This window comes from Anomaloglossus baeobatrachus, chromosome 4 (assembly GCF_048569485.1).
Source record: "Anomaloglossus baeobatrachus isolate aAnoBae1 chromosome 4, aAnoBae1.hap1, whole genome shotgun sequence".
NCBI classification, from domain to species: Eukaryota; Metazoa; Chordata; class Amphibia; order Anura; family Aromobatidae; genus Anomaloglossus; species Anomaloglossus baeobatrachus.
The window spans coordinates 701,971,155-702,115,333 of NC_134356.1; the positions used below are offsets into that span (position 1 = coordinate 701,971,155).

A 144,179-nucleotide genomic window follows, 5' to 3' on the forward strand; every position below is an offset into this window, starting at 1 on the left:
TAGTCTGTCTATTGTAACTTGTATATGTATTCTGTATGTAACCCCCTTCTCATGTACAGCACCATGGAATTATTGGTGCTCTATAAATAAATAATAATATATATATATACATACACACACACGAATAGTGGTGAGTGTGGAGGCTTGAGGGGTACAGTCGGAGCTGGGGTGGGGTGTAATATCCATGGATACGGCATAAATGGTTGAAATCGGAAGACCTCTAAAAAACGAGATCAGACGTGGTGACATTAATGTGGATTTGAGGGGCAGATTCTCCAGCACAAATTTGTAATTTATTGTACATTTGAAGAGATCAATTTTCTTAGGATATAAAAAAATGTCCTCTGTCCTTGTTTCTTTCCTGGGAAACTGGGAAAAAATCAGTAGGGGGGGAGGGGGGGCACCAAAGGGCAGTTTTGCACAGGGCGCCATTCAGGCTAAGGCCGGCCCTGATCACACACACCCCCTCCCCTGGTTAGGCAACAACAGTCAAACAAAATCCTTGTTGCCCACACCAGGTGGGGCGGAGCCAGGCGGTTGGCCCCACCCACCGAGGAGTTCACAGGCCTGGAGGCGGGAAAAGTAGTCCGTTTAGTTTTGGGAGTTTAGTTGAGCAGAGTTGAAGTTTGGCGTTGAAAGTGACAGGAGAAACTGTGTGTGTCTGGGTCGGAGCCCAGGCACGTACAGCAAGGTCTGCAGACACCACCTGGCCCCGGGATCACCAACCCCTACCCACGGAGGGGGAACCAACACCTAGCTGCTCCCTACCATCGCTCCCGGGAATCCCGTCACGAGCAGCGGTGGTGCCCACTATTACCACGACCCGTGGGTGGCGTCACGAACTATCTCCTAAAAACCACCCAACACCCCTTTTCACTCGGGCGAGGAGCGCTGCTCGAGTCCCCGGGTCCGGCCCACCGCTCGAGCCACCGAGCAGCAGCAGCCCCGGACCCGAGAGTAGCGAGCGCGGCCCCTCCGCCTGCGACAACTTGGCGTCTACGAACAGGATTAGAACCAATCTACCTACCGGTAGAAGTGCGCCTTGCAGTCCCCGCCGGCGGCGTCTGGCCGAAAAATTTGAGGTTCCGCCATCTTGGGCGCGAAGATTTCCCGCTCGAGCCGTCTTCCCCGAGCAGGGAAGGCGCAAAAGTGAAACCCCGCCCCTTGAAGAAGGAAGTGCTGGAAAGAACCAAGGAGGGACGGGAAAAAGATGTCTGCGCCTGACGGAGCAGTCGGAGGAGCGGCAGTCGCAGCCGCGCCCAAAGACGAAAATGGGGTGGCCCTTGCTCCGGCCGCAAGAGCGGGGGAGGCCGCGGGCCCAGCGGTCGCCCAGGTAATGCCGATCTCCCTGCCCTATGTGCCCGGTGCTACCTGGCTACCGCAGTACGATGGGAAGCCTGATGCTTTGCAGGCGTTCCGTAAAATGATTAGCCCGGTCCTCAATTTGTATGCCCTGACTGATAGGCAACGGGCAGCGGTAGTGCTAGGGCAGCTAACCGGCGCGGCTGAGCAGGAGACGGAGACCTGGACCGACGCGGACCGGGCCTCAGTGATTACCATTTTCGAGAAGCTACAAATCGCTTTTAAGACCCGCACGAAAACGAAGCTGCAGATGCAGTTTTATCAGTGCCGACAGCGGCCTGCGGACAATGTAAGAGACTATGCCTTGCGTCTGCAAACCGCCCTCCGTACGCTGAAGCGGGTGGATACTATTAACGATGCGGACAGCAATAAGATGCTAGTAGAACAATTCTTGCAAGGGCTGGGGTCCACGGAAGACCGCAAGCAGCTACAGCTGTGTGCCCTAGAACACCCCAATCTGGACTTTGCAGTATTGAAAGAGCGAGCCATCAAGGTCCTGCAGGCTCCAGCGCCCGACACTCCTGAGGCGGCCGCGTGGCCGGCTGAGACCGCTCCTATCACGGTGGCACCTCCTCTCCTGGCCCTACCGGCCCCTGCAGCGCCCGTTGGGATGATGGATGAGCTAGCTGCCCAGGTCCGCCGCATGGATGGAGACCTAGCCAAGATCCTCGCCGCACTCCAGCTTCCGACGAGAGTCAAGCCCCCCAGGAGGGATCCAGCTCGCCGACAGCCCGGAGGACGTCCCCTGGATGCAGCAGAGAAGGACCAATGACTCGCGGTATGGGCCTCCTATTTGTTACAGGTGCAGCAATCCCGGCCACTACTCTAGGCGATGCCCGTTAAACGAGCAACCCCTGGGGCTAAGGGCCAATCCTCAGGAGTAGACCCCAATGGCCCCCCCCCGATTGGCGAGACCGGTACGTTGGAGCCCGCCCCATCATCCCCCTGGCGGTGGACGGCGTCCCGGCCATGGCCCTTGTCACAAACCACCGGGGGGTCACTCAGAAATCCCCCGCGCTGGCTACCAGTACGTCACAATCGGGGGGTAACAAGTGGGGTCACCCCTCCTTTATACCTCCCGACCGACAGACAGAGCACGTGACGCGCTCTCGAGCGCCCCTCTTATAGTCAGGCCAATTATGGAATTGCCCGACAATAAGCAAGGAGGCCGCTATACTACTTATGCCGATTATTGAAGGGTCCCCGGTGAGAGTAGGGTATATATTCCCCCGACCTCCGCGGGCGGAATATATAATATCTTCCCGAATCTCACTGGCCTCCCCACAATAATCCTTGGCACAACTCGCTGCCACCAACCGCTTCACGGTAACTATTAGCCGAACACACAGACGTGGGATCCAAGATCGAGATAACAGAACAGCCCAAGATTAATTATATAATTTAATCAGCCTAAAGCACACTAGAAACTACAATATATACAATAGGGAATCTACAGAATATACATATGTCAGAGTACAGTTACAATCAAAGCATGGGTTACAAACAGGCATACACAGTTCCAGCAGTTACCTTGTTGCGTCTGGCCACAGGGGGGCGCTGTAGACCAGGTTTCCAGGAACTCCCTCACAGGTCTTTCCCAACCAGGCCCCCGAGCAGAAGAACACTGGAAAATGGCCGAAGTAGGGTTATCAACCTGGGCAGATCCAGGTCCCCTCCTACCTTAGTGACCTCACAGGGAAGCACTGCCACTCCCCCTGCATGGATCAGAATTATCCAGCAAAGGGGATATTGGCCATAACTTTGCCTGGGAGCGTCGTAGGCGGACGCCAATGCTCTCATTGTGACAGTTATGAATTTAGCTACAGAACGAGGGGACTCATGACCTGTCTGCCAGTTCCCCATTGGCTGATATCACGCCTGGGGCATTTCCCAATGTCCTGCTCCCATAAAAAGGGGGTGCCGGCATCGTCCACATGCGGAGACACCATTTTTATGGTTGCCATATTTATCGGAAATATGGCTTGCGAGATATGAACCATTTTTTACTGGAGTCGTTCTGTCTGCTAGTTCCATAGCCTTGCTAATGAGATACAACTCTTGTTACAGGGTGACGGCAGGGAGTCATCCTGTGTCCTTTGTCCTAAAGCCACCTAATTTCCATATCACAGGACATGGCCATGGAGTTTGTTGCTAAACCAGTTGTGTGAAGGAAAGGGGGGGTGACACCAGGAGAGGGCTTCCTGACATACTTGAATATCATGATTTATCGTCATATCTCCGGATTTACCTCACACCTCCCCCCTTTTGAGGGCGCTAGGGGGCAGCACACTCCGGTGTTCCCCCGTGCGCCCGTCCGCGACCTCTCCTTGTCGGGACAGCCCGTCTGCGTTACCGTGGTCACGGCCCCTTTTGTGGCGAATGGTGAAGTTGTATTGCTGGAGCGCAAGGCTCCATCGCAACAATCGCCCATTCGTCCCAGAGACGGTGTGCAACCAGCTGAGGGGATTGTGGTCCGTCTCCACGATGAAGTGGCGCCCGTATAGATAGGGTTGCAGACGCTGCAGGGCCCACACTATGGCCAGGCACTCCTTCTCCATCGTGGAATAGGCAACTTCCCTTGGTAACAGCTTCCTGCTCAGGTACAAGACTGGGTGCTCTTGGCTCGCAGAGTCCACCTGGCTGAGCACCGCACCGAGGCCGAAGTCACTGGCGTCGGTCTGTACTACAAACGGCCGCGTGAAGTCGGCTGCCTGTAGCACGGGCGGGCTGGACAGGGCGTCCTTTAGGGCCCGGAAGGCTGTCTCGCAGTCCATTGTCCAATCGACTGCAGAGGGCAGCTTCTTCTTGGTGAGGTCCGTCAAGGGCTTTGCCAGGCTACTATAGCATGGAACAAACCTCCTATAGTACCCAGCGGTCCCCAAGAAGGACATCACCTGCTTCTTGGTCCTGGGGGTGGGCCAGGATGCGATGGCCTCCACTTTCTCAGGCTCGGGCTTCAGTGTTCTCCCACCTACCCGGTGACCGAGGTACTGGACCTCGCTCATGGCCAGCTGACACTTTCCCGGCTTGATGGTCAAACCTGCCCGGTGGATCCGCCTGAGCACCTGTGCTAGATGCTCTAGGTGGTCCTCCCAGGTGGGACTGAAGACGGCAATGTCATCCAGGTACGCGGCCGCGTACCCTTCAAGTCCCTTGAGCAGGGTGTTGACCATCCGCTGGAAAGTGGCAGGGGCATTCCTCATCCCGAATGGCATCACCGTGGACTCGAACAGTCCAAATGGGGTAATAAAGGCAGAGCGTTCCCTGGCCTTGCGAGTCAGGGGGATCTGCCAATATCCCCGGCTCAGATCCATGATGGTCAGGTACTGAGCCCCGGCCAACTGATCGAGCAGGTCATCGATGCGTGGCATTGGGTACGCATCGGCGACCGTGACCGCATTGAGCCCCCTGTAGTCCACGCAGAACCGAGTGGTTCGGTCCTTCTTAGGGACGAGGACTACAGGCGAGGCCCAAGCGCTGTTGGATGCCTGGATCACCCCCAGCTTCAGCATCTCGTCAATCTCCTGGCGCATGTGTTGCTGCACCTCCAGGGAGACCCGATATGCTGAACGCCGGATCGGGGGATGATCCCCAGTGTCCACGTGATGGACAGCCAAGTCAGTCCTTCCGGGCTGGTTGGTAAACAACCCCCGGAAGGGGAGGAGGGTGGCCCACAGCTGGGACCGTTGGTCTTCCAAGAGCTGGTGGCCAACCTCCACATCCTCAATGGATCCGCCTGCCCTAACCTGGGCTAGCATATCCAAGAGGGTTTCCGCTTCTCCCTCCTCGGGCAGGTTGCACACGGGGAGCGCACATGCCTCCCGCTCATGATGTGCCTTCATCATGTTCACATGGAAGGGCTTCCGCCTTCCACGGGCAGGGTCCAGGGTGACCAGGTACGTCACAGGGTTGAGCTGCTGGTACACGAGGTATGGGCCTTCCCAGGCTGCCTGAAGCTTGTCCTGTGGTACGGGGACCAGTACCCACACCTTTTGACCCACTTGGTAGGTCCTCTCACAAGCGTTCTGGTCGTACCAACGCTTCTGATCGGCCTGGGCTTGAGCCATATTGTCGTGTACCAGTTGCGTCAAGGCCTGCATTTTGTCCCGGAAGCGCATGACATACTCGATAACCGACACTCCAGGGGTGGCCAAATCCCCTTCCCAAGCCTCTTTCACCAGAGCCAGGGGGCCCCGCACACGTCGCCCGTACAGGAGCTCAAACGGTGAGAATCCTGTTGAGGCCTGTGGAACCTCCCGGTAAGCAAATAACAGGTGTGGGAGATACCGCTCCCAGTCACGCCCATGGGAGTCGACCAACATCTTAAGCATCTGCTTTAAGGTGCCATTGAACCGCTCGCACAGGCCATTAGTCTGTGGATGGTACGGGCTGGCCACCAGATGTCGCACCTGGACCTGCTTACAGAGGGCCTCCATCAGCTGGGACATGAATTGGGTCCCCCGGTCAGTGAGCATTTCCTGGGGAAAACCCACTCGGGAGAAAATCTCCAGCAATGCGGTGGCCACCTTGTCAGCCCGAATGGACGACAAGGCCACTGCTTCTGGGTACCGGGTGGCATAGTCCACTACCGTCAGTATGAAGCGTTTCCCGGAGCTGCTGGGGATGGCCAGCGGGCCGACCAGATCCACAGCCACCCTCCTGAAAGGCTCATCGATGATTGGCAGAGATACTAGTGGGGCTTTGGGGCGTGGCCCCGCCTTCCCCACTCTCTGACAGGTTTCACACGAACGGCAGTAGGCAGCCACATCGGCCCCCATTTTTGGCCAGTAGAAATGCTGGTTCAACCTGGCCTTGGTCTTAGCGATCCCTAGGTGTCCGGCCATCGGAATCTCATGTGCGATCCGCAACAACTCCGTCCGGAACGGATAGGGTACCACCAACTGTCGGTCCCTGGGCCACGCCTCCGGTGAACCCTGCTGGACCGTGGCCCGGTACAGCCGTCCTTGGTCCCAGACCACTCGCTCCGGGTCCGAGTCCGAGGGAGGCTGTGCCGCCTGCTCCTTAAGAGCTTTCAGGCTGTCGTCAGCTTCTAACGCTGCCTGAAACCCCTGACTAGATGTGGCCAGAATCGACGAGACTGTCACATCTTCAGTCAGTACCCCGGGACCTGTGTCCTGGCCTCCACCTGACTCGGCTGCCACTTGGTCAGAAGGGGAAGAGCTATCGGACCTCCGGGAGGCCCCTTGGCTTCCAGCACTCCCACTGCGGGTGACAGCGGCCACAGCCGCTGCGACCGTGGGTCGTGCCTGCTCCTCCTCCGTTCCTGACCAAGTCGCCGGTTCAGGCAGGCCTACCTGGCTTCCTGACACCCCGGTTGTGGGGGAACCATGCACCGAGATCTTACCTGGGAGCACTTCCGCTCCTGGACCGGCCCCAATCTCACCTGCCTGTTCCCCTCCTGCAGCAACAGAACCCCGCTGTGAAATCTCTGGGGACCCCACATTTGCTGTGGTAGCCCCCACCCCACACACTGGTCCTCCCCCTGCAGCACCCTGCTCTCTGCTTATCCCTGCAGAGGGCAACAGATCCCAGCTCACAGGCTGGTTACTTGTAGAGGCATTGTCACACCTTTCTCTGACCCCCTCCCCTCCTGTCACAGCTGCAGCTGCGTGTGTGTCTATGGTGTCTATGCAAGCAGAAATATCAGAGTTCACTCCCTCCTCCCTTACATCATTCATAGATAACACATTAACATTGTTAGGAGTCATGTCAGTACGGGCTGAAGGTTCAGCCCTTGGTTGGGGCCCAAACTGGGAGGTTATCTGCCCCAAATCTGTCCCAAGTAGCACGTTTGCAGGGATCCGATCAGTTACCCCCACCTCCCTCACCCCTCGCCCTGCGCCCCAGTCCACATAAATGTTAGCAACAGGCAGCGCCGGGTCAGTGCCTCCAATCCCGGAGACAGCGAGGGTTTTTCCAGGGATCAAGTCTTGGGGGGACACCATCTCAGGCCGCACCAGAGTCACCTCCGAGGCGCTGTCTCGCAGTCCTATGGTCACAGACCGGCCGACGGTGACAGGTTGGAAGCTGTCCAGGGACCTACCACCACCCCCACCCACACAATACACCTTGGGCGGCCCTTGGGACGGGGACGGAGCCGGGGCCTTGGGACGCTGAGGGCACATGGCCTTGAAGTGTCCAGGTAGGTTGCACTGGTGGCACCGTCTTGGCTCCGCCACGGGCCTGGAGAGGGGAGTTGAGGGGGACACCCCCTGCAGTCTAGGGGCAGGTGGGGCAGTCGCAGAATTCATCTTACCCCCTCTCCAGGTGCTGCTGGTGGCCGCTCTCCTGGCCTCAGGGGCCCGGTTGTTGGTGTAGTCATCGGCAAGGGCAGCTGTAGCCGTGGACCCCTTTGGCTTCTGGTCTCGGATGAACTGGCGGAGATCCTCAGGGCAGTTCCACAAGAGTTGCTCCGTGATGAACAAGTCCAGGATCTCCGGTCCGGTGGAAAGCTGCAGGCCTTGGGTCCAGTGGTCGGCAGCTCGGGCAAGTGCCCGCCGGTGGTCAGCCCAGGAGTCCTTTGGTCCCTTCTGTAGGCTCCGGAACTTCTTGCGGTAGGACTCTGGAGTGAGGTTGTACTGTTGGATCAGGGCCCGCTTGATGGTGTCGTAGCCCTGATCTGCCTCAGCAGGCAAGTCCCCAAGGACATCCAGGGCCTTACCCCTTAAACGGGGGGTCAGGTATTTGGCCCACTGGTCCTTGTCCAGATGGTGCTGCAAGCAAGTCCGTTCAAAAGCAGTCAAGAAAGAGTCCAAGTCTCCATCCTTCTCCAGCACTGGGAAGTCCTCAACACGGACCTTTGGAAGTTTGGTGTCTCGAAGGTCACATGTGGCTGATGAGGGCCGGAGCTGAGCTAGCTGCAGCTGGTAGTCACGGTCTGCCTGTCGCTCTCGCTCTTCACGCGCTGCCTGCCGCTCTCGCTCCGCAGCCTCACGCTCTGCGTGCCGCTCTGCCCTGCGCTCTGCCAGGAGTTCCTTGTAGCCCTTCTGGTCTCCAGCCTGGAGAAGAGCCATGGCCATTTGAAGAAGGCTATCCGAGCCTCCCAGGCTCGGTGGAATGGCACGTGGTGATCTGCGGCACGCTGCGGAGCCTGGTGATTCACTGTCCCTTTCAGAGCGGAGGGCTGGCATCTGGCTCGTTGAGGAACCTTGGGTGAGCTCCTCCTCATCTTGTCCAGCAGTGCCAGGTTGCGCAATGTCCTCGGGCGTCGAGCTCCTGGAGGACTCGTGGGCAACCTCCTCATTGCTGTCCACAGCACCGTCCTCCCTCTCTTCGGCTCCTGCCTTAGCATTGGCCAGTTGCATAGCTCTGCTCCTGGTGCCATCAGCCATTCTTGCAGACTTTTGGTCACTGACACAGAACTGACACCTGATGCCTCCACACACCTTACAGTATCTGCACTCTGACACTCTAGTGTTGAGCTAGTCTGAAGACCCCAGCAGCCACAGCTGCTGCAGGCAGTCTTTAGTGTCTGGGAGTATGGGTCTCACACTCACACACACTATTATCTCGATCCCACCGCTATGCCACCAATATGTCACAAACCACCGGGGGGTCACTCAGAAATCCCCCGCGCTGGCTACCAGTACGTCACAATCGGGGGGTAACAAGTGGGGTCACCCCTCCTTTATACCTCCCGACCGACAGACAGAGCACGTGACGCGCTCTCGAGCGCCCCTCTTATAGTCAGGCCAATTATGGAATTGCCCGACAATAAGCAAGGAGGCCGCTATACTACTTATGCCGATTATTGAAGGGTCCCCGGTGAGAGTAGGGTATATATTCCCCCGACCTCCGCGGGCGGAATATATAATATCTTCCCGAATCTCACTGGCCTCCCCACAATAATCCTTGGCACAACTCGCTGCCACCAACCGCTTCACGGTAACTATTAGCCGAACACACAGACGTGGGATCCAAGATCGAGATAACAGAACAGCCCAAGATTAATTATATAATTTAATCAGCCTAAAGCACACTAGAAACTACAATATATACAATAGGGAATCTACAGAATATACATATGTCAGAGTACAGTTACAATCAAAGCATGGGTTACAAACAGGCATACACAGTTCCAGCAGTTACCTTGTTGCGTCTGGCCACAGGGGGGCGCTGTAGACCAGGTTTCCAGGAACTCCCTCACAGGTCTTTCCCAACCAGGCCCCCGAGCAGAAGAACACTGGAAAATGGCCGAAGTAGGGTTATCAACCTGGGCAGATCCAGGTCCCCTCCTACCTTAGTGACCTCACAGGGAAGCACTGCCACTCCCCCTGCATGGATCAGAATTATCCAGCAAAGGGGATATTGGCCATAACTTTGCCTGGGAGCGTCGTAGGCGGACGCCAATGCTCTCATTGTGACAGTTATGAATTTAGCTACAGAACGAGGGGACTCATGACCTGTCTGCCAGTTCCCCATTGGCTGATATCACGCCTGGGGCATTTCCCAATGTCCTGCTCCCATAAAAAGGGGGTGCCGGCATCGTCCACATGCGGAGACACCATTTTTATGGTTGCCATATTTATCGGAAATATGGCTTGCGAGATATGAACCATTTTTTACTGGAGTCGTTCTGTCTGCTAGTTCCATAGCCTTGCTAATGAGATACAACTCTTGTTACAGGGTGACGGCAGGGAGTCATCCTGTGTCCTTTGTCCTAAAGCCACCTAATTTCCATATCACAGGACATGGCCATGGAGTTTGTTGCTAAACCAGTTGTGTGAAGGAAAGGGGGGGGGGTGACACCAGGAGAGGGCTTCCTGACATACTTGAATATCATGATTTATCGTCATATCTCCGGATTTACCTCACAGCCTGTGAGGTAAATCCTGGGATATGAAGAGGAATTATGACTAGAAGTCATAATTGCTCTCATCACTCCCTGGCAGTGCCCCCCTCCCTTCTTGTGCTCAAATGTCCAGCATCTGTGAAGGTGTCACATCCCACTTACACCTCCAACAGCCATCTCCTCTGATATGGAGATGAGATGTTGTGCGGACAATGGACACAGGATGGCTCCCTGCCGTCACCCTGTAACAAGAGTTGTATCTCATTAGCAAGGCTTGGAAGTAGCCAGACAGAACGACTCCAGTAAAAAATGGTTCATATCTCGCAAGCCATATCTCCGATAAATATGGCAACCATAAAAATGGTGTTTGCGCAGGCGGACGATGCTGGCACACCTTTTTTATGGAAGGGGGAGCTTGGGAAATACCCCAGGCGTGATATCAGCCATATGGGAACTCGTAGACAGGTCATGAGTCCCCTCGTTCTGTAGCTAAATTCATAACTGTCACAATGAGAGCATTGGCGTCCGCCTACGACGCTCCCAGGCAAAGTTATGGCCCATATTCCATGTTGGGATATTGTCCATAACTCAAGCCAGGGGTGGAGCAGTGCTCCCTGTGAGGTCACTAAGGTAGGAGGGGACCTGGATTTGGCCAGGTTGATAACCCTACTTCGACCATTTTCCAAGGTTCTTCTCGCTGGGGGCACGTGTAGGAAACATCTGTGGGAGTTCCTGGAAACCTGGTCTACAGCGCCCCCCTGTGGCCAGACGCAACAAGGTAACTGCTGGAACTGTGTATGCCTGTTTGTAAACCATGCTTTATCTGTAACTGTACTCTGACATATGTATATTCTGTAGATTCCCTATTGTATATATTGTAGTTTCTAGTGTGCTTTAGGCTGATTAAATTATATAATTAATCTTGGGCTGTTCTGTTATCTCGATCTTGAATCCCACGTCTGTGTGTTCGGCTAATAGTTACCGTGAAGCGGTTGGTGGCAGCGAGTTTGTGCCAAGGATTATTGTGGGGAGGCCAGTGAGATTCGGGAAGATATTATATATTCCGCCCGCGGAGGTCGGGGGAATATATACCTTACTCTCACCGGGGACCCTTCAATAATCGGCATAAGTAGTATAGCGGCCTCCTTGCTTATTGTCGGGCAATTCCATAATTGGCCTGACTATAAGAGGGGCGCTAGAGAGCGCGTCACGTGCTCTGTCTGTCGGTCGGGAGGTATAAAGGAGGGGTGACCCCCACTTGTTACCCCCCGATTGTGACGTACTGGTAGCCAGCGCGGGGGATTTCTGAGTGACCCCCCGGTGGTTTGTGACATATTGGTGGCAAGCGGTGGGATCGAGATAATAGTGTGTGTGAGTGTGAGACCCATACTCCCAGACACTAAAGACTGCCTGCAGCAGCTGTGGCTGCTGGGGTCTTCAGACTAGCTCAACACTAGAGTGTCAGAGTGCAGATACTGTAAGGTGTGTGGAGGCATCAGGTGTCAGTTCTGTGTCAGTGACCAAAAGTCTGCAAGAATGGCTGAGAGCACCAGGAGCAAAGCCAAAGGAATGGCCGATGCTCAGGCCAGAGACGATGAGGAGGTTGTCCACGAGTCCTCCAGGAGCTCGACGCCAGAAAACAGCTCTGCAGAGGACATTGCACAACCGGGCACTGCTGGACAAGATGAGGAGCAGCTCGCCCAAGGGTCCTCAACGAGCCAGACGCCAGCCCTCCGCTCTGCAATGGACAGTGAAGCACCAGGCTCCGCAGCGGGCCGCAGATCACCACGTGCCATTCCACCGAGCCTGGGAGGCTCGGATAGCCTTCTTCAAATGGCTATGGCCCTACGCCAGGCTGGAGACCGGGAGGGCTACAAGGAACTCATGGCCGAGCGTGAGCGGCAAGCAGCGCGTGAAGAGCGCCAGGCAGAGCGTAACTACCAGCTGCAGCTAGCTCAGCTCCGGCCCTCATCAGCCACATGTGACCTTCAAAACACCAAACTTCCAAAGGTCCGTGTTGAGGACTTCCCAGTGCTGGAGAAGGATGGAGACTTGGACTCTTTCCTGACTGCTTTTGAACGGACTTGCTTGCAGCACCATCTGAACAAGGACCAGTGGGCCAAATACCTGACCCCCCGTTTAAGGGGTAAGGCCCTGGATGTCCTTGGGGACTTGCCTGCTGAGGCAGATCAGGGCTACGACACCATCAAGCGGGCCCTGATCCAACAGTACAACCTCACCCCGGAGTCCTACCGCAAGAAGTTCCGGAGCCTACAGAAGGGACCAAAGGACTCCTGGGCTGACCACAGGCGGGCACTTGCCCGAGCTGCCGACCACTGGACCCAAGGCCTGCAGCTTTCCACCGGACCGGAGATCCTGGACTTGTTCATCACGGAGCAACTCTTGTGGAACTGCCCTGAGGATCTCCGCCAGTTCATCCGAGACCAGAAGCCAAAGGGATCCACGGCTACAGCTGCCCTGGCAGATGACTACACCAACAATCGGGCTCCTGAAGCCAGGAGAGCAGCCACCAGCAGCACCTGGAGAGGGGGTAAGATGAACTCTGCGACTGCCCCACCTGCCCCTAGACTGCAGGGGGTGTCCCCCTCAACTCCCCTCTCCAGGCCCGTGGCAGAGCCAAGACGGTGCCACCAGTGCAACCTACCTGGACACTTCAAGGCCATGTGCCCTCAGCGTCCCAAGGCCCCGGCTCCGTCCCCGTCCCAAGGGCCGCCCAAGGTGTATTGTGTGGGTGGGGGTGGTGGTAGGTCCCTGGACAGCTTCCAACCTGTCACCGTCGGCCAGTCGGTGACCATAGGACTGCGAGACAGCGCCTCGGAGGTGACTCTGGTGCGGCCTGAGATGGTGTCCCCCCAAGACTTGATCCCTGGAAAAACCCTCGCTGTCTCCGGGATTGGAGGCATTGACCCGGCGCTGCCTGTTGCTGACATTTATGTGGACTGGGGCGCAGGGCGAGGGGTGAGGGAGGTGGGGGTAACTGATCGGATCCCTGCAAACGTGCTACTTGGGACAGATTTGGGGCAAATAACCTCCCAGTTTGGCCCCGTCCCAAAGGCTGAACCTTCAGCCAGTGCTGACGTGCCTCCGGACAATGTTAATGTGTTATCTATGAATGATGTAAGGGAGGAGGGAGTGAACTCTGATATTTCTGCTTGCACAGACACCATAGACACACACGCAGCTGCAGCTGTGACAGGAGGGGAGGGGGTCAGAGAAAGGTGTGACAATGCCTCTACAAGTAACCAGCCTGTGAGCTGGGATCTGCTGCCCTCTGCAGGGATAAGCAGAGAGCAGGGTGCTGCAGGGGGAGGACCAGTATGTGGGGTGGGGGCTACCACAGCAAATGTGGGGTCCCCAGAGATTTCACAGCGGGGTTCTGTTGCTGCAGGAGGGGAACAGGCAGGTGAGATTGGGGCCAGTCCAGGAGCGGAAGTGCTCCCAGGTAAGATCTCGGTGCATGGTTCCCCCACAACCGGGGTGTCAGGAAGCCAGGTAGGTCTGCCTGAACCGGCGACTTGGTCAGGAACGGAGGAGGAGCAGGCACGACCCACGGTCGCAGCGGCTGTGGCCGCTGTCACCCGCAGTGGGAGTGCTGGAAGCCAAGGGGCCTCCCGGAGGTCCGATAGCTCTTCCCCTTCTGACCAAGTGGCAGCCGAGTCAGGTGGAGGCCAGGACACAGGTCCCGGGGTACTGACTGAAGATGTGACAGTCTCGTCGATTCTGGCCACATCTAGTCAGGAGTTTCAGGCAGCGTTAGAAGCTGACGACAGCCTGAAAGCTCTAAAGGAGCAGGCGGCACAGCCTCCCTCGGACTCGGACCCGGAGCGAGTGGTCTGGGACCAAGGACGGCTGTACCGGGCCACGGTCCAGCAGGGTTCACCGGAGGCGTGGCCCAGGGACCGACAGTTGGTGGTACCCTATCCGTTCCGGACGGAGTTGTTGCGGATCGCACATGAGATTCCGATGGCCGGACACCTAGGGATCGCTAAGACCAAGGCCAGGTTAAACCAGCATTTCTACTGGCCAAAAATGGGGGCCGATGTGGCTGCCTACTGCCGTTCGTGTGAAACCTGTCAGAGAGTGGGGAAGGCGGGGCCACACCCCAAAGCCCCACTGGTATCTCTGCCAATCATCGATGAGCCTTTCAGGAGGGTGGCTGTGGATCTGGTCGGCCCGCTGGCCATCCCCAGCAGCTCCGGGAAACGCTTCATACTGACGGTAGTGGACTATGCCACCCGGTACCCAGAAGCAGTGGCCTTGTCGTCCATTCGGGCTGACAAGGTGGCCACCGCATTGCTGGAGATTTTCTCCCGAGTGGGTTTTCCCCCGGAAATGCTCACTGACCGGGGGACCCAATTCATGTCCCAGCTGATGGAGGCCCTCTGTAAGCAAGTCCAGGTGCGACATCTGGTGGCCAGCCCGTACCATCCACAGACTAATGGCCTGTGCGAGCGGTTCAATGGCACCTTAAAGCAGATGCTTAAGATGTTGGTCGACTCCCATGGGCGTGACTGGGAGCGGTATCTCCCACACCTGTTATTTGCTTACCGGGAGGTTCCACAGGCCTCAACAGGATTCTCACCGTTTGAGCTCCTGTACGGGCGACGTGTGCGGGGCCCCCTGGCTCTGGTGAAAGAGGCTTGGGAAGGGGATTTGGCCACCCCTGGAGTGTCGGTTATCGAGTATGTCATGCGCTTCCGGGACAAAATGCAGGCCTTGACGCAACTGGTACACGACAATATGGCTCAAGCCCAGGCCGATCAGAAGCGTTGGTACGACCAGAACGCTTGTGAGAGGACCTACCAAGTGGGTCAAGAGGTGTGGGTACTGGTCCCCGTACCACAGGACAAGCTTCAGGCAGCCTGGGAAGGCCCATACCTCGTGTACCAGCAGCTCAACCCTGTGACGTACCTGGTCACCCTGGACCCTGCCCGTGGAAGGCGGAAGCCCTTCCATGTGAACATGATGAAGGCACATCATGAGCGGGAGGCATGTGCACTCCCTGTGTGCAACCTGCCCGAGGAGGGAGAAGCGGAAACCCTCTTGGATATGCTAGCCCAGGTTAGGGCAGGCGGATCCATTGAGGATGTAGAGGTTGGCCACCAGCTCTTGGAGGACCAACGGTCCCAGCTGTGGGCCACCCTACACCCCTTCCGGGGGTTGTTTACCAACCAGCCCGGAAGGACTGACTTGGCTGTCCATCACGTGGACACTGGGGATCATCCCCCGATCCGGCGTTCAGCATATCGGGTCTCCCTGGAGGTGCAGCAACACATGCGCCAGGAGATTGACGAGATGCTGAACCTGGGGGTGATCCAGGCATCCAACAGCGCTTGGGCCTCGCCTGTAGTCCTCGTCCCTAAGAAGGACCGAACCACTCGGTTCTGCGTGGACTACAGGGGGCTCAATGCGGTCACGGTCGCCGATGCGTACCCAATGCCACGCATCGATGACCTGCTCGATCAGTTGGCCGGGGCTCAGTACCTGACCATCATGGATCTGAGCCGGGGATATTGGCAGATCCCCCTGACTCGCAAGGCCAGGGAACGCTCTGCCTTTATTACCCCATTTGGACTGTACGAGTCCACGGTGATGCCATTCGGGATGAGGAATGCCCCTGCCACTTTCCAGCGGATGGTCAACACCCTGCTCAAGGGACTTGAAGGGTACGCGGCCGCGTACCTGGATGACATTGCCGTCTTCAGTCCCACCTGGGAGGACCACCTAGAGCATCTAGCACAGGTGCTCAGGCGGATCCACCGGGCAGGTTTGACCATCAAGCCGGGAAAGTGTCAGCTGGCCATGAGCGAGGTCCAGTACCTCGGTCACCGGGTAGGTGGGGGAACGCTGAAGCCCGAGCCTGAGAAAGTGGAGGCCATCGCATCCTGGCCCACCCCCAGGACCAAGAAGCAGGTGATGTCCTTCTTGGGGACCGCTGGGTACTATAGGAGGTTTGTTCCATGCTATAGTAGCCTGGCAAAGCCCTTGACGGACCTCACCAAGAAGAAGCTGCCCTCTGCAGTCGATTGGACAGTGGACTGCGAGACAGCCTTCCGGGCCCTAAAGGACGCCCTGTCCAGCCCGCCCGTGCTACAGGCAGCCGACTTCACGCGGCCGTTTGTAGTACAGACCGACGCCAGTGACTTCGGCCTCGGTGCGGTGCTCAGCCAGGTGGACTCTGCGAGCCAAGAGCACCCAGTCTTGTACCTGAGCAGGAAGCTGTTACCAAGGGAAGTGGCCTATTCTACAATGGAGAAGGAGTGCCTGGCCATAGTGTGGGCCCTGCAGCGTCTGCAACCCTATCTATACGGGCGCCACTTCATCGTGGAGACGGACCACAATCCCCTCAGCTGGTTGCACACCGTCTCTGGGACGAATGGGCGATTGTTGCGATGGAGCCTTGCGCTCCAGCAATACGACTTCACCATTCGCCACAAAAGGGGCCGTGACCACGGTAACGCAGACGGGCTGTCCCGACAAGGAGAGGTCGCGGACGGGCGCACGGGGGAACACCGGAGTGTGCTGCCCCCTAGCGCCCTCAAAAGGGGGGAGGTGTGAGGTAAATCCTGGGATATGAAGAGGAATTATGACTAGAAGTCATAATTGCTCTCATCACTCCCTGGCAGTGCCCCCCTCCCTTCTTGTGCTCAAATGTCCAGCATCTGTGAAGGTGTCACATCCCACTTACACCTCCAACAGCCATCTCCTCTGATATGGAGATGAGATGTTGTGCGGACAATGGACACAGGATGGCTCCCTGCCGTCACCCTGTAACAAGAGTTGTATCTCATTAGCAAGGCTTGGAAGTAGCCAGACAGAACGACTCCAGTAAAAAATGGTTCATATCTCGCAAGCCATATCTCCGATAAATATGGCAACCATAAAAATGGTGTTTGCGCAGGCGGACGATGCTGGCACACCTTTTTTATGGAAGGGGGAGCTTGGGAAATACCCCAGGCGTGATATCAGCCATATGGGAACTCGTAGACAGGTCATGAGTCCCCTCGTTCTGTAGCTAAATTCATAACTGTCACAATGAGAGCATTGGCGTCTGCCTACGACGCTCCCAGGCAAAGTTATGGCCAATATCCCCTTTGCTGGATAATTCTGATCCATGCAGGGGGAGTGGCAGTGCTTCCCTGTGAGGTCACTAAGGTAGGAGGGGACCTGGATCTGCCCAGGTTGATAACCCTACTTCGACCATTTTCCAAGGTTCTTCTCGCTGGGGGCACGTGTAGGAAACATCTGTGGGAGTTCCTGGAAACCTGGTCTACAGCGCCCCCCTGTGGCCAGACGCAACAAGGTAACTGCTGGAACTGTGTATGCCTGTTTGTAAACCATGCTTTATCTGTAACTGTACTCTGACATATGTATATTCTGTAGATTCCCTATTGTATATATTGTAGTTTCTAGTGTGCTTTAGGCGATTAAATTATATAATTAATCTTGGGCTGTTCTGTTATCTCGATCTTGAATCCCACGTCTGTGTGTTCGGCTAATAGTTACCGTGAAGCGGTTGGTGGCAGCGAGTTTGTGCCAAGGATTATTGTGGGGAGGCCAGTGAGATTCGGGAAGATATTATATATTCCGCCCGCGGAGGTCGGGGGAATATATACCTTACTCTCACCGGGGACCCTTCAATAATCGGCATAAGTAGTATAGCGGCCTCCTTGCTTATTGTCGGGCAATTCCATAATTGGCCTGACTATAAGAGGGGCGCTAGAGAGCGCGTCACGTGCTCTGTCTGTCGGTCGGGAGGTATAAAGGAGGGGTGACCCCCACTTGTTACCCCCCGATTGTGACGTACTGGTAGCCAGCGCGGGGGATTTCTGAGTGACCCCCCGGTGGTTTGTGACACAGCCCTATTCATAGTTTCATAGTTTCATAGTTTTTAAGGTTGAAGGGAGACTCTAAGTCCATCTAGTTCAACCTGTAGCCTAACATGTTGATCCAGAGGAAGGCAAAAAAACCCCCAATGTGGCAAACAAGTTCCAATGGGGAAAAAATGTCCTTCCTTCATCCACATCCGGCAATCAGACTAGTTCCCTGGATCAACACCCTGTCATAAAATCTAATATACATAACTGGTAATATTACATTTTTCAGGAAAGGCGTCCAGGCTCTGCTTAAATGTTAGTAGTGAATCACTCATTACAACATCATGTGGCAGAGAGTTCCATAGTCTCACTGCTCGTACAGTAAAGAATCCTCGTCTGTGATTATGATTAAACCTTCTTTCCTCAAGACGTAGCGGATGCCCCCGTGTTCCAGTCGCAGGCCTTGGTGTAAAAAGATCTTTGGAAAGGTCTCTGTACTGTCCCCTCATATATTTATACATTGTGATTAGATCCCCCCTAAGCCTTCGTTTTTCCTGTCTTGGTATTGCAGCCCACCCATTCCTCTAATAATCTTGGTGGTCTTCTCTGCACCCTCTCCAGTTCAGCTATGTCCTTCTTATATATCGGTGACCAGAATTGTACACAGTATATAAGTGCGGTCGCACTAGTGACTTGTACAGAGGTAGAACTATATTTTTTTCATGAACACTTCTACCTCTTTTAATACATCCCATTATTTTATTAGCCCTGGCAGCAGCTGCCTGACACTGTCCACTAAAGTGAAGTTTACCATCCACCAATACACCCAAGTCTTTTTCTGTGTCTGTTTTACCCAGTGTTCTACGATTAAGTACATAATCATAAATGTTATTTCCTCTACCCAAGTGCACGGCCTTACATTTATCTACATTAAACTTCAATTGCCACTTCTCAGCCCAATCCTCCAATTTACATAAATCCCCCTGTAATATAAAATTATCCTCCTCTGTATTGATTACCCTGCAGAGTTTAGTATCATCTGCAAATATTGAAATTCTACTCCGCATGCCCCCAACAAGGTCATTTATAAATATGTTGAAAAGAAGTGGGCCCAATACTGACCCCTGTGGTACCCCACTATGAACTGAGACCCAGTCCGAGTACGTACCATTAATAACCACCCTTTGTTTCCTATCACTTAGCCAGTTTTTAACCCAGTTACACATATTTTCCCCTATCCCCATTATTCTCATTTTATGTACCAACCTTTTGTGTGGCACCGTATCAAAAGCTTTTGAAAAGTCCATATACACAACATCCACTGCATTTCCCTGGTCCAGACTTGAACTTACCTCTTCATAGAAGCTGATCAAATTAGTTGGACACAGGATCACAGGTAACCACTATGCCATATACATTGTACCAGCAGTATTGGGGTAATGGTGAACTTGCCCCCCCTGATGACAGCCTGACCATTGTTGCAGCCAATGGGCTCCCTATGACCCAGGTGGGCTACAAAGAAGTGGCCCTGACCGTGGGACGTACGGAGCTAAAACACCAAGGGATGATTGTGGTGCTGAATGAACCCAGTGACCATAACCCAAAAGTAATTTTAGGGACTAATGTGATGGAGCATTGTATGGGTGACGTACTGAGTCTGTTGCAGCAGTTGGCCGCCACTGCAGGAGGGGGCCGACAGAGGGCAGTACAGCGTGAGATCCGGGCCCTTCTATATCGGCAGCAAGTGAATTTGACGGGTGGAGAGATTGGTGGAGTAAGGGTGATGGATGTGGCCCACTTGGTGGTGCCACCAAGAAGCGAGATGATGATTTGGTGCAGGGCAGCAGTAGGCCCCCAGGGGCTCGACTACCCGGCGATGGTGGAACCCATGCCTTCTGAACACTGGCCCACGGTGATGGCGGCCAGAGGGGTGGTTGACGTCAAAAAGGGGAGAGTGCCTGTGAGAGTGCTGAATTGTGGGAAGAGGTTAGACTTCCCCGCTACGCCACCATTCCCAAGCTGCTCACCATAAATCCCCACGCCGTACATGAAGCCATCCCTCCTACCTTTGCACCCCCCACATATAGTGGCGCACCCCTCGACAGTCCGAGGAGTGGTGCCAGGAACTGCATGTAGGCACTGAAGTGACACCTGCGCATCACAAAGAGGGGGTATACAGGGTAGTACAGGAGTATGAGCAGGTTTTCAGCAAACACCCGCTACACTTCGGGAGGATTAAAGGGGTTCAGCACCATATCCCCACAGGCATACATCCACCTATCAAAGAAAGGTATAGGCCCATCCCGCCAGCACACTATCAATGCGCCAAGGACATGTTGAGGAACATGAAGGAGGCAGGGATCATACGGGATAGTTGTAGTCCCTGGGCAGCTCCACTGGTGCTGGTGAAGAAGAAGGATGACACCATGAGAATGTGTGGATTACCGGAAGATCAACCAAATAACGCATAAAGATGCCTATCCTCTCCCCCGTATTGAAGAGTCGCTGGCTGCGCTGAGAACTGCTAACTATTTCTCTACCCTTGACCTTACCAGTGGATACTGGCAGGTGGCGGTTGCACCAGAAGATCGCGAGAAGACTGCATTTGCCACCCCCATGGGACTCTGCGAGTTCAACAGCATGCCGTTTGGGCTGTGCAACGCCCCCGGGACCTTCCAACGACTCATGGAATGCTGCCTCGAACACCTCAATTTTGAGACCGTCTTGCTGTAACTAGATGATGTGATCGTGTATTCCCAGACGTATGAGGCGCACCTAGGGCACCTGGCAGAAGCATTCGCGCCCCTTGCCAAATACAGGATGAAGCTGAATCCCTCCAAGTGCCACCTGTTGAAGCCCAAAGTGCAGTACCTGGGACACGTGGTGAGCGCAGAGGGTGTCGCCCCAGACCCCGAGAAGATCACCGCTATACAGGACTGGCCGCGTCCAACCACAGTGAGAGAGGGAGGCAGTTCCTGGGCCTGGTGGGCTATTACCGCCGATTCATCAAGGGGTACACAAAGAAGGCTGCACCTATGCAAGACCTCCTCGTGGGACAGAGCAAGGGTGGCAGAGCCCCTGGACCCCCGTTTGTGTGGGAAGAGAAGCATGAGGAGTCCTTTCACCAGCTGAAGTCGGCCTTGACTGGAGAGGAAATTCTGGCATACCCCGATTACGGCCTCCCGTTCGTCCTCTACACCGACGCCAGCAATGTGGGCCTAGGGGCAGTCTTGTCCCAGGTCCAGGACGGGAAGGAGAAAGTGATCGCCTACGCCAACAGGAAACTTAGGCCCACGGAAAGAAACCCTGAGAATTACAGCTCCTTCAAGCTTGAGTTCTTGGCCCTGGTGTGGGCAATCACCGAAAGGTTTAAGCATTACCTTGCCGCGGCAAAATTCACTGCCTATACGGACAATAATCCGTTAACCCACCTGGATACAGCCAAGCTAGGCACTCTGGAACAAAGGTGGGTGGCTCGGCTGTCTAACTACGACTTTACTATCAAATACAGAGCCGGCCGCAAGAACACCAACGTGGACGCATTATCCCGAATGCCACACCTACTTGATGGAGGGGCAGAAGAGGATGACCTTGAAGAAATCGAGTTACCAGCGTTCCACCGGCCACTGGCTGAAAGCCCTGTATCAGTCAGCAACAGGTGAACCTGGACCCGTTACCCAGTCAGGGATGGCAAGAAGCTCAAGATCAGGCGCCTGCTGTCCACTTGGTCAAGACCATGATTGAACGGGGCTCGTCCAGAATGGACCCCGCTGCTCTCCCAGAAGCCCAGCGACTATGGAAGGAAAGGGCCCGGCTGTGCCTACATCAAGGGAAGCTGTATCTGGAACTGATCAACCCAAAGACTCATGAGAAGGTTCGCCAGCTGATGGTTCTTCAGGCTAACGTGCCCAGAGTTCTACAAGCTTACCATGACGGTGCCGGGTACTTTGGTTGGAAGAAGCTGGAGATGCTGTTGCGAGAGCGGTTCTATTGGAGTTGGATGCGGGAATCCGTAGAGGCCTGGTGCCGAGAGTGTGGTCCCTGTACACTGAGAAGGGACGAAGCCAGCCAGAAGGCCCCTCTACGACCAATCATTACCCATCAACCGCTGGAGTTGGTCGCTCTAGACCACGTCAAGCTCACACCTAGCCGAAGTGGGTACACCTATGCCTTGACCATCGTGGACCACTACTCAAGATGCATGGTGGTTGTTCCAGTCAAAGATCTGACCAGCCGTACTGCAGCTAGAGCGTTCCAGGCCTACTTTTGTCAACCGCACGGATACCCAGAAAGGGTGCTTACGGACCAGGGTTCAACCTTTTGAAGCAGAGGTGTTTCAAGAGTTTTGCCAATTATACGGTTGCAAGAAAATCAGGACCACACCATACCATGCCCAAACTAATGGGATGTGTGAGAAGATGAACCACCTGGTTCTGGATCTCTTCAAGATACTACCGTTGGAAGAGCGAAACCTGTGGCCAGAGAAGCTGCCTGACCTGGTAGACATGTACAATAACATCCCCTGTGGTACTACCAAATGCACACCGGCGTATCTGATGAGAGCCCGACCGGGTCGGCTGCCGGTGGACCTGGAAATGGACTTGGAAGTTCCGGAGGCCCTCCCTTCGACTGCAGACTGGGATACCCGGCGGCAAGCGCAGTACCGACGGGCTCCAGCCATTCCCTTTGAGCCTGGGGATGTAGTGCTGAAACGGAAGAGAAGAACCCATAAGCTTGATGACAAGTGGGAGAAAACCCCGTACGTCATACAGCCCACCGAATGGGGGAACGAGAAGACTTATCTGATCAGTCACGACCAGGGGAAGACCTCGGCTACAGTTTCCAGGGACCACTTGAAGAGGTGCCCACACCCCTTGAGATTGGCAAACGAAGTTACGGTTCCCATCCCGAACGGGAAAAAGGAAAAAGAGGTGATCCACACAGTGATGGGTGACTTTCCAGCAGACTGGCCTATGCAGAACGGTGCGGTGATTGTTTCGGTTATAATGTTCCCACAACCCGTGGAAGAAATGGAAACGGAAACCTCCGCCAGTGAGCCGCTTGGACCAACGCCCAGGGATGCACCTATACCACGCCCCAGTAGATATCCGCCCAACTTACCTGCCATACGGGAAGAGGAACCGGTTGTCTCCTCTATCCCGTCGCCCGCTACTAACGACATTGGGCCCCGAAGGTCCACACGCCCCAACCTAGGTAGGCCCCCGCTTAGATATAGGGAAACTGCCATCTGGGGGTGCAGCATGTTGACTGTAAATATTTGAATGAATGAGCACCAATCACCCGAATACTTCACCTGATTGCCGACCGTAAAAGGAGAATGTTGTCCTCGTGGGGACTTTATGTGTTCCCACTAACCCCCTTCCAGAGACATGGCCGAGAACTTGCAGGCCAACCACGATCTAGTGGCCTTGTAAATAATTTGTAGGGCCGTGTTCCGTGGCCGCCTCCGGAGAGGCAGATTGGAGAAAGGACCCGCAGCAGAGCAGGGTGGAGTCCGGTCAACACCAGGACCGGTGACCAACCTCCGGGGGTCAGGGGTCCCCCTGGACGTGGGGTCCCCTGAAATGACAGCCGGGTGCAAAACACCGTACCCGTTCCCGCTCGGGTGACCTGGACCAGGACTGGGGTAAAGGGGTGCTGCCCCTTTCTTAGGGGCAGCATCAAGGTGTAGGTTGCTTGGGTGGGGGAGCGGAAGAACATGGACCCGTCAGTTGTTAATAAAAATGTTTTATACCGTTAGTAACGTTTAAGAGAAAAGCCTCCCGTAAGGGAAGAATTAAAAGTATGCTTAATGTTATATGTTTGTTTTTCCCATGTTAACTTATATTTTTCAGAAATAAAACCGGTGATGGACGGGCAGCCCGCGGACGGTCTGCATTTCACCAAGGGGGAATGTGACGCCCTGGACTAGCCAGGTAGTCACAAATACAACATCACACACACTCCCCTCCCCTGGTTAGGCAACAACAGTCAAACAAAATCCTTGTTGCCTCCTCCAGGGTCTGATGGTGGGAGGACACCAGGTGGGGCGGAGCCAGGCAGTTGGCCCCACCCACCAAGGAGTTCACAGGCCTGGAGGCGGGAAAAGTAGTCAGTTTAGTTTTGGGAGTTTAGTTGAGCAGAGTTGAAGTTTCGCATTGAAAGTGACAGGAGAAAAACTGTTGGTGTCTGGGTAGGAGCCCAGGAACGTACTGCAAGGTCGGCAGATGGTGGTGGCCGTCTGCAGGAGTGGGTGCAGGTCAGCGGAACCGTAGGACCGGGGACGGGCGGTGGCCTGCCGGTACCGAGCCGGGGAGCAGATCTGTACCAAGCACAAAGGCAGGGCCATCAGACCCTGACCAGGCTAGAGAAACCATCGGAGTGAATACATTTTACAACGGTGCAGGGAAAGACAGCCACCATCAACCTGTCCGGTGAGAGCAAAGACACTGCAGCCGGCTGCGGGACCCGTCCATCTAGCCATTTGGTTTACCAGAGTCTCTGTGAATCTGTGCCTGAGTGAGTACAACAGTGCCATCCGCCACCGCGCCGCACTGCCCTGTAGCCCTGCACCACGACCCTACTGCCTCCCCGTACCACCACCAGGCCCCGGGATCACCAACCCCTACCGACGGAGGGGGAACCAACACCTAGCTGCTCCCCGCCATCGTTCCTGGGAATCCCGTCACGAGCAGCGGTGATGCCCACTATCACCACGACCCGTGGGTGGCGTCACGAACTATCTCCTAAAAACCACCCAATACCCCTTTTCACTCGGGGGCGAGGAACGCTGCTCGAGTCCCCGGGTCCAGCCCACCGCTCGAGCCACCGAGCAGCAGGAGCCCCGGACCCGAGAGTAGGGAGTGTGGCCCCTCCGCCCGCGACACTCACCTAATTCATAGTGCCTCATCCCCTGATGACGCCAGTGTGCTGAAACGTGATGGGGAGGCCTCCTGGTGATGACATCTCAGACATAAGACCACACCCCTTATATACAGCCCCATCCCTGGTGATGACGTCACGGATATAATGACTTGACCAGATATGAGACCACACCCCTGATATACAGCCCCACCCCCACTGAGGACATCACTGATAAAATAATGACACTTCATAAATAACTTTATTCGTTATAGACACAATGTACACCTTCCTCCTTTTCGCCGTCTCTTCTAGGACGCCCATTGTCCGAGCTTCTGGAACATGTCAAACACAGTCTGTGGAGGCCGAGTCCGGGGCTGGAGGGGCAGCGGGGGAAGCCCCTCGACTTTGAGGTACGGGGATTCTGTGTATCTTTCACAGGGGTCTGAGAATGCAAAGATGTCGGGTCCCTCAATGTGCAGCGCCTGCGAGGGGAAATAAAAGAGCATAAAATAATATGACCCTTCATCTCCCACCATCACCGGACAGACCCCCTCCTACCCCCCGCCATCACCGGAGAGACCCCTCCTACCCCCCGCCATCACCGGAGAGACCCCTCCTACCCCCCGCCATCACCGGAGAGACCTCTCCTACCCCCGCCATCACCGGAGAGACCTCTCCTACCCCCCGCCATCACCGGAGAGACCCCTCCCGCCCCTCAACATCACCGGAGACCCCCTCCCACCCCCTGACATCGCCGGAGAGACCCCTCCCACCGCCCACCATCACCAGAGAGACCCCTCCTACCCCCCCCGCCATCCCCGGAGAGACCCCTCCTACCCCCCGCCATCACCGGAGAGACCGTCCCACCCCCCAACATCACCGGAGAGACCGTCCCACCCCCCAACATCACCGGAGAGACCACTCCGGCCCCTCAACATCACCGGAGACCCCTCCCACCCCCCGACATTACCAAAGACCGTCCAGTCCCCCGACACCACCAGAGAGATCCCTCCACGTCCCACCCCCGACATCACTGGAGAGACCCCTCCCTCCCCCCGACATAACCAGAGAGACCCCTCCCACCCCCCGACATCACTGGAGAGACCCCTCCCGACATCACCGGAGAGACCCCTCCATGTCTCACCCTCAACATCATAGGAGACAGTCAATGCGCCCTACTAGACATGTCTGTCACACACGTATACCAGAATGGAGAGATGTAATGAAGGTGCCCGCGGTGTCCACACCAAACCCAACGAGGACACAGTCTCCGCAACATCTCATATAGTAATAAGAGGAGAAGGGTTCCAGGTCATCATCAATGTGCGGAGGAACAATGCGAATAATGCTCATGACAGCGGAGACGTCTCGTCACCCCCCTCACCAAGAACCAGACCACCCAAACCAGAAACCACCACCAGAAGAGACCTCACCACAACCATGCGGGACCAATCCCACCTCCTCTTCCCAGACCTCACACACCTACATCACTGCTCCTCCTAGACCTGTCCTCTGCCTCCTACATTACTCTGTGCTCCTCCTCCTGGACCTGTCCTCTGCCTTCTACATTACTCTGTGCTCCTCCTCCTTGACCTGTCCTCCACCTTCTACATTATTCTGTGCTCCTCCTGCTAGACCTGCCCTCCTCCTTCTACATTGCTCTGTGCTCCTCCTCCTGGACCTGTCCTCTGACTCCTACATTACTCTGTGCTCCTCCTCCTAGACCTGTCCTACACCTTCTACATTACTCTGTGCTCCTCCTCCTAGACCTGTCCTCTGCCTTCTACATTACTCTGTGCTCCTCCTCCTGGACCTGTCCTCTGCCTTCGGCATTACTCTGTGCTCCTCCTCCTTGACCTGTCCTCTGCCTCCTACATTACTCAGTGCTCCTCCTCCTTGACCTGTCCTCCACCTTCTACATTACTCTGTGCTCCTCCTCCTGTTAGACCTGTCCTCCTCCTTCTACATTGCTCTGTGCTCCTCCTCCTGTTAGACCTGTCCTCCTCCTTCTACATTGCTCTGTGCTCCTCCTCCTAGACCTGTCCTCTGCCTTCTACATTACTCTGTGCTCCTCCTCCTTGACCTGTCCTCTGCCTTCTACATTACTCTGTGCTCCTCCTCCTTGACCTGTCCTCCACCTTCTACATTATTCTGTGCTCCTCCTGCTAGACCTGCCCTCCTCCTTCTACATTGCTCTGTGCTCCTCCTCCTGGACCTGTCCTCTGACTCCTACATTACTCTGTGCTCCTCCTCCTGGACCTGTCCTCTGCCTTCTACATTACTCTGTGCTCCTCCTCCTTGACCTGTCCTCCACCTTCTACATTATTCTGTGCTCCTCCTGCTACACCTGCCCTCCTCCTTCTACATTGCTCTGTGCTCCTCCTCCTGGACCTGTCCTCTGACTCCTACATTACTCTGTGCTCCTCCTCCTAGACCTGTCCTCCACCTCCTACATTACTCTGTGCTCCTCCTCCTGGACCTGTCCTCTGCCTTCGGCATTACTCTGTGCTCCTCCTCCTAGACCTGTCCTCTGCCTCCTACATTACTCAGTGCTCCTCCTCCTTGACCTGTCCTCCACCTTCTACATTACTCTGTGCTCCTCCTCCTGTTAGACCTGTCCTCCTCCTTCTACATTGCTCTGTGCTCCTCCTCCTAGACCTGTCCTCTGCCTTCTACATTACTCTGTGCTCCTCCTCCTAGACCTGTCCTCTGCCTTCTACATTACTCTGTGCTCCTCCTCCTAGACCTGTCCTCTGCCTTCTACATTACTCTGTGCTCCTCCTCCTGGACCTGTCCTCTGCCTCCTACATTACTCAGTGCTCCTCCTAGACCTGTCCTCTGCCTTCTACATTACTCTATGCTCCTCCTCCTGGACCTGTCCTCTGCCTTCTACATTACTCTGTGCTCCTCCTTCTAGACCTGTCCTCTGCCTTCTACATTACTCTGTCCTCCTCCTCCTGGACCTGTCCTCTGCCTTCTACATTACTCTGTCCTCCTCCTCCTGGACCTGTCCTCTGCCTTCTACATTACTCTGTGCTCCTCCTCCTGGACCTGTCCTCTGCCTTCTACATTACTCTGTGCTCCTCCTCCTGGACCTGTCCTCTGCCTTCTACATTACTCTGTGCTCCTCCTCCTGGACCTGTCCTCTGCCTTCTACATTACTCTGTGCTCCTCCTCCTAGACCTGTCCTCTGCCTTCTACATTACTCTGTGCTCCTCCTCCTGAACCTGTCCTCTGCCTCATACATTATGTGGCATCCTATGGTTCAGTAGCCACAGTAACACCTGGTAGGTGCAGGAAAGGATTTCCATGTTAGGAGAATTCACATGACACACGCACACAGACAGACTCATCACAACACTCCACTAAACCGTGGTTAGGGTCTAGTGCAGATGAACTTGAATCGTGGTGAGCACCGTCCCTGAAACCAGCCTGGGGGTGGAGCTTAGAGGGTGAGGTGTCTGAGGTGAGTGGGCGGGAAGCCGGTCAGTTCCAGTCAGAGCCAGTTAGCTCCAGTCAGAGCCAGTTAGCTCCAGTCAGAGCCAGTTAGCTCCAGTCAGAGCGAGTCTGAAGAGACAGTTGGCAGAGTCAGTCGAGTCGAGTGAAGTGTGAGGGTCGGAGGCGATACAGATAAGGGGCGGAGGGACCAGTTTGGTTCACCCCAGAAGAAGCAACCCAGATACCGGAGTCCGAGTCTGCACGGGTTTACTCAGTACCAGCAGAAAAGACCGGAGAGCGAAGGGGACTTCAGTCTCCTGGCGCAGGAACACTTCTAGCACCACCATTAATAGAGCCGGGGACCGCAGCGGAGTTAGCGGTGTCCAGGAGAACGGATCTCATCACCTGCTGTACAAGTGACAGACACAGGAGAGGTCAGGGCCGGGTCTTAGACAGCCCAGGACTTAAACAGTAACAAGGAGTCCTCATTCCTCATAGATATGGAAATCCCAACGGCCACTGACCACCCGGACTGCACCGTGGAGATAACCCTGCTAACAGCATCAGTAAAGGCCCCGTCACACTAAGCAACATCGCTAGCAACATCGCTGGTAACGAACAACTTTTGTGACGTTGCTAGCGATGTTGCTGTGTGTGACATCCAGCAACAACCTGGCCCCTGCTGTGAGGTCGTTGGTTGTTGCTGAATGTCCTGGGCCATTTTTTAGTTGTTGCTGTCCTGCTGTGAAGCACAGATCGCTGTGTGTGACAGCGAGACAGCAACAACTAATGTGCAGTGAGCAGGAGCCAGCTTCTGCTGAGGCTGGTAACCAATGTAAACATCGGGTAACCAAGAAGCCCTGTCCTTGGTTACCCGATATTTACCTTTGATACCAGCCTCCCCCGCTCTCACTGCCTGTGCTGCCGGCTCCTGCTCTGTGCACATGTAGCTGCAGCACACATCAGGCAATTAACCCGATGTGTGCTGTAACTAGGAGAGCAAGGAGCCAGCACTAAGCAGTGTGCGCTGCTCCCTGCTCTGTGCACATTTAGCTGCAGCACACATCAGGCAATTAACCTGATGTGTGCTGTAAGTAGGAGAGCAAGGAGCCAGCGCTCAGTGTGCGCTGCTCCCTGCTCTGTGCACATTTAGCTGCAGCACACATCGGGTTAATTAACCTGATGTGTGCTGTAACTAGGAGACTGGGGGCTGGTCACTGGTTGCTGGTGAGCTCACCAGCAACTCGTGTAGCCACGCTCCAGCGATCCCTGCCAGGTCAGGTTGCTGGTGGGATCGCTGGAGCGTCGCAGTGTGACAGCTCACCAGCAACCTCCTATTTTGATACAAGTAAAATATATCTTTGTACCGTGTTAGCCAGTAGAGATAAAAAAATTGTTTAAAAGAACAGAGAGTCCTCAGTGGTTGATACCTTTTAATGGCTAACTGAAAAGATGGTAATAATTGCAAGCTTTCGAGACTACTCAGGTCTCTTCATCAGGCATGGTATAACACAAAATCTGAAGAGTCACGTATTTATACACAACAGGACTTAGAATAGTGCAGTAAAAAAAAAAAAAAAAAAAAAAAAAGAACAAGTTATATGAAAGAACAGAGAGTCCTCAGTGGTTGATACTAATGCCATCTTTTCAGTTAGCCATTAAAAGGTATCAACCACTGAGGACTCTCTGTTCTTTTAAACAATTTTTTTATCAGCAACCTCCTAGCAACTTACCAGCGATCCCTATCGTTGTTGGGATCGCTGGTAAGTTGCTTAGTGTGACTGGACCTTTAGGGTACATGGAGACCCGATGTGTGTGTGATAGATATTGTTATCCAAGGTCCGGCTCTCACTACAGACAGTAATTGCCTGAACATGTGGAGCCGCACAGCAGTGGCCCTGAAGAGACCGGTATCAGGCCTCGTGTGCTAAGCTGCCTCCCTGTGTGCAAAATCCTGATCCTTCCCAAGGGCCCCGAGGACATCGCTCCACCTACGGGGAGCGTGACAAACGAGCTGCTTCATCATCACCCGGAGGTCTGCAAGCAGTGCCGGTAATATTACCGGGAACCGTAGCTGGCGTCACAAGACACTTATGTAATATTACCGGGAACCGTAGCTGGCGTCACAAGACACTTATGTAATATTACCGGGAACCGTAGCTGGCGTCACAAGACACTTATGTAATATTACCGGGAACCATAGGTGGCGTCACAAGACACTTATGTAATACTAGAAGGTGGCTGGATTCTACGCATCGGGTATTCTAGAATTTACGTATTGTGTAGTTCATGTATGATTTTTGTTATATATATATATATATATATATATATATATATATGTTGTTGTGTGTAGTTACCAAGTGTTTGTGTAGGGCGCTGTACATGTTCTGGGTGTTGTCTGGGTGTGATGGGGGGTGAGAGCAGTGTTGTTTGTGTGTTGCGTTGTTTGTGGAGCGCTGTGTGTGTAGCGTTGTGTGTGTGTGTGTGTGTGTTGCGCGGTTTGTGTGTGTTGTGAGACTGTGACCGGGGTTATCTATGACGGCCGGTATGTCTCGCCCAGGTTGTGCTCACTCCATGATAGAAAGTAAATCCACTATAGGGTTAATGCTGTTTCCCTACAGGCTTAAGGAAGGGTTAAAGGGAAACAGGAACGAGGGCAGGTGTGCCGGGTGTGAGGGAGTGATCACAACTCCCTGAGTCTCTGCTGGAGAGACATGTATATTGCTGTGGATTTTTGTTTGGACATTAAACACAGTGTGCTGTGAACCTTGATGCCTGGATCCCGTGTCTTCTGCTGCGCAGCCGACCGCGCTACCTCACATATGGTGGAGAATCGGCGGGCATGACAGCCGGTGAGGTGTAGCATCCATCCCTGGTGACCCAGCTGCGCATGTCCTGGATTCGAGCGGCTATACTACAGCCCAAACCCGGCGACGCCATGGAGGACATACTAAAGCATTTGGCTCAGGCTAATGCACAGCAGCAACAGACCAATGCACACCTGCTCCAATCCTTGCAAGTGCAGGAAAAAAAACTCCAAGAACAGTTGGATCAGGCCAATGCACGTCAGCAGCAATCCTTGCAAGTGCAGGTCAAAATGCACCAAGAACAGATGGAGCAGGCCAATGCACGTCAGCAGCAATCCTTGCAAGTGCAGGACAAAAGGCACCAAGAACAGATGGAGCAGGCCAATGCACGTCAGCAGCAAGCCTTACAATTGCAGGAAAAAAGGCACCAAGAACAGATGGTTCTCCTGGCCAAGTCGATCCGTGCCGGACCGGCAGCAACAACCCCGGGACCGGGTGACGACGGCAGCGTCCGGAAAGCGGTGAGACAAGCGTTGCAAAAGATGACCCCGGGTGATGATGTGGAAGCGTTCCTGGCGGTGTTTGAGCGGGTGGCCGAGCGGGAAAAGCTGCCGACCCCGCAGTGGGCTGAGGTATTGTCGCCCTATCTGACGGGGGAACCCCAAAAAGCGTACCTGGACCTCGGTACCGAGGACGCCATTGACTATGTGACCCTGAAAGCCGAAATACTGGCTCGGTTGGGGGTGAATACCTATGTACGGGCTCAGCGGGTAAATCAGTGGTTCTATGAGGAAGCCAAACCCGTACGCTCCCAGGCCTATGACTTATTACATCTTGTAAAAAAGTGGTTGCAGCCTGACACTCTGAGCCCGGCGCAAATGGTGGAAAGGGTAGTAGTGGATCGTTTTGTGCGCACTTTACCCGTCACCGTTCAACGGTGGGTAGGACAGGGTGACCCGAGTACCCTGGACCAATTAGTGTCCCTGGTAGAGCGGCATGTGGCTACGCAGGACTTGATACGGGACACTGAGACTTTGCGTACCGCCCGTCGGTCCGGCCCCTCCAAGCCTAGGGCCAAGGACCCACCGCTGACAACGGTACAGGAGTCCCCTACCGTCCCGTCTGAGGCCGCGGCCGCCATTCCTGAGGTCCGGAAGGTTCTGTACCCTAAACGACAACCCGTCAAGGGGGTTTCCGTCCCCATTAGATGTTGGCGGTGCCAGCGGGTGGGACATATGGAAGCGCAGTGTCCACTCACCACGGAGCCCATGGATTGTGGGGTTACCCGGCGGGGTTCAATGTATGCTCAGGTGGTGTATACCGCTGACCTGGTCTCCCCAGAGACAGAGCCCCACTTGTGCCAAATACAGGTGAATGGATGTCCGGTTACAGGATTGTTGGATTCCGGAAGCTTAGTGACCCTTGTGCGATCCACCTTGAGAGCTAAAGTAAAGGCCACAGGACGCACTGTGGGGGTGGTTTGCATACATGGGGACCGCCACGACTATCCCACGGGGATTGTCACCATCACAGCACCTTGCGGTCAGGTGCAACATGAGGTGGGACTTCTTAACACTCTTCCTTATGACGTGATCCTAGGAAGGGATCTGCCCTATTTTTGGACTTTATGGAGGGGACCCCCTAAGTCCCCTCAGATATTGGTCGGTCCGGGACCTGAGCCCTACAATCCTGAATCCGGGACACCTGCCGTAGGGGTCACGATGATAGGGACAGAGTGTGAACCCGATAGGTCACCCCTAGAGGTATTGGCAGGAGAGGCTGAGACGGTCGAGCCCATCCCGGAGTTGGAGGCGTCCCCGGATACGTTTGGGACAGCCCAACTCCAGGACCCTACGTTAATACATGCCCGGAGTCGGGTGACAGTAGTTGACGGGGTGGCACAGCTGCCCAGTGCCCAGGTAAGGTACCCCCATTTCGCTCTTAAGCGGGATTTACTCTACCGGGTAGATGAAATACGGGGCGTAGGGGTAGAACAGTTGGTGGTGCCCCAGCCGCATCGCCGGCGGGTCCTCGACTTGGCTCATAAACACCTGATGAGTGGCCACCTAGGGGTCAAGAAAACGCAGGAGCGAATATTGCAAAGGTTCTATTGGCCCGGGGTCTTTGGGGAGGTAAAACGGTTCTGCGAAACCTGCCCGGAGTGTCAGCTTACTGCACCCCTGACCCATTTTCGCAGTCCGTTGGTACCGTTACCCATTATAGAAGTCCCTTTTGAACGGATAGGGATGGATCTGGTGGGGCCCCTCGTAAAGTCCGCTCGAGGGCACCAACACATCCTAGTGATCGTTGACTATGCCACCCGGTATCCCGAGGCGATACCTCTCAGACATACTGCAGCAAAGCTTATAGCTCGGGAGTTGTTTGCTGTGTTCTGCCGGGTGGGATTGCCCAAGGAGATCCTTACGGATCAGGGGACCCCATTCATGTCTAAAGTGACCAAAGAGCTATGCCGGCTACTCCAGATCAAGCAGTTGCGTACGTCTGTGTATCATCCGCAAACGGACGGTTTAGTCGAGCGTTTCAATAAAACCCTGAAAACCATGCTAAGAAGGGTGATTTCAAAAGACGGGAAAGACTGGGATATGATGCTTCCCTATTTGATGTTTGCCATACGAGAGGTGCCACAGGCATCCACGGGGTTTTCGCCTTTTGAATTGTTATACGGGCGACATCCCCGGGGATTGTTGGACCTGGCAAAGGAAACATGGGAACAAGAGCCCACCCCCCATAAAAGTGTGATTGAACACATTTTGGGTATGCAGAACCGCATAAGCGCGGTCATGCCAATTGTGAAGGAGCACTTACAGGAGGCTCAGGCCGCGCAAAGCGGCCGCTACAATAGACAAGCCACCGTGCGGACCTTTAAACCCGGGGATCGGGTGTTGGTATTGATCCCCACGGCGGAGAGCAAATTCCTGGCTCAGTGGCAAGGCCCCTACGAGATAAAGGAAAGAGTAGGGGTGGTTAACTATAAAGTATTGCAGCCCGGTAGGCGGAAACCTGAACAAATATACCATGTCAACCTATTAAAACCTTGGCAGGAACGGGAAAGCCTGATGGCTGTTTTTTCCCCACCTCCCTCCTCTTCGGGTCGTTCACATCCGGCTCCAGCGACCTCCGGAGAGGACGAACCGGAAGTAAGGATTGGAGAAGCCCTCACCAAGCAACAGAGGCGAGAGGCCAGACGGTTGGTTCAGCAGAACCCCGATGTCTTCTCCGAGCTGCCCGGTAGGACCAGTCTGATACGACATGATATTGTCACCGAGCCCCACCTGAAGGTACGCCTGAAGTCATACCGGGTACCGGAGGCTCGACGACAAGCCATATCGGAGGAAGTAAAGACAATGTTACGCCTGGGGGTCATCGAAAAATCCCGGAGTGAATGGGCTAGTCCGATTGTCCTAATACCAAAACCCGATGGCTCCTTAAGGTTCTGCAATGACTTTAGGAGATTGAACGAAATATCCAAGTTCGATCTCTACCCCATGCCCCGGGTGGATGAGCTGATTGATAGGCTGGGACAGGCGCGATATTTTACCACGCTCGACCTGACCAAAGGGTACTGGCAGGTGCCACTAACGGAGTCCGCCAAGGAGAAAACCGCTTTTGTTACGCCGGAGGGTCTCTTCCACTATGTTGTCTTGCCTTTTGGGTTACATGGCGCTCCGGCCACGTTCCAGAGGTTGATGGACTTAGTGCTGGAACCCCACCAGGCGTATGCATCAGCGTACCTGGATGACATCATTATTTACAGCTCCGATTGGCAGACCCACTTGGAACAGGTACAAGCGGTGGTGGACGCGCTTCGATCAGCCGGATTGACAGCCAATCCCAAAAAATGTGCATTGGGACTCACGGAAGCCCGCTACTTGGGCTACGTGATAGGCCAAGGAGTGATTAAGCCCCAAATTAACAAGGTTGAGGCGATCCAGAAGTGGCCTAGACCCCTGACCACGAAGCAGGTTAGGGCCTTCCTGGGTATCGTGGGGTACTACAGGAGGTTTGTAAAGGATTTTGCGGGACTATCAGCCCCCTTGACGGACCTTCTCAAAGGCAAGAAGTCCGTCATGGTGCGGTGGACTCCGCAGGCCGAGGACTCCTTCCGGGCCCTGAAGGGGGTCCTGTGCGGACAGCCCGTTCTGGTCAACCCTGATTTCCGGAAGGAGTTCATTGTACAGACTGACGCCTCGGAGGTTGGCCTGGGGGCAGTGCTGTCTCAGGTGGTTCAGGGGGAGGAACACCCCGTCACCTTCTTGAGTAGGAAGCTCACCCCTCCCGAGCGGAATTATAGCGTAGTGGAGAAGGAGTGCCTGGCGATCAAGTGGGCCTTGGAGTCCCTACGCTATTACCTGCTGGGACGGCAGTTTCGCTTGGTGACGGATCACTCTCCACTGGTCTGGATGAGGTCCGCCAAGGAACGGAATGCCCGGGTTACCCGGTGGTTCCTTTCTCTGCAGAACTTCCGGTTTACGGTTGAACACCGGGCCGGTAGGTTGCAGGGCAACGCCGATGCCTTGTCCCGCGGCCCGTGCTTGATGGCTGGAGTTCAACCCCGCACGCTTGAACTGAGGGGGGGGGGTATGTGAGACTGTGACCGGGGTTATCTATGACGGCCGGTATGTCTCGCCCAGGTTGTGCTCACTCCATGATAGAAAGTAAATCCACTATAGGGTTAATGCTGTTTCCCTACAGGCTTAAGGAAGGGTTAAAGGGAAACAGGAACGAGGGCAGGTGTGCCGGGTGTGAGGGAGTGATCACAACTCCCTGAGTCTCTGCTGGAGAGACATGTATATTGCTGTGGATTTTTGTTTGGACATTAAACACCGTGTGCTGTGAACCTTGATGCCTGGATCCCGTGTCTTCTGCTGCGCAGCCGACCGCGCTACCTCACAGTGTGTGGTGTGTTTTGGGGGGAGGTATGTTTTGTGCAATGTGTGTGTTGTGCGGTATGTGCGTATATTTGTGTGTGCAGCGTTGTCTGTGTGTGTGGGTGTCTGTGTAGGGCAGTTGTTTGTGGTTCCCAGTGTGTGTGTGTGGTGTGTTGTGCAGTGCGCGCGTGTGTGTGTTGGGGGGAGGTGTGCACTTCCCATCGTGCTCCATCCCCCATGCAGCGCACTCCCTATCATGCTCCATCTCCCATCCTGCGCACTCCCAAACATGCTCCATCCGCCATGCTGCGCACTCCGAAACGTGCTCCATCCGCCATGCTGCGCACTCCCAAACGTGCTCCATCCGCCATGCTGCGCACTCCCAAACGTGCTCCATCCGCCATGCTCCGCACTCCCAAACGTGCTCCATCCGCCATGCTGCGCACTCCCCATCGTGCTCCATCCCCCATGCTGCGCACTCCCAAACGTGCTCCATCCGCCATGCTGCGCACTCCCCATCGTGCTCCATCTCCCATGCTGCGCACTCCCAAACGTGCTCCATCCGCCATGCTGCGCACTCCCAAACGTGCTCCATCCCCTATGCTGCGCACCCTCCATCGTGCTCCATCTCCCATCCTGCGCACTCCCAAACGTGCTCCATCCGCCATGCTGCGCACTCCCAAACGTGCTTCATCCGCCATACTCCGCACTCCCCATCGTGCTCCATCCCCCATGCAGCGCACTCCCCATCGTGCTCCATCTCCCATGCTGCGCACTCCCAAACGTGGTCCATCCGCCATGCTGCGCACTCCCAAACATGGTCCATCCGCCATGCTCCGCACTCCCCATCGTGCTGAATCCCCCATGCTGCACACTCCCAAACGTGCTCCATCCGCCATGCTGCGCACTCCCAAACGTGCTTCATCCGCCATACTCCGCACTCCCCATCGTGCTCCATCCGCCATGCTGCGCACTCCCAAACGTGCTCCATCCGCCATGCTGCGCACTCCCAAACGTGCTCCATCCGCCATGCTGCGCACTTCCAAACGTGCTCCATCCGCCATGCTGCGCACTCCCAAACGTGCTCCATCCGCCATGCTGCACCAGCATCAGCCTCTCTACCCGCAGCATCAGCCTCTCTGCCCCCAGCATCAGCCTCTCTGTCCCCAGCATCAGCCTCTCTGTCCCCAGCATCAGCCTCTCTGTCCCCAGCATCAGCCTCTCTGTCCCCAGCATCAGCCTCTCCTCTCTGTCCCCAGCATCAGCCTCTCTCCTCCCAGCCTTCCCCAGCATCAGCCTCTCTTCTTCCAGCCTCCCCCAGCATCAGCCTCTCTTCTTCCAGCCTCCCCCAGCATCAGCCTCTCTCCTTCCAGCCTCCCCCAGCATCAGCCTCCCTCTCCCAGCCTTCCCCAGGATCAGCCTCTCTCCTCCCAGCCTCCGTCCTCCCAGCCTTCCCCAGCATCAGCTTTCCCCTCCCAGCCTCCCTCAGCATCAGCCTTCCCCAGCATCAGCTTCTCTCCTCCCAGCCTCAGCCTCTCTCCTTCCAGCCTCCCCCAGCATCAGCCTCTCTCCTTCCAGCCTCCCTCAGCATCAGCCTCCCCTTCCCAGCCTTCCCCAGGATCAGCCTCTCTCCTCCCAGCCTCCTTCCTCCCAGCCTCCTCCTCCCAGCATCAGTCTTCCCCTCCCAGTCTCCCCCAGCATCAGCCTCCCCCTCCCAGCCTTCCCCAAGATCAGCCTCTCTGCTCCCAGCCTCCTCCAGCACGCCGTGCTCCTCTGGCGACACTCACACACACGATCGCATACACTCACACACACCCGATCCCGACACTCACACACCCCCGATCCCGACACACACACACCCGATCGCATACACTCACACACACAGACACTGACGATATCACACATACGCGCTCACAGTCACAACATCCGGAGATACCACATGCTTCTGGCCATGTGATCCTCCGTCAGGTCCTGGAAGGTCACAACAGCACAGTATCGAGGCCGAGAAGCAAGCGATATCGCCGGATGCTGTGAGTGTGTGGATGCGATGTGATGTGTGTGTGAGGTGTGTGTGAGGTGTGTGTGAGGTGTGTGTGAGAGTGAGTGTGAGAGTGAGTGTGAGCTGATGTGTGTGTGTGTGCGTGTGGATCTTCTGCTGCAGGACCTTGATGCGCTTGTAACCATGCCAACGTATCCCGTCCCCCGCTCGCACCACTCCCAAGCGAGCGGGGGATGGGGGGGGGGAGGGAGTACAGTACTCACCCCCCTTAACAGCCGTGTCAGTTCGGGGAATGCGCGGGGAAGGGGGGGAGAGCGGGGGGGGGGGGGGGGGGGGGGGGGGGAGTACAGTACTCACCTCCATGACAGCCGTGTCAGTTCGGGGAGGTGGGCGGGGCCAGAGCTAACGTGCGGGGCGTGAGGGGGGCGGGGCGTGGCGGGGCCGAATTGCCAATGCCTGCAGGGTGCCGGGGCGAGAGGCCAATCTGTGGGGGGGGGGCGGAGCCTGGGCGAGCGGCTGGCCAATCCGTGTGGGGGCGCAGCCTGGGCGAGCGGCCAATCGGTGTGGGGGGGCGGGGCCATGGCGAGCCCAGCGGCCAATCAGCTTTGTGTCACCGTAAGGACACAATGTCACCGGAAGGACACAATTTTGAAGCATGACAGACAGACAGACAGACAGAATAAGGCAATTATATATATAGATTACCGGGAACCATAGGTGGCGTCACAAGACACTTATGTAATATTACCGGGAACCATAGGTGGCGTCACAAGACACTTATGTAATATTACCGGGAACCATAGGTGGCGTCACAAGACACTTATGTAATATTACCGGGAACCATAGGTGGCGTCACAAGACACTTATGTAATATTACCGGGAACCATAGGTGGCGTCACAAGACACTTATGTAATATTACCGGGAACCATAGGTGGCGTCACAAGACACTTATGTAATATTACCGGGAACCATAGGTGGCGTCACAAGACACTTATGTAATATTACCGGGAACCATAGCTGGCGTCACAAGACACTTATGTAATATTACCGGGAACCATAGGTGGCGTCACAAGACACTTATGTAATATTACCGGGAACCGTAGCTGGCGTCACAAGACACTTATGTAATATTACCGGGAACCGTAGCTGGCGTCACAAGACACTTATGTAATATTACCGGGAACCATAGGTGGCGTCACAAGACACTTATGTAATATTACCGGGAACCATAGCTGGCGTCACAAGACACTTATGTAATATTACCGGGAACCATAGCTGGCGTCACAAGACACTTATGTAATATTACCGGGAACCATAGGTGGCGTCACAAGACACTTATGTAATATTACCGGGAACCATAGCTGGCGTCACAAGACACTTATGTAATATTACCGGGAACCATAGCTGGCATCACAAGACACTTATGTAATATTACCGGGAACCATAGGTGGCGTCACAAGACACTTATGTAATATTACCGGGAACCATAGCTGGCGTCACAAGACACTTATGTAATATTACCGGGAACCATAGGTGGCGTCACAAGACACTTATGTAATATTACCGGGAACCATAGCTGGCGTCACAAGACACTTATGTAATATTACCGGGAACCGTAGCTGGCGTCACAAGACACTTATGTAATATTACCGGGAACCATAGGTGGCGTCACAATACACTTATGTAATATTACCGGGAACCATAGGTGGCGTCACAAGACACTTATGTAATATTACCGGGAACCGTAGCTGGCGTCACAAGACACTTATGTAATATTACCGGGAACCATAGGTGGCGTCACAAGACACTTATGTAATATTACCGGGAACCGTAGCTGGCGTCACAAGACACTTATGTAATATTACCGGGAACCATAGCTGGCGTCACAAGACACTTATGTAATATTACCGGGAACCATAGGTGGCGTCACAAGACACTTATGTAATATTACCGGGAACCATAGCTGGCGTCACAAGACACTTATGTAATATTACCGGGAACCATAGCTGGCGTCACAAGACACTTATGTAATATTACCGGGAACCGTAGGTGGCGTCACAAGACACTTATTTTATTTTTACTGTTTCTTCACTAGACTTCTTTTAACTGCCCCCAGAGCCAGGGACCGGGCACAGCCACCTTTAACAATCCCCTGAGATCTAGAAGCCCAAGACAGGGTGCCCTACAGCTCTAGGTCAGGCAGCTCTTGGCGTCACAAACAGGATTGCGTGACCGGTACCATCGGTTACTGTGTGCCTAAGTACTGTCCAATAGTAAACTGTTGCCGCCATTAAACCCGCTGCGTGCAGGGAGAAAGGGGGCGTGCCAGAAAAAGAGCGCGAAGAAAGCCCACCAACAGAGCAACGGTTCATTAACCCTTTACTCCCCGAAAGAGAAACGCGGAGCCTGGTAAGGTCCACTATGGGTGGGGGACCAAGGATCGATGAGCAAGGTGCCGTTGATGTAGTAATTATTAACCCAAATCTTCCCCACCATGAAACATCAGCTGGTGGAGAAGCCACAACACCTGGAGCTGCGGTACCGATCACCCTGCCGAATGTTCCGGGAGAACAGTACGATGGCAAACCAGATGCCCTGATAGGCTTCAAGAAAAAGATCTGCAATGTACTGGACATGTGGGCAATGACTGGCAAATAAAGCATCTGTTGTGCTGGGGCAGCTGATGGGTGCAGCAGAGCCTGAGGTAGAGACCTGGTCAGATACAGAGCGAGAATCCGGAACTATAAGCTTCGAAAAATGATGAGGATGAGGCTTTATAACTGCAGACAAAGCCCGCAGGACAGTATAAGACTATGCTTTACGACTTCACGCAGCACTGCGGACCTGAAAACATGTAGACCCCATCAGTGTGCGGGAAGAAAATGATGGTTGAGCAGTTCCTTCAGGGGATACAATCATTTGCGGATCGTAAGCAGTTGCGCCTGTGGGTTTTAGAACACCCTGATGTGGACTTTGTTGTCTTAAAATCCCCTGCAACTACAGAGCCTGCTCCTCAGTCATGGCAAGTCAGCAACTCTCCCTTCAGAGTAGAGCCCTCTACCTTAACCACCGTAGATAATAATGGGCAGGCTGCGACACCGAGTGCTACTGATGATCTACGTTCTCAGGTGCAACAGCTGAGTAAGGATGTGGCTATGATCTTATAAGCCATGCAGCTCAAGCCAGAACCTAAGTCATTACAGGAGATGCAGCTGGCCGACTGCCCTGAGGACGTTCCATGGATGTGAGGGAAGAGGATCTCATCGTTTCGAGGAATGAACAGTGATCGCTACGACTCATCTGGACAACCCATCTGCCGTTGTTGCAACAGGTCAGGCCACATTGCCAAACATGTACTTTAAACCAGCAACCCCTGGAGCCAAGGGTTAACCCCCAGGAGTAAAGCGACCAGGCCCGTCTGATTGGCATGATAGATATGTGGCCAATCTTGTCCATCACGCTGGACGGTATCCCCCCATCTGCATTACTGGACACCGGCTCGCAGGTGACAACCATCCTAATTAACCTTTATAAGAGGTTTTGGGCCAAAACTGAGCTCACTCGTCCGGATTATATATGCGGTTAATGGGTTACCAGTGAATCAAATGGGGTTCAGAGAAGTAAAAGTGGGGAGGGTGGAGCTAAAAGGGCCAAGGATTGATTGTGGTTGAAACTGATCCTAATGAGAAAAATCCACAGATGATTTTGGGTACCAATGTGATTGAGAATTTCCTAGAAGTGCTGTGTTTACAGATTGCTGAAGCTGCTGGCATCGGGCAGAAGAGGGTCCTGCAGAAAGGGATCAGAGTCCTCCTGCGGAGGCAACAGGTAAACCTGTCCGGTGGGGAAATTGGTAATGTACAGGTGATAGACCCAATCCCTATTCTGTTTTACCCCAAGAAGTGAGATTATATGGTGTCGGGCAGCAATAGGCCTTAGAGCGCGAGATTACCAGGCAGTGGTTGACCCCGTATACTCAAGAGAGTAGGCCTACAATCCTGACAGCCAGGGGGTGGTTGATGTACGAAAGGGAAGGGTACTACGTATGAGTGCTAAACTGTAGAGAGGAGGAAGCCAAACTGCCCACATACGCTACCGTTGCCAAACTGTTCACTGTCGGCAACAACTCCATCCAGGCAGTGGAGCCTTCGACCCCGTCAAACCTGGCGGAGGACAGTTCCACGGAACAGTTAGAGGACTGGTGTCAGACGCTGCGTGTAGACACCGATTCCACTCCTCACCAAAAGCACGGAGTTTATCGGGTAGTACAGGTGTATGAACAGGTCGGGAGGATAAAAGGGGTACATCACCATTTACCCACAGGAAATCATCCACCCATTAAGGAGAGATATAGGTCTGTACCACCAGCTCACTATTGGTGTGCCAAGCGGGACATGAAAGAGGCTGGGGTTATTAGAGACAGTTATAGCCCCTGGGCAGCTCCACTGGTCCTAGTCAGAAGGAAGGATGGCATCATGAGGATGCATGTAGATTATAGGCAAATAAACCGCATAACACATAAAGATGCTTACCCGCTACCCCACATAGAGGCGCTGCACTGAAAGCTGCTAATTACTTCTCCACCTTAGACCTTACTAGTGGCTATTGGCAGGTCTCCGTAGCAGAAGAAGACCGTCTTCGCAACACCAATGGGCCTGTGTGAATTTAACAGCATGCCATTTAGACTCTGCAACGCACCCGGAACGTTCCAAAGACTGATGGAGAGTTGCCTGGGGCACCGCAACTTCGAGACTGTGCTACTCTACCTGGATTGAGAAGGTTTTTCCACCCCCCGAGAGGTGGAAATTACAAACGAAAGCTCCTGAATAGAGACAGTTCATGCCGCATGGTCTGAATACGAGTCAGGACCCTATAACTTGTTATTAGACGCATCCATATAACTCGGTCTGATCCGTTATTTCTTTTGTATGATGCGTTTTTTTCTGGTATAGAAAATTCAGATATATTTATATATTTCATCGCATTTCCCAGCTCATTTTTCATTAGTAAATTATGTGCTGATCTTATAAATATTATATATATTTTTTCATGTGCGTTAATATAAATCTTTGCTTTTACATATATTCATTGAAGTCTATGGATAAAGCTTGTATTTCCTATGGTGACTTTCATTATATCTGTTTCCGATCTGTGCTATACATGTGTAAAAATATTCTTCTATCCTATAAGGATTAATACTAATCAATCCTATATGTTATTCATTACGCCAATAAAATTGCTTTGCAAAAAGAATATTTTTTAAAGCACATGTCCTGAGTGTCGGTCTGTGTCGGCTGGAACCTGGATGACTATTTCCTGCACTGACTTCTGAGGCCGGCTCCTGCCCTAATCTCCTTGCGGATTCAGCTCTAGACCATACACGGGGTTTCGCACGTCAGGGAGCAGCGGTACGCGGGCTTTGGAAAGGTTTGTATTTTTTGACTATACCTGGATGATGTGATAGTGTATTCTAAGACCTGTGAAGAACATCGCACACATCCAGCTGAGGTAGCTGAAGCATTGTCAAAGTTCTGAATGAAGCTCAAGCCATCCAAGTGCCATTTGCTGAAGCTGAGGGTTCAGTATCTTGAGCATGTGGTCAGCACAGAAGAAGGGGCACCAGACCCTGAAAAGATCACCATCATTAAGGACTGGCTGACACCGACCACCGTCAGAGAGATACGTCAGTTCTTGGGTCTGATAGGATACTACAGGAGATTCATAAAGGGTTATACGAAGATGGCAGCACCTTTGCAAGATCTCCTGGTAGGCCTGGCAAAGAAGGGCAAGACTTCTGGTCCTCCATTTATATGGGGTGAAAAAGAAGAGAACTCCTTTAAGCAAATGAGATGGACACTGACTGGTGAGGAAATCCTGGCCTATCCTGATTACCTTACCGTTCGTGCTATGTACCGATGCCAGCCACGTGGCATTGGGAGCTGTGCTATCTCAAGTGCAGAAGGGCAAAGAACGCGTGATTGCTTATGCAAGCAGGAAGCTCCGTCCAACCGAGAGGAACCCAGAAAACTACAGCTCGTTGAAGCTAGAGTTCCTAGACTAAGGGGTACTTTGCACGTTGCGACATCGCAAGCCGATGCTTGCGATGCCGAGCGCGATAGTCCCCGCCCCCGTAGCAGATGCGATATCTTGTGACTGCTGCCGTAGCGAACATTATCACTACGGCAGCTTCACATGCACTCACCTACCCTGCAACGTCGCTGTGGCCGGCGACCCACCTCCTTCCTAAGGGGGCGGGTCGTGCGGCGTCACAGCGACGTCATACAGCAGGTGGCCAATAGAAGCGGAGGGGCGGAGATGAGCGGGACGTAAACATCCCGCCTCCTCTGTCCTTCCGCATAGCCGGCCGGGACGCAGGTAGGAGATGTTCCTCGCTCCTACGGCTTCATACACAGTGATGTGTGCTGCCGCAGGAGCGAGGAACAACATCGTACCTGTCGCTCCAGCGAAATTATAGAAATCTCGGACCATACACCGATCATACGATAACGACGCTTTTGCGCTCGTTAATCATATGTAAAAGGATTCACATACTGCGATGTCGACAGTGAAGCCGGATGTGCGTCACTTTCAATTTGACCACACCGATATCACACCTGCGATGTCGCAACGTGCAAAGTACCCCTTAGTCTGGGCTATCACTGAACGGTTAAAGCACTATCTGGCGGCTGCAAAGTTCACTGTCTTTACGGATAATAACCCCCTCACCCACCTGGATTCTGCAAAGTTAGGTGCGCTAGAGCAACCCTGGGTGGCCCGCTTGTCAAACCATGACTTTACCATCAAGTACCGGGCTGCTCATAAGAACGTCAATGCAGATGCACTGTCGAGGATGCCTCACTTACCAGATGCGGGGGAAGACATGGATGAGCTAGAAGAAATAGCGCTGCTAGCCTTTCACCGCCATAGTGCAACCCAGTGTCAACAAACTTGTACCAAACGTCAAGAAACTACGCTGAACCCTTTACCTCACCATGGGTGGAAGGCAACGCAAGACAGTGACCCGGCTGTTAGCTTAGTCCAAGAGCGGATAACCCAACCAGACTCAGCTTGGCCCAGACGCTCCACCCGAGGCGCAACATTTGTGGAAAGAAAGGAGCAGGCTGTTTATCTATCGGGATAAGCTGTGTAGACGTTTTATCAATCCTAGAACCCACGAGATGGTGTGGCAGATAGGGGTACCAAAGAAAAATGGCCAGATGTCCAGGCACGCCGCAATACCCAGGCACGCCGCAATATCCAGACACGCCGCAATATCCAGGCACAGCGCAATACCCAGGCACAGCGCAATACCCAGGCACAGCGCAATACCCAGGCACACCGCAATACCCAGGCACACCGCAATATCCAGGCACACCGCAATATCCAGGCACACCGCAATATCCAGGCACATCGCAATATCCAGGCACAGCGCAATATCCAGGCATACCGCAATATCCAGGCACACCGCAATATCCAGGCACACCGCAATATCCAGGCACACCGCAATATCCAGGCACACCGCAATATCCAGGCACACCGCAATGGAGCAGGACACTTCGGACGGAAAAAGCTCGAGATACTGTTACGCGAGAGATTCTATTGGGTTGGTATGAGAACCACTATAGAGAATTGGTGTAGAAACTGTGGCCCCCTGCAACCTAATAAGGAAAGACCGTGACAGCCAAAGAGCACCACTGCAACCAATCACCAAGCATTCACTACAACTCGTAGCCCTGGATCGTGTAACATTAACACCCAGTAGAACAGGCTATACGTATGCCCTTACAATGGTGGACCATTACTCCAGGTTCCTAGTGGTAGCCCCAGTAAAGGACTTAACAGCAAAAACTGCAGCAAGAACCTGTCAAGCCTACTTCTGTAGACCACACGGGTATCCGGAACGGGTATTAACAGACAAAGGTCCTGCATTTGAAACTGAAGTATTCCTAGAGTTTTGCAATTTATATGGATGCAAGAAAATCAGTACTACGCCTTATCATCCACAGACCAACGGCATGTGCGAGAAAATGAATCAGGTAGTCATAGACCTGTTGAAAACTTTGCCCTTGGAGGAAAGAGACATGTGGCAGAAAAAGTTACCTGACTTAGTGGACATGTATAACAACATCCCTGTGAGTTCCACCAACTGTACACCAGCGTATCTAATGAGAGCAAGACCTGGAAGATTACCAGATGACCTAGAGACGGGAATTGTAGTTCCTGAAACCAACGTACCAGATGCTGATTGGCACTCTAATTTCCAAGCACAATATAAAAGTACAAGAGTGTGTAGAGAGAAGTTTAAATCAGAGTAGAGAAAAACAAGAAAAATGCACAAGCTGTTCCCTTGACGCCCGGGGAAATGGTTCTCAGAAGAAAGAGGAGAGTTCATAACCTTGATGACTGGTGTCTGGCCCGATATAATCCTGATAACGGAGCAGCCCTATATGTAACGAGGCGCTGGTGTCATCTCCTGTACTGGGCCGGCAGAGTCCTGTGCCACTGGGGTAGAGGAAAGTTTGTCAGCCTGTCGGGGTTGTGGGAAAGCTGGGTGCTGCGCTGGAGGTGTACGCGGCCTGTTCTCTCTCCCACTCTGTGCTCGCGGGAACAGGAGGAGTCAGTGTTACACTGCGCCAAGTGAACCTTACGTCCCCTTTGGGGCGAGGAACGTCGCTTGGTGGTGAAAGTGACAAGGTCATATCGTGTGGCCCCAACGTATCAGAGGCGTCAGGGTGGGACCGCGGTGCGGTATCAGAGGCGTCAGGGTGGGGCCGCGGTGCAGTTTCTTCCCAGATTGATGACGTCCGAGTGACCACCCTCCAGCCCGGTTTGTGACAACCTGTCCTCTGCCTCCTACATTACTCTGTGCTGCTCCTCTTCGTCCTGTCCTCTGTCCCCCTCTATGACTCTGCTCCTCCTCTTAGTTCTGTCCTCTGTCCCCCTCTATGACTCTGCTCCTCCTCTTAGTCCTGTCCTCTGTACCCTCTATGATTCGGCTCCTCCTCTTAGTCCTGTCCTCTGTCCCCCTCTATGACTCTGCTCCTCCTCTTAGTCCTGTCCTCTGTCCCTCTCTATGATTCGGCTCCTCCTCTTAGTCCTGTCCTCTGTCCCCCTCTATGACTCTGCTCCTCCTTAGCTCTGTCCTCTGTCCCCTCCTCTTAATCCTGTCCTCTGTCCCCGCTATGACTCTGCTCCTCCTCTTAGTCCTGTCCTCTGTCCCCCTCTATGACTCTGCTCCTCCTTAGCTCTGTCCTCTGTCCCCTCCTCTTAATCCTGTCCTCTGTCCCCCTCTATGACTCTGCTTCTCCTCTTACTTCTGTCCTCTGTTCCCCTCTATGACTCTGCTCCTCCTCTTAGTTCTGTCCTCTGTCCCCCTCTATGATTCTGCTCCTCCTCTTAGTCCTGTCCTCTGTCCCCCTCTGACTCTGCTCCTCTTAGTTCTGTCATCTGTCCCCCTCTATGACTCTGCTCCTCCTCTTAGTTCTGTCCCCCTCTATGACTCTGCTCCTCCTCTTAGTCCTGTCCTCTGTCCCCCTCTATGACTCTGCTCCTCCTCTTAGTTCTGTCCTCTGTCCCCCTCTATGACTCTGTTCCTCCTCTTAGTCCTGTCCTCTGTCCCCCTCTAGGATTCGGATCCTCCTTAGTCCTGTCCTCTGTCCCACTCTATGACTCTGCTCCTCCTCTTAGAGGGGGACAGAGGACAGGACTAAGAGGAGGAGCAGAGTCATAGAGGGGGACAGAGGACAGGACTAAGAGGAGGATCCGAATCATAGAGGGGGACAGAGGACAGAACTAAGAGGAGGAGCCGAATCATAGAGGGGGACAGAGGACAGGACTAAGAGGAGGAGCAGAATCATAGAGGGGGACAGAGGACAGGACTATGATTCTGCTCCTCCTCTTATAGAGGGGGACAGAGGACAGAACTAAGAGGAGGAGCAGAATCATAGTCCTGTCCTCTGTCCCCCTCTATGACTCTGCTCCTAGTCTTAGTCCTGTCCTCTGTCCCCCTCTATGATTCGGCTCCTCCTCTTAGTTCTGTCCTCTGTCCCCCTCTATGACTCTGCTTCTCCTCTTAGTTCTGTCCTCTGTCCCCCTCTATGATTCGGATCCTCCTCTTAGTCCTGTCCTCTGTCCCCCTCTATGACTCTGCTCCTCCTCTTAGTTCTGTCCTCTGTCCCCCTCTATGACTCTGCTCCAGTGGATTGTGTGGGATTTCTGGGACTCTGAAAAGGACTATTACGTTGTGATCTGGCACTTTGGATTATCGGGAGGTGCCCCCGAATCTGTTTTATTTGGACTTGTCGTGTGCTGTTCCTGTATTCCTGTTAGTAAACCTGTTGGATCATCCTCGGCCTGTTGTCTCTCTTTGCTCTGATGTACACCCCGTCACAAACTGGTGGCAGCAGCGGGATCAGAGCAGAAGAAATGGAGGACAACAGCCAATCGACGTCTGAAACCAGAACCTCAGGATACAGGAACTGGACTGTGGCGAGTCTACCAACAAAGGCCCGTGAATTAGGTGTCGGCTACAAAGGACTCTCTAAGGAGCAACTAATTGAGGCATTGGAACACGCTTGCCTGCAAGATGGCACCGAGGAACAATTTCCACAGCAAGGGGAGCAAAGACGGGAGCCGGAGGTGAATACCCAAAAAAGTCAATGGGTTGTGTGGTACAAGGAAAAGATGGCACTGCTTGGAGATGAGGCCACCATAGAAGATAAGAGGGAGGCCATGCGTGGAGCTGAAGAGAAGGAGCGCAGGATGGAGGAGATGGCATTGCTGGATAAGCAGCTCGCTGTGGAAGCCGCGAGAGGTTCCAGACAGACTGTAACCCCAGCACCCATCATGAGGGAACTTCCCAGAGTGTCCCGCAAAGACTTCAAGCAGTTTAATGAGGCTGCTGGTGACATTGAGGGCTTCTTCCAGGACTTTGAGCATCAGTGTCGATTAATGGAAGTCCCAGAAAGGGAGCGCGTCCGGCATCTGGTTGGGCTCTTAGAGGGTGGAGCTGCTGCAGCCTATAGAGCTATGGACCCTCGGTGGAACTGTGAGTATGCGGATATTAAACAGACTATTCTAGAACATTATGCTGTAACGCCAGACACTTACAGGACTCAGTTCCGTACTCTAGCATGTGATGAGGAAGTGTCCTTCAAGATGTATGCCCACAAACTCAAACATCTGTGGCATCGTTGGTTGGAGGCAGAGGAGGCCTTAACCTTGGAGACCGTCCTCCAGGTCCTCCTAAAAGAGCAGTTTTACTTCAAGTGCCCCGCTGAGATCCGGGAATGGGTGCGTGAAAGGAGACCAGCCACTGTGGAGGAAGCTGCAGCTCTAGCTGATGAGGCTCTCACCATCAAGCCTCAGTGGAAAAAACTACTACCCAGTGAGAAAAAAAACACCAACCCCCCAACGCTGGTGGCCCCTGGTCCTTCTGGCCCCAATGTTCACCATCACCCTAGACCGTCAACTCATGGGGACCTTCGTGTGACTGTGCCTCGCATTACTCATGCTCCACCTTTGGGAATACGACGCGGAGGAAGAATCCCAGAGCGCAGATGTTATGGATGTGGGCAGCCTGGGCACATGCAATTCCAATGTCCAGGTGTTCGTAGACAGAACAGCTACAGACCGCCTTTGCCTGTTCATTACCTACAGACACCTTCACCAGGAGAAGAGCTGGATTCTGTGCCTGATGACTTGCCAAGTGACTCAGATATCCTGGCTCCCCTACCCGGAGTCTATGGGGTGCGAGCTCCAGCCACCTGTTCTTCTGATCTTCAGGACAAACATCTACAGGAGGTCGTGCTGGATGGCCAAAGAAGGGAATTTTGTTACTTACCGTAAATTCCTTTTCTTCTAGCTCCAATTGGGAGACCCAGACGATTGGGTGTATAGCTACTGCCTCCGGAGGCCACACAAAGCACTACACTAAAAAGTGCAAGGCCCCTCCCCTTCTGGCTATACACCCCCCGTGGGATCACGGGCTGCTCAGTTTTAGTGCTAAAGCAAGAAGGAGGAAAGCCAATAACTGGTTTAAACAAATTCAATCCGAAGTAACATCGGAGAACTGAAACCGTTCAACATGAACAACATGTGTACCCGAAAAAAACAAAAATCCCGAAGGAAACAGGGCGGGTGCTGGGTCTCCCAATTGGAGCTAGAAGAAAAGGAATTTACGGTAAGTAACAAAATTCCCTTCTTCTTCGGCGCTCCATTGGGAGACCCAGACGATTGGGACGTCCAAAAGCAGTCCCTGGGTGGGTAAAGTAATACCTCAAGTTTGAGCTGCAAAACAGCCCTCTCCTACGAGGAGGCAACCGCCGCCTGCAGGACTCTTCTACCTAGGCTGGCGTCCGCCGAAGCGTAGGTATGCACCTGATAATGTTTGGTGAAAGTGTGCAGACTCGACCAGGTAGCTGCCTGGCACACCTGTTGAGCCGTAGCCTGGTGTCGTAATGCCCAGGACGCACCCACGGCTCTGGTAGAATGGGCCTTCAGCCCTGATGGAACCGGCAGCCCAGCAGAACGGTAGGCTTCAAGAATTGGTTCCTTGATCCATCGAGCCAGGGTGGATTTGGAAGCCTGCGATCCTTTGCGCTTACCAGCGACAAGGACAAAAAGTGCATCCGAGCGGCGCAGGGGCGCCGTGCGGGAAATGTAGATTCTGAGTGCTCTCACGAGATCCAACAAATGTAAATCCTTTTCAAACCGATGAACTGGATGAGGACAAAAGGAAGGTAAGGAAATATCCTGATTGAGATGAAAGGAGGATACCACCTTGGGGAGAAACTCCTGAATCGGGCGCAGCACTACCTTGTCCTGGTGAAAAACCAGGAAGGGAGCTTTGGATGACAACGCTGCCAGCTCGGATACCCTCCGAAGAGACGTGACCGCTACCAGAAAAGCCACTTTCTGTGAAAGTCGAGAAAGTGAAACATCCTTCAGAGGCTCGAAGGGCGGCTTCTGGAGAGTAACTAGTACCCTGTTCAGATCCCATGGATCTAACGGCCGTTTGTACGGAGGGACGATGTGACAAACCCCCTGCAGGAACGTGCGTACCTGAGGAAGTCGTGCTAGACGCTTTTGAAAAAATACCGATAGCGCTGAGACTTGCCCTTTAAGGGAGCCGAGCGATAAGCCTTTTTCCAAACCAGATTGCAGGAAGGAAAGAAAAGTAGGCAATGCAAATGGCCAGGGGGACACTCTCTGTGCCGAGCACCAGGATAAGAAAATCTTCCACGTTCTGTGGTAGATCTTAGCAGACGTGGGCTTCCTAGCCTGTCTCATGGTGGCCACGACCCCTTGAGATAATCCTGAAGATGCTAGTATCCAGGACTCAATGGCCACACAGTCAGGTTCAGGGCCGCAGAATTCAGATGGAAAAACGGCCCTTGTGACAGTAAGTCTGGCCGGTCTGGTAGCGCCCACGGTTGGCCGACCGTGAGATGCCACAGATCCGGATACCACGACCTTCTCGGCCAGTCTGGGGCGACGAGCAGGACGCGGCGGCACTCGGACCTGATCTTGCGTAGCACTCTGGGCAAGAGTGCCAGAGGGGGAAACACATAGGGCAGTTGGAACTGCGACCAATCTTGCACTAAGGCGTCTGCCGCCAGAGCTCTGTGATCGCGAGACCGTGCCATGAACGTTGGGACCTTGTTGTTGTGCCGGGACGCCATTAGGTCGACGTCCGGCCTTCCCCAGCGGCGACAGATTTCCTGAAACACGTCCGGGTGAAGGGACCATTCCCCTGCGTCCATACCCTGGCGACTGAGGAAGTCCGCTTCCCAGTTTTCTACGCCGGGGATGTGAACTGCGGAGATGGTGGAGGCCGTGGCCTCCACCCACATCAGAATCCGCTGGACTTCCTGGAAGGCTTGCCGACTGCGTGTCCCGCCTTGGTGGTTGATGTATGCCACCGCTGTGGAGTTGTCCGACTGAATTCGGATCTGCTTTCCCTCCAGCCACTGCTGGAAGGCTTGTAGGGCAAGATACACTGCCCTGATTTCCAGAACATTGATCTGAAGGGTGGACTCCTGCTGAGTCCACGTACCCTGAGCCCTGTGGTGGAGAAAAACTGCTCCCCACCCTGACAGACTCGCGTCTGTCGTGACCACCGCCCAGGATGGGGGTAGGAAGGACCTTCCTTGTGATAATGAGGTGGGAAGAAGCCACCATTGAAGAGAGTCCTTGGTCGTCTGGGAAAGGGAGACTTTCCTGTCTAAGGACGTCGACTTCCCGTCCCATTGGCGGAGAATGTCCCATTGAAGTGGGCGCAGATGAAACTGCGCAAACGGGACTGCCTCCATTGCTGCCACCATCTTCCCCAGGAAGTGCATGAGGCGTCTTAAGGGGTGCGACTGGCCTTGAAGGAGCGAGTGCACCCCTGTCTGTAGTGAACGCTGCTTGTCCATCGGAAGCTTCACTGTCGCTGAGAGAGTATGAAACTCCATGCCAAGATATGTTAGCGATTGGGTCGGTGACAGATTTGACTTTGAAAAGTTGATGATCCACCCGAAAGTCTGGAGAGTCTCCAGCGCAACGTTCAGGCTGTGTTGGCATGCCTCTTGAGAGGGTGCCTTGACAAGCAGATCGTCCAAGTAAGGGATCACCGAGTGTCCCTGAGAGTGCAAGACTGCTACCACTGCTGCCATGACCTTGGTGAAAACCCGTGGGGCTGTCGCCAGACCAAATGGCAGGGCTACGAACTGAAGGTGTTCGTCTCCTATAACGAAGCGTAGAAAACGCTGGTGCTCTGGAGCAATCGGCACGTGGAGATAAGCATCTTTGATGTCTATTGATGCTAGGAAATCTCCTTGAGACATCGAGGCAATGACGGAGCGGAGGGATTCCATCCGGAACCGCCTGGTTTTCACGTGCTTGTTGAGCAGTTTTAGGTCCAGAACAGGACGGAAAGAGCCGTCCTTTTTTGGCACCACAAACAGATTGGAGTAAAAACCTTGACCTCGTTCCTGAAGAGGAACAGGGATCACCACTCCCTCTGCCCTTAGCGAGCACACCGCTTGCAGAAGAGCATCGGTTCGGTCGGGATGTGGGGAGGTTCTGAAGAACCGAGGCGGAGGACGAGAACTGAACTCTATCCGGTACCCGTGAGACAAAATGTCTGTTACCCACCGGTCTTTGACCTGTGGCAGCCAAATGCCGCAAAAGCGGGAGAGCCTGCCACCGACCGAGGATGTGGAGAGAGGAGGCCGAAAGTCATGAGGCAGCCGGCTTGGAAGCGGTTCCTCCGGCTGCTTTCTTTGGGCGTGAGTGAGTCCGCCAGGAATCTGAGCTCCTCTGCTCCTTCTGAGTCCTTTTGGACGAGGAGAATTGGGTCCTGCCCGAACCTCGAAAGGACCGAAACCTCGACTGTCCCTTCCACTGTTGAGGTTTGCTTGATCTGGGCTGGGGTAAGGAAGAGTCCTTACCCTTGGACTGTTTAATGATTTCCGCCAATTGCTCACCAAACAGCCTGTCTTGAGATAATGGCAAACTGGTTAAGCATTTTTTGGAAGCAGAATCTGCTTTCCATTCCTTTAACCATAAGGCTCTGCGTAAAACCACCGAGTTGGCGGACGCCATTGACGTACGGCTGGTAGAGTCCAAGACCGCATTGATAGCGTAAGTCGCAAACGCAGACATTTGCGAAGTCAAGGACGCCACCTGCGGCACTGATGGACGTATGATAGAGTCCACCTGCGCCAGACCAGCTGAAATAGCTTGGAGTGCCCACACGGCTGCGAATGCTGGAGCAAACGACGCGCCGATAGCTTCATAGACAGATTTCAACCAAAGGTCCATCTGTCTGTCATTGGCATCTTTAAGTGAAGCCCCATCTTCCACTGCAACTATGGATCTAGCCGCAAGCCTGGAGATTGGGGGGTCCACCTTTGGACACTGGGTCCAGCGTTTGACCACGTCAGGGGGAAAGGGATAACGTGTATCCTTAAGACGTTTGGAGAAACGCTTATCTGGATAAGCATAGTGTTTCTGGACTGCTTCTCTGAAGTCCGCGTGGTCCAGAAAAGAGCTCAATTTACGTTTGGGATACCTAAAATGGAATTTCTCCTGCTGTGCTGCTGCCTCCTCCGCTGGAGGAGAAATATCCAGCAGTCTATTGATGGCCGCTATAAGATCATTCACCATGGCGTCACCATCAGGGGTATCCAGGTTGAGAGCAGTCTCAGGATTGGACTCCTGATCACCTAGTTCTGTCTCATCATACAGAGAATCCTCTCGCTGAGACCCTGACCAGCGTGATGACGCCGAGGGTCTCTCCCAGCGAGCCCGCTTAGGCTGCCTGGGACTGTCGTCCGAGTCAGAGCCTTCAGCCTGTGATGTCTGGGACCCCCTTGGAGCACGGATTAGTTCCAACTGAGGGGGACCGGGGAACATTGAATCAGCAGTGCCCATGGTCTGAGTGACCGGCCTGGACTGCAAGGTTTCTAGAATTTTTGTCATAGTCACAGACATCTTATCAGCAAAAACTGCAAATTCTGTCCCCGTCACCGGGGCAGGGTTCACAGGCGTCTCTGCCTGGGCCACTACTAGCATAGACTCCGGCTGACGAAGTGGCACAGGGACCGAACATTGCACACAATGGGGGTCAGGGGAACCTGCCGGTAGATCAGCCCCACATGCGGTACAGGCAGCATATGAAGCCCGTGCCTTGGCACCCTTGCTTTTTGCGGATGACATGCTGTTGTCTCCTCAGAGCAATATAGGGGTATAAGCCAAGAAGCGACCGTACAGTGCAATATATAGGTACAGACAAAAGTACACAAAAACTACACTGTGGCACTAGTGGGGTCAGCACCTAGGTGCTGCTTACCGCCCGCTTAACAGCGGGTGTGTGGTCGCCAGAATCCCTTGTCTGGGTCTCCCAGGGCTATGTCCGTTCTCCAGCTCAGACTGCGTGCAGGAATGGCTGCCGGCGTCCTGTGAAGAGGGGCGGGCCGTGGGCGTGCTGCAGACAAAGAGCGGGAACTGGCGTCCCACTGTGCCCAGTGAGAGGGCTGGAGAATGTAAATAAGACTCCAGCCCTCGGCGCTGCTATTGTACAGCGTCTCTCCCCTTCCCTGACTGACAGGGCTGGGGGCGGGAACGAAGCGTAACTAGGCCGCAGAAGCCGGGGACTAGATTTACAAGCGCTGCCGTCGTAAAAGCACGGTCGGCGCGAAGTCCCCCGGCGCACCACAAGTCTCAGCCGCGCCGCAGTCACCATGGCGGCCGGCGCGGTAGTTCCCCACACATAAACTCACTCAGCAAAGCTGCAGTGAGTATAACCCCAAGCGCGCAGCGCTACTGTCCCCGGCGCACTAGAACACCCAGCAACGCTGGAGTGTGTCTGTGCCTGTCTGCACGGGGACACAGAGTACCTGAATGTTGCAGGGCCTTGTCCCTGACGGCACCCTAGCTCCGTATCCAGCAGGATCTCCGGGTCTGTGGATGGAGCCCGGCCTCAGAGTCTGGAGGCCGGTAAGATCCCACTTCACCAGAGCCCTTCAGGGGGATGGGGAAGGAAAACAGCATGTGGTCTCCAGCCTCTGTACCCGCAATGGGTACCTCAACCTTAACAAACACCGCCGACAAAAGTGGGGTGAGAAGGGAGCATGCTGGGGGCCCTAGTATGGGCCCTCTTTTCTTCCATCCGACATAGTCAGCAGCTACTGCTGACTAAACAGTGGAGCTATGCGTGGATGTCTGACCTCCTTCGCACAAAGCATAAAACTGAGCAGCCCGTGATCCCACGGGGGGTGTATAGCCAGAAGGGGAGGGGCCTTGCACTTTTTAGTGTAGTGCTTTGTGTGGCCTCCGGAGGCAGTAGCTATACACCCAATCGTCTGGGTCTCCCAATGGAGCGCCGAAGAAAAGTTGTTGGCTTCCGTGACACTGGGGCTTTCCTCACCATAGCCGATCCCCGAGTAATTCAACCACAAGCAATTCAAAAGGGACCAGGAATTGCCATTGAACTGGCAGGAGGTACCCAGAGATATATTCCAAGAGCGAGTGTGACCCTGGATTATGGCTTTGGGGCAAAACAATGTGTGGTCGGTGTGATGAGCGGCCTCCCTGCAGACGTTCTTCTAGGAAATGATGTGGGGAATCTTCATTGCCACTTTGTCGGTGCGGTAACCAGAAGTCAAGCCAAGAGAGCAGCCCATGTGGACGTGTACAACCCATCCATGGAACTGAGGCCACCAGAACTGCCATTACAGCCGGTGAGTGATTCTTCTTGTGGGGATAATATGAATGTTACTTGGGATAAAGTTCAGTTTAGACAAGAAGTAGAGACTGACCCCACCCTTGCTAGTTTTAGAACTCGGGCTGAAATAGGGCAGCTAGGGGAAAACGGAGAAAGAATTATCAGAGAAAATGGACTTCTGTATCGGGTTGCCAATGCCGACTCCCTAGATAAGCCCTGGACTTATAGCAAACAGCTGATTGTTCCTCAGAAGTACAGAATTCCCCTATTACACCTGGCTCATGACATTCCTACGGCTGGCCATCAAGGCAAAACCCGCACCGAGAGACGATTGACTCAAACTTTTTATTGGCCGGGGATTTCCCAAGCAGTGGCGCATTTCTGCCGAACTTGTGACATATGTCAGCGTAGAGGGCGACCCGGAGATCACCCAAAGGCACCCCTGCAACCGCTCCCTATAATAGAAGAACCCTTTCAAAGAGTAGCTGTTGATATCATTGGACCTCTGGCTAAACCAAGTAAATCTGGAAAGCAGTACATTCTCACTGTTGTGGACTACGCCACCCGATATCCAGAAGCCGTGGCCTTGTCAAGTATCTCTGCAGCCAAGGTGGCCGAGGCCTTGGTTATTATTTTTACCAGAGTAGGATTCCCCAGTGAGATCTTGTCGGACCAAGGCTCCCAGTTTATGTCAGAGTTGGTCCAGTGTCTGTGGCGCACCTGTGGAGTACGAGCGATCCGAACGACCCCGTATCATCCCCAAACAAATGGACTTTGTGAACGATTCAACGGCACTCTGAAGAATATGCTGAGGGCCTTCACGGACCGAGATTCAGACTGGGAGAAGTACCTACCCCATCTCTTGTTTGCCTATCGGGAAGTTCCCCAGGAGTCCACTGGGTTCTCCCCCTTTGAACTACTCTATGGAAGAAAGGTCCGAGGACCCTTAACCCTGCTCAAGGAATACTGGGAGGGGCAAGTTGAAGATACAGGAACCCCTGTTGTCCCTTATGTCCTAAAGCTGCGAGAAACCTTGGCCCAACTTGCTAGTTTTGCACAGAGTCATTTGCGTATGGCTCAAACCAGACAGAAGACATGGTATGACCGTAACGCACGCTATCGGGAGTTTGTAGAAGGACAACAAGTCTTAATGATTGTTCCCCATCGGCAGAATAAACTGCAGACCACATGGGAGGGTCCCTTCCGGGTTCTCAGAAAACTGAATGATACCAATTACCTTCTTGCTTTAGATGATCAGGGGCTAAGGCAAAAGACTGTCCATGTGAATATGATTAAGGAGTACCAGGACCGGAACATTCCAATGATAGCAAGCTGTCGGTTGGCTTCAGAAGATGGTCAAGAGGATGAGGACTCTCTACCTGATCTCGTGGAAGCAGCGAGAGCCCCATCCACTGTGGAACAGGTTCCCCTGGGAGATTACCTGGACTCCTTACAGAAAATCCAGATGCTGGAAGTGCTTCAACAGAGACGGGCTGCTTTCTCATCCCAACCAGGTCGAACCACCGTCACCCAACATCATGTGGACACTCAGGGCATCCGTCCCATACAACTGGCTCCTTACCGGGTACCTGAATCAGTTCGAAACACCATGCAGCACGAACTGGAGGAGATGTTACAGCTTGGGGTAATCCAGGCCTCCCATAGCCCTTGGGCCTCCCCTGTGGTGTTAGTACCCAAGAAGGATGGGAGTACTCGATTTTGTGTGGACTATCGGCGACTAAACGACCATACCGTCAGCGATCCTTACCCAATGCCTCGTATTGACGAACTTCTAGACCGACTGGCTGGGTCCCGATATGTCACTACCTTGGATCTCAGTAAGGGATACTGGCAGATCCCTCTAACGGATGAAGGGAGAGAACGGTCCGCTTTTATAACCCCCTTTGGTCTGTATGAATTTCTAAGCATGCCTTTTGGAATGAAAAATGCCCCGGCCACCTTCCAGAGAATGGTGGATCAGATCCTCCGGGGATGTGATGACTTTGCTTGTGCCTACTTGGATGATATCGCCGTCTTCAGCCACACATGGGAGGAACATCTGAATCAAGTAGCCATTATTTTGGACCTGATTCTTGCAGCCGGCCTAACTATTCGACCCGATAAATGCCAATTGGGGATGGGGGAAGTCCAGTACCTAGGACATAGAGTGGGAGGAGGGAAGCTCCGACCTGAGCCTGCCAAAATCCAGGCTATTAGAGACTGGCCTGTACCCCAAACTAAGAAACAAGTTATGGCTTTTCTGGGCACTGCCAGTTATTACCGAAAATTTGTTTCTCATTTCAGTACTGTGGCCAAGCCTCTTACCGACCTGACCAAGAAAACAATGCCCCGGCTGGTGATCTGGACTCCAGCCTGTGATGAGGCTTTTAACCGGCTGAAGGATGCTTTGATCTGCGATCCTGTCCTGGCTGCTCCAGACTACAAGAGGAGATTCATTGTGCAAACGGATGCCTCTGCTTATGGACTGGGAGCTGTCCTCAGCCAGGTGAATGCAGCGGGGGACGAGCACCCCATCGCCTATCTCAGCCGGAAACTGCTGGACCGAGAAGTGGCCTATGCAACTGTTGAAAAGGAATGTCTGGCTGTAGTGTGGGCCCTTAAGAAACTACGGCCGTATCTGTATGGACGGGAATTCACTGTGGTTACTGATCACAATCCCCTCACCTGGCTGAACAGAGTCTCTGGGGACAATGGACGCTTACTGCGATGGAGCCTGGCTCTGCAGCCCTATAACTTTACCATACAATATAGAAGGGGCAGCCAACACCAAAATGCAGATGGACTGTCCAGGCAAGAGGAGCCCTGAGTCCTGTCAGCCATGCCTGCGTGTACTTAACCAGCGACCTGTAGAGGTCCCTAGTACGTACACAAGTTGGGAGGGGAAGGAATTGTCATGATGTATTTTACCTTCTCACTGTATTTGCTGTAATACTAGGTCAGGATGTGATGTCACTTTCCTTTGGTTGTACTTACTGAACACTTTGAAATGTCTTGGGATGTAAGTAACCATACCTTCCCCCCATCTCCTGTGTCTCTGGGCCCATAATGCAATTATCTCTTGTCCACACAGCCAGGGGAACTTCTCATTGTTTCGTAAGCAGTGGATAACGCCAACTACACAAACCTGTAGACATCTCGGAGCCAACCTTCTAGAATCTTCTAGTGGGCCCAACCATTGCATAGACCCCTACCCTTGAGGGGCGGGCCCACGAGCTCAAACAATTCACTCCTGTTTCTAAATGCAGTTGGGAGTTGAGTTTTTGAAGAGGAAGGGAGCAAGATCTGAATCTGCGGACAGACCTCGCCGTCCAGTGGATTGTGTGGGATTTCTGGGACTCTGAAAAGGACTATTACGTTGTGATCTGGCACTTTGGATTATCGGGAGGTGCCCCCGAATCTGTTTTATTTGGACTTGTCGTGTGCTGTTCCTGTATTCCTGTTAGTAAACCTGTTGGATCATCCTCGGCCTGTTGTCTCTCTTTGCTCTGATGTACACCCCGTCACAGGACAGGACTAAGAGGAGGAGCAGAGTCATAGAGGGGGACAGAGGACAGGACTAAGAGGAGGATCCGAATCATAGAGGGGGACAGAGGACAGAACTAAGAGGAGAAGCAGAGTCATAGAGGGGGACAGAGGACAGAACTAAGAGGAGGAGCCGAATCATAGAGGGGGGCAGAGGACAGGACTAAGAGGAGGAGCAGAATCATAGAGGGGGACAGAGGACAGGACTATGATTCTGCTCCTCCTCTTAGTTCTGTCCTCTGTCCCCCTCTATGACTCTGCTCCTAGTCTTAGTCCTGTCCTCTGTCCCCCTCTATGATTCGGCTCCTCCTCTTAGTTCTGTCCTCTGTCCCCCTCTATGACTCTGCTTCTCCTCTTAGTTCTGTCCTCTGTCCCCCTCTATGATTCGGATCCTCCTCTTAGTCCTGTCCTCTGTCCCCCTCTATGACTCTGCTCCTCCTCTTAGTTCTGTCCTCTGTCCCCCTCTATGACTCTGCTCCTCCTAGTCCTGTCCTCTGTCCCCCTCTATGATTCGGCTCCTCCTCTTAGTCCGGTCCTCTGTCCCCCTCTATGACTCTGCTCCTCCTCTTAGTTCTGTCCTCTGTCCCCCTCTATGACTCTGCTCCTCCTCTTAGTTCTGTCCTCTGCCCCCCTCTATGACTCTGCTCCTCCTCTTAGTTCTGTCCTCTGCCCCCCTCTATGACTCTGCTCCTCCTCTTAGTCCTGTCCTCTGTCCCCCTCTATGATTCGGATCCTCCTCTTAGTCCTGTCCTCTGTCCCCCTCTATGACTATGCTCCTCCTCTTAGTTCTGTCCTCTGCCCCCCTCTATGACTCTGCTCCTCCTCTTAGTCCTGTCCTCTGTCCCCCTCTATGATTCGGATCCTCCTCTTAGTCCTGTCCTCTGTCCCCCTCTATGACTATGCTCCTCCTCTTAGTTCTGTCCTCTGTCCCCCTCTATGACTCTGCTCCTCCTCTTAGTTCTGTCCTCTGTCCCCCTCTATGACTCTGCTCCTCCTCTTAGTCCTGTCCTCTGTACCCTCTATGACTCTGCTCCTCCTCTTAGTCCTGTCCTCTGTCCCCCTCTATGATTCGGATCCTCCTCTTAGTTCTGTCCTCTGTCCCCCTCTATGACTATGCTCCTCCTCTTAGTCCTGTCCTCTGTCCCCCTCTATGACTCTGCTCCTCCTCTTAGTTCTGTCCTCTGTCCCCCTCTATGACTCTGCTCCTCCTCTTAGTTCTGTCCTCTGTCCCCCTCTATGACTCTGCTCCTCCTCTTAGTCCTGTCCTCTGTACCCTCTATGACTCTGCTCCTCCTCTTAGTCCTGTCCTCTGTCCCCCTCTATGATTCTGCTCCTCTTAGTTCTGTCCTCTGTCCCCCTCTATGATTCTGCTCCTCCTCTTAGTCCTGTCCTCTGTCCCCCTCTATGATTCTGCTCCTCCTCTTAGTCCTGTCCTCTGTCCCCCTCTATGACTCTGCTCCTCCTCTTAGTTCTGTCCTCTGTCCCCCTCTATGACTCTGCTCCTCCTCTTAGTCCTGTCCTCTGTACCCTCTATGACTCTGCTCCTCCTCTTAGTCCTGTCCTCTGTCCCCCTCTATGATTCTGCTCCTCCTCTTAGTCCTGTCCTCTGTCCCCCTCTATGATTCTGCTCCTCCTCTTAGTTCTGTCCTCTGTCCCCCTCTATGATTCGGATCCTCCTCTTAGTTCTGTCCTCTGTCCCCCTCTATGACTATGCTCCTCCTCTTAGTCCTGTCCTCTGTCCCCCTCTATGACTCTGCTCCTCCTCTTAGTTCTGTCCTCTGTCCCCCTCTATGACTCTGCTCCTCCTCTTAGTTCTGTCCTCTGTCCCCCTCTATGACTCTGCTCCTCCTCTTAGTCCTGTCCTCTGTACCCTCTATGACTCTGCTCCTCTTAGTCCTGTCCTCTGTCCCCCTCTATGATTCTGCTCCTCCTCTTAGTTCTGTCCTCTGTCCCCCTCTATGATTCTGCTCCTCCTCTTAGTCCTGTCCTCTGTCCCCCTCTATGATTCTGCTCCTCCTCTTAGTCCTGTCCTCTGTCCCCCTCTATGATTCGGATCCTCCTCTTAGTTCTGTCCTCTGTCCCCCTCTATGACTCTGCTCCTCCTCTTAGTTCTGTCCTCTGTCCCCCTCTATGACTCTGCTACTACTCTTACTCCTGTCCTCTGTCCCCCTCTATGACTCTGCTCCTCCTCTTAGTCCTGTCCTCTGTCCCCCTCTATGATTCTGCTCCTCCTCTTACTCCTGTCCTCTGTCCCCCTCTATGACTCTGCTCCTCCTCTTACTCCTGTCCTCTGTCCCCCTCTATGACTCTGCTCCTCCTCTTACTCCTGTCCTCTGTCCCCCTCTATGACTCTGCTCCTCCTCTTACTCCTGTCCTCTGTCCCCCTCTATGATTCTGCTCCTCCTCTTAGTTCTGTCCTCTGTCCCCCTCTATGACTCTGCTCCTCCTCTTAGTTCTGTCCTCTGTCCCCCTCTATGACTCTGCTCCTCCTCTTAGTCCTGTCCTCTGTCCCCCTCTATGATTCTGCTCCTCCTCTCCGCATTCTTTCTGCAGAGAGTCCAGTTTCATATCGCTGCCTGTCTGGCTGCGTCCTCTGTATTCTCCGGGTATATTCCCCAGTAATCTGTAATCCCGCCGTCTTCTCTTCCCGTCTTCTCCCCAGTATCCCCGATCCCTGGAGTTCAGCCCCGCAGGGTGCGTTGTTCGTTCCCATGGCCTGTAATGACCCCGGCGTCCCCTCACATCACCCTATAGACTGTAAGACCCTGGGGGCAGCGCCCCCCACTCTGCACCATGTATTGTGTCTGTCACCTTTGCAGCCCCGCCAGTCACTACAGGAGGCCGAGTGTTATATGTGACCCCCCGGACTCATGTGGGGGCCACAGTCTGCGGTGACACCTTTCTTAGGGGTGTGGGGGCCACAGTCTGCGGTGAGACCTTTCTTAGGGGTGTGGAGGGCCACAGTGTGCGGTGACACCTTTCTTAGGGGTGTGGGGGCCACAGTCTGCGGTGACACCTTTCTTAGGGGTGTGGGGGCCACAGTCTGCGGTGACACCTTTCTTAGGGGTGTGGGGGCCACAGTCTGCGGTGACACCTTTCTTAGGGGCGTGGGGGCCACAGTCTGCGGTGACACCTTTCTTAGGGGTGTGGGGGCCACAGTGTGCGGTGAGACCTTTCTTAGGGGTGTGGGGGCCACAGTGTGCGGTGAGACCTTTCTTAGGGGTGTGGGGGCCACAGTGTGCGGTGAGACCTTTCTTGGAGGTGTGGGGGCCACAGTCTGCGGTGACACCTTTCTTAGGGGTGTGGGGGCCACAGTCTGCGGTGACACCTTTCTTAGGGGTGTGGGGGCCACAGTCTGCGGTGACACCTTTCTTAGGGGTGTGGGGGCCACAGTCTGCGGTGACACCTTTCTTAGCGGTGTGGGGGCCACAGTCTGCGGTGACACCTTTCTTAGGGGTGTGGGGGCCACAGTCTGCGGTGACACCTTTCTTAGGGGTGTGGGGGCCACAGTCTGCGGTGACACCTTTCTTAGGGGTGTGGGGGCCACAGTCTGCGGTGACACCTTTCTTAGGGGTGTGGGGGCCACAGTCTGCGGTGACACCTTTCTTAGGGGTGTGGGGGCCACAGTGGGCGGTGACACCTTTCTTAGGGGTGTGGGGGCCTAACCTCAGAGGAAAGGACATATAAACATACAGCATAGCATCATAGACCCCTAGCAGAGACCCTGAGGGCCCCGTCCCCCGGCGGAGCAGCACTCCTCACCTCTCGGAGCTCGGGCCGCCTCTGGCGCGCAGTCAGCCGCTGGATCTGCTCAGACGGGGGCTCCACACTTACAAGACCCTGATAAAGACTCTGCACCCGGCAGACATTGAGAGCTGAGAAAGAAGGAAAACGTCAGTCTATCCACACCTCAGATGAGAAACTGTGGAAAGAAAAGCGCAATAGGGTCTTACCCCAAAAAGGGAGGAAGATATGTAATAAAAACACACTCACCTATAATGGTTGTGCCAGTCACAACCACTATACAGGCATATATAAGATCCAGGTCCAGGCAGCAGTCCCAAAGTTGGCTGATAACAGAGAGTGATAGAAGAAGGGTCTTAATTCCGCGCCAAGGACACAATGGATCCAGGAAGAGATTAATGCTTCTTTAATAACATGCACAAGTCTACGCGTTTCTGGAGACACAGCTCCCTTCATCAGGACATTGGCAAGAGAACATCAAATCTGAGGTGAAGCATTAATCTCTTCCTGGATCCATTGTGTCCTTGGCGCGGAATTAAGACCCTTCTTCTATCACTCTCTGTTATTATCCACACCTCAGAGCAGCGCTCATCACCCTCCTCCTCCGTCCTCAGCGCCCCTCCTCCCCCCACCCGTCCTCGGCGCCCCTCCTTCTGCCTCCCCACCCGTCCTCGGCACTACTCCTGCCTCCTCCCCACCCGTCCTCGGCACTACTCCTGCCTCCTCCCCACCCGTCCTCGGCACTACTCCTGCCTCCTCCCCACCCGTCCTCGGCACTACTCCTGCCTCCTCCCCACCCGTCCTCGGCACTACTCCTGCCTCCTCCCCACCCGTCCTCGGCACTACTCCTGCCTCCTCCCCACCCGTCCTCGGCACTACTCCTGCCTCCTCCCCACCCGTCCTCGGCACTACTCCTGCCTCCTCCCCACCAGACCTCGGCACTACTCCTGCCTCCTCCCCACCCGTCTTCGGCACTACTCCTGCCTCCTCCCCACCCGTCCTCGGCACTACTCCTGCCTCCTCCCCACCCGTCCTCGGCACTACTCCTGCCTCCTCCCCACCCGTCCTCGGCACTACTCCTGCCTCCTCCCCACCCGTCCTCGGCACTACTCCTGCCTCCTCCCCACCAGACCTCGGCACTACTCCTGCCTCCTCCCCACCCGTCTTCGGCACTACTCCTGCCTCCTCCCCACCCGTTCTCGGCACTACTCCTGCCTCCTCCCCACCCGTCCTCGGCACTACTCCTGCCTCCTCCCCACCCGTCCTCGGCACTACTCCTGCCTCCTCCCCACCCGTCCTCGGCACTACTCCTGCCTCCTCCCCACCCGTCCTCGGCACTACTCCTGCCTCCTCCCCACCCGTCCTCGGCACTACTCCTGCCTCCTCCCCACCCGTCCTCGGCACTACTCCTGCCTCCTCCCCACCCGTCCTCGGCACTACTCCTGCCTCCTCCCCACCCGTCCTCGGCACTACTCCTGCCTCCTCCCCACCCGTCCTCGGCACTACTCCTGCCTCCTCCCCACCCGTCCTCGGCACTACTCCTGCCTCCTCCCCACCCGTCCTCGGCACTACTCCTGCCTCCTCCCCACCCGTCCTCGGCACTACTCCTGCCTCCTCCCCACCCGTCCTCAGCACTCCCCCTCCCACTTTGTCCTCAGTGCTCCGCTTCCACCCAGTCTTCAGCATTCCCCCTCCTCCCCACCCGTCCTCAGCGCTCCCCATCTTCCCCACCCGTCCTCAGCACTCCCCCTCCTCCCCACCCATCCTCAGCACTCCCCCTCCTCCCCACCCGTCCTCAGCACTCCCCCTCCTCCCCACCCGTCCTCAGCACTCCCCCTCCTCCCCACCAGTCCTCAGCACTCCCCCTCCTCCCCACCCGTCCTCAGCACTCCCCCTCCTCCCCACCCGTCCTCAGCACTCCCCCTCCTCCCCACCCGTCCTCAGCACTCCCCCTCCTCCCCACCCGTCCTCAGCACTCCCCCTCCTCCCCACCCGTCCTCAGCACTCCCCCTCCTCCTCTCCCTCCCCTCCCACTTCCTCTGCGCTCCTCCTCCACCACCCCCCACCAGAGCGCTGCTCCTCCACCACCCCCCACCACAGCGCTCCTCCTCCTCACCTCTGGCAGCTTCGCTTTCCACCCCGCGTCTTACAGAGTAGGATCGGAGCAGCTCACTCCGCACAGCACTTTCTGCATCAAACTGCTGCTGCGCCTCCCGCCGGACCTCACTCCTCAGCGCCGCGCTGCTGTGCACTCGGGGGGCTGCCAGTGGACGTCCACAGTCCTCATCGCCCACATCAAAGCGCACCTGGTGGGAAAACAGATACATTAGTGCAGAGCCCCCTGACCCGTGTCCTCCGGTAGCCCCAGTGGTGGTGCTCCCTACTCCTCACCCAGACACTGCTCCCCTCCTCCTCCTCGCCCTGGGGGCTCCCCCTCTTTGTCCTCCCCCCGGCGGCTCCCCCTCCTTCACCTGCCGCCATCCCCTTCGCCGCTCCCCCTCCTCGCCCCTGCGGCTCCCTCTCCTCACCTGCCGCCATCCCCTTCGCCGCTCCCCCTCCTCACCTGCTGCCATCCCCTGTGCCGCTCCCCCTCCACGACCCTGCGGCTCCCCCTCCTCGCCTGCCGCTGTCCCCTTTGCCGCTCCCCCTCCTCGCCTGCCGCTGTCCCCTTTGCCGCTCCCCCTCCTCACCTGGCGCTGTCCCCTTTGCCGCTCCCCCTCCCCTCACCTGGCGCTGTCCCCTTCGCCGCCTCACCTGCCACCGTCCCCTTTGCCGCTCCCCCTCCTCGCCCCTGCGGCTCCCCCTCCTCACACCCCTGCGGCTCCCCCTCCTCACCTGCCGCCATCCCCTTCGCCGCACCCCCTCCTCGCCCCTGCAGCTCCCCCTCCTCACCTGCCGCCGTCCTCTTCGCCGCTCCCCCTCCTCGCCCCTGCGGCTCCTCCTCCTCACCTGCCGCCGTCCCCTTCGCCGCTCCCCCTCCTCACCTGCCGCCGTCCCCTTCACCGCACCCCCTCCTCACCTGCCGCCGTCCCCTTCGCCGCTCCCCCTCCTCACCTGCCGCCGTCCCCTTCACCGCACCCCCTCCTCACCTGCCGCCGTCCCCTTCGCCGCTCCGCCGCCTCCCTCCTCGCCCCTGCAGCTCCCTCTCCTCACCTGCCGCCGTCCCCTTCGCTGCACCCCCTCCTCGCCCCTGCAGCTCCCTCTCCTCACCTGCCGCCGTCCCCTTCGCCGCTCCCCCTCCTCGCCCTTGCGGCTCTCCCTCTTTCTCCTCGCCTGCCGCCGTCCCCTTCGCCGCTCCCCCTACTCACCTGCCGCCGTCCCCTTCGCCGCTCCCCCTCCTCGCCCCTGCGGCTCCCCCTCCTCCTCACCTGCCGCCGTCCCCTTCGCCGCTCCCCCTCCTCGCCCCTGCGGCTCCCCCTCCTCCTCGCCTGCCGCCGTCCCCTTCGCCGCTCCCCCTCCTCACCTGCCGCCGTCCCCTTCGCCGCTCCCCCTCCTCCTCACCTGCCGCCGTCCCCTTCGCCGCTCCCCCTCCTCCTCACCTGCCGCCGTCCCCTTCGCCGCTCCCCCTCCTCCTCACCTGCCGCCGTCCCCTTCGCCGCTCCCCCTCCTCCTCACCTGCCGCCGTCCCCTTCGCCGCTGCCCCTCCTCCTCACCTGCCGCCGTCCCCTTCGCCGCTCCCCCTCCTCCTCACCTGCCGCCGTCCCCTTCGCCGCTCCCCCTCCTCACCTGCCGCCGTCCCCTTCGCCGCTCCCCCTCCTCACCTGCCGCCGTCCCCTTCGCCGCTCCCCCTCCTCGCCCCTGCGGCTCCCCCTCCTCCTCACCTGCCGCCGTCCCCTTCGCCGCTCCCCCTCCTCACCTGCCGCCGTCCCCTTCGCCGCTCCCCCTCCTCGCCCCTGCGGCTCCCCCTCCTCCTCACCTGCCGCCGTCCCCTTCGCCGCTCCCCCTCCTCCTCACCTGCCGCCGTCCCCTTCGCCGCTCCCCCTCCTCGCCCCTGCGGCTCCCCCTCCTCCTCACCTGCCGCCGTCCTCTCCTCCTCACCTGCCGCCGTCCCCTTCGCCGCTCCCCCTCCTCACCTGCCGCCGTCCCCTTCGCCGCTCCTCCTCCTCACCTGCCGCCGTCCCCTTCGCCGCACCCCCTCCTCACCTGCCGCCGTCCCCTTCGCCGCTCCCCCTCCTCACCTGCCGCCGTCCCCTTCGCCGCTCCTCCTCCTCACCTGCCGCCGTCCCCTTCGCCGCACCCCCTCCTCACCTGCCGCCGTCCCCTTCGCCGCTCCCCCTCCTCGCCCCTGCGGCTCCCCCTCCTCCTCACCTGCCGCTGTCCCCTCCTCCTCACCTGCCGCCGTCCCCTTCGCCGCTCCCCCTCCTCACCTGCCGCCGTCCCCTTCACCGCACCCCCTCCTCACCTGCCGCCGTCCCCTTCGCCGCTCCCCCTCCTCACCTGCCGCCGTCCCCTTCGCCGCTCCGCCGCCTCCCTCCGCAGGATCCCGCCGCCTTTCTCCGGGGTCAGTGAGACGTCCAGCAGCGGGTGGGCTTCTGCCTGCTCCGGGGCCAGTGCCAGCGGACGGGGGGCACAATGGGCCGGGAGCGCGGGGTCCTCCTCACCAGACACAGACATCCTGCAGAAGGAATAGGGCCATTAGGGGGGAGATAATCCTCAGGACAGAACCACCACTGCTGCACGCCATGATGGGGGTACAGACAGGCCACAGAGGAAGGACTACAACTCCCAGCATGTGCCACCTGCCTCCAGCCACACGTTACCACACGGCGCTCACCTCCGCCGACTGCCCGGGACGTTATTATCACCACACGGCTGGGAACAAGGCCCAGGCAATGCCGTCATGGCAACCGCGGGCCGCCATCTTACCACTCCCCCACTGCGCAGCCTCAGCGCGCCGCGCTCACAGAGCGCGCAACAGGGACGCCATATTTGTGCTCCCGACAAAGTCACGTGGTGCGGGAAGCGTCCGTCATAAGAGGCTGCTCTGCCTGACGTGACCGCTGGGGGCCGCTCACATACCCGTCATTACAACACTACAGCAGCGGTGCGAGTGTCAGTCACAGAGGAGCCGCCATTGTGGAGAAGCCCGAATGTCATGAAGCGACGCTTCTCTGCCAAGTAAAGGGCGGAGCTTCCGAGCCGAGGGGCCAATGAGGTGACTGAAAGAGGGTCAGGCCCGCTCATGACGTCACCGCAGATATAAAAAGCGGGAAGCCGGCGGCAGTTTGCGCAGAATCAGATGCAGAGCGCAAGGCTAGCAGGGTGTGGCGAGGAGGAGATGACTTTGTGCCGCCATCTTCCTGTAGCCATGGTTGTTCTTTCTCTGGTGATGTGGATGTACAGCGCTGTGTGTTTAGGGCCATGTTCCGCCGGTGCGGTTTTGGGTGCAGTTTCCAATTCTGATTATTGGGGGGTAATGATGTATTCATTTTTATATCTTTTGTATACTGCCTGACAGTAACCTTGGTCCTTATGCTCCAAACGATGCATATCACAAGCGGAACATGTATATCCAGCTCCAGCCGACCACAATAGTCCATATACTCCTTCAGACGATAGATATCACAACCAGAGCACGTGTATCCAGCTCCAGCCGGCCACAATAGTCCTTATACTCCTCCAGACGATAGATATCACAACCAGAGCGCGTGTATCCAGCTCCAGCCGGCCACAATAGTCCTTATACTCCTCCAGACGATAGATATCACGACCAGAGCACGTGTATCCAGCTCCATCCGACCACAATAGTCCTTATACTCCTCCAGACGATAGATATCACGACCAGAGCACGTGTATCCAGCTCCAGCCGGCCACAATAGTCCATATACTCCTCCAGACGATAGATATCACAACCAGAGCACGTGTATCCAGCTCCATCCGGCCACAATAGTCCTTATACTCCTCCAGACGATAGATATCACGACCAGAGCACGTGTATCCAGCTCCAGCCGGCCACAATAGTCCATATACTCCTCCAGACGATAGATATCACAACCAGAGCACGTGTATCCAGCTCCATCCGACCACAATAGTCCTTATACTCCTCCAGACGATAGATATCACAACCAGAGCACGTGTATCCAGCTCCAGCCGGCCACAATAGTCCATATACTCCTCCAGACGATAGATATCACGACCAGAGCACGTGTATCCAGCTCCAGCCGGCCACAATAGTCCTTATACTCCTCCAGACGATAGATATCACGACCAGAGCACGTGTATCCAGCTCCATCCGACCACAATAGTCCTTATACTCCTCCAGACGATGGATATCACAACCAGAGCACATGTATCCAGCTCCATCCGACCACAATAGTCCTTATACTCCTCCAGACGATGGATATCACAACCAGAGCACATGTATCCAGCTCCATCCGACCACAATAGTCCTTATACTCCTCCAGACGATAGATATCACGACCAGAGCACGTGTATCCAGCTCCAGCCGGCCACAATAGTCCTTATACTCCTCTACTCCTCCAGACGACGGATATCCCAACCAGAGCGCGTGTATCCAGCTCCATCCGACCACAATAGTCCTTATACTCCTCCAGACGATAGATATCACGACCAGAGCACGTGTATCCAGCTCCACCGGCCACAATAGTCCTTATACTCCTCCAGACGATGGATATCACAACCAGAGCGCGTGTATCCAGCTCCATCCGACCACAATAGTCCTTATACTCCTCCAGACGATAGATATCACGACCAGAGCACGTGTATCCAGCTCCATCCGACCACAATAGTCCTTATACTCCTCCAGACGATAGATATCACGACCAGAGCACGTGTATCCAGCTCCAGCCGGCCACAATAGTCCATATACTCCTCCAGACGACGGATATCACGACCAGAGCACGTGTATCCAGCTCCATCCGACCACAATAGTCCTTATACTCCTCCAGACGATAGATATCACGACCAGAGCACATGTATCCAGCTCCAGCCGACCACAATAGTCCTTATACTGCTCCAGACGATGGATATCACAACCAGAGCACATGTATCCAGCCGACCACAATAGTCTCTATACTCCTCCAGACGACGGATATCACAACCAGAGCGCGTGTATCCAGCTCCAGCCGACCACAATAGTCCTTATACTCCTCCAGACGACGGATATCACAACCAGAGCGCGTGTATCCAGCTCCAGCCGACCACAATAGTCCATATACTCCTCCAGACGACGGATATCATGACCAGAGCGCGTGTATCCAGCTCCAGCCGACCACAATAGTCCTTATACTCCTCCAGACGACGGATATCACAACCAGAGCACGTGTATCCAGCTCCAGCCGACCACAATAGTCCATATACTCCTCCAGACGACGGATATCATGACCAGAGCGCGTGTATCCAGCTCCACTGACCACAATAGTCCATATACTCCTCCAGACGACGGATATCACAACCAGAGCACATGTATCCAGCTCCAGCCGGCCACAATAGTCCTTATACTCCTCCAGACGACGGATATCACAACCAGAGCGCGTGTATCCAGCTCCAGCCGGCCACAATAGTCCTTATCCTCCTCCAGACGACGGATATCACAACCAGAGCACATGTATCCAGCTCCACCAGCCACAATAGTCCATATACTCCTCCAGACGACAGATATCACAACCAGAGCACATGTATCCAGCTCCACCGGCCAGAATAGTCCATATACTCCTCCAGACAACGGATATCACAACCAGAGCACATGTATCCAGCTCCACCAGCCACAATAGTCCATATACTCCTCCAGACGACGGATATCACAACCAGAGCACATGTATCCAGCTCCACCGGCCACAATAGTCCATATACTCCTCCAGACGACGGATATCACAACCAGAGCACATGTATCCAGCTCCACCAGCCACAATAGTCCATATACTCCTCCAGACGACGGATATCACAACCAGAGCACACGTATCCAGCTCCACCGGCCACAATAGTCCATATACTCCTCCAGACGACGGATATCACAACCAGAGCACATGTATCCAGCTCCACCAGCCACAATAGTCCATATACTCCTCCAGACGACGGATATCACAACCAGAGCGCGTGTATCCAGCTCCAGCCGGCCACAATAGTCCTTATACTCCTCCAGACGATGGATGTCACAACCAGAGCACATGTATCCAGCTCCAGCCGACCACAATAGTCCATATACTCCTCCAGACGACGGATATCACAACCAGAGCGCGTATATCCAGCTCCAGCCGACCACAATAGTCCATATACTCCTCCAGACGATAGATATCACGACCAGAGCACATATATCCAGCTCCAGCCCACCACAATAGTCCTTATACTCCTCCAGACGATGGATGTCACAACCAGAGCACATGTATCCAGCTCCACCGGCCACAATAGTCCATATACTCCTCCAGACGATAGATATCACGACCAGAGCGCGTGTATCCAGCTCCAGCCAACCACAATAGTCCTTATACTCCTCCAGACGATGGATATCACAACCAGAGCGCGTGTATCCAGCTCCAGCCGGCCACAATAGTCCTTATACTCCTCCAGACGACGGATATCACAACCAGAGCACATGTATCCAGCTCCAGCCGGCCACAATAGTCCTTATACTCCTCCAGACGATGGATATCACAACCAGAGCACATGTATCCAGCTCCATCCGTCCACAATAGTCCTTATACTCCTCCAGACGACGGATATCACAACCAGAGTGCGTGTATCCAGCTCCAGCCGACCACAATAGTCCTTATCCTCCTCCAGACGATGGATATCACAACCAGAGCGCGTGTATCCAGCTACAACCGGCCACAATAGTGCTTATACTCCTCCAGACGATGGATATCACAACCAGAGCACATGTATCCAGCTCCACCAGCCACAATAGTCCTTATACTCCTCCAGACGATGGATATCACGACCAGAGCGCGTGTATCCAGCTCCAGCCGACCACAATAGTCCTTATACTCCTCCAGACGATAGATATCACAACCAGAGCACATGTATCCAGCTCCAGCCGGCCACAATAGTCCATATACTCCTCCAGACGACGGATATCACAACCAGAGCACATGTATCCAGCTCCAGCCGACCACAATAGTCCATATACTCCTCCAGACGACGGATATCACAACCAGAGCGCGTGTATCCAGCTCCATCCGACCACAATAGTCCTTATACTCCTCCAGACGATAGATATCACGACCAGAGCACGTGTATCCAGCTCCAGCCGGCCACAATAGTCCATATACTCCTCCAGACGATAGATATCATGACCAGAGCACGTGTATCCAGCTCCAGCCGGCCACAATAGTCCTTATACTCCTCCAGACGATGGATATCACAACCAGAGCGCGTGTATCCAGCTCCATCCGACCACAATAGTCCTTATACTCCTCCAGACGATAGATATCACGACCAGAGCACGTGTATCCAGCTCCAGCCGGCCACAATAGTCCATATACTCCTCCAGACGACGGATATCACGACCAGAGCACGTGTATCCAGCTCCATCCGACCACAATAGTCCTTATACTCCTCCAGACGATAGATATCACGACCAGAGCACATGTATCCAGCTCCAGCCGACCACAATAGTCCTTATACTCCTCCAGACGATGGATATCACAACCAGAGCACATGTATCCAGCCGACCACAATAGTCTCTATACTCCTCCAGACGACGGATATCACAACCAGAGCGCGTGTATCCAGCTCCAGCCGACCACAATAGTCCTTATACTCCTCCAGACGACGGATATCACAACCAGAGCGCGTGTATCCAGCTCCAGCCGACCACAATAGTCCATATACTCCTCCAGACGACGGATATCATGACCAGAGCGCGTGTATCCAGCTCCAGCCGACCACAATAGTCCTTATACTCCTCCAGACGACGGATATCACAACCAGAGCACGTGTATCCAGCTCCAGCCGACCACAATAGTCCATATACTCCTCCAGACGACGGATATCATGACCAGAGCGCGTGTATCCAGCTCCACTGACCACAATAGTCCTTATACTCCTCCAGACGACGGATATCATGACCAGAGCGCGTATATCCAGCTCCAGCCGGTCACAATAGTCCTTATCCTCCTCCAGACGATAGATATCACAACCAGAGCACATGTATCCAGCTCCACCAGCCACAATAGTCCATATACTCCTCCAGACGACGGATATCACAACCAGAGCACATGTATCCAGCTCCAGACGGCCACAATAGTCCTTATACTCCTCCAGACGACGGATATCACAACCAGAGCGCGTGTATCCAGCTCCAGCCGGCCACAATAGTCCTTATCCTCCTCCAGACGACGGATATCACAACCAGAGCACATGTATCCAGCTCCACCAGCCACAATAGTCCATATACTCCTCCAGACGACATATATCACAACCAGAGCACATGTATCCAGCTCCACCGGCCAGAATAGTCCATATACTCCTCCAGACAACGGATATCACAACCAGAGCACATGTATCCAGCTCCACCAGCCACAATAGTCCATATACTCCTCCAGACGACGGATATCACAACCAGAGCACATGTATCCAGCTCCACCGGCCACAATAGTCCATATACTCCTCCAGACGACGGATATCACAACCAGAGCACATGTATCCAGCTCCACCAGCCACAATAGTCCATATACTCCTCCAGACGACGGATATCACAACCAGAGCACACGTATCCAGCTCCACCGGCCACAATAGTCCATATACTCCTCCAGACGACGGATATCACAACCAGAGCACATGTATCCAGCTCCACCAGCCACAATAGTCCATATACTCCTCCAGACGACGGATATCACAACCAGAGCGCGTGTATCCAGCTCCAGCCGGCCACAATAGTCCTTATACTCCTCCAGACGATGGATGTCACAACCAGAGCACATGTATCCAGCTCCAGCCGACCACAATAGTCCATATACTCCTCCAGACGACGGATATCACAACCAGAGCGCGTATATCCAGCTCCAGCCGACCACAATAGTCCATATACTCCTCCAGACGATAGATATCACGACCAGAGCACATATATCCAGCTCCAGCCCACCACAATAGTCCTTATACTCCTCCAGACGATGGATGTCACAACCAGAGCACATGTATCCAGCTCCACCGGCCACAATAGTCCATATACTCCTCCAGACGATAGATATCACGACCAGAGCGCGTGTATCCAGCTCCAGCCAACCACAATAGTCCTTATACTCCTCCAGACGATGGATATCACAACCAGAGCGCGTGTATCCAGCTCCAGCCGGCCACAATAGTCCTTATACTCCTCCAGACGACGGATATCACAACCAGAGCACATGTATCCAGCTCCAGCCGGCCACAATAGTCCTTATACTCCTCCAGACGATGGATATCACAACCAGAGCACATGTATCCAGCTCCATCCGTCCACAATAGTCCTTATACTCCTCCAGACGACGGATATCACAACCAGAGTGCGTGTATCCAGCTCCAGCCGACCACAATAGTCCTTATCCTCCTCCAGACGATGGATATCACAACCAGAGCGCGTGTATCCAGCTACAACCGGCCACAATAGTGCTTATACTCCTCCAGACGATGGATATCACAACCAGAGCACATGTATCCAGCTCCACCAGCCACAATAGTCCTTATACTCCTCCAGACGATGGATATCACGACCAGAGCGCGTGTATCCAGCTCCAGCCGACCACAATAGTCCTTATACTCCTCCAGACGATAGATATCACAACCAGAGCACATGTATCCAGCTCCAGCCGGCCACAATAGTCCATATACTCCTCCAGACGACGGATATCACAACCAGAGCACATGTATCCAGCTCCAGCCGACCACAATAGTCCATATACTCCTCCAGACGACGGATATCACAACCAGAGCGCGTGTATCCAGCTCCATCCGACCACAATAGTCCTTATACTCCTCCAGACGATAGATATCACGACCAGAGCACGTGTATCCAGCTCCAGCCGGCCACAATAGTCCATATACTCCTCCAGACGATAGATATCATGACCAGAGCACGTGTATCCAGCTCCAGCCGGCCACAATAGTCCTTATACTCCTCCAGACGATGGATATCACAACCAGAGCGCGTGTATCCAGCTCCATCCGACCACAATAGTCCTTATACTCCTCCAGACGATAGATATCACGACCAGAGCACGTGTATCCAGCTCCAGCCGGCCACAATAGTCCATATACTCCTCCAGACGACGGATATCACGACCAGAGCACGTGTATCCAGCTCCATCCGACCACAATAGTCCTTATACTCCTCCAGACGATAGATATCACGACCAGAGCACATGTATCCAGCTCCAGCCGACCACAATAGTCCTTATACTCCTCCAGACGATGGATATCACAACCAGAGCACATGTATCCAGCCGACCACAATAGTCTCTATACTCCTCCAGACGACGGATATCACAACCAGAGCGCGTGTATCCAGCTCCAGCCGACCACAATAGTCCTTATACTCCTCCAGACGACGGATATCACAACCAGAGCGCGTGTATCCAGCTCCAGCCGACCACAATAGTCCATATACTCCTCCAGACGACGGATATCATGACCAGAGCGCGTGTATCCAGCTCCAGCCGACCACAATAGTCCTTATACTCCTCCAGACGACGGATATCACAACCAGAGCACGTGTATCCAGCTCCAGCCGACCACAATAGTCCATATACTCCTCCAGACGACGGATATCATGACCAGAGCGCGTGTATCCAGCTCCACTGACCACAATAGTCCTTATACTCCTCCAGACGACGGATATCATGACCAGAGCGCGTATATCCAGCTCCAGCCGGTCACAATAGTCCTTATCCTCCTCCAGACGATAGATATCACAACCAGAGCACATGTATCCAGCTCCACCAGCCACAATAGTCCATATACTCCTCCAGACGACGGATATCACAACCAGAGCACATGTATCCAGCTCCAGACGGCCACAATAGTCCTTATACTCCTCCAGACGACGGATATCACAACCAGAGCGCGTGTATCCAGCTCCAGCCGGCCACAATAGTCCTTATCCTCCTCCAGACGACGGATATCACAACCAGAGCACATGTATCCAGCTCCACCAGCCACAATAGTCCATATACTCCTCCAGACGACATATATCACAACCAGAGCACATGTATCCAGCTCCACCGGCCAGAATAGTCCATATACTCCTCCAGACAACGGATATCACAACCAGAGCACATGTATCCAGCTCCACCAGCCACAATAGTCCATATACTCCTCCAGACGACGGATATCACAACCAGAGCACATGTATCCAGCTCCACCGGCCACAATAGTCCATATACTCCTCCAGACGACGGATATCACAACCAGAGCACATGTATCCAGCTCCACCAGCCACAATAGTCCATATACTCCTCCAGACGACGGATATCACAACCAGAGCACACGTATCCAGCTCCACCGGCCACAATAGTCCATATACTCCTCCAGACGACGGATATCACAACCAGAGCACATGTATCCAGCTCCACCAGCCACAATAGTCCATATACTCCTCCAGACGACGGATATCACAACCAGAGCGCGTGTATCCAGCTCCAGCCGGCCACAATAGTCCTTATACTCCTCCAGACGATGGATGCCACAACCAGAGCACATGTATCCAGCTCCAGCCGACCACAATAGTCCATATACTCCTCCAGACGACGGATATCACAACCAGAGCGCGTATATCCAGCTCCAGCCGACCACAATAGTCCATATACTCCTCCAGACGATAGATATCACGACCAGAGCACATATATCCAGCTCCAGCCCACCACAATAGTCCTTATACTCCTCCAGACGATGGATGTCACAACCAGAGCACATGTATCCAGCTCCACCGGCCACAATAGTCCATATACTCCTCCAGACGATAGATATCACGACCAGAGCGCGTGTATCCAGCTCCAGCCAACCACAATAGTCCTTATACTCCTCCAGACGATGGATATCACAACCAGAGCACATGTATCCAGCTCCATCCGTCCACAATAGTCCTTATACTCCTCCAGACGACGGATATCACAACCAGAGTGCGTGTATCCAGCTCCAGCCGACCACAATAGTCCTTATCCTCCTCCAGACGATGGATATCACAACCAGAGCGCGTGTATCCAGCTACAACCGGCCACAATAGTGCTTATACTCCTCCAGACGATGGATATCACAACCAGAGCACATGTATCCAGCTCCACCAGCCACAATAGTCCTTATACTCCTCCAGAGGATGGATATCACGACCAGAGCGCGTGTATCCAGCTCCAGCCGACCACAATAGTCCTTATACTCCTCCAGACGATAGATATCACAACCAGAGCACATGTATCCAGCTCCAGCCGGCCACAATAGTCCATATACTCCTCCAGACGACGGATATCACAACCAGAGCACATGTATCCAGCTCCAGCCGACCACAATAGTCCATATACTCCTCCAGACGACGGATATCACAACCAGAGCGCGTGTATCCAGCTCCATCCGTCCACAATAGTCCTTATACTCCTCCAGACGACGGATATCACAACCAGAGTGCGTGTATCCAGCTCCAGCCGACCACAATAGTCCTTATACTCCTCCAGACGATGGATATCACAACCAGAGTGCGTGTATCCAGCTCCAGCCGACCACAATAGTCCTTATACTCCTCCAGACGACGGATATCACGACCAGAGCGCGTGTATCCAGCTCCAGCCGACCACAATAGTCCATATACTCCTCCAGACGATGGATATCACAACCAGAGTGCGTGTATCCAGCTCCAGCCGACCACAATAGTCCTTATACTTCTCCAGACGATAGATATCACGACCAGAGCGCGTATATCCAGCTACAACCGGCCCCAATAGTCCATATACTCCTCCAGACGATAGATATCACGACCAGAGCGCGTGTATCCAGCTACAACCGGCCCCAATAGTCCTTATACTCCTCCAGATGATGGATATCATGACCAGAGCACGTGTATCCAGCTCCATCCGTCCACAATAGTCCTTATCCTCCTCCAGACGATGGATATCACAAGCGGAACATGCGTATCCAGCTCCACCGGCCCCAATAGTCCTTATACTTCTCCAGACGATAGATATCATGACCAGAGCACGTGTATCCAGCTCCAGCCGACCACAATAGTCCTTATACTCCTCCAGACGACGGATATCACGACCGGAGCACGTATATATATAGCTCCAGCTGGTCACAATAGTCTGTGTACTCCTCCAGATGATGGATATCATGACGAGTGCGTGTGTGACGCCCTTGACTAGTCAGGTGGCCACAGGGTTGTGCACAATCTTTCTCCGTGCAGGGCACCCCCCATGGTTCCGGGTCCCCATCTTGCAGTCCTGCCTCTACTAATGTTGCGGAAACCTTGCTATACAAAAAGCTATAAGAGAAAGACAAATGGTCTCACACGTTTGCCAGTGTTAACTAAAGCAAGTTGGTGGATGGATCGGAGAACGAGGACACACACAGCCAATTGTGTCCGTGTGCGAGGCTCGTCTGACCCGCAGATGCCCAAGACGCTAGTTTTATTTCTAACACAAAGAAAGGGGCATGACTTAATAGATTATCTTAATTGGGTAGATAGGTGGAAAATAACAAAATCGTAAATTATGGATCCTGCTGCATTCCTTACATCTAGTCCTGTCCAGTTTTCTGGACCTTCACTAACAAAGACATTTGAAACAAAAGCATCTTTATAACAGAGACTACCCCCCGTGTTATTGCGTTTATGAATAACACTTATGAAGCTGATATAGAAGTACAAAATTATCAAAGATATAGATATATACATTTCTTAAATGATAATCTTAATTCACAAATCCTAGTTGCACCTCGCACCACACCTGTCAGGCACACCAGTACCTCGCACCACACCTGTCAGGCACACCAGTACCTCGCACCACACCTGTCAGGCGCACCAGTGGGCTGCTTAAGCTGGAATAGGGCAGTCCACCTAGGGGTCAGGCAGGGAGGTGGGAGGTCAGCGAGGGAGGAGGTGCAGAGCTGACAGGGAGAACAGAAGTAGCTCCCAGTGAGTGAGGAGCTGGGAGTAGCAGCTCCCCGGAGTTGAGTGGTAGCCCTCGAGCTGTGAGGAGCTCTGAGGAAGCTGGGAGCTGGAGCTCCCAGGGGAGAAGCAGACTAGGTTGCAGATGATGGTCTGGACCTAGAAGAGTCGGACCCCCCGGTCGCAGGGGATTGAGGCTAGATGCCTGGGACCTTTCTTAGAGGACGGTCAGCAGCCTGGGCCTAATCACCGGTACGGGACCGAAGGCACGTTGGGGTACACGGACCCTAAGTCGTAGTGATGGGCAGTCCGGCTCTTTTTGGTGATCCGGTTCCCATGGCTCCGCTCACCAAAAAGAGCCGGCTGTTTCAGCTCGTTCTTGGCTACTTATTAAATATGTGTTCACCCCAGGTGAAAACATATTTAAGATTATAGTAACGCCGCCAAAGCCCCGCCCACTTACAAGGGGCCAATTAAACTGCTGAGTAGGCGGAGTTTAGCCGCGGGTGGGCGGGGTTTTGACGGCGAAAAGAGCCATTTAGATATCTTAGTGGCTCACACTAGTGATCTGGCTTCTGTCGTTCACAGCAGGGAGCCGGGTCTTTGTGTCGGATTGTTCGTGACCGACACATCACTACTAAGTCGGGGAGAAGCTTCAGGCGACCCGGCAATTACCCTGCGGAGGACAGGACCTCTACGGACTGTTCCCACGTAGCTCAGAGATCGGGGCACTAGCGCAACGAGGGGGATAGGACTTTCCTAACAAGCGGTCCACTGAAATCCCAAGCGTGAGCCTCTGAGAACAAGCTCTTCTACTTAGCTACAGTGGGGAGCGAGGCCCGGAAAGCTCCAAGCTGAGGGGCCACAAAGGACACTCTAAAAATACTGTGGCAGGAGGCAGGTTACAGACCACCAGGCAGTGCTGTAGGGGATGGGACCCGGACGAGCTCCCCCCCGAGAGGCAGCGGCACCCAGAGACTTGGTTTACCACGTTGTCAGTGTCTGCTTTCTTGCTGAGTGAGTTCCAGATTGACCCCTGCAACCAGCGAGCCTGCGCTCCCCCTGCACCCCATACCACCATCCAGAGTCCCGGGGCCTTCCCCTACCCGTGGAGGGTAACGTCATCTTGCTGCCCCATCACCCCGGGTACTCCCCAATGGCAGCGGCGGTACTCCCTATTACTGCACACCACGGGTGACGTCACAAACTATATCTCCTCTGTAAATACCCCCTTTCTTCATTCGGATGTGATCCTTAGCCCCTGGGTCCGGAGACCCTCGAGCCACGAGCAGTGACATCCGGATCCGAGCGGTTCGACCATTGCCGGGGCGGCACACGTGTATCCAGCTCCAGCCGGCCACAATAGTCCTTATACTCCTCCAGACGATGGATATCACAACTGAAGGGAGGGAACCAATAGACACCCCCCCATCAGATACAGGACAATTAATCCTACTACAGGCTTGATTACATTAGTCCCAGGAGGCCAACTAATATGACACACGGGTACAACCCCTTCCCCCTTCCAATTGTGTACAGACAAGTGACCTTAAACTGACAAGCAAGAAAATCGCTAATAAAACCATCCCACAAGATCGACATAACCAGCGCTCTGTGCTAGAAAAAGTCCAATAGTCTTTAGTTCGTGACCAGCTCCTTTCAGGTATGATTACTATGTGGGGGCACAATTATGTGCTATTATGTGGGGACATTAGTATTGTGTGGGGGCTCCATTACTATATTTGGGGACATTATTATTGTGTGGGGGTGTCACGGGTGATAGTCATGTGGTTTCTGGCAATAGAAGATCACAGCGTTTGCACAGATTGCTCCCTGACTTTACATTGTTCCTGCTGTCAGTATTCATTGGTATAGGTAGCTTTCCTGCTGGATTTTTATCTCTTCCCCTTTTGGACCCAGCGGAGCTCGCCTTCCATCCAGCTACTCATTATCAATATTCTCTTGGTGCTTATATACTCCCTTCCTTCCTCTGGTGATATTCAGTTAATTCAAGCCATGGATGCAAGCAGGTGGCTTGTACTCAGCTATGGTATCATTGCTGAACTTCTACCTGAGTCATCTATGGATAAGTAGTTCATGCTTTTCCCCTGTGTGTCCTTTTTGTGTTTTCTCTAGTGTTTAGTGGGGTTGACAAAGAGCTCATCCCACCTGTTCCCTATTTAGGAACCAGCACTAGGCGCGGTGTAGTGGGGTAGTTTGGTGCATGGGGCGGTTTCGGGTGGAGGTTTAGGAGGACAGTTTGGTGTGTGTGTGTGTGGGGCAGGGGTATAGGGGGTGGTTTTCTGTGTGGGGTGGGGCTGTACCAGTGTAATTTGTTGTGTGGGGTGGGGGTGTAGCGGGGAGGTTTGGTGTGTGGACCCAGGAGTGTAGCACGGTGGTTCGGTGGGGGTGTAGCAGGGCGGTTTGGTTTGTGTAGCGAGTGGTTTGGTGACTGTGGTGGGGGTGTAGCGGTGCGGTTTGTGTGGGGCAGGGCTGTAGCGGGGTGGTTCAGTGCATGGGGTGGAGGTGTAGTGGGGTGGTTCGAGACAGGGGTGTAGCGGAGTGGGGCGGGAGTGTAGCAGGACAGTTTGGTGTAGCGGGGCGGTTCGCTGCGGGGGTGTAGAGGGAGTGTAGTGGGGCAGTTTGGTGTGTTGAGCAGAGGTGTAGCAGGCAGTTCAGTGCGTGGGGCGTGGGTGTAGCGAGGCGGTGGTGTAGTGGGGGAGTTTGGTATGTGGGGTGATTCGAGGCTGGACAGTTTAGTCTAGCAGGGCGGTTCGATGCGGGGTTGTAGTGGGATGGGGTGGGAGTGTAGCGGGGCGGGGGTGTAGTGGGGGGGTTTGGTATGTGGGGTGATTCGGGGCTGGACAGTTTAGTGTAGCAGGGTGGTTCGATGCAGGGGTGTAGTGCAATGGGGTGTGGGTGTAGTGTGGCAGAGGTGTAGTGGAATGGGGTGTGGGTGTAATGGGGCGGAGGTGTAATGGGGCGGAGGTGTAGTGGGATGGGGTGTGGGTGTAATGGGGCGGGGGTGTAGTGGGATGGGGTGTGGGTGTAATGGGGCGGGGGTGTAGTGGGGGGTTTGGTATGTGGGGTGATTCGGGGCTGGACAGTTTAGTGTAGCAGGGTGGTTCGATGCAGGGGTGTAGTGGGATGGGGTGTGGGTGTAATGGGGCGGGGGTGTAGTGGGATGGGGTGTGGGTGTAATGGGGCGGGGGTGTAGTGGGATGGGGTGTGGGTGTAGTGTGGCAGAGGTGTAGTGGAATGGGGTGTGGGTGTAATGGGGCGGAGGTGTAATGGGGCGGAGGTGTAGTGGGATGGGGTGTGGGTGTAATGGGGCGGAGGTGTAATGGGGCGGAGGTGTAGTGGGATGGGGTGTGGGTGTAATGGGGCGGAGGTGTAATGGGGCGTAGGTGTAGTGGGATGGGGTGTGGGTGTAATGGGGCGGGGGTGTAGTGGGATGGGGTGGGAGTGTAGCGGGGCGGGGGTGTAGTGGGGGGGTTTGGTATGTGGGGTGATTCGGGGCTGGAGAGTTTAGTGTAGTAGGGTGGTTCGATGCAGGGGTGTAGTGGGATGGGGTGTGGGTGTAATGGGGCGGGGATGTAGTGGGATGGGGTGTGGGTGTAATGGGGCGGGGGTGTAGTGGGATGGGGTGTGGGTGTAGTGTGGCAGAGGTGTAGTGGAATGGGGTGTGGGTGTAATGGGGCGGAGGTGTAATGGGGCGGAGGTGTAGTGGGATGGGGTGTGGGTGTAATGGGGCGGGGGTGTAGTGGGCTGGGGTGTGGGTGTAATGGGGCGGGGGTGTAGTGGGCTGGGGTGTGGGTGTAATGGGGCGGAGGTGTAATGGGGAGGAGGTGTAGTGGGATGGGCTGTGGGTGTAATGGGGCGGAGGTGTAGTGGGATGGGGTGTGGGTGTAATGGGGCGGGGGTGTAGTGAGATGGGGTGTGGGTGTAATGGGGCGGAGGTGTAGTGGGATGGGGTGTGGGTGTAATGGGGCGGAGGTGTAGTGGGATGGGGTGTGGGTGTAATGGGGCGGAGGTGTAGTGGGATGGGGTGTGGGTGTAATGGGGCGGAGGTGTAATGGGGCGGAGGTGTAGTGGGATGGGGTGTGGGTGTAATGGGGCGGGGGTGTAGTGGGATGGGGTGTGGGTGTAATGGAGCGGGGGTGTAGTGGGCTGGGGTGTGGGTGTAATGGGGCGGAGGTGTAGTGGGATGGGGTGTGGGTGTAATGGGGCGGAGGTGTAATGGGGCGGAGGTGTAGTGGGATGGGCTGTGGGTGTAATGGGGCGGAGGTGTAGTGGGATGGGGTGTGGGTGTAATGGGGCGGAGGTGTAATGGGGCGGAGGTGTAGTGGGATGGGGTGTGGGTGTAATGGGGCGGGGGTGTAGTGGGGTGGGGTGTGGGTGTAATGGGGCGGAGGTGTAGTGGGATGGGGTGTGGGTGTAATGGGGCGGAGGTGTAATGGGGCGGAGGTGTAGTGGGATGGGGTGTGGGTGTAATGGGGCGGGGGTGTAGTGGGATGGGGTGTGGGTGTAGTGTGGCAGAGGTGTAGTGGAATGGGGTGTGGGTGTAATGGGGCGGAGGTGTAATGGGGCGGAGGTGTAGTGGGATGGGGTGTGGGTGTAATGGGGCGGGAGTGTAGTGGGCTGGGGTGTGGGTGTAATGGGGCGGAGGTGTAGTGGGATGGGGTGTGGGTGTAATGGGGCGGAGGTGTAGTGGGATGGGGTGTGGGTGTAATGGGGCGGAGGTGTAGTGGGATGGGGTGTGGGTGTAATGGGGCGGGGGTGTAGTGGGATGGGGTGTGGGTGTAATGGGGCGGGGGTGTAGTGGGATGGGGTGTGGGTGTAATGGGGCGGGGGTGTAGTGGGATGGGGTGGGAGTGTAGCGGGGTGGGGGTGTAGTGGGGGGTTTGGTATGTGGGGTGATTCGGGGCTGGACAGTTTAGTGTAGCAGGGGTGGTTCGATGCAGGGGTGTAGTGGGATGGGGTGTGGGTGTAATGGGGCGGAGGTGTAGTGGGATGGGGTGTGGGTGTAATGGGGCGGGGGGTGTAGTGGGATGGGGTGTGGGTGTAATGGGGCGGAGGTGTAATGGGGCGGAGGTGTAGTGGGATGGGGTGGGAGTGTAGCGTGGCGGGTAGTGTAGTGGGGGGTTTGGTATGTGGGGTGATTCGGGGCTGGACAGTTTAGTGTAGCAGGGTGGTTCGATGCAGGGGTGTAGTGGGATGGGGTGGGAGTGTAGCGGGGTGGGGGTGTAGTGGGGGGTTTGGTATGTGGGGTGATTCGGGGCTGGACAGTTTAGTGTAGCAGGGTGGTTCGATGCAGGGGTGTAGTGGGATGGGGTGTGGGTGTAATGGGGCGGAGGTGTAGTGGGATGGGGTGTGGGTGTAATGGGGCGGGGGTGTAGTGGGATGGGGTGTGGGTGTAATGGGGCGGAGGTGTAATGGGGCGGGGGGTGTAGTGGGATGGGGTGTGGGTGTAATGGGATGGGGTGTGGGTGTAATGGGGCGGGGGTGTAGTGGGATGGGGTGTGGGTGTAATGGGGCGGGGGTGTAGTGGGATGGGGTGTGGGTGTAATGGGGCGGAGGTGTAGTGGGATGGGGTGTGGGTGTAATGGGGCGGGGGTGTAATGGGGCGGAGGTGTAGTGGGATGGGGTGTGGGTGTAATGGGGCGGAGGTGTAGTGGGATGGGGTGTGGGTGTAATGGGGCGGGGGTGTAATGGGGCGGAGGTGTAATGGGGCGGGGGTGTAATGGGGCGGAGGTGTAATGGGGCGGGGGTGTAGTGGGATGGGGTGTGGGTGTAATGGGGCGGGGGTGTAGTGGGATGGGGCGGGGGTGTAGTGGGATGTGGTGTGGGTGTAATGGGGCGGAGGTGTAGTGGGATGGGGTGTGGGTGTAATGGGGCGGAGGTGTAGTGGGATGGGGTGTGGGTGTAATGGGGCGGAGGTGTAGTGGGATGGGGTGTGGGTGTAATGGGGCAGGGGTGTAGTGGGATGGGGTGTGGGTGTAATGGGGCGGGGGTGTAGTGGGATGGGGTGTGGGTGTAATGGGGCGGGGGTGTAGTGGGATGGGGTGTGGGTGTAATGGGGCGGGGGGTGTAGTGGGATGGGGTGTGGGTGTAATGGGGCGGAGGTGTAATGGGGCGGGGGTGTAATGGGGCGGGGGTGTAATGGGGCGGAGGTGTAGTGGGATGGGGTGTGGGTGTAATGGGGCGGGGGTGTAGTGGGATGGGGTGTGGGTGTAATGGGGCGGGGGTGTAGTGGGATGGGGTGTGGGTGTAATGGGGCGGGGGTGTAATGGGGCGGAGGTGTAATGGGGCGGGGGTGTAGTGGGATGGGGTGTGGGTGTAATGGGGCGGAGGTGTAATGGGGCGGGGGTGTAATGGGGCGGAGGTGTAATGGGGCGGAGGTGTAGTGGGATGGGGTGTGGGTGTAATGGGGCGGGGGTGTAGTGGGATGGGGTGTGGGTGTAATGGGGCGGGGGTGTAATGGGGCGGAGGTGTAATGGGGCGGGGGTGTAATGGGGCGGAGGTGTAGTGGGATGGGGTGTGGGTGTAATGGGCGGGGGTGTAGTGGGATGGGGTGTGGGTGTAATGGGGCGGGGGTGTAATGGGGCGGAGGTGTAATGGGGCGGGGGTGTAATGGGGCGGAGGTGTAGTGGGATGGGGTGTGGGTGTAATGGGCGGGGGTGTAGTGGGATGGGGTGTGGGTGTAATGGGGCGGGGGTGTAATGGGGCGGAGGTGTAATGGGGCGGGGGTGTAATGGGGCGGAGGTGTAGTGGGATGGGGTGTGGGTGTAGTGGGGCGGGGGTGTAGTGGGATGGGGTGTGGGTGTAATGGGGCGGAGGTGTAGTAGGATGGGGTGTGGGTGTAATGGGGCGGAGGTGTAGTGGGATGGGGTGTGGGTGTAATGGGGCGGAGGTGTAGTAGGATGGGGTGTGGGTGTAATGGGGCGGAGGTGTAGTGGGATGGGGTGTGGGTGTAATGGGGCGGAGGTGTAGTGGGATGGGGTGTGGGTGTAATGGGGCGGGGGTGTAATGGGGCGGAGGTGTAGTGGGATGGGGTGTGGGTGTAGTGGGGCGGGGGTGTAGTGGGATGGGGTGTGGGTGTAATGGGGCGGAGGTGTAGTAGGATGGGGTGTGGGTGTAATGGGGCGGAGGTGTAGTGGGATGGGGTGTGGGTGTAATGGGGCGGAGGTGTAGTAGGATGGGGTGTGGGTGTAATGGGGTGGAGGTGTAGTGGGATGGGGCGGGGGTGTAATGGGGCGGAGGTGTAATGGGGCGGGGGTGTAATGGGGCGGAGGTGTAGTGGGATGGGGTGTGGGTGTAATGGGGCGGGGGTGTAGTAGGATGGGGTGTGGGTGTAATGGGGCGGAGGTGTAGTAGGATGGGGTGTGGGTGTAATGGGGCGGAGGTGTAGTGGGATGGGGTGTGGGTGTAATGGGGCGGGGGTGTAGTGGGATGGGGTGTGGGTGTAATGGGGCGGGGGTGTAGTGGGATGGGGTGTGGGTGTAATGGGGCGGAGGTGTAGTAGGATGGGGTGTGGGTGTAATGGGGCGGAGGTGTAGTGGGATGGGGTGTGGGTGTAATGGGGCGGGGGTGTAGTGGGATGGGGTGTGGGTGTAATGGGGCGGAGGTGTAGTAGGATGGGGTGTGGGTGTAATGGGGCGGAGGTGTAGTGGGATGGGGTGTGGGTGTAATGGGGCGGAGGTGTAGTAGGATGGGGTGTGGGTGTAATGGGGCGGAGGTGTAGTGGGATGGGGTGTGGGTGTAATGGGGCGGGGGTGTAATGGGGCGGAGGTGTAATGGGGCGGGGGTGTAATGGGGCGGAGGTGTAGTGGGATGGGGTGTGGGTGTAATGGGGCGGAGGTGTAATGGGGCGGGGGTGTAATGGGGCGGAGGTGTAATGGGGCGGGGGTGTAATGGGGCGGAGGTGTAGTGGGATGGGGTGTGGGTGTAATGGGCGGGGGTGTAGTGGGATGGGGTGTGGGTGTAATGGGGCGGGGGTGTAGTGGGATGGGGTGTGGGTGTAATGGGGCGGAGGTGTAGTGGGATGGGGTGTGGGTGTAATGGGGCGGGGGTGTAGTGGGATGGGGTGTGGGTGTAATGGGGCGGAGGTGTAGTGGGATGGGGTGTGGGTGTAATGGGGCGGAGGTGTAGTGGGATGGGGTGTGGGTGTAATGGGGCGGAGGTGTAGTGGGATGGGGTGTGGGTGTAATGGGGCGGAGGTGTAGTGGGATGGGGTGTGGGTGTAATGGGCGGGGGTGTAGTGGGATGGGGTGTGGGTGTAATGGGGCGGGGGTGTAATGGGGCGGAGGTGTAATGGGGCGGGGGTGTAATGGGGCGGAGGTGTAGTGGGATGGGGTGTGGGTGTAATGGGGCGGAGGTGTAGTGGGATGGGGTGTGGGTGTAATGGGGCGGAGGTGTAGTGGGATGGGGTGTGGGTGTAATGGGGCGGAGGTGTAGTGGGATGGGGTGTGGGTGTAATGGGGCGGAGGTGTAGTGGGATGGGGTGTGGGTGCAATGGGGCGGAGGTGTAGTGGGATGGGGTGTGGGTGTAATGGGGCGGAGGTGTAGTGGGATGGGGTGTGGGTGTAGTGGGGCGGGGGTGTAGTGGGATGGGGTGTGGGTGTAATGGGGCGGAGGTGTAGTGGGATGGGGTGTGGGTGTAATGGGGCGGAGGTGTAGTGGGATGGGGTGTGGGTGTAATGGGGCGGAGGTGTAGTGGGATGGGGTGTGGGTGTAGTGGGGCGGGGGTGTAGTGGGATGGGGTGTGGGTGTAATGGGGTGGATGTGTAGTAGGATGGGGTGTGGGTGTAATGGGGCGGAGGTGTAGTGGGATGGGGTGTGGGTGTAATGGGGCGGAGGTGTAGTAGGATGGGGTGTGGGTGTAATGGGGCGGGGGTGTAATGGGGCGGGGGTGTAGTGGGGCGGGGGTGTAGTGAGATGGGGTGTGGGTGTAATGGGGCGGAGGTGTAGTAGGATGGGGTGTGGGTGTAATGGGGCGGAGGTGTAGTAGGATGGGGTGTGGGTGTAATGGGGCGGAGGTGTAGTAGGATGGGGTGTGGGTGTAATGGGGCGGAGGTGTAGTGGGATGGGGTGTGGGTGTAGTGGGGCGGGGGTGTAGTGGGATGGGGTGTGGGTGTAATGGGGCGGAGGTGTAGTAGGATGGGGTGTGGGTGTAATGGGGCGGAGGTGTAGTAGGATGGGGTGTGGGTGTAATGGGGCGGAGGTGTAGTAGGATGGGGTGTGGGTGTAATGGGGCGGAGGTGTAGTGGGATGGGGTGTGGGTGTAATGGGGCAGAGGTGTAGTAGGATGGGGTGTGGGTGTAATGGGGCGGAGGTGTAGTAGGATGGGGTGTGGGTGTAATGGGGCGGAGGTGTAGTAGGATGGGGTGTGGGTGTAATGGGGCGGAGGTGTAGTGGGATGGGGTGTGGGTGTAGTGGGGCGGGGGTGTAGTGGGATGGGATGTGGGTGTAATGGGGCGGAGGTGTAGTAGGATGGGGTGTGGGTGTAATGGGGCGGAGGTGTAGTAGGATGGGGTGTGGGTGTAATGGGGCGGGGGTGTAGTGGGATGGGGTGTGGGTGTAATGGGGCGGAGGTGTAGTGGGATGGGGTGTGGGTGTAATGGGGCGGAGGTGTAGTGGGATGGGGTGTGGGTGTAGTGTGGCAGAGGTGTAGTGGGATGGGGTGTGGGTGTAATGGGGCAGAGGTGTAGTGGGATGGGGTGTGGGTGTAATGGGGCGGAGGTGTAGTAGGATGGGGTGTGGGTGTAATGGGGCAGAGGTGTAGTGGGATGGGGTGTGGGTGTAATGGGGCGGAGGTGTAGTGGGATGGGGTGTGGATGTAATGGGGCAGAGGTGTAGTGGGATGGGGTGTGGGTGTAATGGGGCAGAGGTGTAGTGGGATGGGGTGTGGGTGTAATGGGGCGGAGGTGTAGTGGGATGGGGTGTGGGTGTAATGGGGCGGGGGTGTAGTGGGATGGGGTGTGGGTGTAATGGGGCGGAGGTGTAGTGGGATGGGGTGTGGGTGTAGTGTGGCAGAGGTGTAGTGGGATGGGGTGTGGGTGTAATGGGGCGGAGGTGTAGTGGGATGGGGTGTGGGTGTAATGGGGCGGAGGTGTAGTGGGATGGGGTGTGGGTGTAATGGGGCGGAGGTGTAGTGGGATGGGGTGTGGGTGTAATGGGGCAGAGGTGTAGTGGGATGGGGTGTGGGTGTAGTGTGGCAGAGGTGTAGTGGGATGGGGTGTGGGTGTAATGGGGCAGAGGTGTAGTGGGATGGGGTGTGGGTGTAATGGGGCAGAGGTGTAGTGGGATGGGGTGTGGGTGTAATGGGGCGGGGGTGTAGTGGGATGGGGTGTGGGTGTAGTGTGGCAGGGGTGTAGTGGGATGGGGTGTGGGTGTAGTGTGGCAGGGGTGTAGTGGGATGGGGTGTGGGTGTAGTGTGGCAGGGGTGTAGTGGGATGGGGTGTGGGTGTAATGGGGCAGAGGTGTAGTGGGATGGGGTGTGGGTGTAGTGTGGCAGGGGTGTAGTGGGATGGGGTGTGGGTGTAATGGGGCGGGGGTGTAGTGGGATGGGGTGTGGGTGTAGTGTGGCAGGGGTGTAGTGGGATGGGGTGTGGGTGTAATGGGGCGGGGGTGTAGTGGGATGGGGTGTGGGTGTAATGGGGCAGAGGTGTAGTGGGATGGGGTGTGGGTGTAATGGGGCGGAGGTGTAGTGGGATGGGGTGTGGGTGTAATGGGGCGGGGGTGTAGTGGGATGGGGGTGTGGGTGTAATGGGGCGGAGGTGTAGTGGGATGGGGTGTGGGTGTAATGGGGCGGAGGTGTAGTGGGATGGGGTGTGGGTGTAGTGTGGCAGAGGTGTAGTGGGATGGGGTGTGGGTGTAATGGGGCGGGGGGTGTAGTGGGATGGGGTGTGGGTGTAATGGGGCAGAGGTGTAGTGGGATGGGGTGTGGGTGTAATGGGGCGGGGGTGTAGCGGGCGTGTAATACAGATCACGGAGTTTGCCCGATTTTTCCCATGTTCCACGGTTCCTGGCCTCAGTTTTCTCGAGTGATGAGGGTGACGTTTCCAGTGATTTGTTTTGCTATCAGCCGCAGTTCACACTCTCTCTTAGGCTGCTTTCACACCTCCGGTTTCTGCAATGCGGCACAATCCGGCACTTTGCAGGAAAATCGCAACTGTTTTTTTTTTGCTGCTGGTTGCGTTTTTTCTGCATAGACTTTAATTAGTGCCGCATTGTGCCGCATGGCCTTGCATTCCATACGTTTTTTGCCGCATGCGGCAGATTTAGCCGATGCGGCGGCCGGATGGAACTATGCCTGGCACGTTTTTTCGTGCAGCAAAAAAACGCATTGCGCAGCATTCGGCCGATGCGGCGCATTTTTCAATGCATCCCTATGACGGCCGGATGCGGCGCGATGTGGCAAAAACCGGATGGGCCGCATGGGAAAAAACTTATGCAAAGGATGCGGTGTTTTCACTGCATCCGTTGCATAGCTTGCACAGCCGGATTGAGCCGCACAGCTCAAGCCGGATGTGTGAAAGTAGCCTTACGCGGCTTGTAGAGCTGAATGTGCGTTCCTGCCTGGCGCTGCCCCCTACTCCCCGCTCCTCTTCCTCTTTCTCCTTTAAAAAAAAAAAAAAAAAAAAAAAAAAAAGGACAGAAATTGTACAAACATATCAGATAAACCAGGGAGTGATGACTCCAGATCACCAGCAGGTGGCAGCAAAATCCAAGGAAAGTGTGCGGGACCAGCAGTGTGAGGAGGCAGCAGTCCCCAACTAATGGGCGTTGTGGTGCCCGGACCCTCAGACTGTACACATTGAGGGTTGTTGTCTTTGGACCCTGAGACTGTACACGTTGGCAGTTGTTGTTCCTGGACCCTTAGACTGTACACATTTGGGGTTGTTGTCTTTGGACCCTCAGACTGTACACGTTGGGGGTTGTTGTCCCTGGACCCTCAGACTGTACACGTTGGGGGTTGTTGTCCCTGGACCCTCAGACTGTACACGTTGGGGGTTGTTGTCCCTGGACCCTCAGACTGTACACGTTGGGGGTTGTTGTCCCTGGACCCTCAGACTGTACACGTTGGGGGTTGTTGTCCCTGGACCCTCAGACTGTACACGTTGGGGGTTGTTGTCCCTGGACCCTCAGACTGTACACGTTGGGGGTTGTTGTCCCTGGACCCTCAGACTGTACACGTTGGGGGTTGTTGTCCCTGGACCCTTAGACTGTACACGTTGGGGGTTGTTGTCCCCTGGACCCTCAGACTGTACACGTTGGGGGTTGTTGTCCCTGGACCCTCAGACTGTACACGTTGGGGGTTGTTGTCCCTGGACCCTCAGACTGTACACGTTGAGGGTTGTTGTCCCTGGACCCTCAGACTGTACACGTTGAGGGTTGTTGTCCCTGGACCCTCAGACTGTACACATTGGGGGTTGTTGTCCCCGGACCCTCAGACTGTACACATTGGGGGTTGTTGTCCCTGGACCCTCAGACTGTACACATTGGGGGTTGTTGTCCCCGGACCCTCAGACTGTACACGTTGGGGGTTGTGTTCCCCGGACCCTCAGACTGTACACGTTGGGGGTTGTGGTCCCCGGACCCTCAGACTGTACACGTTGGGGGTTGTGGTCCCCGGACCCTCAGACTGTACACGTTGGGGGTTGTGGTCCCCGGACCCTCAGACTGTACACGTTGGGGGTTGTGGTCCCCGGACCCTGAGACTGTACACGTTGGCAGTTGTTGTCCCTGGACCCTTAGACTGTACACATTGGGGGTTGTGTTCCCCGGACCCTCATACTGTACACGTTGGGGGTTGTGGTCCCCGGACCCTCAGACTGTACACGTTGGGGGTTGTGGTCCCCGGATCCCTGGTGTAATGTTCTGCTGTTTGTCTTCTTCGCTGTCTTTAGTGGCTGGAGATGATTCCCTCCTCCAGGAGAGGAGCTGTGGTTTATGGTTGGGGTCCTCCTCCTGTTTCCTGTCTGTGCAGTCATAAAGCACCTGATGAGTTCACCTTCCAGACACTTCAAACACTGCAGCACCTTGATTACAGCTCTGAGGGTCCCAACCCCCATATCACACCTTACTATAGGCCTGATGATTGACACATCCAGCGAAAAGGGGCCAAACAACCTCCACGACACTGCCAAGAAATGTATGTCGCCCCTAATCCACCTTCGGGGGCTTCTCTGTCCATCTACATCCATAAACATTAAAATGGAGAAAAGTATGTGCCCCCCACATCCACCTCCAGGGTCTTCTCTGTCCTCACCTACAGTGGTGAAAATAAGTATTTGATCCTCTGCTGATCTTGCAGTTTTCCCCCTATACAGAACGGAGCGGGCTGTAATTTTTATCGTAGGTAACTTCAGCTATGACCTGTTCTGTTTTCTGTAAGAATCTCCCACTCTGCACTTATTACTTGGATTAATTGTCCCTGTGTGACCTCGTTACCTGTATAATAGACACCTGTCCACACAATCAATCACACTGCAACCTCTCCACCATGGCCAAGACCAAAGAGCTGTCTAAGGACACCAGCGACAACACTGTAGACCAGCACAAGGCTGCGATGGGCTACAAGACAAGAGGCAAGCAACTTGGTGAGAAGGAAACAACTGTTGGTGCAATTATGAGAAAATGGAAGAAGCACAAGATGACTGTCAATCTTACTCGATCTGGTGCTCTATGTAAGATCTCACCTCGTGGGGTAAGGGAGATTCTGAGCAAGGTCAGGAATCAGCCAAGAACTACACGGGAGGACTTCGTCAATGACCTGAAGAGAGCTGGGACCACAGTCTCAAAGATTACTGTTAGTAACGCACTACGCCGTCATGGATTATAATCCTGCAGGGCGTGCAAGGTCCCCCTGCTCATGCCAGCACATGACCAGGCCCGTTTGAAGTTCACCAATGACCATCTGGATGATGCAGAGGAGGCATGAGAGGAGGTCATGTGGTCAGATGAGAACTTGAGGCATCAACTCCACTCGCCGTGTTTGGAGGAAGAAAAAAGACGAGTACAACCCCAAGAACAAAATGACAATGACAAAATGTAGAATTGGTGGAGGAAGGTTGAACTAGATGGACCACCTAGGTCTTTTTTCAACCAATGTAACTATGTAACACCATCCCAACTGTGAAGTGTGGGGGTAGAAACCTCATACTTTGGGGGAGCTTTTGTGTAAAGGGGGCAGGGTGACTACACCGTATTGAAGGGAGGATAGATGGGGTCATGTATCGCAAGATTTTAGCCATAACCTCCTTCCCTCAGTAAGAACATTCAAGATGGGTCATGGCTGGGTCTTCCACACAGCCAGGGCAACTAAGGAGCGGCTCCATAAGAAGTATTTCAAGGTTCTAAAGTGGTCGCCAGTCTCCAGACCTGAACCCAAGAAAAGATTGTTGTAGGAGCAGAAACGCAATGTTCCCAGCGACAGCCCCGAAACCTGAAAGATCGGGAGAACATCTGTATGGAGGAGTGACCTGAAAAATCTGGAGAAGATCTGCATGGAGGAGGGACCTGAAAGATCTGGAGCAGATCTATATAGAGGACTGACCTGAAAGATCTGGAGAAGATCTGTATGGATCAGTGACCTGAAAAATCTGGAGAAGATCTGTATGGAGGAGTAACCTGAAAGATCTGGAGAAGATCTGTATGGAGGAGTGACCTGAAAGATGTGGAGAAGATCTGTATGGAGGAGTGACCTGAAAGATCTGGAGAGGATCTGTATGGAGAAGGGACCTGAAAGACCTGGAGAAGATTTGTATGGAGGAGTGACCTGAAAGATCTGGAGAAGATCTGTATGGAGGAGCAACCTGAAAGATGTGGAGAAGATCTGTATGGAGGAGTGACCTGAAAGATGTGGAGAAGATCTGTATGGAGGAGTGACCTGAAAGATGTGGAGAAGATCTGTATGGAGGAGTGACCTGAAAGATGTGGAGAAGATCTGTATGGAGGAGTGACCTGAAAGATGTGGAGAAGATCTGTATGGAGGAGCCACCTGAAAGATGTGGAGAAGATCTGTATGGAGGAGTGACCTGAAAGATGTGGAGAAGATCTGTATGGAGGAGTGACCTGAAAGATGTGGAGAAGATCTGTATGGAGGAGTGACCTGAAAGATGTGGAGAAGATCTGTATGGAGGAGTGACCTGAAAGATGTGGAGAAGATCTGTATGGAGGAGTGACCTGAAAGATGTGGAGAAGATCTGTATGGAGGAGTGACCTGAAAGATGTGGAGAAGATCTGTATGGAGGAGTGACCTGAAAGATGTGGAGAAGATCTGTATGGAGGAGTGACCTGAAAGATGTGGAGAAGATCTGTATGGAGGAGTGACCTGAAAGATGTGGAGAAGATCTGTATGGAGGAGTGACCTGAAAGATGTGGAGAAGATCTGTATGGAGGAGTGACCTGAAAGATGTGGAGAAGATCTGTATGGAGGAGTGACCTGAAAGATGTGGAGAAGATCTGTATGGAGGAGTGACCTGAAAGATGTGGAGAAGATCTGTATGGAGGAGTGAAGGTAGAGATCTGGAGAAGATCTGTATGGAGGAGTGACCTGAAAGATCTGGAGAAGATCTGTATGGAGGAGTGACCGGAGAGATCTGGAGAAGATCTGTATGGAGGAGTGAAGGTAGAGATCTGGAGAAGATCTGTATGGAGGAGTGAAGGTAGAGATCTGGAGAAGATCTGTATGGAGGAGTGAAGGTAGAGATCTGGAGAAGATCTGTATGGAGGAGTGACCTGAAAGATGTGGAGAAGATCTGTATGGAGGAGTGAAGGTAGAGATCTGGAGAAGATCTGTATGGAGGAGTGAAGGTAGAGATCTGGAGAAGATCTGTATGGAGGAGTGAAGGTAGAGATCTGGAGAAGATCTGTATGGAGGAGTGAAGGTAGAGATCTGGAGAAGATCTGTATGGAGGAGTGACCTGAAAGATGTGGAGAAGATCTGTATGGAGGAGTGACCTGAAAGATCTGGAGAAGATCTGTATGGAGTCGTCCTCTGCAGATATAACTGCTCCGGATCGTCTGGGTTTTGATAAGATAATGTAGGCATCTGTGGGAAGTTTTGCTCTTTCATCCAGAAAACATTTGTGAGATCAGACCCTGATATTGGGGGGTCCGGGCTCACAGTGTCCATTTTTGGATGTGGTTGGGGTCCGGGCTCTGTGCGCTGTCATGTTCTCCTCTCCATGTCTGTATGGATCTCCGGCGGGCGCAGTGTTTGTGCTGATACAAAGGAGGTCTGGACTCCACATTTATGGGGTCAGCAGAGCGGTGGGGACTTTTCTCTCCTCCTCAGCACTCGGCCCCCACTGTGTAATGTTATGGGGTCAGCAGAGTGATGCGGACTTGTCTCTGCTCCTCAGCACTCGGCCCCCACTGTGTAATGTTATGGGGTCAGCAGAGTGATGCGGACTTGTCTCTGCTCCTCAGCACTCGGCCCCCTCTGTGTAATGTTATGGGGTCAGCAGAGTGGTGGGGACTTTTCTCTGCTCCTCAGCACTCGGCCCCCGCTGTGTAATGTTATGGGGTCAGCAGAGTGGTGGGGACTTTTCTCTGCTCCTCAGCACTCGGCCCCCCGCTGTGTAATGTTACGGGGTCAGCAGAGTGGTGGGGACTTTTCTCTGCTCCTCAGCACTCGGCCCCCGCTGTGTAATGTTATGGGGTCAGCAGAGTGGTGGGGACTTTTCTCTGCTCCTCAGCACTCGGCCCCCGCTGTGTAATGTTATGGGGTCAGCAGAGCGGTGGGGACTTTTCTCTGCTCCTCAGCACTCGGCCCCCGCTGTGTAATGTTATGGGGTCAGCAGAGTGGTGGGGACTTTTCTCTGCTCCTCAGCACTCGGCCCCCCGCTGTGTAATGTTACGGGGTCAGCAGAGTGGTGGGGACTTTTCTCTGCTCCTCAGCACTCGGCCCCCGCTGTGTAATGTTATGGGGTCAGCAGAGTGGTGGGGACTTTTCTCTGCTCCTCAGCACTCGGCCCCCGCTGTGTAATGTTATGGGGTCAGCAGAGCGGTGGGGTCTTTTCTCTCCTCCTCAGCACTCGGCCCCCGCTGTGTAATGTTATGGGGTCAGCAGAGTGGTGGGGACTTTTCTCTCCTCCTCAGCACTCGGCCCCGCTGTGTAATGTTATGGGGTCAGCAGAGTGGTGGGGGACTTTTCTCTGCTCCTCAGCGCTCGGCCCCCGCTGTGTAATGTTATGGGGTCAGCAGAGTGGTGGGGACTTTTCTCTGCTCCTCAGCACTCGGCCCCCGCTGTGTAATGTTATGGGGTCAGCAGAGTGGTGGGGACTTTTCTCTGCTCCTCAGCACTCGGCCCCCCAAGACTCCCCCCCCCTTACCCGATTGCTGGATGATGCTGCAGATTATACTGTACGGGGGTCATCACTGCAGATTAGGGGGTTGGGGGGGATGATGGGGACTGATTGTCTATAAACCCGTTTTTCCTGTCCTGGGATTTGGTGATGAAGGTGTTTAGGCCTTGGGGGCGGGCGGTCACTTCTCCAGGGGTCAGATATTTATGCAGTGACCATGGTCGGCCCAGTTCTCCCTTCAGGTTGTCTTCTGTGTACAACTCCCCCCATCATCCCACCCTGCTCTACATCTTGGCAGCGGTGGGGCTGGACGTGTCCATGCTGGGCTGTGTATGATATCTGCCATAAGTAAGTGCCCCCTCTGTGTTTTGTAATAGTAATAAAGCAGCCAGGGGTTCACATACTTTACAGTGCAATGGCAGGAGGCGCATGGAGGGGAATTCCTCATTAACATTACCTCAGCATTGTGAATGACGGCCAGGACCCCCCATTGTCTGCGCTTCCCGGCCCCCTCCCCAGGATATAACCCCCCTCATCCTCTGGAGCCTAGAATAACAAGTCTGTGCACTCCACCACCACATCATGAACCAGCGACCTGTCACCTACAGCGCAGGGGGTGAAGATATATGCAAACTATGGAGTTTATATAGTCACTAGTGTTATATACTGTAGAGGGGAGCAGCCCCCCCCCCCTCCGTGTGGAGCGGTTACTCAGCAGAGGTCTGCCATGTATGAGGCTAGAGGAGTCTTCCCACAGTATATATCCTGTATACAGCGTCCAGGCAGGGCGCATATTACACACTGTTAGGATTGGGCATGATGCAGGGCTTACTTTTATAATTAAAGGGCTTGTCCAGGTTGTGAGGTCTCCGGTCACTCTAGACAGCAGCGTTCTGGATTCTCACGGCGCTCACTGCACACTTCTCTGATTCTCCCGTGACCGCAGCGAGCGTGGACTGTCATGTGAGCGCAAGAACGCGATTTCCATACTCCCGGCTACATTCCAACTAGACGTGTCCGGCCGCTCTCAATGCACTTGTATTGCCTGATGACTCCCATGTCTAGTCAGTATGTAACCGCGTGTATGTAAATTGTATAGGTGTGCTTTGTGATTTCCTACACTGACCGCCGACACCAGAGAATCCTGACAGTCTGCACTGCACAAGCTCTGATAATTCAGACGTCTGTAGTCAGATACACTGACACAGAGAAGAACTGGGAACATGGAGAAGAGACCTGACCAGTATACACCAACACTGGGAATGTGGAGAAGAGACCTGACCAGTATACACCAACACTGGGAACGTGGAGAAGAGACCTGACTAGTATACACCAACACTGGGAACGTGGAGAAGAGACCTGACCAGTATACACCAACACTGGGAACGTGGAGAAGAGACCTGACTAGTATACACCAACACTGGGAATGTGGAGAAGAGACCTGACCAGTATACACCAACACTGGGAACGTGGAGAAGAGACCTGACCAGTATACACCAACACTGGCAACGTGGAGAAGAGACCTGACCAGTATACACCAACACTGGGAACGTGGAGAAGAGACCTGACCAGTATACACCAACACTGGGAACGTGGAGAAGAGACCTGACCAGTATACACCAACACTGGGAACATGGAGAAGAGACCTGACCAGTATACACCAACACTGGGAACGTGGAGAAGAGACCTGACCAGTATACACCAACACTGGGAACATGGAGAAGAGACCTGACCAGTATACACCAACACTGGGAATGTGGAGAAGAGACCTGACCAGTATACACCAACACTGGGAACGTGGAGAAGAGACCTGACCAGTATACACCAACACTGGGAACGTGGAGAAGAGACCTGACCAGTATACACCAACACTGGGAACGTGGAGAAGAGACCTGACCAGTATACACCAACACTGGGAATGTGGAGAAGAGACCTGACCAGTATACACCAACACTGGGGACATGGAGAAGAGACCTGACTAGTATACACCAACACTGGGAACGTGGAGAAGAGACCTGACCAGTATAAACCAACACTGGGAACGTGGAGAAGAGACCTGACCAGTATACACCAACACTGGGAACATGGAGAAGAGACCTGACCAGTATACACCAACACTGGGAACGTGGAGAAGAGACCTGACCAGTATACACCAACACTGGGAACATGGAGAAGAGACCTGACCAGTATACACCAACACTGGGAACGTGGAGAAGAGACCTGACCAGTATACACCAACACTGGGAATGTGGAGAAGAGACCTGACCAGTATACACCAACACTGGGGACATGGAGAAGAGACCTGACTAGTATACACCAACACTGGGAACGTGGAGAAGAGACCTGACCAGTATACACCAACACTGGGAACATGGAGAAGAGACCTGACCAGTATACACTGTGATAACACGCTCCGGGATCGCCTTTGCTGGGTTCAAAGGGCACGTATTCACCTCAGGCAGACAGCCGAATTCAAGGTGTAACTGACGCTTGGTCAGGTTTATTGCAGTGAAGCATAAACAAAAAGAAAAAAAAACACCAACAAAATAAATCCTTGCCTGTCCGGCACTAACTATACACGGTGTTATCCTAACTACCAACTGTAGGGCTTCTCCCTTCCAGCTAAACCATACAAACATCAGGCACTGCTCCTCACAAGTGTCTCCTACACAGACAGGCTTACTGTGTTCCCAGATGGAGACCCTCCCCCAACTTCCCAGATTCCTTTTACCTCCGTCCTTCACCTCCCATTAATCCATTAGTAGCCAGGTGATCCTGGCCAGGCTAAGTCACATAGGACCGATACCGGGGTGAGATATACCTGCCCTCATCCACTAATCCCACATGAGTCTCACATATCCCCCCCCTCTGCTCAGACCACTGCAGCTGAGCAACAGCACCCACAAAACAGTGCACACGAGACAGGGCATCAGCATTCCCCATCCGCACCCCCGGGCGGTGCTCCACTGTAAAACGGTAGGCCTGAAGTGCAAGGAACCACCGGGTCACTCGGCCATTCCGTTCCCTATTCAAGTGCATCCACTTGAGAGGGGCATGGTCAGTGATCAGCCGGAACTTCCTACCAATCAAGTAATATTTAAGGGACTCTAGAGCCCACTTAATGGCTAAGCATTCTTTTTCCACTATGGCATAGTTGCGTTCATGCTTATTAAGTTTCCGACTAAGATAAAGGACCGGATGTTCCTCTCCGTCCTTTAGTTGTGACAATACAGCCCCTATACCGGCATCAGAAGCGTCCGTTTGGACCACGAACTCGCTGCGGAAGTCAGGAGTCATTAGCACAGGTTGAGAGCAAAGAGCTAGTTTTAAGTTATGGAAGGCTTCTTCGGCTGCCGTGGTCCATTTGATCATGACAGAGTCTTTCCCTTTGGTAAGGTCCGTCAGGGGAACAGCGGTAGCCGCAAAATTGGGAATGAACCGTCGGTAGTAGCCGGCTATTCCTAAAAACGCTCTCACCTGCTTCTTGTTGACTGGTTGCGGCCATTTCTGAATGGCTTGTATCTTGTCAATCTGGGGTTTAACAATTCCCCTCCCAATTACGTATCCCAAATACCGGGCTTCTTCCAGCCCGATATGACATTTCTTGGGGTTTGCTGTTAGGCCTGCCTCCCGCAGGTCCTCAATCACAGCCTCTAGTTTCTGGAGGTGCGTCTCCCAGTCCAGGCTGTAAATGACTATATCATCCAAATACGCAGAAGCATACTGCCTATGGGGCCTCAGGACTCGGTCCATCAACCTTTGAAAGGTTGCCGGTGCCCCGTGTAGTCCAAACGGCATATACACATACTGGTATAAACCTTCCGGTGTAGAAAACGCAGTTTTCTCTTTAGCGGCCTCTGTTAGCGGGATCTGCCAATAGCCCTTCGTTAAGTCTAGGGTCGTGATATACCGGGCTTTTCCAAGCCGATCTATTAATTCATCGACCCGTGGCATAGGGTATGCATCAAATTTGGAGACCGCATTTAATCTCCTGAAGTCATTGCAGAATCTAATGGAGCCGTCTGGTTTCGGTATTAACACAATCGGACTCGACCAGGCGCTATGCGATTCCTCGATTACACCTAACTCTAACATGGTCTTCACTTCTCGGGAGACAGCTTCCCGCCGAGCTTCCGGTATTCGGTAGGGCTTTACCTGAACTGTTACCCCAGGCTCTGTTATGATGTCATGTTTAATGAGAGTGGTCTGCCCGGGCTTTTCCGAGAAAAACTCGTGATTGTTGATTACAAACTGCTTGACGTCTGTCTTTTGCCGCTCTGACAGCGTCTCCGCAATCCCGACATCCGGTATGGTCTGCTTGCAGACCGGAAGGGCCAGACCTGCTGACAGAGCTGGACGGTCCTTCCAGGGTTTTATCAGATTCACGTGATAAATCTGTTCAGGCTTCCTTTTACCAGCCTGGTACACTTTGTAGTTTACCTCACCCACCCATTCCTTAATTTCAAAGGGGCCTTGCCACTTTGCCAGAAATTTGCTTTCTGCCGTGGGGACCAGGATCAACACCCTATCTCCGGGTGCAAAAGTACGGATCTTGGCCCCCCTATCATAAATCCTTTTCTGTGCTCCTTGAGCCTGTATCATATGCTCTTTAACGATGGGCATCACCGCCGCAATACGGTCCTGCATTTGGGTTACATGGTCTATTACGCTTTTGAACGGGGTGACCTGTCCCTCCCAGGTTTCTTTAGCGACATCTAACAGTCCACGGGGACGTCGGGCGTACAGAAGCTCGAAAGGAGAGAACCCGGTGGAAGACTGGGGCACCTCCCGGATGGCAAAAAGCAAATACGGGAGTAAGTAGTCCCAGTTCTTCCCGTCCTTGTCTATCGCCTTACGGAGCATCTGTTTCAAAGTTTTGTTAAACCGTTCGACCAGTCCGTCCGTTTGAGGGTGATACACGGAGGTGCGTAACTGTGCTATTTGTAACAGCCTGCAGAGTTCTTTCATTACTTTAGACATAAAGGGGGTTCCTTGGTCTGTGAGTATTTGTTTTGGGACACCAACCCGACTAAACACATGGACCAGCTCCTTGGCAATGGTCTTGGTGGCCGTGTTACGCAAAGGGATGGCCTCGGGGTAACGAGTGGCATAATCCAAGATGACAAGGATGTGCTGGTGTCCTCGTGCAGACTTGGGGAGGGGTCCAACTAAATCCATCCCAATTCTCTCAAATGGGATCTCGATGATAGGCAGAGGTACTAAGGGGCTACAGAAACGGGGCCTAGGTGCAGACAATTGGCAGTCAGGACAAGACTCACAATAGGTGCGAATATCGTGATGCATGCCGGGCCAAACAAAACAGTGTAATATCCTTTCGGTAGTTTTCTGGACCCCCAGGTGTCCCCCCATCATGTGTCCGTGTGCCAGGTCCAGCACTCTCCGCCTGTAGGCTCTCGGCACAACCAATCGTTGTACTGTGTCATCCCCCTTCTTCTCTATCTGATAGAGAAAGTCATTCTCCAGTGCCATGTAGGGGTAAGACAGCCTAGTACCTGCATCCACCTGCACCCCGTTTATCATTTTAACATTTTTTATAGCCTGAGAAAGGGTAGGATCTCTCATTTGCTCACTTTGGAAGTCATCTTTCTGGACTTCCAAATTCAGCCAAGAGGAAGGGGGACAGCCACCCGTGTCCGCCTCTGCCCCGGGTTCATCGGAATCACCCGCCAGAACTGAAAAGGGGAACTGGGGGTTGTTTTCAGCGGATTCCTCCTCTGAACCCTCTTGTGGGGCATCCTCTAGTGGCTCCGGGCCCACACAAGGTGTGGGAGAAGGATCATCTGTGCGGCTACCCTGGGGTACTAATTGGTTCTCCCACAACTGCCAGAAGTGGGGAAAATCCCTGCCCAAAATGATATCATGCAATAGTGCTGGTACTAGTCCCACCTTATGATGCACAGACCCATAGGGCGTAGTAATGCAGGAGACCGTTGTGAGGTACGAGCAGGTGTCTCCATGCACACATGTCACAGAAAATTTATCTGACGGTCCCATCGGGACTGCTACCAGACTGGCCTTTACCAGAGTCACCACACTTCCCGAGTCTAATAGTGCAACAACAGTATTGCCATCAATGGACACTTCACACAGGTGTTTTTTCATATCGCCTTGACATGCAGCAACACACACTACCCGTGCAACCATAGCCCTGCGTTTTTCAAAGTCCGTGACATCGCACTGCATCGGTTCTGCAGTTAATGGACAGTTTGCAGCAATGTGGCCCACCTCCTGGCAGCGGAAACACCTCACGGGCCCCTTGCTAAGACCATAGTTTGGCACCTTAGCCCTCACAGGGCCAGCAGTCCTGTTTTCCTCCTCCACTGCCTTAGGATATTTTCCTCCTCCCCATGACCCTGGAACAGTCTTACCAGATCCTCGTCGAGAAGGGGAAGAGTGAGGATGTGTAGCATCGTCCATAAGTCCTTCTGCCAAGGAATAACGCTCCACTAGATCCACTAGCTGATCCGCTGTCGTGGGGTTTCCATGGCTTACCCACCTCTTCAGAGATGGCGGTAGAGCTCTTAGGTATTTATCAAGAACGATTCTTTGTACCATCTCTGGCGCCGTCAAAACCTCAGGCTGTAGCCATTTCTTGGTCAAGTGAATGAGGTCAAACATCTGTGACCGCGGTGGTTTATCGGGCTGATAAGTCCATTGATGAACTCTCTGTGCTCGCACGGCCGTCGTCACTCCCAGCCGGGCAAGGATCTCGGCTTTTAGTTTATCAAAGTCATGCGCTGCTTCAGGCTCAAGATCAAAGTAGGCTTTTTGGGCCTCACCTGCCAGAAACGGTGCAAGCAAGTCGGCCCATCGCTCCTTTGGCCACTTTTCCCGCTCCGCCGTCCGTTCAAACGTGGTCAGGTAAGCTTCCACATCGTCCTCTGTGGTTAGTTTCTGCCAGCACCGACTCACATGAATCACCCTCTGGTCAGCCTCTGCATTACTCTCCGGTACGGTTGCCAGACGCTGCGCCACCTGCTGCAAAAGTTGGCGGTCTTTAACCGTCGATTCCACCAGTTCCTTCAACTGTGCCGACATCAAGCGATTAGCTTCCTGCTGCACAGCTGCGGATTGTACCAGCGCTTTCACCATGTCATCCATTATGATGCGCTGTAACGTGCTGCCCGCATTCTCCACCACAATGTGATAACACGCTCCGGGATCGCCTTTGCTGGGTTCAAAGGGCACGTATTCACCTCAGGCAGACAGCCGAATTCAAGGTGTAACTGACGCTTGGTCAGGTTTATTGCAGTGAAGCATAAACAAAAAGAAAAAAAAACACCAACAAAATAAATCCTTGCCTGTCCGGCACTAACTATACACGGTGTTATCCTAACTACCAACTGGAGGGCTTCTCCCTTCCAGCTAAACCATACAAACATCAGGCACTGCTCCTCACAAGTGTCTCCTACACAGACAGGCTTACTGTGTTCCCAGATGGAGACCCTCCCCCAACTTCCCAGATTCCTTTTACCTCCGTCCTTCACCTCCCATTAATCCATTAGTAGCCAGGTGATCCTGACCAGGCTAAGTCACATAGGACCGATACCGGGGTGAGATATACCTGCCCTCATCCACTAATCCCACATGAGTCTCACAACACCAACACTGGGAACATGGAGAAGAGACCTGACCAGTATACACCAACACTGGGAACATGGAGAAGAGACCTGACCAGTATACACCAACACTGGGAACATGGGGAAGAGACCTGACCAGTATACACCAACACTGGGAACATGCAGAAGAGACATGACCAGTATACACCAACACTGGGAACGTGGAGAAGAGACCTGACCAGTATATACCAACACTGGGAACGTGCAGAAGAGACCTGACCAGTATACACCAACACTGGGAACGTGGAGAAGAGACATGACCAGTATACACCAACACTGGGAACGTGGAGAAGAGACCTGACCAGTATACACCAGCACTGGGAACATGGAGGACAGACCTGACCAGTATATACCAACACTGGGAACGTGGAGAAGAGACATGACCAGTATACACCAACACTGGGAACGTGGAGAAGAGACATAACCAGTATACACCAACACTGGGAACGTGGAGAAGAGACCTGACCAGTATATACCAACACTGGGAACGTGGAGGAGAGACCTGACCAGTATATACCAACACTGGGAACGTGGAGAAGAGACATGACCAGTATACACCAACACTGGGAACGTAGAGAAGAGACCTGACCAGTATACACCAACACTGGGAACGTGGAGGAGAGACCTGACCAGTATATACCAACACTGGGAACGTGGAGAAGAGACCTGACCAGTATACACCAACACTGGGAACGTGGAGAAGAGACCTGACCAGTATATACCAACACTGGGAACGTGGAGGAGAGACCTGACCAGTATATACCAACACTGGGAACGTGGAGAAGAGACATGACCAGTATACACCAACACTGGGAACGTAGAGAAGAGACCTGACCAGTATACACCAACACTGGGAACGTGGAGAAGAGACCTGACCAGTATACACCAACACTGGAAACATGGAGAAGAGACCTGACCAGTATACACCAACACTGGGAACGTGGAGAAGAGACCCGACCAGTATACACCAACACTGGGAACCTGGAGAAGAGACCCGACCAGTATACACCAACACTGGGAACGTGGAGAAGAGACCTGACCAGTATACACCAACACTGGGAACATGGAGAAGAGACCTGACCAGTATACACCAACACTGGGAACATGGAGAAGAGACCTGACCAGTATACACCAACACTGGGAATGTGGAGAAGAGACCTGACCAGTATACACCAACACTGGGAACGTGGAGAAGAGACCTGACCAGTATATACCAACACTGGGAACATGGAGAAGAGACCTGACCAGTATACACCAACACTGGGAACGTGGAGAAGAGACCTGACCAGTATATACCAACACTGGGGACATGGAGAAGAGACCTGACCAGTATACACCAACACTGGGAACATGCAGAAGAGACATGACCAGTATACACCAACACTGGGAACGTGGAGAAGAGACCTGACCAGTATACACCAACACTGGGAACGTGGAGAAGAAACCTGACCAGTATATACCAACACTGGGAACGTGGAGAAGAGACCTGACCAGTATACACCAACACTGGGAACGTGGAGAAGAGACCTGACCAGTATACACCAACACTGGGAACATGGAGAGGAGACCTGACCAGTATACACCAACACTGGGAACGTGGAGAAGAGACCTGACCAGTATACACCAACACTGGGAACGTGGAGAAGAGACATAACCAGTATACACCAACACTGGGAACATGGAGAGGAGACCTGACCAGTATACACCAACACTGGGAACGTGGAGAAGAGACCTGACCAGTGTACACCAACACTGGGAACATGGAGAAGAGACCTGACCAGTATACACCAACACTGGGAACGTGGAGAAGATACCTGACCAGTATACACCAACACTGGGAACGTATAGAAGAAACCTGACCAGTATACACCATCACTGTGAACGTGGAGAAGAGACCTGACCAGTATATACCAACACTGGGAACATGGAGAAGAGACCTGACCAGTATACACCAACACTGGGAACATGGAGAAGAGACCTGACCAGTATACACCAACACTGGGAACGTATAGAAGAAACCTGACCAGTATACACCAACACTGGGAACATGGAGAAGAGACCTGACCAGTATACACCATCACTGTGAACGTGGAGAAGAGACCTGACCAGTATATACCAACACTGGGAACGTGGAGAAGAGACCTGACCAGTATATACCAACACTTGGAATGTGGAGAAGAGACCTGACCAGTATACACCAACACTGGGAACGTGGAGAAGAGACCTGACCAGTATACACCAACACTGGGAACGTGGAGAAGACACCTGACCAGTATACACCAACACTGGGAACGTGGAGAAGAGACCTGACCAGTATACACCAACACTGGGAACGTGGAGAAGAGACCTGACCAGTATACACCAACACTGGGAACGTGCAGAAGAGACATGACCAGTATACACCAACACTGGGAACATGGAGAAGAGACCTGACCAGTATACACCAACACTGGGAACATGGAGAAGAGACCTGACCAGTATACACCAACACTGGGAACGTGGAGAAGAGACCTGACCAGTATACACCAACACTGGGAACATGGAGAAGAGACCTGACCAGTATACACCAACACTGGGAACATGGAGAAGAGACCTGACCAGTATACACCAACACTGGGAACGTGGAGAAGAGACCTGACCAGTATACACCAACACTGGGAACGTGGAGAAGAGACCTGACCAGTATACACCAACACTGGCAACGTGGAGAAGAGACCTGACCAGTATACACCAACACTGGGAACGTGGAGAAGAGACCCGACCAGTATACACCAACACTGGGAACCTGGAGAAGAGACCCGACCAGTATACACCAACACTGGGAACGTGGAGAAGAGACCTGACCAGTGTACACCAACACTGGGAACATGGAGAAGAGACCTGACCAGTATACACCAACACTGGGAACATGGAGAAGAGACCTGACCAGTATACACCAACACTGGGAACGTGGAGAAGAGACCTGACCAGTATACACCAACACTGGGAACGTGGAGAAGAGACCTGACCAGTATATACCAACACTGGGAACATGGAGAAGAGACCTGACCAGTATACACCAACACTGGGAACGTGGAGAAGAGACCTGACCAGTATATACCAACACTGGGGACATGGAGAAGAGACCTGACCAGTTTACACCAACACTGGGAACATGCAGAAGAGACATGACCAGTATACACCAACACTGGGAACGTGGAGAAGAGACCTGACCAGTATACACCAACACTGGGAACGTGGAGAAGAAACCTGACCAGTATATACCAACACTGGGAACGTGGTGAAGAGACCTGACCAGTATACACCAACACTGGGAACGTGGAGAAGAGACCTGACCAGTATACACCAACACTGGGAACATGGAGAGGAGACCTGACCAGTATACACCAACACTGGGAACGTGGAGAAGAGACCTGACCAGTATACACCAACACTGGGAACGTGGAGAAGAGACATAACCAGTATACACCAACACTGGGAACATGGAGAGGAGACCTGACCAGTATACACCAACACTGGGAACGTGGAGAAGAGACCTGACCAGTGTACACCAACACTGGGAACATGGAGAAGAGACCTGACCAGTATACACCAACACTGGGAACGTGGAGAAGATACCTGACCAGTATACACCAACACTGGGAACGTATAGAAGAAACCTGACCAGTATACACCATCACTGTGAACATGGAGAAGAGACCTGACCAGTATACACCAACACTGGGAACATGGAGAAGAGACCTGACCAGTATACACCAACACTGGGAACGTATAGAAGAAACCTGACCAGTATACACCAACACTGGGAACATGGAGAAGAGACCTGACCAGTATACACCAACACTGTGAACGTGGAGAAGAGACCTGACCAGTATATACCAACACTGGGAACGTGGAGAAGAGACCTGACCAGTATATACCAACACTTGGAATGTGGAGAAGAGACCTGACCAGTATACACCAACACTGGGAACGTGGAGAAGAGACCTGACCAGTATACACCAACACTGGGAACGTGGAGAAGACACCTGACCAGTATACACCAACACTGGGAACGTGGAGAAGAGACCTGACCAGTATACACCAACACTGGGAACGTGGAGAAGAGACCTGACCAGTATACACCAACACTGGGAACGTGCAGAAGAGACATGACCAGTATACACCAACACTGGGAACATGGAGAAGAGACCTGACCAGTATACACCAACACTGGGAACATGGAGAAGAGACCTGACCAGTATACACCAACACTGGGAACGTGGAGAAGAGACCTGACCAGTATACACCAACACTGGGAACGTGGAGAAGAGACCTGACCAGTATACACCAACACTGGGAACGTGCAGAAGAGACATGACCAGTATACACCAACACTGGGAACATGGAGAAGAGACCTGACCAGTATACACCAACACTGGGAACATGGAGAAGAGACCTGACCAGTATACACCAACACTGGGAACGTGGAGAAGAGACCTGACCAGTATACACCAACACTGGGAACGTGGAGAAGAGACCTGACCAGTATACACCAACACTGGCAACGTGGAGAAGAGACCTGACCAGTATACACCAACACTGGGAACGTGGAGAAGAGACCCGACCAGTATACACCAACACTGGGAACCTGGAGAAGAGACCCGACCAGTATACACCAACACTGGGAACGTGGAGAAGAGACCTGACCAGTATACACCAACACTGGGAACATGGAGAAGAGACCTGACCAGTATACACCAACACTGGGAACATGGAGAAGAGACCTGACCAGTATACACCAACACTGGGAACGTGGAGAAGAGACCTGACCAGTATACACCAACACTGGGAACGTGGAGAAGAGACCTGACCAGTATATACCAACACTGGGAACATGGAGAAGAGACCTGACCAGTATACACCAACACTGGGAACGTGGAGAAGAGACCTGACCAGTATATACCAACACTGGGGACATGGAGAAGAGACCTGACCAGTATACACCAACACTGGGAACATGCAGAAGAGACATGACCAGTATACACCAACACTGGGAACGTGGAGAAGAGACCTGACCAGTATACACCAACACTGGGAACGTGGAGAAGAAACCTGACCAGTATATACCAACACTGGGAACGTGGTGAAGAGACCTGACCAGTATACACCAACACTGGGAACGTGGAGAAGAGACCTGACCAGTATACACCAACACTGGGAACATGGAGAGGAGACCTGACCAGTATACACCAACACTGGGAACGTGGAGAAGAGACCTGACCAGTATACACCAACACTGGGAACGTGGAGAAGAGACATAACCAGTATACACCAACACTGGGAACATGGAGAGGAGACCTGACCAGTATACACCAACACTGGGAACGTGGAGAAGAGACCTGACCAGTGTACACCAACACTGGGAACATGGAGAAGAGACCTGACCAGTATACACCAACACTGGGAACGTGGAGAAGATACCTGACCAGTATACACCAACACTGGGAACGTATAGAAGAAACCTGACCAGTATACACCATCACTGTGAACGTGGAGAAGAGACCTGACCAGTATATACCAACACTGGGAACATGGAGAAGAGACCTGACCAGTATACACCAACACTGGGAACATGGAGAAGAGACCTGACCAGTATACACCAACACTGGGAACGTATAGAAGAAACCTGACCAGTATACACCAACACTGGGAACATGGAGAAGAGACCTGACCAGTATACACCAACACTGTGAACGTGGAGAAGAGACCTGACCAGTATATACCAACACTGGGAACGTGGAGAAGAGACCTGACCAGTATATACCAACACTTGGAATGTGGAGAAGAGACCTGACCAGTATACACCAACACTGGGAACGTGGAGAAGAGACCTGACCAGTATACACCAACACTGGGAACGTGGAGAAGACACCTGACCAGTATACACCAACACTGGGAACGTGGAGAAGAGACCTGACCAGTATACACCAACACTGGGAACGTGGAGAAGAGACCTGACCAGTATACACCAACACTGGGAACGTGCAGAAGAGACATGACCAGTATACACCAACACTGGGAACATGGAGAAGAGACCTGACCAGTATACACCAACACTGGGAACGTGCAGAAGAGACATGACCAGTATACACCAACACTGGGAACATGGAGAAGAGACCTGACCAGTATACACCAACACTGGGAACATGGAGAAGAGACCTGACCAGTATACACCAACACTGGGAACGTGGAGAAGAGACCTGACCAGTATACACCAACACTGGGAACATGGAGAAGAGACCTGACCAGTATACACCAACACTGGGAACATGGAGAAGAGACCTGACCAGTATACACCAACACTGGGAACGTGGAGAAGACACCAGGGAGCAGATTTCGGTTGAGACATGCTTGTATCTGATGGAGCCCAGGAGGATTCAGGCAGTGCTGAAAGCTAAAGGAGGGTTTACACAATACTAGCAAAATAAAAAAAATTACAATTTAGATTTTTAGGAGAAAACAATGCAGTGAAATGACAAGAATCTGCAGAACTAATCATATGGTAAATAGCTGGAAGTGAAATTTATGTATGCGAAGCCAAGATGATTGTCTATAAAATGAAGCTCGTCTAACGCTCAGAGCTGTAGACGATGATAAGATATGAAGTTTGAAAGTCAGAAGTACAAAACATTGTTATTACCCTTTTACTTGTCAGTGTACATCACTAGAACCCCTATCAGTTCATGAATACATCAACCAGAACCACCATCAGTACAGAAATACATCACCAGAACCACCACCAGTACAAAAATACATCACCAGAACCACCATCAGAACAGAAATACAGGGTGGGGAATAAGTATGCATACACCCTGATAAAATGCATGGGAGGGGCAAAACATTTGAGGCTGGGTGACGCCCATGGCGGCCATCTGCAAAGCCGTCATTTTGAATTCAACTTTACTCTTTTTTTCATCTGGGTGTATCCATACTTATGGCCCACCCTGTACATCACCAAAACCACCATCAGTACAGAAATACATCACCAGAACCACCATCAGTATACATTCCTTCACTAGAGCACTCTTCAGTACAGAAACACAGCATTACTACTCTCATCAATACAGAAATACATCACCTGATCCACCAGCAGTACATGGTAAATCAATTGTAATGTCAGGTTTGCCCCATATAGATTTTTGTTGCACAAACCTACAACTCCCAGTATGTCCTTAACAATGGTAAGGAGATACTGGGAGTTATTAGTCATCGTCAGACTGCGGACCTCTCCGGAACTACAGTACTGATGAGACATAGTCCGTATCACAAAATATTAACAACATCCAGGAACCTTATAGATGACATTTGTCTCAGATTGGAGTAATTCTCTTTTCTTTATCTTGTCCAGGTGCCATGATGACTTTTCCCATCCACAGCTCGTCTCTGCAGACTTTCTTCTTCTGCACCACATCCCGACATGATGCCCTTAACAATAGCAGAATAATGTTCATGTTCTTGAATACAAATATCCAGCCTATGCTGCGCTCCTTAATAAATAGTTGCTCCTCACTGTGTTCCCTGAACAAAATATGCCCAACACACTGTCCCCCTTATAGTCCATGCCCTCCATACTGCACTCTCCTTTCCATACCGGGGCCCCACTGTCTTCTCACACTTTGTCCTCCTATACTGCCCAGTCTCTATACTGTGCTCACTCATCACACGCCCCTTCCACAGCATACTGTCCCCTCCAATAAGGAATAACGTTTGGAACTCCATTCTAAGTCTGAACTGGGTGCAAAAACCTAAAAAAACATCACTATGGGGAGATAAGGTATGCACACCAGTGACTATGCAAGGGGAATACATGTAATAGCAGAAACTGCTGTGTGAATACTGACATGAAAAATCCAATAGCTGTATGTAAGGATGAAATGTGAAAAATGGAATCTGCATTACTGTCATGAAATTTCTCTTGATTCATATGTTCATGGCAGTAATGCAGATTCCATTTTTCACATTTTCACTCTTACATATAGCTATTGGATTTTTCATGTCAGTATTCACACAGCAGTTTCTGCTATTCCATGTATTCCCCTTACATAGTCACTACTGTCCCCTCCAAGCTGTGCCCTTACCCTGTCCCATGCTATTCCCTCTCTATACCTTAACACACACTATCTGGTATCCCCATACTGTCTCCTCACACATTTCCCCCTTCCTCATACTGTCTCCCCTCACATCCACACCACTAACCGTACTGTCCTCACATATTTACTTCGTCACACAGCATACTGTCTCCTCTCACATCCCCCTGCTAATCATACTGTCTCCTCACATATTTACCCTGTCACACCCCATTCTGTCTCCTCATACATTCTCCCCACTCGCCATACTGTGTCTGCATCCATCCCTGCACTCCCCATACTGTGTCCCAGTGTCCCGGTGTCCCAGCAGCGCTCCTTACCTACTGAGCCGGTTTCACCATCCAGGCACCGCTCTGTACCCACTGATCTGGTCGCACCTGCATTGCACCGCTCCATGCTCACTGATCCAGTCTCGCCATCGCACCACCACTCCTTGCTCACTGGTCCAGTCCATGTGTCCACCGGTCATGCCTGCCGCTCCCACTCTTGCTCCTCTGAGTCCTGTTCCAGGTCTCAGGAGGCTGACTCTGACTGATGCCTCTGTATAGGACCGGGCCGCGCCCACTCATCTGGTCTTATGGGCCCAGCACTGCTGCAGCAGGAAATGACCTGAGGCTGTGCTGGGTATATAGGACTGGCCTTTCCATGTGGGCGGGGCCTGATCATCGCTTGTGTTTCCTTGCTTTGGTGCTCAGGTCCTTTTGTTCCTGTTTCCTGTATTACTGCCTTAAAGTCCGCTGTGACCCTAGTGACCGGGTCCTGTCTTTGCTTCCTGATACCTGCACCTGTTCCTGTCCTATGGGCTCCATGACCCTGGTGACCTGGTTCTTCCCGTTCCTGCCACGCTAGTGCTCCCGCTACCGTGTACCCTGCCCTCCAGATGGGGTGCTCGGTCCAGTGGATCCACCTCCTGGGCCTACAGTCCTCCCCGGCCCTCACAGTATGATCAGGCCATGGATTCCGCTGAAGCACAGAAATCAGAGTTGGCTGAGCTGCACCAGGAGCCGGCGCAACAGCGCGAAACCCTGAACCGGATGCTGAAGTTCATGACATCCGTGGACCACCGGTTATATGCGCTGCAGACCGCCGCCGCGTCTCAGTACACGCAGCAACCTGTCTCCAGGTCCGAACCAGTTGTCTCCACGGCCTCGCAACTTCGCCTTGCTGCTCCGCCTCACTACGCAGGGGATCCCAAGTCCTGCCGAGGCTTCCTGAACCAGTGCTCCTTGCACTTCCAGTTGCTCCTGCACTTGTTCGCCTCAGACCAGGCCAAGGTGGCGTTCCTGATGTCACATCTGGAAGGTGAAGCCCTGGCCTGGATTAACCCCCTGTGGGAGAACAAGGACCCGATGACTACCGATATCCAGGAGTTCCTACGAACCTTCCGGGACACCTTCGACGAACCCTGACGAACTACCGCAGTGACCTCTACGCTCCTCCGGCTACGCCAAGGGACCCAAACAGTCGGCCAATACGCCATACAGTTCCGCACGCTCGCTTCGGAGCTGGGCTGGAACAATGAGGCCTTAAGGTCGGCCTTTTGGGAGGGTCTCTCTGGTCATATTAAAGACGAACTCGCCAGCCGTGACGTTCCACACACCTTGGACGCTTGGATTTCCCTGGCCACCCGGATTGACCTCCGTTTTCTGGAGCGTGCCCAGGAGGTAGTCCGGGAGAAGCTACCACCTCACCACGTCTTGCCCCCGAGAGAAACCTACCGCACCCTCGTCCCTGCCTTTCCACGAAGCGTCACCAGAACCCATGCAAGTGGACCGTCTGACCCAAGCCAAGCAACACCGTGCAGAACGGATCGCCCGGGGCCTGTGTTTCTATTGTGGAGACGGGTCACATATGCTTCGAACATGCTCTGAGAAACCTGGTAGACCCCATGTCCAAGGGATGGTGGGAACCGCCACCCTTGCCACCGGAATCCCTTCAGTCCCAGTTAAACAGACGGTTCAGGTGACGACAGAGGGGATCCGGTTTTCGGCAGAGGCCCACATCGATTCCGGGGCAGCAGGCAACTTTATCCACCAGGCCACGGTAGACAAAAACCAGGTCCCTGTCACTCCGCTGAAGAAGCCCCTCTGGTTCGCCTCCGTAGACGGCAAACCGCTCTACGAGCCTGTCCGGTATACCACCGAGCCCGTGAACCTCCAGGTTGGCACTTCGCATACAGAGACCATCGCCTTCTATGTGATCCCGAGGATGGCTCCTGAGCTCCTGTTGGGCCTGCCCTGGCTGAAACTCCATGACCCTGTTATTAGTTGGCGCTCTGGCGTGATTACCCGCTGGAGTCCCTTGTGCCATGAAACCTCCTTGCAGCCTGTTTCTCAGCCCCTGGCACTTGACTCAGTCAAGCTGCATTATCCTGAAGAAGAGACTACGCTATCCAGTGACGTTCCACTGCCCCAGGCATCTGAGACTTTGATTCCACCGCCTTCTGGAGTTGAGACTTTGAGTCCACCGGCTACCCAGGATGAGACTATGACCGATACCCGGTCCGAGACGCCCGATCCGGTCGTCCAGGATTCCAGTCCTGCTTCTGACTGTCCTTCCCTTTCCGTTGCCTCCCTTGCCGCTGACATGGGTTCCCCAATACGGGACATAGTGGCCATGAAAACGGTTCGGGGTAAGCAGTCCTTCCTGGTCTATTGGGTGGATTGCGGTCCTGAGGCCCGGTCCTGGTTGTCCTGGAAGTATGTTGCTGCCTCTCTTCGGTGCGCTTTCATGTCCTGGCTGCGGAGAGGGGGGCTTCAAGGGGGGGTATTGTCACGCTCCTAGTGCCCCAGCAGCGCTCCTTACCTACTGAGCCGGTTTCACCATCCAGGCACCGCTCTGTACCCACTGATCCGGTCGCACCTGCATTGCACCGCTCTATGCTCACTGATCCAGTCTCGCCATCGCATCACCGCTCCTTGCTCACTGGTCCAGTCCATGCATCCACCGGTCACGCCTGCCGCTCCCGCTCTTGCTCCTCTGAGTCCTGTTCCAGGTCTCAGGAGTCTGACTGATGCCTCTGTATAGGACTGGGCCGCGCCCGCTCACCTGGTCTTATAGGCCCAGCACGGCTGCAGCAGGAAATGACCTGAGGCTGTGCTGGGTATATAGGACTGGCCTTTCTATGTGGGCGGGGCCTGATCATCGCTTGTGGTGCTTTGTCTTGTGAGCTCGGTGCTCGGGTCCTTTTGTTCCTGTTTCCTGTATTACTGCCTTAAAGTCCGCTGTGACCCGAGTGACCTGGTCCTGTCTTTGCCTCCTGATACCTGCTCCTGTTCCTGTCCTATGGACTCCATGACCCTGGTGACCTGGTTCTTCCCGTTCCTGCCACGCTAGTGCTCCAGCTGCCGTGTACCCTGCCCTCCAGGTGGGTGCTTGGTCCAGTGGATCCACCTCCTGGGCCTACAGTCCTCCCCGGCCCTCACAATATATATGTCCACACGTCATGAATATGTTACATTTGCTCCACAATATAGTGGCCAATCTATTTATTTAGCTGTTAGATTCATCAAACATTTGGTGTATTTGAACTTACACTATATAGAAAGTGTTCTGATCACAACAATATGGCACTGTGAGCGTTGTCATAGGCTCATGTATTCATGCAGGAAGGTATATCAAAGACGGGGAGCATAAAGTAATAAACCCATCAGAAAAGGCTGTATTCATATGTCATATGGGGTTATCCAAAAAACTTATAGAGCGATTAGAAAGATAATTTAACACTAACAATAGAAAAATACAAAAGAAATCCAACCAATCGGGTTCCCTGTGGTCAATAAATATGATTGGTAGTCTGAAAAAATACACACACTGTAAGCATATAGTGGGACATTCTTAAAGGGAATCTGACAGGGTTATCTGAGAGCAGCACAATGTAGAGACAGAGACCCTGATTCCAGCCATGTGTCACTTACTGAGCTGTCATTTTCACACAATTACTGTTTTCACTGCTGCAGATCTAGCAGTGCTCAGAATGCAGAGCCCTGTAAAACCTCACCCACACCAGTGATTGGCAGCTTTCTCTGGAAACTTTCTGCCTCTGCACAGTGTACAATCAGTGGTGGGGACGGTGTTACACAGAGCAGTTGACTTGGAGAAATGAAACACCTAGTCCTGTACTGATAATCTCCTGCTGATAAAACACTGAGTTTATTGAAACAGCAAACATAGCCTATTAAGTGACACATCGCTGGATCAGAATCAGCCCCTATATCAGGCTTCTCTCGGATTACATATCAAAAAGTTGACAACAGATTCCGGTTAAAAATTACCTGAAATATGAGATAATGAAAAGGATAAACCATTAAATTCTTATCAGAAAAGAACAATAAAAAAGTATTATTAAAGCAGATACAGAGTATATATAAGAAGTCTACACGCCCCTGATAAAATTCCAATGTTTTGTAATGTAAAAAATGCTACCAAAAAGGATCATTTCAGAACTTTCCACCCCCTATAATGTTGTCCATAATCTAATTGAGAAACAAATAGATACCAGTTAACACGGTAGAAAAAAAATCAAAACACTATGATTTGTCATCATACCACCAAAAAAAGTGGAATAAAACGCAATCAAAAAGTTGCATGGAAATAAAAATGGAACCGCTAAAAATTGTCCCGCAAAAAACAAGCTGCCATACAGCTCCATCAGCGGAGAAATAAAAAGCTCCAGCTCTCAGAATACAGCAAAAAGTGTTCTATTTCCTATAAAATTGTATTAAAACCTATATAAACTTGATATCGCTGTAATTGTACTGACCCGGGGAATAAAGCCGCAGAATCATATATACCGCAGAGTGAAAGGCGTAAAAAATAAATCTATAAAGTCAATTCTTCACCTGCTGTTGATTTGTTCATTCTGCCTCCCATAGATCGCAGTGTGGTACGGCTCACATTTATCCTGCGCTCTACACTGAGTTCTTGCATTGGGGATTACATGTAAATCTCTGAAAAAACGTGATTCAGACAAACTTCCCAATGGAAAATGAGGCAGAAGAGTCACTGGGACCTCACGTCTGGCCTGTGCTCCGGCGGTGTGCATCTTTTTACTCATGCACAGAAGTGCGGTCATCAACAATTTTGTTCACCTTTGAAAAAACGGACACCTCTGATCCAGGCCACACAGAGTCTGGAGTAACTCTGCTGCCTCATTTATGAATTGATCCGTCAGGTTTCACCTGAATTACATATTTTGGAGATGTAGATGGAAACACTAATGTAAGCGCTCAGCATAGAGCACAGGATAAATGTGACCTGATCCAAAATGTTCTGTACCAAAATCGCCACCAAATAGTATTCACCTCAACCCACAAAAGCGCAAGTCCCCACTCACGTCCATCATTGGTTAACGGAATTATAGGGGGCTTCCATATAAACGATAACACAAAGGCTCTGGAAAAGGCTATGGTCCCCCTCCCCCCCTCAAAAAAGACTTCCGGCATAATCCGTGCTCTTAAATCCTCCCCTCAATTCTGAGAACCACAAGTGCCTAAACCACAGTTAGCATCCACATGTTTGACATTATTTCAGGGAAGCACGAGCTGGCCACTACAATATACAGGGCACTGCAATGTAGGGGCACTACAATGTACTAGCACTACAATGTATGGGCACTACAATGTACTGGGCATGACAAGGACTTATTTCCAATTTTTTATTCTACAACAGTCACTGTGTTTGACACCATGGATGTTTTCCAGAGACTAAATCGTCACTACACCCGTAGATGAACTTCCACAGAGGTATAATCTCCAAAATGTGGTCACTTGGGGGGGTTTCTTCTGTTCTGACACTTAGGGGCTCTGCAAAAGGAGTCCACGAACTTTTCTAGGAAAATCTCTGCTCAAAAAATCAAATGGCGCTCCTTCCCTCCCAAGCCCTGTGGTGCGGGCAAACACTACTGTACAGTCAGATGTGGGGTATTGCCACGCTCAGGAGAAATTGTGTAACACATTATGGGTCATTTTTTACCTATTTCCCCTTGTGAAAATTGGAAATCTGTGGTTAAAACAACATTTTAGTGGTAAAAATGTAATTATTTTTTCATCGCCCAATAGTATAACATTTTGTGGCATATCTATAGTGTCTCTGGGAGAATTTATTGAGGGATCTAGTTTCCAAAATACGGTCACTTGTGGGGGAGCTCCACTGTTTAGGCACCTCAGGGAGGCTCCAAATGCGACATGGCGTACGCTGAGTCCAGCCAATTTTACATTCAAAAATTTAAATGGCGCTTCTTCCCTTCCGAGCCCTGCCGTGCGCCCAAACAGTAGATCCCCACCACATGTGGGATGTCGGTATACGCAGGAGAATTTGCTCAATAAATTGCATGGTGCATTTTTTCCTGTTACCCTTGTAAAAATCCAAAATTTGGGGCTAAAGTAACATTTTTGTAGGAAAAAGTTAAATTTTCATTTTTCTGTTCCACATTGCTTTAGTTCCGGTGAAGCCCCTGAAGGGTTAATAAACTTCTTGGATGTGGTGTTGAGCAGTGTGAGGGGTGCAGTTTATAGATGGGGTCACTTTTGGGTATTTTCTGTCCTCTCGGCCTCTCAGTCACTTCACATGTGATGTGGTCCCTAAAAAATGGTTTTGTAATTTTTGTTGGAAAAATGAGAAATTGCTGATGAACTTTGACCCCTTGTAACTTCCTGACCCCAATGAGGAGAGAAACATTCAAGCTTGAAAATTCCAAAATGTTCAAAATATTCGCTACATTTCCGATATTTCACAAATAAACGCAACAAATATCGTCCTGAATTTACCACTAACATGAAGGACAAGGCCACGAAAAAATACTCTCCGAATCAGCGGGATCCACTGAAGCTCCAGAGCTATAACCTGTCAGTGACACTGGTGAAAACAGGCCGGGGTGAAGGGGTTAAAACTAAAATAATGTGGTTGAATAAGTGTTCACACCCTCTTATAATCGGCTGTGTTCAGAATCAGATGATCTCATTCCCCCAGGTCACACAGTGTCAGATCTCATTAACCCGTGGGAAAGTGTCTCTGTTCTTGGAGGATTTCCTGCTCCATCAACAGCCGGCAACACAGCAAAGGGTCTCATTGTGGAAAGTCATCAGTCATCAGTCATCAGTCATCAGTCATCAGTCATCAGTCATCAGTCATCAGTCATCAGTCATCAGTCATCAGTCGACCGTTCAGGAACATTGACCCTAAGTGACCCCCAAATCACCAGGAGAAGAGGAAAGTTCTGGAACGGCCCAGACCTGAGTCCACTGGAAAACCTGTGGTGACCAGAAGGGGGCGCTGTACATAGGTGACCCCCACAATGGGGAGAAGCAAAGATCAATGATTCTAGAGGCAATAGACCCTGACCCCATAAGACTGAACACGCCAGAAAGTCACAGGAGACTTCCCCGAGTATTAGTGTAAGGGTGTGCAGACTTATTCAACCACATTATTTAATTGATTACTTACAGGGGTGTGTAGACTTTTTCTCTCCACGGTAGAGAGAAAAAAACCCCCAAAAGGTGTGAATAAACAACTTAGAATTACTTTGGAGAGAAAAGGCGGCTGCCGTGGGTATATTGTCAGCGCCGATACTGCAGTATTCCCGGAGAGTCCATATGTCATCGCGCATTAATGGCGGCCAGTATATGCCACCCATGTGGGTCCATTACCATGAAATGGGCGCAGATCAGCTGCAGGACGACCTGCAGAAAATGCCTCAGAAAGAGCAGAAATGGAGAAGCGAGTGAAATGCGGCAGGTTTTATTTATAAGTAATGGAAGCCATTAGCGCAGCAAATAGCGGAAACGCTGTGTTATTACGGAAGAGAAGGGGTTAACACAAGGCGGCTTCTCTTCGGTGCGGCTGTGACATGGAGGACGATGGGGAGACGGGAGCTCCAGGAATCATTGTCCAGCGACTGTGTTACGCTCTCCCCGGCTCACCTCCGCTGTGCCCGCTGCCTCTGCCCGACCCCGCAGCCCTCGGGGCTCTCCTGTCCTGTCGGCACCTCCACTCCTTGTTTTGGGGCGCCACCATGTCCCCGCCTGCTCATCACTTCCTCCTATCCTCTGGCTCCCGAGGTCTTCGTATGCGCATCAGGGCTCTCGACAGTGCACTTAGGTTGCGGCCGCGCTGTTCTCCCTTCTCTTAAAGGGACAGTGTGACCTTACCCAGAAGTGCTTCCTGGCCCCGGCCATTAGGCCCTATGCTTACAAGGCATCCTCCCCAGTTGGGAGGTGCCTGGTCGATGTGTCCCTGTAGTTAGGTAGGTGCCCGTGTTCCCACTTGTCCGTCTGGTTCCTCTGGTCCCTGCAAGTATCTTCCGGCTGCCTGTTACCATCAGTGCTGGCCAGCTTCGGGCCTTTCCAGCATTTGTCCCTGCTCCTGGTCTACGTCCTGTGGCGCCAGCTGCTGAGGTATCGGGATCCCGACGCTGCCTCCAGGTGCACACTTACCGGCGCGTGTACCTGCTGCCACCTTCTGTGGTAGTAGTGAAGACTCGGTGGCCACCCACGTCCGCTCCTCTGGGATAGTGAACAGTACCTTGGTCCACTGGACCCACTTACATTTCGTCCAGTAATCCGGTCGTGACAGACTAAATCTTCGTGATTTCAGCTCTGAAGGTCACTAATTTGGATTTAAAATTAAACAACTGAGATGTAACTGAAGGCGAGGCTTTCCGGATTAATGAAATTAAATCTGGTGTGGATCGTTTAGGAATTGCAGCCATTCTTCTGCAAGTCCTCCTCATTTCAGGGGCTGAGACGTGATTGCACTGCTGGCGTCACTGTCCCTGAGGCCTCCTGGCCCTAGTGTCCTAGCGCTGATGTCCCTGCACTCTCCTCTCCCCCGGCCTAGCAGAGACACCAATTACATTACCTCCTCAGCCATCCCTTGTCTTGCGGGCGTGCAAGTGTCGCGTGGCCCTCTGCTCTCTCACATGGCCATCCATGGGTGCCTCGGTCCCCTATCCCCTGCACAGCCATCCTCATGCTGCGTGGCCCTCTGCTCTCCCACATGGCCATCCATGGGTGCCTCGGTCCCCTATCCCCTGCACAGCCATCCTCATGCTGCGTGGCCCTCTGCTCTCCCACATGGCCATCCATGGGTGCCTCGGTCCCCTATCCCCTGCACAGCCATCCTCATGCTGCGTGGCCCTCTGCTCTCTCACATGGCCATCCATGGGTGCCTCGGTCCCCTATCCCCTGCACAGCCATCCTCATGCTGCGTGGCCCTCTGCTCTCTCACATGGCCATCCATGGGTGCCTCGGTCCCCTATCCCCTGCACAGCCATCCTCATGCTGCGTGGCCCTCTGCTCTCTCACATGGCCATCCATGGGTGCCTCAGTCCCCTATCCCCTGCACAGCCATCCTCATGCTGCGTGGCCCTCTGCTCTCTCACATGGCCATCCATGGGTGCCTCAGTCCCCTATCCCCTGCACAGCCATCCTCATGCTGCGTGGCCCTCTGCTCTCTCACATGGCCATCCATGGGTGCCTCAGTCCCCTATCCCCTGCACAGCCATCCTCATGCTGCGTGGCCCTCTGCTCTCCCACATGGCCATCCATGGGTGCCTCAGTCCCCTATCCCCTGCACAGCCATCCTCATGCTGCGTGGCCCTCTGCTCTCCCACATGGCCATCCATGGGTGCCTCAGTCCCCTATCCCCTGCACAGCCATCCTCATGCTGCGTGGCCCTCTGCTCTCTCACATGGCCATCCATGGGTGCCTCAGTCCCCTATCCCCTGCACAGCCATCCTCATGCTGCGTGGCCCTCTGCTCTCTCACATGGCCATCCATGGGTGCCTCAGTCCCCTATCCCCTGCACAGCCATCCTCATGCTGCGTGGCCCTCTGCTCTCTCACATGGCCATCCATGGGTGCCTCAGTCCCCTATCCCCTGCACAGCCATCCTCATGCTGCGTGGCCCTCTGCTCTCCCACATGGCCATCCATGGGTGCCTCAGTCCCCTATCCCCTGCACAGCCATCCTCATGCTGCGTGGCCCTCTGCTCTCCCACATGGCCATCCATGGGTGCCTCGGTCCCCTATCCCCTGCACAGCCATCCTCATGCTGCGTGGCCCTCTGCTCTCTCACATGGCCATCCATGGGTGCCTCGGTCCCCTATCCCCTGCACAGCCATCCTCATGCTGCGTGGCCCTCTGCTCTCTCACATGGCCATCCATGGGTGCCTCAGTCCCCTATCCCCTGCACAGCCATCCTCATGCTGCGTGGCCCTCTGCTCTCTCACATGGCCATCCATGGGTGCCTCAGTCCCCTATCCCCTGCACAGCCATCCTCATGCTGCGTGGTCCTCTGCTCTCTCACATGGCCATCCATGGGTGCCTCGGTCCCCTATCCCCTGCACAGCCATCCTTATGCTGCGTGGTCCTCTGCTCTCCCACATGGCCATCCATGGGTGCCTCGGTCCCCTATCCCCTGCACAGCCATCCTCATGCTGCGTGGCCCTCTGCTCTCCCACATGGCCATCCATGGGTGCCTCAGTCCCCTATCCCCTGCACAGCCATCCTCATGCTGCGTGGCCCTCTGCTCTCCCACATGGGCATCCATGGGTGCCTCGGTCCCCTATCCCCCTGCACAGCCATCCTCATGCTGTGTGGCCCTCTGCTCTCCCACATGGCCATCCATGGGTGCCTCAGTCCCCTATCCCCTGCACAGCCATCCTCATGCTACGTGGCCCTCTGCTCTCCCACATGGCCATCCATGGGTGCCTCAGTCCCCTATTCCCCTGCACAGCCATCCTCATGCTGCTTGGCCCTCTGCTCTCTCACATGGCCATCCATGGGTGCCTCGGTCCCCTATCCCCTGCACAGCCATCCTCATGCTGCGTGGCCCTCTGCTCTCTCACATGGCCATCCATGGGTGCCTCGGTCCCCTATCCCCTGCACTGCCATCCTCATGGTGCATGGTCCTCTGCTCTCTCACATGGCCATCCATGGGTGCCTCAGTCCCCTATCCCCCTGCACAGCCATCCTCATGCTGCGTGGCCCTCTGCTCTCTCACATGGCCATCCATGGGTGCCTCGGTCCCCTATCCCCTGCACAGCCATCCTCATGCTGCGTGGCCCTCTGCTCTCCCACATGGCCATCCATGGGTGCCTCGGTCCCTTATCCCCCTGCACAGCCATCCTCATGCTGCGTGGCCCTCTGCTCTCTCACATGGCCATCCATGGGTGCCTCGGTCCCCTATCCCCTGCACAGCCATCCTCATGCTACGTGGCCCTCTGCTCTCCCACATGGCCATCCATGGGTACCTCAGTCCCCTATCCCCTGCACAGCCATCCTCATGCTGTGTGGCCCTCTGCTCTCCCACATGGCCATCCATGGGTGCCTCGGTCCCCTATCCCCCTGCACAGCCATCCTTATGCTGCGTGGCCCTCTGCTCTCCCACATGGCCATCCATGGGTGCCTCGGTCCCCTATCCCCCTGCACAGCCATCCTCATGCTGCGTGGCCCTCTGCTCTCTCACATGGCCATCCATGGGTGCCTCAGTCCCCTATCCCCTGCACAGCCAGCCTCATGCTGCATGGTCCTCTGCTCTCTCACATGGCCATCCATGGGTGCCTCGGTCCCCTATCCCCCTGCACAGCCAGCCTCATGCTGCGTGGCCCTCTGCTCTCCCACATGGCCATCCATGGGTGCCTCGGTCCCCTATCCCCTGCACAGCCATCCTCATGCTGCGTGGCCCTCTGCTCTCCCACATGGCCATCCATGGGTGCCTCAGTCCCCTATCCCCTGCACAGCCATCCTCATGCTGCGTGGCCCTCTGCTCTCCCACATGGCCATCCATGGGTGCCTCGGTCCCTTATCCCCCTGCACAGCCATCCTCATGCTGCGTGGCCCTCTGCTCTCTCACATGGCCATCCATGGGTGCCTCGGTCCCCTATCCCCTGCACAGCCATCCTCATGCTACGTGGCCCTCTGCTCTCCCACATGGCCATCCATGGGTACCTCAGTCCCCTATTCCCTGCACAGCCATCCTCATGCTGTGTGGCCCTCTGCTCTCCCACATGGCCATCCATGGGTGCCTCAGTCCCCTATTCCCTGCACAGCCATCCTCATGCTGTGTGGCCCTCTGCTCTCCCACATGGCCATCCATGGGTGCCTCGGTCCCCTATCCCCCTGCACAGCCATCCTCATGCTGCGTGGTCCTCTGCTCTCCCACATGGGCATCCATGGGTGCCTCAGTCCCCTATCCCCCTGCACAGCCATCCTCATGCTGCGTGGCCCTCTGCTCTCTCACATGGCCATCCATGGGTGCCTCGGTCCCCTATCCCCTGCACAGCCATCCTCATGCTGCGTGGCCCTCTGCTCTCTCACATGGCCATCCATGGGTGCCTCGGTCCCCTATCCCCCTGCACAGCCATCCTCATGCTGCGTGGCCCTCTGCTCTCTCACATGGCCATCCATGGGTGCCTCGGTCCCCTATCCCCCTGCACAGCCATCCTCATGCTGCTTGGCCCTCTGCTCTCTCACATGGCCATCCATGGGTGCCTCAGTCCCCTATCCCCCTGCACAGCCATCCTCATGCTGCTTGGCCCTCTGCTCTCTCACATGGCCATCCATGGGTGCCTCGGTCCCCTATCCCCTGCACAGCCATCCTCATGCTGCTTGGCCCTCTGCTCTCTCACATGGCCATCCATGGGTGCCTCAGTCCCCTATCCCCCTGCACAGCCATCCTCATGCTGCTTGGCCCTCTGCTCTCTCACATGGCCATCCATGGGTGCCTCGGTCCCCTATCCCCTGCACAGCCATCCTCATGCTGCGTGGCCCTCTGCTCTCTCACATGGCCATCCATGGGTGCCTCAGTCCCCTATCCCCCTGCACAGCCATCCTCATTCTGCGTGGCCCTCTGCTCTCTCACATGGCCATCCATGGGTGCCTCGGTCCCCTATCCCCCTGCACAGCCATCCTCATGCTGCGTGGCCCTCTGCTCTCTCACATGGCCATCCATGGGTGCCTCGGTCCCCTATCCCCCTGCACAGCCATCCTCATGCTGCGTGGTCCTCTGCTCGCCTACATGGCCAATCCATGGGTGCCTTGGTCCCCTATCCCCCTGCACAGCCATCCTCATGCTGCATGGCCAATCCCTGGGTGCCTCGGTCCCCTATCCCCTTGCACAGCCATCCTCATGCTGCGTGGTCCTCTGCTCGCCTACATGGCCAATCCATGGGTGCCTTGGTCCCCTATCCCCTGCACAGCCATCCTCATGCTGCGTGGCCCTCTGCTCGCCTACATGGCCATCCATGGGTGCCTCGGTCCCCTATCCCCCTGCACAGCCATCCTCATGCTGCGTGGTCCTCTGCTCTCCCACATGGCCATCCATGGGTGCCTCGGTCCCCTATCCCCCTGCACAGCCATCCTCATGCTGCGTGGTCCTCTGCTCTCCCACATGGCCATCCATGGGTGCCTCGGTCCCCTATCCCCTGCACAGCCATCCTCATGCTGCGTGGCCCTCTGCTCTCCCACATGGCCATCCATGGGTACCTCAGTCCCCTATCCCCTGCACAGCCATCCTCATGCTGCATGGCCCTCTGCTCTCTCACATGGCCATCCATGGGTGCCTCGGTCCCCTATCCCCCTGCACAGCCATCCTCATGCTGCGTGGTCCTCTGCTCTCCCACATGGCCATCCATGGGTGCCTCGGTCCCCTATCCCCTGCACAGCCATCCTCATGCTGCGTGGCCCTCTGCTCTCCCACATGGCCATCCATGGGTACCTCAGTCCCCTATCCCCTGCACAGCCATCCTCATGCTGCATGGCCCTCTGCTCTCTCACATGGCCATCCATGGGTGCCTCGGTCCCCTATCCCCCTGCACAGCCATCCTCATGCTGCATGGTCCTCTGCTCGCCTGCATGGCCGCTCACATGTTGCATGGTCTTCTGCCATTCTGCGTTGACGCCCATGTGACGACACAGACTTTTTCAATGTGTGTCGTGGGTTAAATTTCTTACATTAGCCAGACGTATTGTTCTTCTGTGTGTTAAGTCATATTTGCAAAACTATTGTTTCTCCAGACCCTTCCGAGCAATCATTGTAATATAGTTGTGTATTGCTAATCTAATGTAAATTACCTCAGTGGCCATTGTCTAGTCTGTGCATTCCAGACCACATGTAGATATCCTCAGTCTTTCTATCCACATCATGTAAATGAACATTATCCATGCGGCTTGAAATTCATTCAATAAGAGAAGCAACCTTGTACAACCAATCCGATAAAGGCACAGTATATCCTAAGGGAAGGCTCGGGCTATAAAAAGGGACTTCTTGGAGTCACCAGGGGTTGATGGATGTTGCATGATCCAGTCTAAAGGCCACGTCTCACTAAGCGACGTCGCTGCTGAGTCACGGTTTTTGTGACGCAACAGCGATCTTGCTAGCGATGTCGCTGTGTGTGACATCCAGCAACGACCTGGCCCCTGCTGTGAGGTCTCCGGTCGTTGCTGAATGTCCTGGACTATTTTTTGGTTGTTGCTCTCCCGCTGTGAAGCACACATCGCTGTGTTTCACAGCGAGAGAGCAACGATCTGAATGTGCAGGGAGCAGGGAGCCGGCTTCTGCGGACACTGGTAACCAAGGTACACATTGGGTAACCAAGCAAAGGGCTTTGCTTGGTTACCCGATATTTACCTTGGTTAACAGCATCCACAGCGTCTAGAAGCCGTCTCCCTGCTCCCTGCACACGTAGCCAAGGTACACATCCGGTAACTATAAGCAAAGCACTTTGCTTAGTAACCCAATGTGTACCCTGGCTACCAAGCACAGCGTTGTTACACGGGTAGCTGGTGGCTGATCTCTGATCGCTGTGGAGATCTGCCTGTTTGACAGCGACCATGCAGTGACGCTCCAGCGATCACTGCCAGGTCAGATCACTGGTTGGATCACTGGAGCGTCGCTAAGTGTGACGGTACCATAAGCTCTTAGGAGCTGGCTAGGGGATCAGAACCAGGATGCCTTGTGGAGTCGGTCTAGGGACTTTGGCTCCGACTACAGGATCACTTGGCTACATGGTTTCAATCTAGGGGCTCCGATTCTGATTGGAGACCATATCCACAGTCTAGGGATTTCGACTCTGGGTGCCAGGATTATATCATCATACCAGAGACTACTTAAGGAAAAAACCCAGGTTGGGACAATTTGGTCATCTGACTACAGACTTTGCGGTCCTCAGCCAGCTTCCTAAATCTGGCGTTATTCCAGCCTCGGTGGGTGCCTGCCGAAAGCGGGGTGCTGCTGGATTGGAGTAAGTAGCCCTGAAACCTCTGAGGCAAGGACATTCTAATCCCCGGTGAGCAGCGGAAGGGTGAGACTCTGTTGCCGGTTACATTCTGTGGTTTTGCTGGTTATGTGTTATGTGCTGTTAATTGTTTGGGGATCCAATGAAGTCTTAATATTGTGATTCCCTCACCCTGTGTTGTCTGAGTAGTGTTCCGCCCACGGTTAAGGAGGCCGGCGTTCAGTTGGGATGAGCCCTGAGCCACGCTGTCTTTCTAAAGGCGGCTGGGCCAGCGGACGAGAGCACCCACTGACCCCTGTGTCTCCACAAGAGAGCACCCACTGGCCCCTGTGTCTCCACAATTTGTGGCAGTGTGGCGCCCCTGACCTGGTCAGGCACCACTGAGTACTGCACCCATGCTGGGTGAGTACAAACAGGTAATCCCAAAGGCTGAGTAGGGTGTGTACACACAGACACACTTTAACCAGGGCTCACACATACCTTAGAGGGGACCCCTGGGTAGACCCAGGAGGGGGCATGGCCTCCACATCTCAGCTAGTGGTGTGGTGGAGAAGCTGGAAAGAGTTATGCACTGGCAGTCCAAGAGAGAGGAGCAGTGGAGGAGGACACATGTCAGTCTGAAGCAGAGAGCGGGCACGCAGACACGCTAGTCAGACCCTGCACGTGTAGTGGCTGTTTGCGGGGGAGTTCGGTTGCCACACAGTCAGCCTGAAAGACACCTCAGGAAGAAGCGGGGTGATTGAGTACGGGGACTCCTGGTAGACCAGGCACGCACGGGGGACAGGTCCCTAGAGCCAGACATCCATTTAGTGGTCTGCTAAAACCTACCAGTGAGGGCACTCCAGGTGTCTCACCAACCAATACAGAGCCCGCAGCATCAGCAGCAACGAGGGGGCCCATAAGTGAGATAGGGCAAGAAGCCATCTTTACTTGGTCCACGCTGCCAGCAAACGGGCCAGAAAGGGGAGAAAAGGCAGATGCGACTTCCCTGGATGAATCCCATATACTTCAAGTCGGGGGTTATCCAAAACAAGAAGTGCTATGAAGGCGAGCTTACAGTCACCCCTATACCAGCCTGACGGATACCTGGTTCCCTCTGGTCTATCTCAGTATCGCCCAGGTTACCTCACAGAAAACAACTGAAAGTGAGTAAAAACCGTGAAAGACATTCTGGACTGTGTGTGAGTCCTTCTGTGACCCTTGGTTCTACGCACTTACACCCGAACCCCTGGGGCCAGCCTCACTCTCGGGAGGCCATACCACCAGACTACAAATACCATCAGCACCAGACTGCTAAACTGCAGTGGCGGTCACCCCCTCATCCTGACCGCAAAACCAAGAGTGGCATCATGGCTCCCATGAAAGTGAACCTGACATACCTGTTGCCAGAAGGGTCCCTACAGAGAAGTCCCCACAGTGCCCCAGAGGCGACCGCTGCAGCACTGTGGTGGGCGACTCATCTGGCGTCACGAACAGGATAAGGACTAGACCTATTAAGACAGGTGACCGTGCGCCTTTGGAGGTCCGATTGAAAAGTTTGAAACGCCTCCATATTGCCACCGCAGAAAGCGCGCCAAAGAAACAACAGCAGCCCGCGCAAAAAGAAGTAACCACCCACGAAGAGGTGTGGCTATCCTAGAACTCCTGGAGCGCTCTGAGCCCGCGAGCAAGGGAGATGGAGGTGGATCTGACCCTGAACGCCAGGAATGTTGCAGTCAGGTGCAGGAAACGAAACTGAGAAGGTGTGGAGAGAGAACCTGGTTGAACAGCGTGCAAGGCAGCATGGAACCGTCGGAGAGCGTCTTCGATGAACCGGGCTGGACCAGACCCATGACCGCCGCGGAGCTGGAGGCCGAAGTAGGGCGAATTGCCAGCAGAATGGAGGAACAGAACCGGCAAGAGATAGCCGCGTGGAAGGAAGAACTAATAATGGCAATCCGAGGCCTGCGGTTGCTGGTGCAGCGTTCTCGCCTAGAGGTGCCGTCCAAGCACAGTTTGAGACATCCTCAGCGATGGCGACCCAGATGCAGGAGATCTCCGTTCCAGCCCTGGGTGAGTCCCATGCAGCCCCTTCCCGACCTGGTGCGACGCCCAGCGCGACACCCGGTGCGACGCCCAGCGCGACAACCGGTGCGATGCCTCAAGTCCCGGCCAGGCCAGAAAAGGCCGCAGCAGCGCCGCGCCTGGCAAGACCAGACCAGGCCGCAACGCCTTCTACCCCTACCTGCAGACCAGAAGCGGTCACAGCGCCCCAGTCGCTGACTGGGGATGCTGCCCATAGGTTCCTGCCAGAAGAGGCGGCTCAACTAAAGAAGGATTTGAAAACGCGGTTCCAGGCGCACCTGGTGGACATGTGCCTGGTCCCCAGGCTGCCATCCGGACCCGGAGCTGTCCCAGCAACCTCTATGCTAGAGAGGGGTCCACAACACTGGCCCTCTGATGAAAGTTCATCCCCAGAGCTGCTGCCAGAACAATTGGAAAGTACCCAGCACCTCTAAGGGGGAGGAGGGGAAGCATGGAGGCTGAACTAACGATCCCCAAACAGCTGGAGGACGCAGCACCTTTTGCAAGTGAGGGAGGCCCTGAGGTCGCGCTTTTGTCCCACCAACGCTGGGAAGAGATCACAACACCCCCTGCTGAGGAAGAAGAGGTAACAGCCTACATGCCGAGTATGTACGTGACCTGGGAGCCTGCTGAAGACCAAGTGATGGTTATGAGGAGGCCAGCCCGCAGAGGACAACAGCGTGTGAGGGCAAGACACCCCCTTGTGCAGTCTACCCCAGAGAAAGAAAGAGTGGAGGCCAGGGATTTGCAGAAGTCCCTGCGGCAGACCGGGTTCCAGGCCGAGGTCCTCTCCACTGTGGGGTGGTAGAAGATTTCAACCTGCATACCGGCTACGGCTTTATCGTGGAGGCTGGCGTCAAGGAGGGCATATTCGTCTCAAGGAGAGATGTGCTGTCGCACAGGCCAAGAGGATACCCTGGTCGAGACCTACATATGGGAGACATCGTGGAGTACACCAGACACAAGGGTGAAAGGGGTTGGTTTGCCCTTGACGAGGTACCACGCCCGAAGAGCTCAAGCTACAGTCCTACAGTTTCCACCAGGTCCCCAAAGTCACCGCCACCAGAGAACGCACTAGAGACCGCTCAAGAGAACGCACTAGAGACCGCTCAAGAGAACGCACTAGTGACCTCTCAAGCTAACGTTCCAAAGATACACAAGATGAAGCTCAAACAGAAACATCAGATGACAATGCAAGTACAGTAGAAGACACCACTTTCCAGGAGCGGAGCACTGCAGTGCCAAGCACCAGTGAGAGAAGGATGTCCGTTTAAGTCTGCAATGTTAGTTACCAGTTGAAGCAACGTCAAAGTTCAAGAATGTGCCCACAAGGACTCTTGTGAGAACTGTTTTCATTTCCATGCACCTGGTTTTTGTGCACTTTAAAACAACGGACCATAAGGTTATGAACTGTCTATAACCACAAACTCTCGCAGTGTATAAAGTTACCCCAGAGGTACCAACAACAGAGCACGCCTGTTTATGGGGCCTGGCTCTGCACCACCAGGAAGCACGCCTGTTGATGGAGCTGCTGTCCAAAAGCCTAGAGCACGCCTGTTTATGGGGCCTGGCTCGCCAACGACAACGGAGCACGCCTGTTTATGGGGCCTGGCTCTCCACCACGCGGAAGCGGGTACGCCTGTTTATGGGGCCTACCTTTAACCACCAACCCCAGAAGAGGAAGATTGGAGGAAAGGCTGGGATAGAGCTGGCCCAGACCTGGTTACCAAAAGGACCGGTGACCTGCCTTCTGAGAGCGTTTTTGCACCGATTCAAAATCGCTAATAGGTGTCAACGACATCGCTAACGCGGCCGGATGTGCGTCACAAAATCCGTGACCCCAACGAGATCGCTTTAGCGATGTCGTAGCGTGTAAAGCGGCCTTCAGAATGACAATATTCCCGGAACCCCGTTTGCCTGGGGTGAGAAGCACAAGGAATCCTATCAGCAACTGAAGATGGCCCTAACTGGGGAAGAGATCCTGGCCTATCCCGACTATGGCCTCCCGTTCATTCTCTACACGGACGCCAGCAACGTGGGATTGGGTGCTGTCCTGTCCCAGATGCAAGATGGCAGGGAAAAGGGAAGCTCCGGCCGACAGACAGGAACCCCGAGAATTACAGCTCTTTCAAGTTGGAGTTCCTGGCACTTGTCTGGGCGATAACTGAGAGGTTCAAACACTACCTGGCGTCGGCGAAATTCACCGCCTATACGGACAACAATCCTTTGACACACCTTGACACGGCACAACTAGGGGCCCTGGAACAGCGCGGGGTAGCCCGGCTAGCCAACTACGACTTCACCATTAAGTACAGAGCCGGCCGTAAGAACACCAACGCTGATGCCTTGTCCAGGATGCCGCACCTACCTGATGAAGGGGTGGATGAAGATGAGTTGGAGGAAATCGAGCTGCCCGCGTTCCAGCAACCAAGGGATGAAAGGCCTTATGTTGGCCAGCAGCAGGCGAGCTTTGACACGTTACCCCGCCATGGGTGTCGAGAAGCCCAAGATCAGGAACCCACGGTCCGCGGTTAGTCAAAACAATGATTTCTCAAGATGTTTCCAGGCTGGAGCCTACAGCCCCCTCTGAAGCGCAGCGGTTATGGAAAGAGAAGGACCGCCTCTACTTGCAACAAGGCAAGCTGGACCGGGGATTAATCAACCTGAAGATGCACGAGAAAGTCCACCAGCGGTGCCACAAGCATACGTACCTATGGTTCTGAAGGCTTATCATGACGGGGCTGGACATTTCGGCTGGAAGAAGCTGAAGATGCTGCTGAGGGAGCGCTTCTACTGGAGCGGGATGAGAGAGTCCGTAGAGGCCTGGTGCCAAGAGTGTGGTCCCTGTGCGCTGAGAAGATGGGACGAAACCAGTCAAAAGGCCCCGCTGCAGCCAATTGTTACTCGCCAACCGTTGGAGCTGGTTGCCTTGGACCATGTGAAGCTCACGCCTAGTCGGAGCGGATATACGTACGCCTTGACAATCGTAGACCACTACTCCAGGTTTATGGTGGTAGTCCCTGTCAAGGATTTAACAGGTCGAACTGCAGCAAGAGTCTTCCAGGCGTACTTCTGCCGACCGCACGGGTACCCGGAGAAGGTGCTTACGGGGCCCAACCTTTGAGGCAGAGGTTTTCAAGAATTCTGCAACTTATACGGGTGCAAGAAAATCAGGACCACGGCCTACTATGCCCAGACTAATGGAATGTGTGAGAAAATTAATCATTTGGTTCTCAATCTCCTCAAGACCTTGCCTCTGGAAGAGAGAAACTTGTGGCCCGAGAAACTGCCCGACCTAGTGGACATGTACAATAATATTCCCTGCGGTTCTACGAAGTGCACGCCTGCGTACCTGATGAGAGCCCGGCCTAGGAAGCTGCCGGTGGACCTAGAATTGGACGTTGAAGTACCTGAGACCATCTCCCCCACTGCCAATTGGGACGTGAAGCAGTATCGGCAGATTCAGGAATATGTAGAGAAGAACTTGCGCCAGAACAGAGAGGCAAGAGCAGCGTTTCAACAGGCGGGCTCGGGCTGCTCCCTTTGGACCCGGAGATGTGGTTCTGAAGAGGAAGAGAAGGATGCACAAGCTCGATGACCAGTGGAAAAGAACCCCTTACGTTATCCAACCCACTGGATGGGAAGACCAGAAAACATACCTTGTCAGTCAAGATTAGGGAAGAACTACGGCCACTGTTTCCAGGGACCACCTGAAAAAGTGCCCAGAACCCCTGGAAGAGGTCTTCCCTCCTACACCGAACGTGGAGCAAAAGAAAGAGGTGATCCACACCGTGATGGGTGATTTTCCAGCTGATTGGCCTATGCAGAAAGGAGCGGTTATTGTTCCCGTTATGTTCCCACAACCTGTGGAAAAAAGTGAGCCAGAAGAGCCTGTCAGTAGTGTACCCACACCAGCGCCCAGGGATGCACCTACACCCTGACCCCGTAGGTCTCTGCCAGCCATACCTGATGTTGGGGAAGAGGGGTCTGCACCCCCAGCTCCCCCACCGGTTCCATGTGAACCTAGAGTGCCCAGAAGGTCCACGCACCCTAACTTGGGCCAGCCACCACTTAGGTACAAGGAGACCACAATCTAGTGCAGACCTGGGCAAGGGGCGGCCCGCGGGCCACATCCGGCCCGCCTGCTCTCTGTGACCGGCCCGCCCGTCTTCAGCCGGTGCAGTGGAGCCGGGCTGCAGCGTGCCGAGCAAGGAGAGATCCTGTGCAGGTCTGCACTCCGCACAGTCAGTGCAGGCAGCGGAACGCAGGAGTCTTTCCTCTGTTCCCTGCCGGCACTAATTGTCAGTGACACACGCGCGCTCTGACGTTGTCAGTGCTGCGCTGCGTGTGTCATTTCAAAAGTTCCCGCCGGGCAGGAGAAGAAGCAGCACAGCAGAGGAATAATTCATCCTGCACTGTAGGACCTGCGATGATGTCACGCCCATGTGACTGTGTGGGAGGAGACACAGGAGGCCGGGCAGAAAGCAAAGATGGTGAATCCTGAAGGAGATGTGGACACATGATGACTGGTAATAAGAAAATAGGGGACATGAGGGGGGGGGGCTGCAGGGTGAGTGCATATGTGGGAAGATGGAGCTGCAGGGTGAGTGGCATATGTGGGAAGATGGAGCTGCAGGGTGAGTGCATATGTGGGAAGATGGAGCTGCAGGGTGAGTGCATATGTGGGAAGATGGAGCTGCAGGGTGAGTGCATATGTGGGAACATGGAGCTGCAGGGTGAGTGCATATGTGGGAACATGGAGCTGCAGGGTGAGTGCATATGTGGGAAGATGGAGTTGCAGGGTGAGTGGCATATGTGGGAAGATGGAGCTGCAGGGTGAGTGCATATGAGGGAAGATGGAGCTGCAGGGTGAGTGCATATGTGGGAAGATGGAGTTGCAGGGTGAGTGCATATGTGGGAAGATGGAGCTGCAGGGTGAGTGCATATGTGGGAAGATGGAGTTGCAGGGTGAGTGGCATATGAGGGAAGATGGAGCTGCAGGGTGAGTGCATATGTGGGAACATGGAGCTGCAGGGTGAGTGCATATGTGGGAAGATGGAGTTGCAGGGTGATTGGCATATGTGGGAACATGGAGCTGCAGGGTGAGTGCATATGTGGGAAGATGGAGTTGCAGGGTGAGTGCATATGTGGGAAGATGGAGTTGCAGGGTGAGTGGCATATGTGGGAACATGGAGCTGCAGGGTGAGTGCATATGTGGGAACATGGAGCTGCAGGGTGAGTGCATATGTGGGAACATGGAGCTGCAGGGTGAGTGCATATGTGGGAACATGGAGCTGCAGGGTGAGTGCATATGTGGGAAGATGGAGCTGCAGGGTGAGTGCATATGTGGGAAGATGGAGCTGCAGGGTGAGTGCATATGAGGGAAGATGGAGCTGCAGGGTGAGTGCATATGTGGGAAGATGGAGCTGCAGGGTGAGTGCATATGTGGGAAGATGGAGCTGCAGGGTCAGTGGCATATGTGGGAAGATGGAGCAGCAGGGTGAGTGGCATATGTGGGAACATGGAGCTGCAGGGTGAGTGGCATATGTGGGAAGATGGAGCTGCAGGGTGAGTGCATATGTGGGAAGATGGAGCTGCAGGGTGAGTGCATATGTGGGAAGATGGAGCTGCAGGGTGAGTGCATATGTGGGAAGATGGAGCTGCAGGGTGAGTGCATATGAGGGAAGATGGAGCTGCAGGGTGAGTGCATATGTGGGAAGATGGAGCTGCAGGGTGAGTGCATATGTGGGAAGATGGAGCTGCAGGGTGAGTGCATATGTGGGAAGATGGAGCTGCAGGGTGAGTGGCATATGTGGGAAGATGGAGCTGCAGGGTGAGTGCATATGTGGGAACATGGAGCTGCAGGGTGAGTGCATATGTGGGAACATGGAGCTGCAGGGTGAGTGGCATATGAGGGAAGATGGAGCTGCAGGGTGAGTGCATATGTGGGAACATGGAGCTGCAGGGTGAGTGCATATGTGGGAAGATGGAGCTGCAGGGTGAGTGGCATATGTGGGAAGATGGAGTTGCAGGGTGAGTGCATATGTGGGAAGATGGAGCTGCAGGGTGAGTGCATATGTGGGAAGATGGAGCTGCAGGGTGAGTGCATATGTGGGAAGATGGAGCTGCAGGGTGAGTGGCATATGTGGGAAGATGGAGCTGCAGGGTGAGTGGCATATGTGGGAAGATGGAGCTGCAGGGTGAGTGGCATATGAGGGAAGATGGAGCTGCAGGGTGAGTGCATATGTGGGAAGATGGAGCTGCAGGGTGAGTGCATATGTGGGAAGATGGAGCTGCAGGGTGAGTGCATATGTGGGAACATGGAGCTGCAGGGTGAGTGGCATATGTGGGAACATGGAGCTGCAGGGTGAGTGCATATGTGGGAAGATGGAGCTGCAGGGTGAGTGCATATGTGGGAACATGGAGCTGCAGGGTGAGTGCATATGTGGGAAGATGGAGCTGCAGGGTGAGTGCATATGTGGGAAGATGGAGCTGCAGGGTGAGTGCATATGTGGGAAGATGGAGCTGCAGGGTGAGTGGCATATGTGGGAAGATGGAGCTGCAGGGTGAGTGGCATATGTGGGAACATGGAGCTGCAGGGTGAGTGGCATATGAGGGAAGATGGAGCTGCAGGGTGAGTGCATATGTGGGAAGATGGAGCTGCAGGGTGAGTGCATATGTGGGAAGATGGAGCTGCAGGGTGAGTGCATATGTGGGAAGATGGAGTTGCAGGGTGAGTGCATATGTGGGAACATGGAGCTGCAGGGTGAGTGCATATGTGGGAAGATGGAGCTGCAGGGTGAGTGCATATGTGGGAAGATGGAGTTGCAGGGTGAGTGGCATATGTGGGAAGATGGAGCTGCAGGGTGAGTGGCATATGTGGGAAGATGGAGCTGCAGGGTGAGTGCATATGTGGGAAGATGGAGCTGCAGGGTGAGTGGCATATGTGGGAACATGGAGCTGCAGGGTGAGTGCATATGTGGGAAGATGGAGCTGCAGGGTGAGTGGCATATGAGGGAAGATGGAGTTGCAGGGTGAGTGCATATGAGGGAAGATGGAGCTGCAGGGTGAGTGCATATGTGGGAAGATGGAGCTGCAGGGTGAGTGCATATGAGGGAAGATGGAGCTGCAGGGTGAGTGCATATGAGGGAAGATGGAGTTGCAGGGTGAGTGGCATATGAGGGAACATGGAGCTGCAGGGTGAGTGTATATGAGGGAAGATGGAGTTGCAGGGTGAGTGGCATATGAGGGAAGATGGAGCTGCAGGGTGAGTGGCATATGTGGGAAGATGGAGTTGCAGGGTGAGTGGCATATGTGGGAAGATGGAGCTGCAGGGTGAGTGCATATGTGGGAAGATGGAGTTGCAGGGTGAGTGGCATATGTGGGAACATGGAGCTGCAGGGTGAGTGCATATGTGGGAACATGGAGCTGCAGGGTGAGTGCATATGTGGGAAGATGGAGCTGCAGGGTGAGTGGCATATGTGGGAACATGGAGCTGCAGGGTGAGTGCATATGAGGGAACATGGAGCTGCAGGGTGAGTGCATATGTGGGAAGATGGAGTTGCAGGGTGAGTGCATATGTGGGAAGATGGAGCTGCAGGGTGAGTGCATATGTGGGAAGATGGAGCTGCAGGGTGAGTGCATATGTGGGAAGATGGAGCTGCAGGGTGAGTGCATATGTGGGAACATGGAGCTGCAGGGTGAGTGGCATATGTGGGAACATGGAGCTGCAGGGTGAGTGCATATTTGGGAACATGGAGCTGCAGGGTGAGTGCATATGTGGGAAGATGGAGCAGCAGGGTGAGTGGCATATGTGGGAACATGGAGCTGCAGGGTGAGTGGCATATGTGGGAAGATGGAGCTGCAGGGTGAGTGGCATATGTGGGAAGATGGATCTGCAGGGTGAGTGGCATATGTGGGAAGATGGAGCTGCAGGGTGAGTGCATATGAGGGAACATGGAGCTGCAGGGTGAGTGCATATGTGGGAAGATGGAGTTGCAGGGTGAGTGCATATGTGGGAAGATGGAGCTGCAGGGTGAGTGCATATGTGGGAAGATGGAGCTGCAGGGTGAGTGCATATGAGGGAAGATGGAGCTGCAGGGTGAGTGCATATGTGGGAAGATGGAGCTGCAGGGTGAGTGCATATGTGGGAACATGGAGCTGCAGGGTGAGTGCATATGTGGGAACATGGAGCTGCAGGGTGAGTGCATATTTGGGAACATGGAGCTGCAGGGTGAGTGCATATGTGGGAAGATGGAGCAGCAGGGTGATTGCATATGTGGGAACATGGAGCTGCAGGGTGAGTGCATATGTGGGAAGATGGAGTTGCAGGGTGAGTGGCATATGTGGGAACATGGAGCTGCAGGGTGATTGGCATATGTGGGAAGATGGAGCTGCAGGGTGAGTGCATATGTGGGAAGATGGAGCTGCAGGGTGAGTGGCATATGTGGGAAGATGGAGCTGCAGGGTGAGTGGCATATGTGGGAACATGGAGCTGCAGGGTGAGTGGCATATGTGGGAAGATGGAGCTGCAGGGTGAGTGCATATGTGGGAAGATGGAGCTGCAGGGTGAGTGCATATGTGGGAAGATGGAGCTGCAGGGTGAGTGGCATATGTGGGAACATGGAGCTGCAGGGTGAGTGGCATATGAGGGAAGATGGAGCTGCAGGGTGAGTGGCATATGAGGGAAGATGGAGCTGCAGGGTGAGTGGCATATGAGGGAAGATGGAGCTGCAGGGTGAGTGCATATGTGGGAAGATGGAGTTGCAGGGTGAGTGGCATATGTGGGAACATGGAGCTGCAGGGTGAGTGCATATGAGGGAAGATGGAGTTGCAGGGTGAGTGGCATATGTGGGAACATGGAGCTGCAGGGTGAGTGCATATGTGGGAAGATGGAGCTGCAGGGTGAGTGGCATATGTGGGAAGATGGAGTTGCAGGGTGAGTGGCATATGTGGGAAGATGGAGTTGCAGGGTGAGTGGCATATGTGGGAAGATGGAGTTGCAGGGTGAGTGGCATATGAGGGAAGATGGAGTTGCAGGGTGAGTGGCATATGTGGGAACATGGAGCTGCAGGGTGAGTGGCATATGAGGGAAGATGGAGTTGCAGGGTGAGTGGCATATGAGGGAAGATGGAGTTGCAGGGTGAGTGGCATATGTGGGAACATGGAGCTGCAGGGTGAGTGCATATGTGGGAACATGGAGCTGCAGGGTGAGTGCATATGTGGGAAGATGGAGCTGCAGGGTGAGTGGCATATGTGGGAAGATGGAGTTGCAGGGTGAGTGGCATATGTGGGAACATGGAGCTGCAGGGTGAGTGCATATGTGGGAACATGGAGCTGCAGGGTGAGTGCATATGTGGGAAGATGGAGCTGCAGGGTGAGTGGCATATGTGGGAACATGGAGCTGCAGGGTGATTGGCATATGTGGGAACATGGAGCTGCAGGGTGAGTGCATATGAGGGAAGATGGAGCTGCAGGGTGAGTGGCATATGGGGGAAGATGGAGCTGCAGGGTGAGTGGCATATGTGGGAACATGGAGCTGCAGGGTGAGTGCATATGTGGGAACATGGAGCTGCAGGGTGAGTGGCATATGTGGGAACATGGAGCTGCAGGGTGAGTGGCATATGTGGGAAGATGGAGCTGCAGGGTGAGTGGCATATGTGGGAAGATGGAGTTGCAGGGTGAGTGGCATATGTGGGAAGATGGAGCTGCAGGGTGAGTGGCATATGTGGGAAGATGGAGCTGCAGGGTGAGTGGCATATGAGGGAACATGGAGCTGAAGGGTGAGTGGCATATGTGGGAAGATGGAGCTGCAGGGTGAGTGCATATGAGGGAAGATGGAGCTGCAGGGTGAGTGGCATATGTGGGAAGATGGAGCTGCAGGGTGAGTGCATATGTGGGAACATGGAGCTGCAGGGTGAGTGCATATGAGGGAAGATGGAGCTGCAGGGTGAGTGGCATATGAGGGAAGATGGAGTTGCAGGGTGAGTGCATATGAGGGAAGATGGAGCTGCAGGGTGAGTGCATATGTGGGAACATGGAGCTGCAGGGTGAGTGCATATGAGGGAACATGGAGCTGCAGGGTGAGTGCATATGTGGGAAGATGGAGTTGCAGGGTGAGTGGCATATGTGGGAAGATGGAGCTGCAGGGTGAGTGCATATGTGGGAAGATGGAGCTGCAGGGTGAGTGCATATGTGGGAAGATGGAGCTGCAGGGTGAGTGCATATGTGGGAAGATGGAGCTGCAGGGTGAGTGCATATGTGGGAACATGGAGCTGCAGGGTGAGTGCATATGTGGGAAGATGGAGCTGCAGGGTGAGTGCATATGTGGGAAGATGGAGCTGCAGGGTGAGTGCATATGTGGGAACATGGAGCTGCAGGGTGAGTGCATATGAGGGAAGATGGAGCTGCAGGGTGAGTGCATATGAGGGAAGATGGAGTTGCAGGGTGAGTGCATATGAGGGAACATGGAGCTGCAGGGTGAGTGCATATGAGGGAAGATGGAGTTGCAGGGTGAGTGCATATGAGGGAAGATGGAGCTGCAGGGTGAGTGCATATGAGGGAAGATGGAGTTGCAGGGTGAGTGCATATGAGGGAACATGGAGCTGCAGGGTGAGTGCATATGAGGGAAGATGGAGTTGCAGGGTGAGTGCATATGAGGGAAGATGGAGCTGCAGGGTGAGTGCATATGAGGGAAGATGGAGTTGCAGGGTGAGTGGCATATGTGGGAACATGGAGCTGCAGGGTGAGTGGCATATGTGGGAACATGGAGCTGCAGGGGGAGTGCATATGTGGGAACATGGAGCTGCAGGGTGATTGGCATATGTGGAAAGATGGAGCTGCAGGGTGAGTGGCATATGTGGGAACATGGAGCTGCAGGGTGAGTGCATATGAGGGAACATGGAGCTGCAGGGTGAGTGCATATGAGGGAACATGGAGCTGCAGGGTGAGTGCATATGAGGGAAGATGGAGTTGCAGGGTGAGTGCATATGAGGGAAGATGGAGCTGCAGGGTGAGTGGCATATGAGGGAACATGGAGCTGCAGGGTGAGTGCATATGAGGGAAGATGGAGTTGCAGGGTGAGTGCATATGAGGGAACATGGAGCTGCAGGGGGAGTGCATATGTGGGAACATGGAGCTGCAGGGGGAGTGCATATGTGGGAACATGGAGCTGCAGGGTGATTGGCATATGTGGAAAGATGGAGCTGCAGGGTGAGTGGCATATGTGGGAACATGGAGCTGCAGGGTGAGTGCATATGAGGGAAGATGGAGCTGCAGGGTGAGTGCATATGAGGGAAGATGGAGTTGCAGGGTGAGTGCATATGAGGGAACATGGAGCTGCAGGGTGAGTGCATATGAGGGAAGATGGAGTTGCAGGGTGAGTGCATATGAGGGAAGATGGAGCTGCAGGGTGAGTGCATATGAGGGAAGATGGAGTTGCAGGGTGAGTGCATATGAGGGAAGATGGAGTTGCAGGGTGAGTGCATATGAGGGAAGATGGAGCTGCAGGGTGAGTGCATATGTGGGAAGATGGAGCTGCAGGGTGAGTGCATATGTGGGAACATGGAGCTGCAGGGTGATTGGCATATGTGGAAAGATGGAGCTGCAGGGTGAGTGGCATATGTGGGAACATGGAGCTGCAGGGTGAGTGCATATGAGGGAAGATGGAGCTGCAGGGTGAGTGCATATGAGGGAAGATGGAGTTGCAGGGTGAGTGCATATGTGGGAACATGGAGCTGCAGGGGGAGTGCATATGTGGGAACATGGAGCTGCAGGGTGATTGGCATATGTGGAAAGATGGAGCTGCAGGGTGAGTGGCATATGTGGGAACATGGAGCTGCAGGGTGATTGGCATATGTGGGAAGATGGAGCTGCAGGGTGAGTGCATATGTGGGAAGATGGAGCTGCAGGGTGAGTGGCATATGTGGGAACATGGAGCTGCAGGGGGAGTGCATATGTGGGAACATGGAGCTGCAGGGTGATTGGCATATGTGGAAAGATGGAGCTGCAGGGTGAGTGGCATATGTGGGAACATGGAGCTGCAGGGTGATTGGCATATGTGGGAAGATGGAGCTGCAGGGTGAGTGGCATATGAGGGAAGATGGAGCTGCAGGGTGAGTGGCATATGTGGGAAGATGGAGCTGCAGGGTGAGTGGCATATGTGGGAAGATGGAGCTGCAGGGTGAGTGGCATATGTGGGAAGATGGAGTTGCAGGGTGAGTGGCATATGTGGGAAGATGGAGCTGCAGGGTGAGTGGCATATGTGGGAAGATGGAGCTGCAGGGTGAGTGGCATATGTGGGAAGATGGAGCTGCAGGGTGAGTGCATATGTGGGAAGATGGAGCTGCAGGGTGATTGGCATATGTGGGAAGATGGAGCTGCAGGGTGAGTGCATATGTGGGAAGATGGAGCTGCAGGGTGAGTGGCATATGTGGGAAGATGGAGCTGCAGGGTGAGTGGCATATGTGGGAACATGGAGCTGCAGGGTGATTGGCATATGTGGGAAGATGGAGCTGCAGGGTGAGTGCATATGTGGGAAGATGGAGCTGCAGGGTGAGTGGCATATGTGGGAAGATGGAGCTGCAGGGTGAGTGGCATATGTGGGAACATGGAGCTGCAGGGTGATTGGCATATGTGGGAAGATGGAGCTGCAGGGTGAGTGCATATGTGGGAAGATGGAGCTGCAGGGTGAGTGGCATATGTGGGAACATGGAGCTGCAGGGGGAGTGCATATGTGGGAACATGGAGCTGCAGGGTGATTGGCATATGTGGAAAGATGGAGCTGCAGGGTGAGTGGCATATGTGGGAACATGGAGCTGCAGGGTGATTGGCATATGTGGGAAGATGGAGCTGCAGGGTGAGTGGCATATGAGGGAAGATGGAGCTGCAGGGTGAGTGGCATATGTGGGAAGATGGAGCTGCAGGGTGAGTGGCATATGTGGGAAGATGGAGCTGCAGGGTGAGTGGCATATGTGGGAAGATGGAGTTGCAGGGTGAGTGGCATATGTGGGAAGATGGAGCTGCAGGGTGAGTGGCATATGTGGGAAGATGGAGCTGCAGGGTGAGTGGCATATGTGGGAAGATGGAGCTGCAGGGTGAGTGCATATGTGGGAAGATGGAGCTGCAGGGTGATTGGCATATGTGGGAAGATGGAGCTGCAGGGTGAGTGCATATGTGGGAAGATGGAGCTGCAGGGTGAGTGGCATATGTGGGAAGATGGAGCTGCAGGGTGAGTGGCATATGTGGGAACATGGAGCTGCAGGGTGATTGGCATATGTGGGAAGATGGAGCAGCAGGGTGAGTGGCATATGTGGGAACATGGAGCTGCAGGGTGATTGGCATATGAGGGAAGATGGAGCTGCAGGGTGAGTGGCATATGTGGGAAGATGGAGCTGCAGGGTGAGTGGCATATGTGGGAAGATGGAGCTGCAGGGTGAGTGCATATGTGGGAAGATGGAGCTGCAGGGTGAGTGCATATGTGGGAAGATGGAGCTGCAGGGTGAGTGGCATATGTGGGAAGATGGAGCTGCAGGGTGAGTGGCATATGTGGGAACATGGAGCTGCAGGGTGAGTGGCATATGTGGGAAGATGGAGTTGCAGGGTGATTGGCATATGTGGGAAGATGGAGCTGCAGGGTGAGTGCATATGTGGGAAGATGGAGCTGCAGGGTGAGTGGCATATGTGGGAAGATGGAGCTGCAGGATGAGTGGCATATGTGGGAAGATGGAGCTGCAGGGTGAGTGGCATATGAGGGAAGATGGAGCTGCAGGGTGAGTGGCATATGTGGGAAGATGGAGTTGCAGGGTGAGTGGCATATGAGGGAAGATGGAGCTGCAGGGTGAGTGCATATGTGGGAAGATGGAGCTGCAGGGTGAGTGCATATGAGGGAAGATGGAGTTGCAGGGTGAGGGGCATATGAGGGAAGATGGAGCTGCAGGGTGATTGGCATATGTGGGAAGATGGAGCTGCAGGGTGATTGGCATATGTGGGAACATGGAGCTGCAGGGTGAGTGGCATATGTGGGAACATGGAGCTGCAGGGTGAGTGGCATATGAGGGCTGCAGACTGACAGAAGGATGTGAAGGGGTGCAGATTGTTTGAGAGGGGTAAGTTGGGGTACAGGCAGGGTGAAATATGTGGGCAGGGTGTGTGACATGGGGGTGTAGTGTGTGTGATATGGGGGTGCAGGCTGTATGGGGAGCAGGGTGTGTGACATATGGGGGTGTAGTATAATACAGGTGTGCTATATAGGGGGTGTAGTGATGTA

The 144,179-nt window shown here is 54.2% G+C and overlaps 2 protein-coding genes across 2 annotated transcripts in view; one reads left to right on the forward strand and one right to left on the reverse strand.

The window, feature by feature from the left end:
• Positions 1-25,116: 25,116 nt before the first annotated feature.
• On the reverse strand, positions 25,117-68,447 carry PPP1R35 (protein phosphatase 1 regulatory subunit 35). The gene is made up of 5 exons (XM_075343287.1): positions 68,283-68,447; positions 67,946-68,123; positions 65,625-65,814; positions 63,527-63,639; positions 25,117-25,358 (listed from the first exon to the last, which is right to left on the reverse strand). The coding sequence occupies exons 1-5, from the start codon at positions 68,348-68,350 to the stop codon at positions 25,185-25,187; spliced, it is 723 nt and encodes a 240-aa protein (XP_075199402.1). The 5' UTR covers positions 68,351-68,447; the 3' UTR covers positions 25,117-25,184.
• A 65,973-nt stretch (positions 68,448-134,420) lies between these two features.
• Positions 134,421-144,179, forward strand: part of EPHB4 (EPH receptor B4) — a 168,886-nt gene continuing 159,127 nt past the window's right edge. The window contains exon 1 of the mRNA XM_075346756.1: positions 134,421-134,442. Coding sequence (XP_075202871.1) covers positions 134,433-134,442 — 10 coding nt within the window. The 5' untranslated portion in view covers positions 134,421-134,432. The remainder of the gene's footprint in view (positions 134,443-144,179) is intronic.

What these genes read in the sequence shown, in the direction of transcription:
- PPP1R35 (XM_075343287.1), bottom strand. Translation starts at nt 68,350, where the DNA reads ATGACGGCATTGCCTGGGCCTTGTTCCCAGCCGTGTGGTGATAATAAC. An exon ending in GTCCCGGGCAGTCGGCGGAG is followed by an intron (nt 68,124 to 68,282) that starts GTGAGCGCCGTG and finishes TTCCTTCTGCAG; the next exon opens with GATGTCTGTGTCTGGTGAGG. An exon ending in GGCGAAGGGGACGGCGGCAG is followed by an intron (nt 65,815 to 67,945) that starts GTGAGGAGGGGG and finishes TTTTCCCACCAG; the next exon opens with GTGCGCTTTGATGTGGGCGA.